The sequence below is a fragment of the Equus asinus genome, chromosome 18 (genome assembly GCF_041296235.1).
Source record: "Equus asinus isolate D_3611 breed Donkey chromosome 18, EquAss-T2T_v2, whole genome shotgun sequence".
Taxonomy (NCBI): domain Eukaryota; kingdom Metazoa; phylum Chordata; class Mammalia; order Perissodactyla; family Equidae; genus Equus; species Equus asinus.
In genome coordinates this window covers 316,173-460,351 of record NC_091807.1, presented here as the reverse complement: position 1 = coordinate 460,351, position 144,179 = coordinate 316,173, and the positions used below count along the sequence as shown (strand labels likewise).

Here is a 144,179-nt window from a genome sequence, read left to right as displayed (position 1 = left end):
ACTGTCCTTGTTTCTGTAACTGGTCATGTAGTCATAGCTGGTATTTATGACTACCTTCTTCAATAATCCTTTCTGTATTCCCTTCACAATTAGCAGGCACCTCAGCAGGTCATGGCTCTTTACCTGGTGGGGCTCCCTAAATCTTCATTCCTGAAAGGCCTGGCTCATCAATAGTTCTGGTTGAATTGGGTTGTAGTTTTCCATTGACTTTAATCACAAATCATGGTAGTACTAAGAGCTACCCTGTGATCTCCTGTATTCCAGACAGACTCTTCCTTTCTGCTAAGAGGAGTAGCAGTCCAGTCTCTTTCTTGACAATAAAGACGAATCATACAGCCAGCACAGTAAATACCTCCTTTGTCTGTTGATTCAAAGGCATGAGAAGTCCAAAGTGACCAGGTGGCAGTTTTAACTTACAGTTCAATGGAAACATTTCTGTGTCTCCCAGTGGAAACTTTCCTCCCTTTGGAACTAAGACTTTGAGATCAGCAGAACATAAGAAATGTGGAAATCTGGACAGGAAGCAAAAATTGTACTGTTGGATCATTAAGGGTAATAATGAGTGGTGCCACTCTCATTTCTACCCTTTAATTTGTGGATTCATGAATACTGACTGTTGATTTAGAGTATGTACAAACTCCTAGAGGACGTTGCCACAACCCTGTGAGGTACTGCCACCTAGCTGTCACTATAACTGGATCTTCAAAAGGCCATTCCACCATTCCCTCAAGCCAGCTGCTTCAGAATGGCTGACTGACAGTAAGACCAGAGAATTCCATGAGCATGGGCCCATACATGTACTCCATTTGCTGTGAAGTGAGTTGCTTGATCAGAATCAATGCCAAGTGGAATACCATGAGAAAGGAAAGGGCATTCTGTGAGTCCACAAACAGTAGTTTTGGCAGAAGCGTTGCATGCAGGGAAGGTAAGTCTGTATCCAGAGTAAGTGTCTGTTCTAGCAAGAACAAGATGCAGACCCTTCCATAATGGAAGTTGTCCAATGTAATCAACCCTCCCCCAGGTAGCTGGCTGATAACTCTAGAGACTGTCACTATATCAGAAACTTAGTGTTGGTCTCTGCTGCTGACAGATTGGATACCCAGCAGGCTGTAGCCAGGATGGCTCTGGTAAGTGGAAGCTGATGTTGCTGAGCCCTTAAGTAACTTCCATTCCCGCCACCATGGCCACCTTGATCATGAGCCCATTGGGCACTGACTGGGGTGGCTAGGGAAAGAGGCTGACTCGTATCTACAGAAAGGGTCATCCTATCCACTTGATTATTAAAATCTTCCTCTTCTGAAGTCACTCTTTAGTGAGCACTCACACAGGACACAAATACCTTCATATCTTTCACCCATTCAGAGAGGCCCATCCACATACCTCTTCCAAAGACCTCTTTGTCAGTAATTTTTCTGTCATGTTCCTTCCAAGTCCTTAACATCTAGCCAAGCCATTGGCCATAGCCCATGATTGGCATGCAATCACACACGGCCATTTTCCTTCCAATAAAAATGAATACCATGCATGCCACAACTACAAGGACCCACAACTAAATATACAGCCTTGTACTGGGGGGGATTTGGGGAGAAAAAGCAGAAAAAAAAAAGAAGATTGGCAACAGTTGTTGGCTCAGGTGCCAATCTTTAAAAAAGAAAATCATAGCAAGACGCATTGCTTGAGGTTCTGCCCACTGGGAGGATTGCCCTTCACCACCAACCTTTAGGGGTGTCCCAGAAAGGGGGTATAGCGCTGCAGCTGTCCAATTCTGCTTGGTTCCTGCCTATTGTGCAAGCCCATCTATAAACAAGGTCCTAATTTTCTCTTCCTCTGTCAGCTGATCATAGAAAACTCGCCATGAGGCCATAAATGCAGGCCAGGAGAGATAAGGCAATGTAGCAGGAGTGGGGACCATGGGCATTTGGGCTCTTCTTCACCGCACTTTCTTGTGCATTCAGAGCCTGCTTGAGCCCAATCCCACACACACTATTTGCATTTGATGATGGGATACTACTGTGCACCCCCAACTTTATGGCTTGGTAGGTCAGACAATATCCAGTTCATGATGGGCATCTCAGATTGCCTGGTAACTTAGTGACCAATGGTTAGTGTTCAGTCTCTACCAAGGCCCAATAGCAAACCAAAAGCTGTTTCTCAAAAGGAGAGTAGTTATCCACAGAAGATGACAGGGTTTTGCTCCAAAATTTGAAGGTTCTGAGCTGTTATTCATCTACAGGGGCCTATGAAAGGCTTCAAACAAAATCCTTCTCCTCCATGGACACTCGAAGCACCATTTAATCTACTGGATCATACAGCCTCAGTGGGAGAGAAGCTAGCACAGCAGGCAGGACCTGTTACAGAGCCTTCTCTTGTCCTGAGCCTCATTCAAAACTAGCAGCTTTTTGGTTACTTGGTAAATGGGCTGGAGTAACACACCCAAGTGAGGAATATGTTGCCTTCAAAATCCAAAGAGGCTCACTACACATTGCATCTCTTTTTTGTCATTGTTTGAGGGGCCAGATGTAACAACGTATTCTTTATCTTAAAATGGATATCTTGACATGCCCCCCACACGATTCAATCCCTGGGAATTTCACTGAGGTAAAAGGCTCTTGAATTTTTATTGGATTTATTTCTCACCCTCTGACATACGAATGTTTTACCAATAAGTCTAGAGTAGTTGTTACTGTTTGCTCAATTGGTTCAATCAGCATAATGTCATCAACGTAATGAACCAGTGTGATACCTTGTGGAAGGGAAAGTCTGTCGAGATTTCTGTGAACTAAATTATGATACAGGGCTAGAGAGTTAGTATGTCCCTAAGGTAGGACAGTGAATGTGTATTGTTGGCTTTGCCAGCTGAAAGAAAACTAGTTTTGTGTTCTTTACTAACAAGAATGGAGAAAAAAATCATTTGCCAGATCAATAGCCACATACCAAGTACCAGGAGGCATGTTAGTTTGCTCAAGCAATGAAACCACATCTGGTACAGCACTGCGACTGGAGTTACCACCTTGTTATGCTTACAAAAATCCACTGTCATTCTCTAAGGTCCCTATGTTTTCTGCACAGGCCAAACAGGCAAGTTGAATGAGAAGGAGGTGGGACCCTCACCCTGCATCTTTTAAGTCCTTCTTGGTGGCACTAATCTCTGCCATCCCTCCAGGAATGAGGTACTGACCTCCACAAGCTCCTACTCTGACTGGTGGACCACAGTGGCATTTTGGGTCTCCTGGAAATAGTATCAGTTCAGAGCCAGTGTCCAGTAACCCTTCAAAAGTTGGCTTATTACCTTTTCTTCAATGCACAGTCACTCTGTTAAAGGCTGTGGATCCTTTGAAGAGGGCTGAGAGAAATGTCAACAGTATAAATTTTTGGCAGTGTAGCTGGGTCCTTACTCAAAGGGACTTGGCCTCCCCTTCATTCACAGGGGTTCTGAGTCTGTGAACTGGCTCAAGTCTGGGAATTGATTGAGGAACCGTAACTCTCTGTTTTGATGATTTAAGTTAGACTTTTATTTACTTGGCCTATAACTCTTCTGCTTATACAAGTAAGAATTTAGTAGACTTCCCAGTTTTTCACATCTAGAAATACCACCATTCAACCAGCCAGTGCCACAATCTTTACAAGACAGACTATTCTGATTATCGATTTGACTCTGCTGTCCATTATGAGAACCACTCCCACCTTGTCTTTGGTGATTGAGTGTTGCCACTTGGTTCCTGCCCTCCCCCCTAGGATCCCACAATCCCCATTGCATTTAGGTTTCCCAATGCAACGGCCTCAGTTCTCACTATAATTCTTGACCTACAGAGAAGAGTGACCACAGAGCTCTTCAAAGACGCTGGATGTCACCTCACAAATTTACCTCTCACAGTTGGGGTGAAAAGTGTGTCCTCTGGACCCTTCCGATGTGGGTGAGCTCCACTCTCTCACACTCTCATCTCCCCAAACCTTTGATCCCATCCTCCATTGTACACCAAGGTAGCTGTGGCATTTCAATTTATTTAACAGAGGGCATCTTTTGATCCACGTTCCAGCCAACCAACAACCAAACTGTTGGAGCACTTTCTAACCCCCTGAGCAGCAAAGTTAAGTCTAGAATCTCTGCTTATTGATATATACCCATAAATTCAGCCTGATCCAACTCTATGTCACTTCTGCCATTATCCAAAACACTGACACCCATCCCCACACACATTCCCTGGATTTCCGCCTGTGTAAGTTGGGAAACCCACGGACTTCTCCCAGAGGGCGGTGCTTCCTCACGGCCATGCCTCGCACCTCGCCTTTCCGGGCCCGCAGAGAGGTGCGTCTAGTTCCGGGTCTAGAAGCGAACAGGGACTGTAGGGGGTGGGCTTAAGGGAAATTATCAGAGTTTTGAAAGACAGCTGCTTCACAGGAGGCCGTTGTACTTTTAGAAACTTTACAGTTTAGAAACTTTCAGGTCTCTTAACTTACGCTGCTTAAACCGGGAATTCAAATCCTCGAGCTCATCTTTTTCTCCGCTTTTTCAGCACAACTAGGAGCAAAGAGCCAATCTCATTATACTTGTTAGTTTGACAAAACTATTCTAAGGTATCAAATACACTGCTACCCAAACAACTGTTTTCCGTGAGTGTCCAGTGAGGAGCACGCAGGGTGACTCGCTGCACACCTTTCTGGCCGCGTCACACCGCGAACTGGCAGGGCTCTCTGTGCGGTCAGGAATAACCGTGCCAGTGCCGTTAGATCTAAGCAGAGTCAAGACTCAACTACAGAAAACCCAGAATCAATTCAGAAAAATCATCCTTTAGATTTGATTCTTTTAGAATCACTCTCAGCGGCAAAGTTAGTCAGGACTTTTCAGAGAAACAGAAGCAATAGGATGTATACATAGATAGATATGTATTTATTTTAAGGAATTGGCTCACATGATTGTGGGGGCTAGCAAGTCCAAAACCGGCAGTGCAGGTCGGCAGGCCAGATAAGATTTGATGTTCCAGTGTTGAATTTGGAGGCAGAATTTCTTTAGCATATCTCAGTCTTTACTCTTAAGGCCTTCAACTGATCGGTTGAGGCCCACCCACATTATGAAGAGTAATATGCTTTCTCAAAGTCCACTGATTTAAACGTTACCCAGATCTAAAATATACCTTCCCAGCAACATGAAGACTGGTGTTTGACCAAACAACTGGGCACCACAGCCTAGCCAAGTTGACACATAAAAATGAACCATCATACTAAACCAATGTCTATTTTTCTCTCTTTTTTTTAATGAACAGAATCTAGATTGTGTTAAGAACAGAAATAAACAATTCTATCTCCCAGCCTCTCTTCTATTTCTGGCCAATGAAATTTCAGCATAAATCTCTGAGTATGGGTTCCAGGAAAACTCTTCAAAAGTGTGAGCCTAAGCTGGTACATAACTTTGTCATTTTCTCTTCCCTTCTTCACGCCAGGAATGCAGAAACCACACGTCGGGGGTGAGAGGGGAAGGAGGAGGCATCTGACAATGTCAAGAATGAGTGCCTCACACACAGCACGGCAGGGCAGAAAAGTAGGAGTTTAGATCCCTAAGGGCTGAACAGAGCCACTGGAGCAGCCCTAGACTGTCAATTTCTGGGCTTCTTCAATGTGAAAAAAATTAAATCTCTATCTGAATAGTCTTTGTAGTAAGGTCTCCTAATGTGTGGCCGACCTATGTTAGGCACTTGACTATCTCGTGTATAAATTTAATAGTTTATTTTTTAATGTTGGTCACATAACTTTTTTTCTTCTCTTTGAAGAAATGCATGATTATGTCATAGTCAGGTTTTTGTTGTATCTAGAAATATATCGTAGCTTAGATGTGGGTGATGTTAATATTCTCAAATAGTTGTTGTGAGGATTAGTTATAACAATGCAAAGTTACTTTTGTAAAAGAAATCTCTTTTAAAAAGTTACTAACAATTTTAAATATCTATAAAGAAAACAGAGATTAATTGATATTTGTTCCATGTCTCCCGCTATATGATTGAACCAGTACTGAAGTTCAGGTGCTCTGATACTCATTAATTTTATAAACACTAGAGTTCTTCGGGATCTTGTGTTACTTGTGTTACTCAGGTAGATGAGAAGATAACTATATCACAAGATCACATGTGCTACGAGAGAGAAACAGAGAGTGACAAACAGATCGAAGAAATTATTAATATAGAATTTGCTCAAACAAAATTTTATTTACTCTCAGGGATAGAAAAGACCCTTTCCCTAAGTTAAAAATTTTCATTAAATAACTGTTTTCAAACGAAGAAGTAAAATAATCTTTGTAACCATAGTTTTTCGGGTTTTGTTTTATCAGAAACAATTTGTCTCATAACTTGGAGTCCAAGTCCAGAGCTAGAACAAGTGCTCTGGGTGGTATTTGCTGCCGAGAGCGTCTGAGAAATCTCACTTTGTGTGAGGTATTAAACTAAGTGTCACAAACAGGTTGGTTCTTAGAATATTAGAAGAATGTGAAATTCTGGAATGTTGGAAGTCATTTCATCCAGCTGCTTCATTCCCTGGGGTTCGAGATCCCACAACATTAGAAGGATGTCTTAGCTTCTGCCTCCCCTGGCTCTTTCCTCATCATGTGCGCGAGACCATGACTCCCATGTAAGCCACTGGCTCTCTTAAACATGAAAATTAGAGTAAAAGGTCACACTTCACATACAGAAGTTATTCTTAAGCAAAAGGAAATAGAAATAATTCCCTGCAAGAAAGCTGAAAAGCCAGAACAAACTTTAGTATCTACGAGTAGGTGCTACTCCATCCAAGTTACGTTAACAACATTGCTCTTTGTAAGTTAAGCAAATGTGCCAAAGGTGGCACAAATCACTCCCCTGGGCTCCAGAGCTGTGAGTCAGGATGGGCCAGGGCATCCAGAGGTCTAAGGAAGAGGGAAGACACAGCAGCTAGAGCGAGAACTTTAAAATAAAGGATTGCATCACATGGCTGCTCAAAAACTTATTATGATGTCTCAGTTTACTCAGGGTAAAAGTAAAATATTTTACAGTCCTAACAGGGTCCCACAAGATTTACTTCCAGCCTCCATCGTCATACTAACATCACTTCTTGCATCAGTTAGTTACTGCTACAAAACAAACCACCTCAAAATGTCTTGAAACAACATTTGAGTAATTCTCATGAACCGACAGGTCAGTTATGTAGTGTCCACTGTCAGTGGGTGAGTTCCCCAGGGCTGGCTGTCTGGTCTAGGATGGCCTCGTGTAGATGCCTCAGCTCCACTCTGTGTGGTCTTTCATCCTCCCCTGGGCTAGCCTGGGCTTCTTGCATGGCAGTGGCAGGGCTCCAAGAGAAAGGAAAAAGGCTTTTGCTATCTCCCTTAAAACAAGTTTGTTGCCCTCCCAAAGCAAATCACATGGCCAAACCCAGTGTCAGTGTTGAGGAGCACTAGCAAAGGGCAGGGACACAGGGAGCCGCAGAATGTTGGGGACAGTAGTGAACTCAATCATTCACACTTTTGTGTGTGAGGGAGATGGGCCCTGAGCTAACATCTGCTGCCAATCTTCCTCTTTTTGCTTAGGGAAGATTATTGCTGAGCTAACATCTGTGCCAATCTTCCTCTCTTTTTATGTAGGATGCCTCCACAATGTGGCTTGATGAGCAGTGCTGGGTCTACGCCTGGGATCCGAATCTGTGAACCTTGGGTCACAGAAGCAGAGCTGACAAACGTAACTGCTATAATATACTTTCTACTACTCTTCCTTTTGCTCACACAGCCCCAATCATACTGACTTCCTGGCTATTCTATGAACACAACAGACTCATTCCTTCATTAGGATCTTAATTAGCTGTTCCTTCTGCTGGAAATCTCTTCACCAGATATTGGATTGGCTAACTCCCTCACTTTTTTCAAGTTTTTGTTCTAACTTCTTGATGAGCCCTTTCTGCCCACCATATTTAATAAGGCAATCCACCAGAATCCCCCTACTCGTTCTATTTTTCTTTTTACCATAACATGTGTAATGTTATACATGTATTACTTTTTGTTTCTTCTATATTATGCTTTTGTTGTTGTTGTTTCTTGTCTCTCTCTTCAGTGAAATATAAGGGATGATCTTTTCCTATTGTGTTTAATAATGTATCCTAAGCCATTAAAAGAATGTCTGGAGCACAGCAGGGATTAATACATACTAGTTAAATGAATTACATCATCAGATTTCTGCTTCTGTAACTTAAATATAAGAAATATGAACTTTGTGTACATCACAAAGTGCATGACACCAGGAAGTAAGTATAGAATACACTATAATAAAATGAATTCCATTCAGAAACTTTGAAATCTCTCAAAATAGGTAGCCTCAGTGCTAGAGCATATCACTGCAGGTGCGAGCCCAGGAGGTGGAAGCCAAAAAAGACCATTTCATCTGACACTTTTATTCTACTAATGGAGAAAAGTAAGCCCAAGGATGTTAACTGCATTGAAAAAGGTTGAAAAATCAGCTAATGGCAAAACTAGGATTAGAACTAAATCTTCTAATTACCAACATTATATTCTTTCTACTTTCTCAAATCTACAAAACAATTGCTCAGAATTTGTAATGTAGAGGATCAGAATTGGCCACCCTAAAATGTGTCTCTTTGGCATGAGGATTATTTTGGGCTGGTTACTTTTAAAAACTGTAGACATGGGAGAAGATCTGAGAAGTAGAAGTTACCCTTTCTAAGATAAATTTACATTGTAAGGGAAATCTCCAAATGTAAATGTGTCTCTCTGTACCAGGAAGAAGGGGGATGACCTTATCTCTAGAAACTCTTATCAATGCAGAAGGCAAGGACTTAAATGTGCATAATAGCCTTACTCTTGTTTACTGTGCTTTTCTGGTAATCTCCCATAACTGACTCCCCCCACCCCCAACATCCTCCTTTGTCTTTAGCTGAAGATGGTATTTAAGGTGAGAGTCTCCACCATTTTGGCGAGTTGCTCAGTTTTCCTGAGTCTCTCCCATGTACACACATTATAAAGCTTTGTTTAATCTTCTCCTGTTGTTCTGTCTTATGTCCATTTAATTCTTAGACCAGCAAGAAGGACCCACAGGGTAGAGGATTCTTCTCCTTCTCTACAGTAACAATAAAATAAAAGTGTGAAAGAAGAGATTTTCAAAGTTATTGAGTACTTAAAAATGTAGGTCTTTGAAAATTAAGCTTCCAGTCTCTAATTTCACCAAATTGAAAGTCGATAGTGTGGTATATTTGCTTCTCAAAAAGAGCACACATGGCTGTGTTTTAGCTTTTCTGGATGTAAAACTGCAATAGAGGAGAGCAATGCCTTACTGAATCTAAATTTACAAACTTATTGAGCAAAATTATTGCCCTCTGCCAGTCCGTGGGAATTTCACTTTCAGAATTGAAATGAGCATAGTAAAAACTGCTACAGAGAAAGGCAAAGATTATATCAACTAATGTTAAGGAAGTAGAAGCTGTCATCATAAGAGAATATCCCTTTAGTCTACTTTGTGATTGAATATTTTCAAGGAAGTCTTTTTTCCTATTTAAAGAACCAAGGAACTAGTTTAGCTAAGAGAAAAAGCATCTAATAATTGTGGTTATGTTTCTACAGACTGAATTTTGCTAGTGGAGTGTAGCTCTCCCACGGAGTTTCATAGAACGAGAATGTGGGTCAGTGTTTTATGTTACTGGCTTTTCCTAACAACAAAGGAACGTGATACTCCCTAGCTGCTGAAACTGAAGACCAGGAAGATAGTAATTTTGCAACAAAGCTTGTAATTTTCTTTCCCAGGCATTTTGCTTTTTTGGCCTTGTGATACTTTCCCCACTTCAGTGGCTAGCTGAGAAATATTGCTGTCTGAAGAAGGCTGAATGAATCTTTCCTGGTGAAAATATTATACATTTATAGCTACTAATGTCCATTTATTTAATTCCCACTTCACTAGTAGTGAATTAGTTATTAGGTTTTCTACACAAATTGGCAACAAAAAGTTCATAAAACTAATCGTGTAAAGGTCAATGTTTACATAGTTTAAAAAAATAGAATCTAGACAGCCAGTTTAATTCTCTGCTTTGTACAAATTAAGAAAACGTTCTTATATTTAGCAACCACTATAAATCTATTCTTCAAAATAAAATTAGAATTTCAGTACCATGTATAAATTGCCTCACATTGAAAGTTAATTACATTATCATTAAGCTGATTTTTTAAAGCTTGAAATATTGTGTTATAGTAAGAAGACGTGAAAAATCTTTCAAACTCTGGTATCAAACTGTTCTCATTTTCAAATAAAATATTGCCTCATGTAATAAATGTAATTTGGTTAACTAACTGAAATAGTAGGATTCTTTACACCCATTATTATATGAACATAAATTCTCTCTTTGGGAGTAAAGAAATAGTTTATGACAATTATTTTCTAAATTTTAAAAACAGCAAAATTTTTTTGCCCAGTACCATGCATTTTTTATTTGAAAAACTCCATTCTAAGAACTTCAAACCTTATTTAATTGCAAATAGTATCCTGAAATACTTTCTCTTAACATATAATTCTCACCTGGTGACAAAAGCAGTTTAATAAAAAAAAAAGGGGGGGGGGGAGGGCTGCCCCGTGGCCGAGTGGTTGAGTTGATGCACTCTGCTGCAGCGGCCCAAGGTTTGCTGGTTCGGATCCTGGGTACGGACATGGCACTGCTCATCAGGCCATGTTGAGGTGGTGTCCCACATGCCACAACTGGAAGTACTCACAACTAAAATATACAATTGTGTACTGGGGGGATTTGGGGAGAAAAATCAGAAAGAAAAAAAATGTAGATTGGCAACTGTTGTTAGCTCAGGTGCCAATCTTTAAAAAAAAGAAAAGAAAAGAAGATTGGGAACAGTTGTTAGCTCAGGTGCCAAACTTTAGGAAAAAATACCCTGAAATTAATAAGTAATTTATTAACTGGAGTTTTTGTTAAGTTGATGACCTTCCTGAAACTACTTTAATTTAAATTATGTCATACGATATAAATAAAAATAGTGTAGCACATAGAAAGGAAGGCAGATGCAATGACCCACCAAATCACCAAAAATCTGAGTGGGATTTTATTCTTCGCCTTATGGCAAGTTTCTACTTGACACCAAGAGTCCAGTGGATAATCAGTCACATTCCAGAAGAGGATAGATGCAAAAAAAGTTGCAGAAGTTGGCAGGGACTTCTCAAGAAAGAAAAATATCTCTAACAAACATCTTTAAATCATGCCTGAATTATGCATATAACGATGCTAGACTTTTGTTGAAACTTTGAAAGCTTGACGCCCCCTCCCAACTATAATTCCTCCTGGAGTCAACAATGAAAAGATCTATGTTTAACATAAAAATCCTTCTAAGTTCACATTATTTAGGTTTCTAAATTAATTTCTTAGTTCTTAAAAAAAGGGGGAAGAGTCCTCTTTTTTCCTTTAATAGAGTAAATTATCCCAAAAAGTAAATAGAGTAATAAAAATATGTCAACATAACCATATGAACTTTCAGTTTGCCTCTAAAATTTAAAAGAAGCTTTAGCAACATGAGAAAATATTGCAAGTTCTATGTGTTTTCAATATCTCCCTATTTCTATGGTCTGGAACTGAAAATGGCCCATTGCAGACTAGAAACATGGAACGTATTTCCATTCCAAAGGGCAGTAACCAGAAATATATCTTTCAAGAATAGAAGTCTACAAACCGGGTCATCTGGTCAACCTTGCCATGGGGCATTTCACACCGAAGGCAATTTATTCTTTAAATTGAATAACAACCTCACAAGAGAAAACACTATAAAAATAGACAATACCCTTGTCCTGTAGGACCTCAGTATTTCTTGCTGCCAAGTAAGAGAAAGGACCCCAAGAGAGAACAGAAACCCATAACTAGAGTGGGAAATGATTTTCAAAGTATGTATTTCTCTACACGTGAGTAGCAAGAAAACAGAGAAAAAGAAAATCAACACAACAAACTGTCTCAATGAAGAACTATCAAACTATACGAGAAGCAATAATCTTCAGGGCATTAAGCTCACCATTTTCATAAGGAAGGGGACATGGGGCTCAGGATCTTTAGAATGATAAAGAGATGAACAAATATTTAAGGATTTCTACTTATTTTTTAATTTTAATTTTTTTCTTAAAAAATAAGTTTTATGACCTACAGCACAGGAAAAACAATCACCAAGTTATAGGTATTTTTCATTTCATTGAGCTTGATGGTACTCTCAATAACGGTAAACTAAGGCTCTATATTTGAAATTAATGATTATAAAATCTCATCTTACAGTATCACTGTTACCTTTAGATAATAATAGCAATAGCTAAAATTTCTTAAATGTTTGCAATGGGCCAGGTGGGTGCTATTCTAAGTACTTCAGTTTTTCAGCTCATGTAAATCCTCATAAAATGTTGTCTTAACTATTTTATAGACAAGACAATAAAGGCACAGAGAATTTAAATGATTTACCTACATAGCTAGTAATATTAGAACCAATATCTGAACCCACTTGGTCTGCGTCCTGGGCCCTCCTACTTAAACACAGTTCACTATGTCTTAGGAAGCGATGAAATGAGAAGAGCATAGATAGTAGCAACAGAAGCCTAAAACAGATTTTTAGAGTCAATTCCATTTTCTTTTGTCATCTTTTATATTATTTTTTCTTCTATTGTATTTTAAGCTCAGAAAACATCTCCACCTTGCAAAGAGTGGACAAATATTAATTTTAATGAAGGCCATAAATGACATTATGAAATAATCCAACATCTTCCTTTGTTCTGATCACTTTCCCTATCCATTCTTTGGCTGTTTAATCTGAGTCTAGAATTGTCCTGAAGGCTACTGTAATTATTGGTCATGGGCCTGGAACCCTAGCTCTTTCTTGCCAGGCTAAGAGCTGTATCCCACTTCCACAATCCCAGTGTCTTTGTGGGGTGCACATCAATTGGTAAGATGTCTTGGAAGTATGAGTCACGTGACTGACTAGATTGCCCATTGTCCTGTCACATCAGCCTAATTGCATGACTTCTCAACATTGAAGTAGGACCCGAAAATTGAACTCTGTACAACACTCTCCCTAGCCTTACCAGATGCCCCATACCTGTGCAAATTTGGAAGATAGGAGCTACTGAGGCCTAGCTTATTGCTCTCTCTTTTTCAACATGTGTTGCTGAGAAATCACATGAGCTAACACAAATTATAAATCATGATAGGATTTCCAGTTCCACACATAAGGAGCTTGGAAACTGCCACGTTGTCCTAACAGTAGTAAAAAGCTAATTGAAAAATCAGCAACTCTTCTCAGATCTGTAGAGAGATAAGAAGACAGAGAACATCACTGACTCCAAGATTAGAGAGACAAACAGCAATAAACAGGGAGTCCTGCCTCGCTGGGGCCATGGAGAAAGCACTGTGGGGAGCAGTTCTGGAGCGGGGCAAAGTCACCTGTAACTGACACAGTGTTGGAGGCTCAGCACGGACAGGTCTGAGAGTTAAAAACTCCAGGCGCACCCAGCCATGGGGGCCCCACACTTTGTGATTCTCACCTCCAGAAGCTCCATCAGGTTCTCAAAGTAAATATCAGAGAAAAATCTCCTTGTGCTTCCAGCAGGGGAAAGGGGAAAACGAACCATTTGAAACGCACTGAAGCGCTATATTTTTCTTGACAAGATCTGCTCTCAGGGGAAACCAGTTAACCAGAGCCTAAGCTGCTAGAGTTTTATCAGAGCCTAACTGACTTGTGGTAAGGAAAATGCCCAAATCCAGCCCTCCTGTCCACTGAGAGGGAGAGAAAAACTTGAGAAACACCCTTGAAGTTCACAGTGCAGAAGCACAGTCTCACTGAAGGTCGCGCTGTATCTTTCCTTCATTTTGTGATACTTTTTTCAAACTTGACAGTACATTTATTACAAAATTACCAAAAACAGAGGAAAAAAGTAACCAAAAAAATCTTATGTGAGAGCGTGGGCATGGGCATGTGTATTGTGTTTGTGTCTCTTTGGTTGGGGATGTTAGAAGTGAGGGAAAAATATTAGAATAAAGCTATTTTGAAGAACATGTATTTAGTCAAGAAGGAAATAAAAAGTTAAACTAAATCTAACACAAGTAGATAAAGCTTCAACCATCTTCACAGGAAATAAATGAATAGTGCTAATAGCTGGATCTAATTTATAAGGCACTAAACGGATATTATAGAAGAAAAGGAGATAATTAATCTTCAGCTAGAACAATGACAGATCAGCTGCAGTATCATCACAGTGCCACATTCCAAGACGCTGGAGGTGCTTTGCCTTCCAATGTATTAATCAAAGACAATCCAGAATTAGGATGTTTAATTATTTGCAAGCATTCTTTGTATTTTTATCTCTGCATGAAGTCACTGATTACTGTATATGAGAAGTTTTCCTTTCCTGTTGTCTACTGAGTTGCAACTGTAATAGCGATATTAATTGTCTCTGAGTATGGAAATGACTTTGATTTCAAAATTGTTTAACAAAGCTACTGTTTTCATGATTATTTGATAAAATAGATATTTGATTTCAAGTGTGTTTAATAAAGCTGTAGTTTTTGGTGGTTCTTTGAGTATTTGGTCCATATTTTTTAAATTTTAGAATTTATAGCAAATAGTTTTATTCTACTTTCAACTGATTCAAATAAAAAAATTACAGTCATAATAGTTAAAGGCAGGGGAAAAAATTGGTTCCGTTTTTGCAAGAGACTATTTCAAACATGTGTAACGTTGGTAATGAGGAAAGTTTTGTGCAATCAATGCCACTTTACAGGCATAAAATGAATGGGAGAGTCACAGCATCAATTCAAGGACATTCTTTACCTTGCAATATTTAACAAGTTTATCTGTAGAAGTTTTATGAATAAACCTCTATCACTATCAAAATGACATCATTGTCAAAATGATATTGGTTGGCCACTTTTCCAACGAATGAGTTTTAAAACAGGGGTGTCATTGTTTTCTGCCCATCTCACACATACACCTTCCCATCCAGTTTTAAAAGACTGTATCCAAAGTCTCCAATATCATCTACTCCTCTCTTTGACATTGACCACATCCCTCATGTATTTCACAAGTATGATCACGTTTGCCTTTTAGCTATCTCTCTAACTCCAATCCTTTCTTATATTTATTTTCGATAGTCAAGAGGATCTTACTATCTGTATATTCATTGTGCCACACTTCTATCTATAAATCGTCAAGGTTTTCTCTTCGCCCTGGAGTTAAAGCCCACCCCTTTTTGGATAGCAGTCATGGCTTGCCATGAGCTGCCCCACTCACTATCTGTTTGTATCTCCTACGTCATTCTCTCATCTATGCTTCAGTTCCGTCAAGCTGCCAAATGTTTCCCGAAGCACTCGGTAGACGTTTGCCGGTGCTCAGACTTCTTTCTTCACAGACTTCCTTTCCTCCTCCCAACTGCGGGGCCCTTGGAAACTCACACTATACCTTCAAGACCTGAGTAAAAGTGTGTGTTCTTCATCCGATTCCTACCAGTCTGCCCAGAGCCAGTCCGTTATCTGAAGAACCAGCATATCTGTGTTCTTAAATATATTTGCATTATACTGACTTTGCATGCCTTCTCTCTAACTTTTGTATGCCCAAAACCAAAAGCAGTGTCTAGCACAATGTAGGTGCTCTGTACATACATGCTGCATTCATTGATGAATTCGACATGATTAGTAGATCTGCATGCCCTGACCACGTGTAAGCTGAGTTGCCAGCGACTCTTCACTTTTGTCCACATGCACCCACCTCCAGGCTCACCATCTTCCCATTCTTCTCCCCATGAAAGACACAATTGCAACCCATATCTTTTTTGAATACAAGTAAATAGAGTAATATTTTGGTAAGAATATAAAAAGAAAAGGTCAGTACTTTTAAGAAGTGGTTGTTAAAAACACAAATTTCCCCAGGAGCCAGCCTGGTGGCACAGTGGTTAAGTTCGAACACTCTGCTTCAGTGGCCTGGGGTTTGCAAGTTCAGATCCTGGGCTCAGACCTAGCACCACTTGTCAAGTCATGCTTTGGCGTCATCCCACATAAAATAGAGGAAGATTGACATAGATGTTAGCTTAGCAACAGACCTCCTCAAGCAAAAAGAGGAAGATTGGCAACAGATGTTAGATGACAGCCAACCTTCCTCACCAAAAAAAAAGAAAAGTTTCCATGAATCTTTAGCATTTCTGCATATCTTGCAAACAAAGGCACTTAAGGCCTTTTGTTCCAAACTACCTTTTCAAGTATGTTTGCATGGAAAACAGCCTTGGAAGATAGTGCTTTCCTTCAAAGAAGAATGCAGGTTTGTTAATTGACCAGTGTAAAAAAGATAATGCCTTCCTCCAGGGCAAAAGTTCATCAAATTTGCTTGCAGCCCATTATAAAAGATTCAGTTTCCCTAAGATCAGAGTTCCTCCGCTGCAACGTGAATCATGCCTGTGGGATTTGGTGCGGTGGGGGACAAGGTGCACCATTGCAATCATGAGGCTTGTGTTTCCTGCTGTGCTGTGAGTAATCAAGCCCTTATTTTCTGACTTGGAGTCTATGTCTATGTCCAGCCTCCAGGCTAACTTATTAGTTTGTGAGTGCTTTCCATCAATAAGGATGACATGCTGACAGAGCCGTGGCTTTCTGAAAGAAAAAGAATAAGGGCCTCATGGGTCTATGTTAAGGATATGAAAAGACTCCTTTGGATTTGGGAAGAATGCTCTTGCTCAAGGTCGCGGGGGAGCAACAAGGAAGGAAGTGTCTCCTACAGTTCTGCCTTTTAATGAATATTTAGAGGCTGAATCACTGACAAGATTAAATCAAGCTGTCTCAATAGTGATGTGCTTCAGGCAGGAGGAGGTAAGGATATTAGCATGACAAGGGGGCAGCAAGCATGGCAACCTTTGTGGAAGGGCAATTTGGCTACAGCTACAGTCAAGGAGTCCCTCGATCTGAAATAGATGGTGTCAAATAATGATGAACTTGCCACCTAATATAGACATTGGGTAGGTGAAAAACAAAGGATTTTTCAGTTGAGCCCTGTGCAGTTCCAGAACCACTTGGATCCAATGGGAAATGTGCCATGCTTACCGGTGTGAAGTCATTCTCTCCTCCATGCACTCCATCCTCTCTCCTCCCTCTACCCTAATCTCAGTGGGTTTATGGAAAATTAGGAATAAGCTGAAGTTTCCCTGTCCTCATGAGGTACTGGAAAGCAAGCATATGCACCTTTACATGTATACTGGGAAATTTCAGAGATAGGAGGGACTCAGATTTTTATGGGTTTTGTTGGATATAGGCACCCAACTCACCATCCCATCCAGTGGTGCAGGTCAAGGAGATGGGCAAATTCAACCATTGCTGTTTGGACAGGATCCACAGTGAGGGGGGATATCTAATGTGACTTTGTAGGTGGATCCTTTGGGGCCAATTCAATGCACTGTTGATGCTTCTACACCTCAGTATACTGTAGGATTGATGTGGATTGCTTGTACTTCGCCATCTTATAAGTGCCAAACAGGCTTCTCACAATCAGGAAAGAATCACGTGTAGAGAAATGTTTGTGGGACAAACTTCCCAGCAAGTTCCTACCAGTAGGCAGGTCAGTAATCAGCATGCATGCCTCCACTTTCTGATGTTCAAAGCTTTCACTATATAAATGATGACCTATTGGTTGGCAAGTCAGAAGCCCAGTCTCAATTACCTTTAAGGGTACTATCACCCTTCTTCAACAGGAGTGGCTAATAAATCCTGAGAAAACAAGTAGGGGCCTGCATGCCAAGTAGTTTCTTGGGACGTCTTAGGTGGACTCATAGTACTCAGTGCCTCCAAAACTCAAAGAAAAACTCTCTCTCTTTGGATCCCCCATGACCAAAAGGGTGGCCCAACATGTTATTGACACTTTAAGCATTGGAGATGGTATTGTCTCACTTGGGTATTCTACCTTATTCTTTTCATCAGCTAATCCACAAGTCAGTCTCCTTTAAGTAGAGCTCAAACCAAGAGGTTGCACTAGAACCTGTCCAGTCAGCTATGGAACACTCTGGACCTTTGCAACTCCGTGACTCTAATGACCCCTTTGAGTTATGAATCTCTGTGAACTGATGATTTTGTGTATTAGAGACTGTGTCAAAGGAAAGCAGCCTCCACCAAGAAGATCTCTTTGTGATTCTCGACTTGTTGCCTCCCTGATACACCTACTGCTACTAGTTCAACAAAAGGTTGACATGAGGGAAGCCATATTGTAGAAAAGAAGCCATATTGTAACTTTGAATGACTTCTGATTTACTAACTCTGACTCACCAGCCCCTTTGAATCTTTGCTTTAATTTGCCTAGATAAGTAAAGGTCTTTCTCTGAGGGAGTTGCCGGCTCTGTAGATTTTATGGCCCCTTCCAGCTGTGATAAGATGATAACTTTATTCTTTTGACTTCTCTAGGAATGTGATGATCCCTGGACAGAGTCTATGCTGATCACCATCATAAATGACAACTGAAAGATCTGGGTATAGGGCTTTCCTCTGGTCTCTGATGCATATCCAGTAAAACAAAAGACTATCAGGAACTGAGACCAGATGTCTGCCCACCCAGAGATCAGATGGAGGCCTGCTGGGATAGTAGCCGCCTCCTCCACCCAGAGACCAGCTCCATATATAACCAGCCTGTAGTCTTTGTTCTGTAAGTTGGTTCTTTCCGACATTAGTTGGCCATCTTCCTTCTTGCTAGCAAGCTGTAATAAAAAACCCTCCGTCTCCTACCACCTTGCTTCTTAATTATTGGCATGTCTGCCGGTGGGCAGATGACCCCTCTTGGACAATAACACTACTAGGTATACTCCTTTAGAAAGCAGCCATCAACTTGCCACTGAGCTCTTGCCAAAACTGAAGGCCTTATGAGTGAATACCCAGGGAGGCCTTATGACTCTCCTGCTTGATATTCCCATTTTGAGGTGGGTCAGCTTGTACTCAATAGCTACAAAGGTGGGAAGAAGCCAACAAGCCTCACCTGTCAAATGGAAATGGCATTCAAAGATGCACTAGGCCTAGCTCTAGTGATATCTTAGCTTTACATGAGAAAGCGGCAGCTCTCCCTCTGGGAGAAACTTTGTCCCCATTATACTTCCTGAAGCTAAGTCACTGGCTCAGAAGGCCCTCAACTGACAGAGATTCCTGTAAAAGCTTGGTCTTGGTTCACTCATGGGTCTGATTCAACTAAGCTAAATCCAATGATGTTCGCTGGGCTGCTAAAGCTATTCAATTTCAGTACCAGCTATACAAAATCCAAATGGAAAAATACCATATGATCTCACTTGTGTGTGGAATCTAAAAAGACAACTGAACTCATGAATACAGAGAACAGATAGGTGGTTGCCAGAGGCAGAGGGAGGGTAGTGGGGAAATGGATGGGTGGTCAAAAGGTAAAAACTTCCAGGTGTAAGATAAATAAGTCCTGGGAACGTAATCTGCAGCATGGTGACTATAGTTAACAACATCATATGTATATTTGAAAATTCCTAAGAGAGTAGATCTTAAAAGTTCTCATCACAAGAAAAAAAATGATGATGGATGCTAATTAAACTTATTGTGGTGATCATTTTGCAATATATACATATCATTACCTTGTACACCTAAAACTAATACAATGTTATATGTCAATTATATCTCCATAAAAACAAAGCAAAAATGGGAATGGTCACACTGCTCAGTAGGCAGAACTCAAGGCCATTCTCATAGCTCTGGCCAATACTCTCCTTGAGAAACCTTGCTATATTTCTATTGACTCTTGAGCTGTTGCCCATGGCCTATTGGATTTGCCCTTTGGAAAACCAGAGAAAGGCAGATTAAAGATACTCCTTTATAAACAATGCAAACAGCAGCACTTTATCAAACTGCCTGGGTCATTCAAATAGATCTCCATGATAAGGGTCCAGTCTCTGACAAGATTGACTGGAATCAGACTGCTGATAAAGATTCACTACCAAGAGTACCACCATCTTTGCCTGCCCATGATTATTCTGGACATGGCAATACATCCACCATCACAGATAGATCAAAGGAAAAGAGTCTGTATTTCTGATGCAAAAGCTACCACTGCATGCCAGATTTGAGTCTCTTACTAACAGCTGACTGTCTTATGATGAGGAAGGTCATATTGTACAGGACATTGCTCCCACCCACTCCTGGCAGATCCACAATATTCTACATTTGACCTCATCTCAGGGATATCAGTGGCACCTCACCACTGTCACATCTTAAGCTTACAAAGTTGCTATTCCAGTACACTCTGGTGACAGCCTTCTTGCCTTTGAAATTAATATGAGTCACTATGATGTTAACTTTTTCCACCAACTGAAAAAGTTAGGAAACGGTCCACAAGAACACTCTTGCTTCTTTCACCAATTACAGGTTCAGCGTCCCCCAAGACTACCCTTATGTTCTGTAAATCACAGGAAAGACACAGAATTCACTGAAAGCTGTTCTACTCACAGTTATGGTTTATTACAGGGAAAGGATACATATTAAAATCAGTGAAGGGAAGAAGTGCACAGGGTAGAGTCCAAGAAAGTTCCAAAATGTAGAGCTTCTGATTGTCCTCTCCCCAACGAATCCTGGTGTAACTTTCCCAGAATTGCTTTATGATAATACTCATGGAATATTATCAACCATGGAAGCTCACCTGAGCCTTAGTGTTCAGAGTCTTTACTGGGGCTTGATTACCTAAACCTGATTGGTCATCCACATGGCTTTCCTCAGTCTGAGGCCCCTCAGGAGATCAACTGAGACAGCATGACCCAAAGTCCCACCCTAAATCACACTGCAGCTCAAAGCCTGCAAATAAACAAAAATATTTTTACCAGGCAGGATATTCTAAGGACTTGGATATTACCTCTCAAGGACCACGGGCTCTCTTTCCAGCCCATCTTCAGAAAATGGTATGCTTTTTATTGCAAAACCATTCAACAATTGATTGACAGCCAAGATATTCAGTAGTCCACATGGATGGACTTTCCACGCTTCCTGACCTTCCCAAACATCTGGTATTACTTATTTTTGAAATTACCTCCTCAAAAACAGCTCAAAACATTTCCTCTCTTTAGCTTTCTCACCCTCTCCTTGTCCACAGTTCAGCAAAGAAGTTTGGTTACTGAATATGGCCATCTCAGAAAGGAATAATCCTCTCTCAGCCACTTCCTGAGTGATGATGATGAGCAAAGTATGCAAGTGGCATACAGATTTATTTTGAAAATGTGAGATTCTATTCTGACCATTCCTGTGCATGATGCTAACTTTTTTCTACTAATGGTAACTCCTCCAGGCATGGTTGTTCCATCTTCTTGACTGCCAAGACAAAATTGGGTCTAGGCAATTCAAACTTAATTCAGGTCCAGCCACCTGGATCTCCTCTTGGCTTGACAGTCTTAGATCATAAGGATAGTGAGCATCTGGTAGTCTGCTGCTTACTGAGTCCTCCTACAGTAACCTACACAGGTCAAAGTGGGTGACATAATAGATACCTGTAAGTCTGTAAGAAATGCCCGTGCCACTCTTGTAAGTGATCTGTTTGGATGAAAGGGCTGGGTGTAAGTAGGGGATGAGTGGAAAAAGATGAAGTTACAGCTACTGAAATAGACACCTTGATTTTGTGGAGATGAAAGGAAAGCAACAAACCTGGTACCTGAGGAAGGAACACCTTAGATACCAGAAAGAAAGTGGAATAGAGGAATATTAGTGATAATTTTCCTTCAGAACCTCCTGTAGAGCCTTCTTCATGAAAGAAAATGCCCAAGTGTGGCTCTTCAAAACTTAACTTCGGTGCCTCAAAGTAGTTGAATCCTAGGTCAGCCATTCATCCCCTTCTAGACAAGTCTGACCATGATTTGATCACTGTTTCTCTTAACTTTCTCAAGATGTCTACCTAAAAGAGCATTGGATGACCCTAATTCCAGAAATGCCTTTAGATGTCTTCTGCTTCGTGATTCCTAGTCATTAAGATGGTCAGAGGAATGCCAACCAGCTGGTAGTGTAGAAAAAGTGGTAGTCCCTGTAAAAATAAGGAATAGACTCAATTATTCAAACTGAACTTGGAACGCTACAGCCAACAATCTACCCAGGTAACTACATTCTAAGCACTCTCAACCTGAGCCCTCTGACTGATATAAGTGCTATTTGAGGGGCATCATTAACTGCAAACAACACGTTCTTTCCAGAGGCACCCTCAGGATTGTATTGTTCATGTGGAAGCCAGGCATTAACATGGCTTCCTCCAAAAAACATAGTGATTTGCACCTTAGCGGGGGTCATAAGAGACCCTCAGTGTTTAAGGAAATACCTCCTCAGCCCTGGAAGTCATTCAGGTCAGTCTGAACTCACTGACCAGAGTTGATATGAATGAGAGAATAGCCTTAGATTTCTTTCTTGCAGGACAAAGTGGAGGCTGGACAATCTCTAATACATCTTTCTGCATCTGGCTTAATTCCTCAAGCCAAACAGAAAGTTCAATACAGAAACTTAAGACAAAACCATCTGGCTTTCTAAGGGACATCTTAACTGTTCACAGAGGCATAACATGGTTGAGGTAAATAGTGCTTGCTAGTCCCATCCTTCTACTTGAAGTCTTGCTGGGAATAGCCTTAATTAAATGCTGCGTGAGACAAACTAAATAGATTTGGTCCTAGTTTCTATCATTAGATTAATTTCTATCATTAATCTTAAATTAATAGGAGTGTTGTACTCTTGGAAATATCTGCCATAGCAAAGCTGACATAGAAACAAGGGGTTCAATTATCTGGAGACAAATCTCCATGGATAATTCACATTTCGGCACATTTTGTGAGCAAGGGCACTAACCACCCCTAACTACATTTTTTTCTGAACTTTTTTCAAGGATGTCTGTATGGCAAATAGCCTTGGCAGATAGAGATATTGTGTCTCCCTCCAAGATAGAGTAAACAAATACTCAAGTATAAGAAAAATAATGGCTCCTACAGGGCAAAGGTTGAATAGGTCTTCTCTGAAGCTCGTTATAAATTATTGGAGTTCCCTAAGCTTGGGGTTCCTCAGCTATGATGCAAACCTACTTACATACACAACATCCCCTTAACCTCTTCTACATCTCCCACCCATGAGATGTGGGGGCAAGAACTGATGCACACATGAAGCTCATGATGCTTGCTGTGCTGGGAATAATAAATCCTTTGTCTCTGACTCAAGAGTCTCGTTTTCTGACAGAAGTCATAAAAGTGTAGCAGGTTAACTCATTAGCTTTCAAGAAGAGTAGCTTCTCTGACACTTTACAATTCTTGATAGTGGCTGGCATTTTCAAAGCAATTTGTTTAGCTAACATTGAGGAGTTGAGGAAATTCAGAATGAGAAAAAAACTGAGTATAATTTCCATAGTTGTTCATTGTTAATTTGTGCACTTTTTTCCCTAATGACAAATTTCCCCTCTCAATTAAGTGGAGACATAAACAAAAACATATTTCTCACTATCTAGCCTCCTACTGAAAAAAAACCACACACATATTCTTTACTTAATTTGCAACTTAATTTAGACAGCCATGCCTTCATTTCATAGGTGCAATTTGAGATATTAATATTTTTCACTCAGAGTATTAAGATATTAAATAATACAGTAACAATTGTTTAGGAAAATACTTTTTAGAAGTTATCATTAAAGTGTCATTAAAGTATCACTACGATTCTTAGTCTATTGTTTTTCCAACTGAGCTGTACATAATATGTCTATAATAAACTATTCATATAATTCCAGAAATACTAGAAAAGGAAATACTGCAAGCAGCATGCAGTCCCTTGACAGTTATATTGAACCTCATGAGTGCATGAGGTTTTTGCATTATGTGCAAATACGTGATCATTTCAATTTCTCCATCTGCGTATAGGCCTGTTTGAGGGTACGAATGTGCCAGTATATAACATGAGTAATTAAAGGCTATGTTTTATCATCCATGAAATTATTTACAAAACTTTTGTAATCTAGATCTTTTCTACAATTGTTGCCAGTTTAAAATGTACTTCATTCTTTCTGGAAGGGATAGCAGGGATATATATTCTGGGACATTTGAGTATAAAGACCCAAAGGGGACAGAGGCCTTGGGAACAGCTGTTTTCTGGGCTTGACTTCTTGTAAATATTAAATCTAATTTTTCCTAATTACAGCCAGCCCATATGGATGTAATACTAGTGGGGGCATCTCAGTTAAAAACATCAATATAGGTAATGTCTTTGGGCTCATTTAAAGTTGACCGTCGGAACAACCAAGGATGCGGGTTCTAACTGCTAGTGTCTACTAATTGGCAAACATTCAAGAAAGATACTGCAGATGGTCACTGTTTTTGTCTCAAATAATTTTATAACTGATTCTTATTGTTACATAATAGAGTCAGAAATATTCCACAAATAATAAAGAATATTTCAGATCATAGAAATAAGCTATCCTTAAATACGTTCTTATTAAAATGTCTTGTGATATTTTAATTAAATGTCAACATTATAAAATTATTTCAAGTCTTATACACTTACTGAATTTATATATACAAAAATGGTAATATTTAAAAATCAAAACTTTTAAGCTTGATATTAGTCATGAATTTCTGAAGGATTATTTTTACATAACGTTATAATTGAGAGTTCTTATTAAATATTGAGTTTTTCAATATAACCCATGAATTTTAAAGTATGAATTATATGTCACCAATTGTTACTGTATATGTTTGCAATAGAATTTGCAGGGTAAAATTCAACTTCACTTGATTAATGGGTATCTGCTTATGAAGTCAATAGTTCAATGGCTCCGTCATTTTTAACCTTGTAATAGGTAGGTCTATTGAGTTGTTGAATTTCCTCTAAGAAAAAAAGAAAAAGCAGATGGCAGGAATGAAGGAAGGAGGAGGGGGAATGAGGGAGGGAAGAGGTAAGAAAGAGAGAGAAAGAGGCAAGGGGGGAGGGAAGGAGGACGGAAGAAAGAAAAGAAGGAAGGAAAGAAGGAAGAGAGAGAGAGAAAGAAAGAAGAAAGAAAGAGGGAGAGTAGGAAGAAAAAAAGGAAGGAAGGAAGAGTGAGAGAAAGCAGAAAGAGAGAAAGTTAGGTTATAGAAATACAAAACACTATAAGCAGTCATCCACCAAATAGAGCGTATTGTTTAATATTTATCCTTTCAGTTCACTAAATGGTAACTAGAATCAGACTGTGAAGATAACCTGCCTTCTATCAGAAAGCAATTTACTTAAGCAGAAATGTTACACTTTAATTACTGAAGTCCACATTTCTGAATGGCATGGATGTTCAGGTGTGTGGACAATAAAGGGAAAAGGATTTCACAAATGAGAACTCGAGGAGGTCTTGAATATGTTCCAAAGAACTATTGTCCATGGAACCCAAGTGTTTGATTCAAATTCCCAGCTAATATTAAACAATAAGTTACAGCACCTATGATTCTGATTTTGACATTCAGACACTCAGGAAAGAATCCTCCCACTCTTTGAAAGAAAACATTTCTTCCTTTCATCTTCTATTTCAGAGGAATTCTGTACCCCTTTCTCAGCTCTTATCATTTCCTGCCCTCGTTAAAGTTACTTACAATATCTCCCCTCTATCTGTACATTCCTCAGGCATCTGATTCGTCTTTCTATCATCATACCGCCTAGAATAGGCCTTGCACAGAAATGTTTGTGAAATGAAGGAATGGAAAAAAGAGTGACTCCTGTATACGTTTGCTCCCTTGCAGGTGGGGCCAGGGCTGCAGATGCTTGGAGCATAGTGCAGAACTTCTTCTTCCCTTAAGTCTGGGTATGAATGTCACGATCAGTTACCACGGTAGACTAGAAGATTCGGGGTACTAGTTAAGAGAATGAGCCCCGAAACCAGACTTACCTGGGTCTGAATCCAGCTTAGCCTATTTTTATCTGTGTGATCTTTTGCAAGTTACTAAAGTTCTCCCTGCCTCAGTATCCTAGAGGCTTGCTGTGAGATTTAAATGAATTACAGAAGGCGCTACAGCATTGCCTGAAACATGAAAAGCGTTGACATGTGTTAGCCGTCATCATCATTATTTTTTTATAATCTCTATACCAAGCACAGACCTACTGTGTATACAAGATATACAAAGTACTTGAGAAGTACCCATAGGCTTTCTGTCTAGTCACAAAATGAGATAAACTTTCCCTAGAATATAAGAAAACCTCAATTTCTTCCCTTCAAATTTTAGCTTTTATTGAAATGTAATTAACAAATAAAATATAAGATCTTTACAGTGCACATCATGGTGATTTGATACACATTGTGATTCTACTCCTCATGAATTTCTATTACACAATACAGTGTTATCAACTCTTATCATGTTTTACATTAGATCCTCATGTGTCCTAATTTCACATGCCCTAAAAGGGCCGATAAAAGAAGAAGCTTTATTTCATTTTTCTCAAGCTAACGTCTTTGCTTAAACTTCCTGAAACTGACCAGATATCAGCTCCAAAATCTCCCTTGACCACCTTTCCTTGCACCATATTCCTTCTCCTTCGACCTGGAGATGACCTAATAATTAATAACCACCATCTCCATTTAATGAGAAAAGTACATTTCTCACAACCCGCTGTAACATATCTCACTCTGTGAAGTCAATCAGAGCTGGTTTCACGTCTGAAAATAGTTTTCATCATTCTTTTCCCAGCATGAAATCAAACATATGCTTTCCTTCCAGAGACAAGCTTGAAAAGACAGTGATGCATTGCATTTGGTTAATTAAATCCTCTTGATAAATACGTCCCTGGCAATGGTAATATGACGGATATTTACACATGGATATTTATCCTTAATCTGGTGTTTTGACTTTAATGGACCATACACAGAAAAAATCAATTGTTTGATGGCCAGGATGGCCATCTTACACCTGGCAACTTGACCAGATCCTCATTCTTGACATGCACTGTCAGAGAAACCAGAAGGAAGCTCGGTCTTGAGGAAGTGAGAGACTGATCTGCGATATATTCAAGAAATAAACAGCTCTACTACATTAATAGAATTCTAATAGACTTCACTCAGGCTTACATGGAACTTATAACGACAGTATATTTAAGAGAAATTAACTCAAGATACGTAAATTGATTGAGTGCTGAACTGTATTGCAGTAATTAGAACTAATTTCCCCCCTGAATCTTACATTGACATTTATACCATTTTAATAGGAATCCATTATGAGTCTCACTTTAGGAGAAGGGAGTCTATTAAGTGGAAGTAATCACATATGCATCCAACAAATGCCAAGTAGAACGAGAAGCAGACTTTAAATGGAAGTTAAAATTCATAAATGTAATGAATGATAATAATACATCATATTTGTATAATTCTTTTTGTTAACAAAGCCCTTTCAAATATCCTGTCTCATGCACTCTTCATAAAACCCTTTGGTAAAGAAAGATATTCATCTGGAGTTTAGGCCTGATATCCTATGGATTTCTACTTCTGTTTGACAATATTATCTTATGAATTTCAATTTTATCAAGACAACATTTAAGAATAAACCATTGGAATTGAATTAGTCATTCAAAAATGTTCTTGTGAAGTCAGTGGAGCTAAAGAACATTACATTTCCTTCTTTCTTATCCTTTTAAAAAACATGACTAATTTGCGTAAGACCGGTGGTCAATTTTCATAGATAAGACCCAAGAAAATGTGCACTACACTATGAAGTTTCAGGGCCGGGGAGGGGAGGCTGGAAAAATAATACAGTGTGTGCTTTTTTTGTTTTCTAATCTTTGTTTGGCTAGCTCAGGCGAAGTGTGATCGGATCATTGGGGACTAAAATTCTCTTTGCTCATTTTCCGAAACCTTGGTCATTTTTCAAACAAAAAATACCATATTTATATTTTAAATACATTTAAATAAAGAAAATAATAAAAAAATAGAAACTTGAATTTAGATATATAGCGTGGCTAAAAAATACAGTTTTAACTAATCAGAAATTTCATTTTCTTGATATAGCATACTTAACTTATCCTTCTATTTAAAACATACTATAGTATTAAAATTGTATCAGTTGTAGAAACAATACTGATTACTTGCATAAAAGGTTGATAGTGATGTATACGAAAATACTTCAAGCTCCTTAAAATAAAGCTAATTCAGTTGTTCCACCTTCATAAAACTGACATTAGGAAATGGAATGTAACTCTCTTTGTATCAGACTTGCTAGTTAAAGGGGAGGAAAAAGGACTGCCATTTATAGAGTTTACTCTGGTGAGGGGCAGACTGGAACTTCCTCCACGACAAAACACCTCCCTTTTCCACTTAAAATGGTAAGGATGGGAAGGGCTAGTGGAGACTGATGTTATCTCAGTAATTAACCTTTCGTTATGAAGAGAAATCCCTGGTTATTCATGATAGGAGTAGAGAGGAAGGATGATATCTAAATTACCCACACATGGAACAACAAGAATTTTTCACTTATCTCCCTGATGGCCCAGGAGAGGAGACTATGGGAACATGGAAGATGGGCGCCAGTTCTCTGGAGGGAAAGAAGAAAGGCCTCATCCACCTGCACTGGGGGAGCCTCAGATGTGACACCGCCGGAAAGAAACTCCCTGTCACAAAGCATGGGCAGTGAATGGTTATTTAAGGAATGTCTGATGTTCAACTTTTAAGTTGTTTCCTTTTAGATTTGTAATTAACCACCATCATTCCTCAATATCTACTTAAAATCTCCTACATAGAAAAAAAAAACTTGTTAGTCGTGCATTGAAGAATGAAGACATGCAGAGTGAAGAGACTGCTCAGTCTAACCAAGCCGAGAGACAAGCAAGAACAGAGTGCAAAGAATGTGAGCACTTTTCTTCTTTTTACGCTAGAAATCCTGGGAATGGACTAGAATTCCCAGAGCTTGCTAGGGTGGAAGTTCAAGTTGTGTTTCCAATGTATTTTAAATGAGAGAGTTGGAAGTTGGAATAGTTTGTTACATATGTGAAGCAACGAACCTCAGTACTTCAGGTTCATTCAAACCGTGACGTTATTTAATAGCTGGTGACACAGGATCTTTCCTATTGCTAGTCTATGCCCTTTATTTGTGTATCCCAGGAAGGGGAGCGGCTATGGTAATAGAAAGGGCGGACAGCGTCTGGTCCATCAGCAGACAGCAACACAGGTTGGCTATCAGCCTCTGTGATGTGGAGATCAGAGATCTTCGTCTTCTTCAATGCTGCATCCACGGTGTTTTGCAAATCTTTGATGAGTGAAAATGTGTACCTCTTTCTGGCTCATTACTTAAAATTTTTCACATGAAAACTCTTGTGTTGGTAGTACCTTAAAGAATGAAAGTATTTACCTTGAGTACATACTCAAAGTTTCAAAATAATAAATCCTGAAAACTTACTCTAAAATGGGGACTCTTTATACTAGATTTTAAGATAGTTTCAATTCTGATAGGTAATTATATAGAAAAGCAATTTTAATTTTTCTTTTAATCACTTGTATCTGTAACTGTAAAGGTTTTTTTCCTATGAATCATTCTCCAGATAACGCCATTTTGAGCATTAACTATATCTTATGAAAGTGGAATTGTTACTGTTTGGAAGTCTTAAGAATAATTTTGATGTAATAGTTATTTCACTGCCAATATAACATCATGCTTCCTATGTACATGCGCGATCATTCTTCGAATGTCACAGAGTTGAACACTTGAGGGAAAGATAAAATTGTTTTTTAAAATCTTAAGCATAAATTTCTTTCCTGCAAATAAGAGTTCCAATATACACATCAACCTGTACAGTGATTGCTACTCACTCATGCCTACTTGCATCTCTACATTCTAAAGAAAATTGCTTTAAGAAAATACATAGTCTCCTGTAGTAGCACAGCTCCTTGCTAATGCTACTTCTTATGTTATGATCTGAAACAAATAAAATCACATGGTTTGTGAGTTTTAGCATGATAGATGATGTGGATTAAGGCTTCCCCAGGCAGAGAAGCCCAAGGTGTCCTGACCTACATGCCGATCTGTATGACCAGATTCATATCTAAGTTATACAACCACACAATAACCAGACCCCATCTGCATGGAAACCATTTAATGAATTTTTATTTCATCTTTTTTTTTTCTAGTAAAAATAAGTCACGTACCTATGTCTTATAAATTTAGCCCTAACCTTCAACACATTGCAGCAGCTCTTCACTGCCCATGGGTCCTGTCCCAATGTTATTCTATACTATTCTCTGAATAAAAGAGCACTACTGCCAGATCTTGAGAGTCCAAGAAATCTTTCTTTCAACTCCTTGACTCACCGAGCCTGTATCAATAGATACCTGTTTTTCTCCTCTAGTCCAACTTTTTAACAAATTTCACTTTTCTAGACACCTTTATTTGATCAAATAGCTACTATTTCATTCTACCCCTTCCAAGACTATTTCTCATGTTATACAGCTACTGTTTCCTCCATTTTCCCTACTTTCACTTCTCTATCTTTTGCCGTTCTGTCTGGGTAACTTTACTTTGACAGCCTAGCATTGACTCTTTATTCAATGTTTCTATAATTAGAATTCCCACCAATTAAAGGATTTAGGGAAAATGGTTGTGGCAGAGGCACAGTTTTTGAATCTCTTCAAATCTCCTTAAAAAAAAAGCAGAACAACTGTGTGAGAAGCTGCTGAGAATGGAATAAATATGGAGTGCAGAGGCAATAGAAAGAAAAAAAGATTGAAACTAATATTGAGGAGGGGAATAAAGCCAGGAAATCTCAGAAAGCAAACCACCATGTTTTCAACACTACAAAAATATTTTTTGAATAAAAAGCAAGAAAGAGAACTCTGTAAAGCTAGAAAAGCTATGCTAAACCTTCTTTTTCTTTGATGGTAAAATTATTGTTTTATTTTTATTACAGAGACTAAAGAAAACACATCTTCATATGAGAAACTGCAACATGGATATAATATATTATTTTTACCAATTGAATACCATAGAAAAGGTGAGCTTCTTCTAATACAGAATAATACAGCATTAATAGGGCCAAGTTAACATGAAGTATGATATGAATCAATGCTTACGGCAGTAGTAACCTTGAACCATGTCATAGCAAAAAATAAAAGAGGGATGGAATCTTGTGTAAGACAATTTGATGTAAACAGAACGATCTTTGAAGTTTAGAAATACTGATCATGAGTAATTAAAAAGACTTCACAAAAATCACTTAGATTTAAAATGTAGATTTAAATTCAGGAAATTTCATTTTTAAATTGTATTCAAGTAAATCAGTAAAGTAAATCTTCCTAAAAGATAAGGAGCACCAATTTTACAAAAAAAAAAAAAAAAACCTGAACAACACAAAAAAGTCATAGTGCATTCTATACAAAGTTATTATAAGAAAAAAGAATAAGAAGCAGAGTAATATTGTAAACTATAAACCAGTAATAACAAATATGAACTTTAATTCACTATTTCAAAAGCACCTAAAAGATATTAAAACAATTATACAAAACATAATCAACATAAATCTGAATTTAAAAACACAGGAAATGAGGTAGAATTTGGAAAGAATTAAAAACAAAACAATCAGAAGAAAAAAAGGCTAAATTAGGAAGCACACAAGAGCAATGATTATAGCAGATAGAGCCTCACTGTAGAAAGAAGATCAAAGGACATGAAGAGATGAGGAGGATTAAGAGAAGGTGATGATTACTAAGATAGATGGGATCCAACACACGGATAATAGGGAATCCTGAAACAGAAAGCAAAGCAATGAGACAGGACAAATACTGAAAACTGGATTCCAAGAAAACCTTCCAGAAACTTAAATAATGAGGTTAGGGGGTAAGGCGCAACATGTAATGGCTGTGCGCTCTGACAGCATAGACAGAGCACAACCATAAAACTTAGGAAAATGTGGAAAATAAAGGCAAAAAGATCTTTAACTGTTGTCAGTTAGTTTATCTGGTAGTTAGCATTATATTGGTATTCTAAGTAAATTGTATGTATGATGCTGGGTAAATTGAGTAATTCAAACTCTATCATCTTCTGACTTAAGATTAATGAGACTGAAAACAGAAAGAAAAAAGAAAAATTTTTTAAAAGGAAAGAAAAGAAAAAAATTATTCACTTTAAGAATATAGGAAACATAGAAACAGATTTCTAAGAAAACTAGTATAAAGTACTCTTTGGAAAGTTTTTGGAGAAGTTTCACTTTCTTTCCTCACCCTGGGCTGACTGTATTTTCTGGAGGACGTGGACTAAAACTGCATCTTATTTAGTCCTCACAACAGTCCAGTAAAATAGCTGTTATTATCTCATTTTACAGGGACAAAAATGCAGCTCCAGGAGGCTGTGTTGTTTACACAAGATCTCCCAGCTAGTGAGCTACGTTTTAAATCCAATTGTTTTGAGTCAAAGTCCAATCTTCATTTTGACACATATGCACATGAACACAAACAAAATATGAGAGGAAAACCAAGACTGCTTTCCCAGTACTGCTAATCATTTTCACAGACTAGTATTTTCTAAATTTGTACTGAGGTGTAAAATACCCGGAAAAAATTTCACATGTCTTAGGTGCGTAGTTCAATGAATTTATGAATTTTTGCATACATATCCATCCATTTACTGATACAATATTGAACATTTTCAGCATCCCAGTAGGCTCCTGCTTCACAGTTCCTACACAGTCAAGATCCTCCTCAAAACTAACCTAACTTCTATCAGAAAAGGTATGTTCTCACTATTCATAAATTTTATACAATTAGGATTATACAGCATGGTCTCTTTTGTGTCTGGTTCATTTTGCTCCACATTGTGTCTCTGAGCTTCATCCATACACTTTGATCTGTGTGACTGTATCCAGGTGAGTGTTCTAGTTTGTTCCTTTCCATTGATATATTCTACTGCAGGAATGTGTCACAATACATTCATCCATTATTCTGTTGATAGAGATTCAAGTTTTTCAGTTTGAAGTTATTATGAATAAAGCTATATGAACATTCTCTTGTATGTATCTTTTTGACCATAAGCACTCACGTTTCTTGGGGATGTTCCCATGTTATAGTATAGAAAGATGCTTAGTTGAGGCTGGTGTCTTTATAATCAAAACAATTCTCTGGTCCAAATCGCCACACCCTCTTAAAGACGTTTGACTTGCTTCCTGTAGGAGGAAAACTTCAGACTCCCTAAAGGCAACTAAGAAAGGCCTTTGCTGCACTTTTTGCTGACAACTTTTCCAGCCTGGTCTACTGCCATTTCTGACATTAAACTCTACTCACCAGAAACGTAGAGCTGCTTTAACTTGCCTATGCTGTGTTACCACACATCTTTGCTAAGGCTGAACCTTCTGCCTAAGGAGTATTTCCCTCCACACTCACTTTGTTACATCCTATTCATCCCTGAAGATGTATTGATGTTGCTGACTATTCCACCAAACTGCAAACTTTCAGAGCATTTTTCTGTTCATGTTCATGTTCCCAATCCCCAGCATCATATCTGAAACATTGTTAAATAAATGAATTTAGGAAACATTCAGAATCAAAGAATTAAAATCAAAGATATCTTGCCTAAAATGACAAGTTTGTTGTCCTGGCTCCCTCCCCCAGTTCCGACTCTTGAAGTGCAATGCATCTCTGAAGATACAATAGAAAATTTAAACAGAGTAAGTCTAAATTTCTTACATCTCTAAGGTTAATATATAGGGCCTAAATTTTCAAAGATTATGGTCACTAATTTTGAACACAAATGTAAAATTTCAAAAAATTACCCTGTACAACAACCCATGATCTTAATTTCAAGACAATGTTCCAAATGAAACATCTACAACAAACAACTTAAGTATTATATTTTTGTAATTTAAGCATTAGGATTTCTATACATACAGAAAACTGATCTGGAACCAGACTGTACATCTGGAAATGTTTTGTAAACTGGATTAGAACCTCATGAGAAATCAAAATGCATTATAGACTTAGTCTAAAATTTTAGCTTAATTATACTTCTCATACCATAAAAGAAGCAATGCTTTAAGATCAGATTGTCATCAAAAGCATATGGTTAACCAACTGTGTGAAGAAATACAAGGGTTCAGAGTGGAACATTAGCAATCTATGTGCAAATGAAAATGTGTGAATCTACACCAAAGGAGACATGTGCTTTAAAGAGTTGCCACTTCTCCTCCTCATCACAGAACCATTTAAGTTTTATGGAGAGGTCCAACTGTGTTTAATTTTGGAGCACAATAGACAAAATCTTTTAATAGCTGAAGAGGATAGCTTTTGATGCATTAAATCTCTCGTACTTTGCATGGCAGTTTTCACTCTGAAGGTCCAAGAGAAAACTTATCTCCCCTTCTTTATATAAGGTTTACGGAAGATGTCTTATCTTTATTGGTTGCAATTCTTGTTGCAAAAAAAAGAAAAGCTTCATGCTTGGCAACATGCTGCACTAACTGGTGTTGGACAAATAATGCCATATGTCTGTCCAAGTGAAGAAGGTGAAAATCTCTGCCATTATTAACTCTGATTAAATTTTTTCCAGGACTCAGATATAGCATTTCTGCTTTTCATCTTGTGTTTGTTTAATATAGTTTCTATAAAGAGTGAAATATTATAAATAAATTCATATAGGTTTTATTTATAGAGTGACTTGAAAAGAAATTTTGTTTCTAGATGTCTAAATGATCATCTTATTGAATTTGGAGAAACACAGAAGGATGGTAAGTCTACTAACAGGTCTTAAAGCTTTACATATTTCTCTAAATGTTTTATTACTTTTTAGTTCTTACTCATTTTAAACACCTCTTCCTCTGTTGATGAAAATAATCCATAACCGATCTGTAAATCAAAATTGGGGTGAGTTTATTATGAGCCAGATCTGAGGACTAGCTTAGCCCAGAGCCTTCCTTCCCCATGGAAGGAAGGACACCGAAGAAGTGGGGTGTACAGAGTGGTTGTATACCCTCAAAGAGCATGTGTCACATATGATTGAAATGTCCCTTTTACAATAAAATTACAAGAGTCTGCTCTGTCAGCATAATGATTGATGGACACAACAGGGAGCAGGTCTTTTGTCTGGAGCTGGGTGGTCACAGGTGAGCACAGCAATCAGTTCCTAGCCTTGGGAGAGATGCTTATCCTTAAGGAAATGGGGGGGAAGTTGCACCTTTATCTTAAGGGCCTTCGTTCTTGTCCTTGGGACACAGCAAATGCTTAAAGCAGATACACAATGCATGTTTAGCAGCACCAAATGGCTTCCTCATATACTCCAATACATCCCATAGCTTGCCATTTTTTTTTGTCACCTCTATGTCTCATTATTAAACTAGTTCACTGGGGAAAATTTTAAAATACAGAAAACTAAAATGAATTGGGAAAAGATCACCTCTAATCCCATCCAGAGATAACTATAGTGAACTGTCTTTTTCTAGGAAGGATGGAAGTTGTCACTAAAAATACTATAAAAATACTTTATATAAAATATAATAATATAAAATATAAAAATATAAAGGTCAACAATTTCTTGAGAATTCTGGATTTTATGAAAAAAACAGGATTGAATTTCTCTCAAGAATATTTGAGCAATTCTTGGGTATCTTTTAGAATAATTGTACTTTAACCAATCGCATCTGGAAACTCTAGGGGTCTGAAGTCTCTGGGATCATATGAGGTATAAAGAATATGGAAATAATTAAACCATGGAAGTGGTAAGGAAAATGACAACAGAATAACTACAGGATAGATAAAGCTTACAAAGATTTTTAAGAAAGAACCAATGAATAAATAAATTTCCTAAACATCACCAACGTCGATCACAACATCTCCCCTTGGGCAAATGCCTTCACTAGAAGAGAACTGGAAGTTGGGTGCATTTCAAACCTTGACCTGAGGTTCTGCACATATTAAGAGACTGTAGGGCAGGTCTTAGGAGGTGGCAGAAGGAGAAAAGGAAAACTTTGCTCCTGCTAACTCCAGTCCTTATTTCCTCCAACCTTATTGTTTCTCTTACCCAGTGTTTGGGGAAGAGAAGGGAAAAAAGAAAAGGGAGGGGAAATGAGAGAGAAGAGGAGGGAAGGAGAAGGGAGGGAGGAGAAGGGAGGACGGAAAAAGGAAGAGGGAAGAGAGGAGGAGAGAAGGGAAAGGGGAAGGGGGAGGGGAGAAGGAGGAAGATGGAAGGGGAGGGGCAAGAGGAGGGGAGGGGAGAGATATGGAGAGAGAGAGAATAAAACGACAGTGGACAGAAAATCTGTCAGAAGGTTCCTCTTGGATTTCTCCTGAAAAACTACAGAAATAACAGGAAAGAAAGTATCAGAGGAACAAACAAAAACAAGCAACACAACAAAAACCTGCAAAAGCACCCACTAAGGAGACTACAGATTGTCCTAAATGGGTCATGTGGTCACTTTCTATTTTGCCCTCTCCTTTCTGCCCTGTTGGCTTGGGAAAATCATCATTTGCCACTTGGCCAGCGAAGCCATATGCTTTTAACAGCCTAGGCCACTGACCTCCACAGAGTAATCTCAGGGGTTGCAAAAGCCCTGTGGGATGAAATGTGGATTCAAACATCCAAGCCCACCTTCTGCCCGCCAGCCTCTGTGCGGTAATGTCTTCCTATCCACAAGATAGAGGATTACAGCTCCGGAGACTGACTTCTCCCTCTCTTTCCAAGAATTTAAAGTGAGTCCCTGACCATCAGTCTCCTCATTTGATGACGCTAAGCAAGAGTGAACAGCAGTGGTTGCACAGTGCCGGAAATTCCCCACCCCGAGCTGCCTCTCTTTTCCATTTCCCAAAATTTACCAGGAGAAACACGAATTAGAGTTTAATCCTCAACGTTTCCAATACATATTACCAGACAGTGTAGCTGATAACCTCACAGGAGGATGTGCTCATAAGAGAGAAGAACAAGTACAACCACTATGAAGGCAAAACAATGACTTGAACATCCATGAATTAAAACTCAACAGAGAAAAAAATAAGGCATAATAAATGTACTTAAATATATGAAGGAAGACGCTAGCAATATAAGTGGGAATTGAAGAACTGATCAAATATTAGGTCTAAGAGCAATAATAGTTGAAAGAAAGGAGAAAACAGAAGGAATGAACAGCACGATGGACACAGTTTGAGAATAAATTACTGAGCAGGAAATTAGATTTTGACAATCTTCCAGAAAGTAGCAAGAGAAACTAAAATGATATAAAATATAAAATTATAGAAATAAGCCTCCTTGAAAACAACCTTGAAGAAAGTATTGAAATAAGAAGATAGAAGTGATGTGAAACTTTTATAAATTCAGCATTATTGAATACCTTGATAACATTTGTAATCTAGAAAGCTAGTACTAAAGAAAAGTAAAAGAGAAAATACATCTGTACCCCGCCAGAAGTAAATTCTAGTATCAGCACTGTGCTGGACGGTCATCCTGGAGGCTAATCAATGAAATCAATACACAGAACTATTTGAACCAAACAAGAAATTGATCCTTTCCCAATATAAAATCAAATTGCAAAATTCAACAATATCTCTTTATACTAATAATAATGATTAGAAAATATAATAAAAATGAGATATTACTTATACACTATACATTTCTAGGAATTATTCTAAAAAATACTCAAGGCTGAGAACATTTTAAAGCTCTAATGTTGGGCCTGGATGAGCTGAATAAATGGAGAGATGTACCATGTCCTTGGAAGAGATAAATTAAAAGTAGAAAGATGTCAAATTTCCCCTCTAAATTCAGGGCAATCCTAATCCAGTAAGAATTTCTGAAAAATTTTAAACAATTACTCTAAATTTATATGGAAAAACAAAGATCCATAAATAGCAAGGTCTGTATAAAAGAAAAGAAAAAGAGGAAATTTGGCATATCACATATTAGTTCATACTATACAGCCTTAGTTAAAAAAATATTGCAGTAGCAGATAAGAGCAGACAATGATCCAATGGAAGAAAACAGAGAGCTCAGACAGACTCATGAATGGAAACATATGATAAAGTTGGCAGCACAACCAATGGGCAAATAGCATGTTGTTTAATAGAGGGAATTGGGGAAAATGACCTTGTATGGAGAAAAATAAAACTAGATCTCTGTCTTCATCCGTTTAGGCTGCTATAGCAGACCAGAGACTGGATGGCTTGTAAACAACAGATTTAGTTCTCATGGTTCTGGAGGCTGGCAGGTCCAAGTTCAAGTGTCTGGTGAGGGCCTGCTTCCTGGTTCATAGATAACTATCTTCTAACTCTGTCCTCATGTGGTGCAAGAGTTCTCTTTTATGAGAGCAATAATCTCATTCACGGCGGCTCCACCCTCATGACCTATCACCTCCCAAATGGCCATCTCCAAATACCATCCTGTTGGAGGTTAGGATTTCATATGAATTTGCGGGGGGGTAGGGCAGAGGAGGACACAAATATTCAGTCGGTAGCAGTCTCCATCCATGCCATATGTAAATGTAGACTCCAAACATATTAAGGACTCAAATATGTAATGTAAAACTAGAGAGTAAGTAATGGGTAACGTGGAGGAATAACTTGGGGACTTCCTGGTGGGAACAACTGCTTAAACATACCCCAAAACCACACACACACAAAGTAGACACAACTTCTCACATTGAACTTGAGGGTTTTCCTCAGGAAAGGTTCTCATAAGTGGAGATCAGAGAAAATTGGAAGACTGAAGTTTTCAATGTCTAAAATCATCAAGGTTCTAATATATAGACTATACTGAGTAAATCTAAAAGGAAAACATATAAATCCCAACTGAAAACTGGGCCAAGTATATGTTTCAGCAATTTACAGAGGAGGCAGTCTAAAAGGCCAGCTAACACATGAGGATACATTTGAACCCCTTAGTAATCAGAAAAATGCACATTAAAACAATGAGGTATTTTATATCCACACCAACAAAAATTAGCAAGCTAGGTAATGCCAAGTGTTGGCAGGCTTGTGGGAATGTGAGAACCCTCAGGAATTAGAGGTAGGAACATGGATTGGCATAGACCTTCAAAGAGCAATGTGGTAATACTTATTTAAATTAAAGATATATAAAACCTATAACCCAGCAACCTGCTCATGTGTATATGTGCTAAAGCTCCTCACAAAGGTCCACGGGATCATGTAGCTTTGAATATGGGACAGGAAGCTGCAGACGGTCTGGGTAACACCACTGAGGAAACGGCAGGTAACCGGGTGACGCACACATAGTGACTATATTACAGTCACAAAGGCATCTTCAAGCACACTTACGAGTGAAAACGGTAAAACATGGGCAAGATCTATTCCAACACCGTTCATATAAATTAAAAATAGATGCATGTGAAATAGCAATGCATATTTTATAAGAATGCAGTAACAGGAAGATTCATATTCCGGTTGTCTTTTGTGGAGGAGGTGAACAATAGGAATAAAGAAAATGCACCGATAAATAAAATAGAAGGACCTTGTTCAGAGCAGCATTGAGCATGTCCCATAAACTGAAGAAGATGGTTAACTTAGCCTCTTGTATAATTAAAAAAAGATAGGAAGAAAAGAAAGGATAGGGCAAAAAAGAGATTAAAAAAATAAGAACACGAAAAGATTCAAACAAAAGGAAATACAGAGTAGGGGTGATGTTCTCTACTTTTTTGTCCTCACAAAGGGGTGCAGCCTTTTGAGAGAGCATGTGTAATGCCACACTTCCCTCTCGCCCCAAACACTGACAACAGGGAGATTGAGACTTGCTTCATTTGACTAAGAATATCCTATGTAGTTAATTTCCTTACAGGAAATTATAAATTATAATAAACACAATGATGATGGTGTATTTTTTCTTTCTTTTTTCAGGGCACAAGCATCATTACATGACTGTAATAGTCAGAATTTTTAAAGGGTTCAAAATGAATAAAATACATGTGCTTGAACTACCCCATCATTCATTCCTTGAACAAACATGCATTGAAGGCCTATTTTATGTATATAATATGTATCTCACAGAAATTTAACAAGAAAACAATGCACAGCAATTCATTAAGATGAACTCTTTCATACTATAAAATGTAGACCATTAATAAAGTAATTTTCAATTCCAAAAAATTACTATTCTGAGTCATTAGGCCATGTGCCTATATAGAATTTACAGAGTTTATATCATAATTATGTCTCAATGCTACATTGTAACCAGACAGAAATCAGCCTTTACAATCTATCTTGTTTCTTTAAATGCACATAATGCATACCAAGAAACTGCAGTGGAGAATTCCATTTGGAAAAGAACCTCCTGACCATCTTTCTGTGCCTGGCATTCTGGTCCTTCTTACTCATCTCCCATAAATCTGGTCTTTGACACCACAGACAAATACAACTTTATTAGCTACAAAACCATTTGGTGGCCTCTAATGGCTTTCTCAAATTGCGCTGGTCTCAGTGCAACAAGTCCTTTCATGTTGATTAAAATATTTGAAGGATACAAACAACAACAACACAGTGACAGGAAATCCAGTCATTCCTTTCATCTTCCCAGTGGGAGCCAGTCAGTGAAACTTGACTTTCTTCAAACAGAACTCCCCTTTCTGTGGTTGAAGAAAGGCTTTGGTGAACACTTATCCTTTGATATGATATGCACTTGACAAAAATCACAGAACAAATCAAGCCACTGCTTTGAAGACAATGCTTATTAGAAACCCGAAGCTCTTAAGTGCACCAGGGCTTAATGCTGTTGCCATGACATGAGGCCAAATGCGTCTGTGGTGTCGTTTAAAGGCAAGTCCAAGTGTGTTGACTTCAGGGCTGCAGCTGCCACCTCATTCCTTCATTTAATTGCAAGCACACCTTGAAGAATTGTTTCGTTTTCAAGTATATTCTGGTATGTCAGTTCTATATTTCTTCCCAGTGAAGCATACATTTTATTATTTAGGAAGAAAAGAATGTGAGAAAATGCTTGTGCTATAGCCTTTGCTCAATGTCCTAGAGCCTCCAGGAACAGGTCAATTTATTTTCCAAGTAGAAACCCAGCTTCTGAAGTGAGAATACTGAGGCACCCAGGGTCGCAGTAGAACCCCAACACGAAGAGCCAGATGTCTGAGATCTTCCAACACTTTCAGGACCCCGCAGGAAACAGATGGCACATTCCAGTTGGGAGAGTTTGAGGGGAGTTTAGTAAAAGCACTTTATAAACCAGGGGAAAGGGGTGGGAAGCGCTGCAGGAATAAGGCAGCACCCAGCCTTTTAAGAGAAGGGGGTTAGCAGCCCTGGGTCTGCAGGGGAGTGAGTGATAACCAAAACCCAGAGACAGAAGGCCACCCTAGCAACCCTACAGGAAGAGAACAAGGGACTCATTCCCCAAGCCCACCTTCCTCCTACTTCTTATCTCCGGCTGTTTTCCCCCACTGTCCTCACCTAACCAGGGGACAGAGGGCTAGGGAGCCAGGTGACATAGTCCCTATAGGTCAGCTTCCCAGGGCCAGAAACAAGCGAACGTGAACCTGTCAGGCACACAGAAGACAGCCTACAAATTTCCGTCACCGCTTCCACCTAATCACCTCTGAAGGTAAATGGCACTTGTTGGGAGTTCCACAAAACATCGCACATCTTCCCTCAGTGTTGATCCCAGGTAAAAGGAAAAATTCTCTCAAATTTTCTGTGAAAAAGCCTTTTGAGTTTTCCAAGAAGGAGATATGGGAGTTAAGTCAAATTTGTAATTAAGTTGAAAAACACATTAGATTCTGTTAGTGACGTATATATGCCCAAAATACACAACTATATTTGTTAAAATAAAATATTTATTTTATTCCCTGAAATAGCACATTGCGATAATAAATAGTTTTAACAAAATGGTTTCCTCTTTGATTCAAGAAGTCATCATTGAAGAGAAAGGGTAGCTAGAAAACATTTTCCCCAGGAGCTCAGCTCCTGTTAATCTCTAGACATTTCTGCTTGGTCTCTCCCGACGCTTCAGGTCCAGCATGTCCAGAAACAAACTTGGGTTTGCTTGTCTCTCTTCCCACCTCAAAACTACTAATTCCCTGAATGATGTAGTGTGTGTGTGTGTGTGTGTGTGTGTGTCACACTGAATTTTTAAAAGATAAATATTCAATGGATATGCTTATTCATTATTGGACAATTATGTTTTTATAACATCTACTTTAAGAGAATAATGAAACTTTGCATGAAAAATATAAATAAGAAGCATAAGTGAGAAGGCACTAACTCCTTTGCTGCCCTAGGTGATCAGGCCTTTACAGGAACAGGCAATGATTTACAAATGCATGCACTCTACTTAGTAAAGTAAATGGAGAATTTGATCCAAGAATCTTTATCAATTAAATTAAAATAACAGTCTGTAAAGGAAATGAATGAATTCATATATTAAGCTGTCAAAATCAGTAAATCTCAGAAATGTAATCTTTAATTAGGAGATAGTAAAATTGGCATGCACAGTCTTCAGTTTACAAGCATAGTAGTGAAAGAGCACAGCCAACAAGTAGGCGTTCCCACCCAGGCTGGGACCAGAGACCTATTGACCACAGGCGGTTCCCAAGAGCATGGGGTATAAATGGAACAAAGTGAGTCATGAGTTAATGACCGGTAAAGTGGGTATAGGTAAGGGGGGGGTCCATGCCAGTGCTGTCCAGTAAAAATAGTGAGCATCATATGTAATTCCAAATTTTCTAGTAGCCACACTTAAAAAGGTAAAAAGAAAGAGGTGAAATTCATTTTAAAATATATTTTATTTAAATCAGTATATCCAAAATATTATCATTTCAACATGTGTCACTAGCCGCCTTTCAAGTGCTCTATAGCCACATATGGTGTGATTATTGCATTAGATAGCAGAGTTCTATACTATTCATTTTACTTGTTAAATGTTAAAATATTTTTATAATAAAAAGTTAAAAGAAAAAAGTTGACAAGCTTGTGCCTATCTCTCTCCATAGCTCAGTTTCCCCATCTATGTGTCGAGGGAGAAGTACTGGTCACTAGATAATTTCTAAGATTCTTTCTAATTCCCTATTTCCTAGTTTCCTTTACTAAAGCACTCTCATTCTGGTTTTCCATAACTCTATAGAAAAATGTAACTTTTCAAAAAGGGAATTCCTTTATGGTCTCAAAGAGATATGGCCTAAAAATTGCCATTCTCTATTTACCTAAGGAATATTTGGAGACAAATGACCATTTATTTATAAAATAACTTTTCTTCTACTCCAGGACAAAATTGTGATATATGAGCTCAGTTTCCATTTACCACTGTTTTGGTAATTCCATTTTTCCTTTCATGTGTAAGATTCACCACTCGACCCTGGTGAGAGGTGAGAGTTGGGAAGAGGCAGATTAAAAACACAGATATAAATCATAATCTATGTTCAATAAGTCATTTTGAAGAAAGAGAAATTAAAATATCTTAGGTATTTTTCCCTCCATTTTTTAAAATTAGTCCAATAACTTTATGGACTTATCTCACTTGTCCATTTGATTTTTTTATATTGTGTTTTATAGGTGTATTTATAAAGCATCAGCCCCACACCATTTGAAATTTTTATTTAAAGTGAAAATTCCTGTAGATAATTGAATGTGTTCATTTGAAAATATCCACCTTTATGACTGACCAAACTGTTTAATTTTGATTTGACTCTTTTGATGGCCTGCAGACCCACTCTGTTCTCTTAGCTCAGTATTTGGGTAAAGCTCACCAACAAGTACACCTCTGCTCTCATTCTGAAGAAAGGCTATAAGTGCATCTTTTATTAATCCCAAATAGGGGGAAGTTACATATTGGACCAATTTTAAGAAATCTTGATATATGAAAAATTCAGGCTTACTAAATATGGTTTACATTTTATATACATAAAGATTATTTGCAGTATTAAAAAGGTTAATTCTCAAACACAATCTCTGCAATTTTTTGAATAGGAAACTTTTTTTAATTATTTTTATTTTTATTTTTTTCGGATGTACCTCATATTTCGAATTCTGTATACATTTCATCATGTTCACCACCCGAACACTAATTATAGTACATCCCCTCACATGTGACCCTAATCACCCCTTTTGCCCTCCCCCCTCCCCCCTTCCCCAATTGTAACCACCAGTCCAATCTCCAATGCTATTTTGGATACACTCACATGACAATTAAATTTTGAAAATCAATTTTCACACAATTATTTAAGGATCCATTTACTACAATAAATTTATTTATATTAGTCTATTTCCAAAAATGAAGAGAGACAGTTAAAACCTATAAAAGTATCTATGCAGTGAAATGGTATACACCTGTTGAGATTTTCTTCTGAATTATCCTGCAACCCCGAGGTAGACATGGGGTTAACCCTGTCCCCTACCAGGCCTCTGAATGTAAAGTAAGATATTTGGACCAGGTGCTTTACTTACCTCTTCCAGACCTTAGTTTGAAAATTGTGGTTGATCTCCTTCTGCAGTTTTTACAACCTGCTTTATAGGTAAGTGAGAGCCAGGATGTACGAGGTGATCCCATAAAATAATAAAATTCATAGCCTGAAATCAGACACACACACACATATTTTCTGTAAGTTCCTTCACTATTACTCCCATGAGAGAAAAATTAATTATGGAGACTTTTTCGGGAAAACAAAAAAATCATTACCAAAACCCAATTGTTTTCTTTACGGTTTTCTTCATTTAATCAGCTTGTCTGGTCTTTGTTACCTGTGAGATTCCAGCCTTCTCATTCTACAATATTCATGAAAATAAAGCTCCATTTCCCTTAATGAGACTAAAAATCTATTGTCATTAACAGGAAAAGAAGTCTTTATGCAGTTATGGGAATAAAGGTCAGTTCTCATTTATGGGAATAAAGGGTTGCTCCCCTGAATTGGCTCTCCTTAAACATAGCTGGAAGGAAAGAAGGTAAGAAAAGAGTGAATAGAATAGGAAGAGAATTATATTATTAACTATACTCTAAGCACACATTTTTACTTACCTCATGATTAAAACATTTAAAGATGAAAATTTAATTTAATTAATTCAACAAGCAACTTTTCCTTCCATCAATGTAGCCTCAAGGGCCTCAATGTCTTGTTACACAAATTCAGCATCTGTGGCTCCCAGGCTGGCAGAAAGTTTTCCTGGAGAATATTTTTTTTTAAATGGAAGCCAAGGGAAAATTGAAAATCCATGATACAACTTGGAGCATATGCTCTCTTTGTAACAATTCAGGTGCCCAAAACCTGGGTCACCTTAGAGCCTCATGTGTCCCAGCAGTTGCCATCTTCAAAGGCAAAAAATGTTCTTTAGATGAAATGCCAACTTTTCTGCAAGAAAGTTGAGAGCCTCTGGCAATATGTAGACTTGTATCATTAGTAATAACCAGTGTCAGGAAAAAATTACTGGATATGTAACTCCAGATGTAGTACCAACAGAGAACATACAGTGGTTCTAGCAAGAATAGGATATAAAATGAGGAGTGACCTTCAAGATCCAATTTTAAGCATGATCTATATGGTCCCAAAACTCACCGTTAGATATATATCTAAAGTACTTCTCAAAATGTTCTCACTACCTCTTTAATAGCTTTTCTTTAATAGTTTTTCCTACTTTCCCCTACATACGTTCTCTTCTTGAGAAATAAATTCTCCTCATTATTGACGAAACATACCTGAGCACCTGAACGTCTCTCCTTGAAGTGTCCTCTGCTCCCCATGCCAGGGAATGAGCATTTCAATCCTTCGAAGCCAAAGGCAAATCCGATTTTCTGAAGCCAATTGCGACAGGTCTAATCTAGCAGAATCACTCACTACCTAAACTAGCATGCTCTCTCCCACTTAGTTGGCACTTAAGTGCTGCCTTTAAAGTTCAATATGTTTTCTATGTTATTTCTAACTTCCACCCACAGCTGCACATCAGCCTTTTAGGGCATCAGCCTCTGCTGAATTCATCCCTGTACTCCCCTCAACACCTGGGACATTGCCTGGTCCCCACTCAGCACTGAATAGAAGTTAAATGGATTTTATAAATGGAGAAAGGGAAGGGATGAGAATTAACACAATTTTCTATTTTGAAATTGTTCGTTGGTGAAAAATACGGAAGTAAAATGTAGATTTCCCTCTCATGAACGTAGCACTCTTTCCAGTAATTAATGCTGTTTTCCAACACCACACAACTCTTAATACACATGGCTCAATTCTAGTCCCCACTTACAAAAGTGAGGCTGTTGATGCTGCTTTGACAGCTGATATCATTCATTTTTTATGTGATGTAAATAAAACCTCTACACTGTTACAGCGGAATGAAGGAGGAGGAATAATTGACATAAAAGAAAATTGTCCCTCTGTAACTATTTCATTATTGCATTAGTATTAGAGGATAATGAGCAGGGAGTGAGGTAGGATAGGTGGCAATAACTAGGCAGAGGTGGAGTCAGTAAGAAATAACAGCAAAATCAAAAGAACAAGAGGAAATAACTGGCATAGCATCCAGTCACTCAACAAACATGTAATAAGGACCTACTACATACCAGCCAATGGGATAAACAATTACAAAATCAAAATCAGACATCTCTCTCAAGGATCTCTAGTAGGAAAGACAAAAAAATAAGTGTGTAAATAATTATAAATGAAATTGATAAATCCTAAGGGAGATCTAAAGAGCTTTGCTTGGGGGTGGGGGTGGGGGTGGAGAACCATGGCTAGACACACAGGCAGCTTGTTCTCACCGTGTTGCCTAATTCAACACAGCACCCAGCTCTCTGTGGGCACTTAATAACTACCAGTTGGCAAATGGATAAATGCCAGTGGTTGGGGGAAGAGATGTGTGTTATCTCCCTGGTAGTCCCGCAAGCTGGTGTGGACGGTGTGGGGCCTCCTTAGCTGCGACAGCTGCACAGTGACTCCCAGTGGGCACATGTTGAACTCCAGCTTCCATCACAGTATAGTGAGTATATAATCTAGTACTGTATGATTGATATATAGACACATAGATGTTATATAATTTAGCATAACAACTAAAGCCATCACTCTTTTAACAAACTTTGGTACTCATTCTGCTTAAAAGTGAAAGTGTTTCTGCAAAGCACAACGACGCAAGCTAAATGAACAATAAGTTCCTTTCCAATTCCAAAAACTGGATTCTACGAAATAAAGCTAATTTTCCAATACAGGCAGTGTGGTGTTAAACTTAACATTAAGCAGAACAGATAGAAAAGATGTTTATTCTGAGAAATAAGCATTGTTGTCTCCAAACTAATGAGAATGCCCTCCTCAGGGAAAGACATGGGAATATTTCCCTGAGTTTTGTCTAAAAATTGGAGGCACATTTCTTTACCAAGAACAATTATTAGCTTGATAGGAGTTCCAAATTGTCCAAATTACTTATAAATTATGTACATTCTCCTCCTTCTTTATGAAGAAAAAGAAGAATGGATCGTGATATTTTTGGCCATCATTCTTGGGTATTTCCATTGATGTTTAACCTTTCTCTACCAATAAAACTAACTATGCCGCAGGTTATTCTGGCATATTAGTATTTTCTGACTTCAATGGAGTTCAAAAAGCACAATCAATGCCTCTGCTTCTGTTGTTGTCAGACATTCTCTTGTTCCTGCATTTAAGTTAGAAGAAAGCTCTGAATCGAGATCAGACAGAAGAGAAACGAAACAGCTAAGGGAAAAGAAGAGCTAAGCTATATATTGAAATCCTTCAGGAAACGCCCTGACAAGAGTGTAGCTAGAAAATTAAAGCTGCAAGAAGCTGTATATCACCATGTAAGTGTCCAAGGAGAGTCTTCTATCCCCAAACGTAAACACTGCAAGAAAGCAAATGATAGCAGTGCCCTAACACTGGGCACCTAGTGATACATATGGATATCTGCTCATGTAGACTGACCCCTGGTGGCATAGACTGATTGCTGCAAGGACACTGGCCTTGGAAGTCTGCTTTAAACAAGGGCGGTTGCTCTGCAGAGGCAGTGGGGGCAGCTCCACAAACGTGCACGTATTAAGGGGGTGTGCGGCATCGTGCCCTCTCTAAAGGCTACATGAACAATCTACAACGTTTATAATGAAGAAGAAAATAATTGAACAAACAGATCTCTCTAGAGTCGAGGGGCTGCCTCTTCTAAATGACTGGATGTATGTAATTCTACATGGCCTCTACTATTGTCACCACGTCTGTGTCTCTGCGACGGAATTTTGAAAGTCTTCATACTAGGTTGCAAATAACTTATAGCAAAGATTGTTTTCAATTTTCCCATTTTCTTTCAGTGAATTTTGACTATAAGCTAGCCTATAATTATGAAACACTCTCTTAAAATAAGTAATTCGTAAGTTTCTAAGTAATATAAAACTAAAGTATACATCATTAGTATAACTAAATAATTAAAATAAAATTGAAAGTGCCAGTTAAAATGGAAAGCAACTTATTTCATATATATATTATTTGCTCCTTTTTATAATGAAACAAAAAGTACATATCAAAGTCAAAATTATGTTTAGGTTTAAGGAAAGGAGAAAAGAATAAGTAAGTAGTTTTACACATATAAAACTAGAAGCAAACACCCTTTTCTCCTCCATCAGTGTCAAACACAGACTAAGATAATTCTTGTTATAATTGAGGAGTTTGGAAGCAGAAGCCACCCACAGGGATCAAGTAGGAGGTCTCATGTGTATTTTCTTTCTTCTAGATGTTCTTTCTTCCACTTTTCTATTGGCACCCCGAGGGAAATTTCAAAAGCTTCTATATAGTAGATATTCTTTTTCTTTTTGCTTCTCAGAGAGAACTATTTCTAATTTTTGCTTTTCTGCTATCCCTGCTAGATAAGTCTACAGGTCACCTGGGAGGAGGGAGAATGGGATCATCACCGAAAGCACGAGTGCCTCAAGACATACTTGTTGTGTGTTCCCACCTTCTTTTAAAACAGGTAACTGATAGCCCATATTAGGATAAGAATATCATTACAGCAAATGACAATACATGGGCCATTTGGGAATTGTCCCACTGTGAGGAACATATATGACAATGCACTGAAGTCCATGTAAACAGAAAAGGAACCATAACTTGTTAACTATATAGTGCACGCCACTGAAAATGAAAACCAAAAGAAATGAAATAACGCATGCAAGCCATTTCTAGAATAGTAGAGTTAACCTGAAATTATTCTGTAAGTTCAGGAATTCTTGAGGTCAGCCCACCAAGAAACTCCTAAATCATGGGGCTTCTTCTAAGCTATTGGTGTCCTGCAGAGTAATATATCTTTGAATTTTTCCTCCTCCTCCACAACCAAAAACACAATAACTAAAGAAAACTAACAAACAAGCAGAAGGAGACAAAGTTTTCCTGAAGAAAATAAGGAATTTAGTCAACAGCAGAGAGACGAAGCCAACAAATGCTCCTTCATGGCAACATGTATCCTAGCTTTCCATTAAAACAACCTGAAACATCTTAGAAACTCAATCTGTAAGGTTTTTAGCAGTTCTGAACCTTTTGCTCCATTTTACTTTTCGAATCTAATTAGAGAACCAATAGTAGTAATTCTAGGTAGAATGATTGAAGTTTGTATCAGATTGAAAAGTGGGGAATTGGTTTCAAATAAATATGTATTTCCAGAAAACAATTTATAATAGACCATAATTTCAAGGTCACTTGTACAAAATTAAAGTTCATCTTTACTTTTTTTCCCTACAATCTGTGCTTTTCTTAAATAATTCGTATTTTCAAAAGCACTTCAAAATCTATCTTGCTAAAATTCCATACATACATTTTCTAAGTTTTCCCAAAGTGTTGTCAGCGACTCCTGCCCAGAACGACAGGCACCACATACAAGGCAGGGACCTCAACCATTGCAGTTTCTTTCTCATATTTGACATTACTCAGTGACAGTCACGTCTGTTTATCAAAGAAGATTTTTCTCATATTTTCTGTTCTTTTCCTCTTAAACCGGTGTCTTGAGAATCTCTGGTCTGGTCCATAGCTCTCAGCACACACGTCCACCAGTAAATCTGTAACTCAGTTGCAAAAACTCTTAAGCTTAAGACAATCAGTCAAAGAAGAGACACACAAAAGCAAACACGAAATTCCCAAATCAGCACAAAAGTAAAACCTTCAGATACAACAAAAAAGTACAGAGCTAAAACGAAGAGGAACCCTTTCTCCACGTGTCCTAATTGCAGGTCCCACCACAAACTTCTTTTTTCTTGTTGTATTTAAATATATATATTCTTCCTTTGTATTAAAGTCATGTCAATAGTCTATCACAGCAAACAGATCCAGATGGAAAAACAGAAAAGTGTTCTCCAGTTTATACTACAGAATAGACAGAAGGGCTCAGGTTTAATATCCACTACTACGTAAATAAGTCTCTTAGGTACCCTTGCATTCTCCAGCTAAAAGTCTTCAACTTTAGCATGTAGAAGACTCAGCCACATTGGGCTGTTGTTTGTAAGAGGTCTTGTCCTTCCTGTCTCCTGCGGTGCTCCATAGAGTGATGAGCAAATGCATTCCTCTTACAGTTAAAGAGTTTGAAATCAAAGCTGTCTACCCAGAGGTAGATAAGGAAAATCTCACTTTATGAAAGCTTTCCAGATGTCTTTACATCCGCTTCTTTCCCTAAGGCAAAGAAGGACCAGTATGGGAAACCCTGATATTTGAAATAATTTCCTTTCTGTCTGGCGGGTTTTCCTGTACACGTCAGGGAGCGTGCGTGATGCTGCTCGTAGCTTTTTTGGCAGACTGACGTTCACGGTCACATGCATACTGGAAGGACTCAAACATTTTGTTACTTCCAAGCTCAGCAACTCCCATCGAATGTAAATTTAGTTGCTTCGACATGGGAAATCATAACAGACAGAGAAATTTCAATTAAACAAACTATGCTCTTTTCCAAACAGACCTAAGGCCAGATCCTTGGAGTCAGTTAAACATAAATGTCATGTCAATCATTCCAAATAGGTTGCTAACACATGCAAAAATCTGAAGTAGTCAACTTTCTTTTTAAACTGAATGACCTGTCTATAAGAGTACGTCATTGTTACTTAAACCCAGTCTCCAAGAATTTCAATGTTTTTTTTTCAATTATTTTATTGAGGTCATATTAGTTTGTAACATTGTGTAATTTCAGGTATATATTATTATATATCAGTTTCTGTATAGACTGCACCATGCTCATGACCAACAGTCTACTTTTTATCCATCATCACACATATTTGCCCCTTTACCGCTTTTGCCTATCCCTCTATTGCCCTCCCCTCTAGTAAGCACTAATCTGTTCTCTTTATCCATGAGTTTATCTTCCACATATGAGTGAGATCATATGGTGTTTGTCTTTCTCTGTCTGGCTTATTTCACTTCACATAATACCCTCAAGGTCGATTCACATTGTTGCGAATGGGACGATTTTGTCTTTTTTTATGGCTAAGTAGTAGTCCATTGTATATATATACACTACATCTTTTTTATCCACTTGTCAGTTGATGGGCACTTGGGTTGCTTCCACCTCTTGGTTATTGTGAATAATGCTGCAGTGAACATAGCAGTGCCTAAATCTCTTTGTATTGTTGATTTCATGTTCTTTGGATAAATACCCAATAATGGAATAGCTGAATCATATGGTAGTTCTATTTTTAATTTTTTGAGAAATCTCCATACTGTTGTCCACAGCGGCTGCACCAGTTTGCATTCCCACTAGCAGTGGATGATGTTCCTTTTCTCCACATCCTCTCCAACATTTGTTATTTTTTGTCTTGGTAATTATAACCATTCTGACAGGTGTAAGGTGATATCTCATTGTATTTTTGATTTGCATTTTCCTAATAATTAGTGATAATGAACACCTTTTCATGTATCTGTTGGCCATCTGTATATCTTTTTTGGAAAAATGTCTGTTCATATGCTCTGCCCATTTTTTGATTGGGTTGTTCATTTTTTATGTTGTTGAGCAGTATGGGTTCTTTATATATTTTGGAGATGAACCCCTTATTGGATATACAATTCGCAAATATCTTTTCATTTTGTTCATGGTTTCCTTTGCTGTGCAGAAGCTTTCTAGTCTGATATAGTCCCATTTGTTTATTTTTTCTTTTGTTTCCCTTGCCTGGGTAGACATGGTATTCAAAAAGATCCTTCTAAGACCGATGTCAGAGTGTACTGCCTATATTTTCTCCTAGGAGTTTTACAGTTTCAGGTCTCACATTTAACTCGTTAATCCATCTTGAGTTTAATTTCTATGTATGGTGTGAGATAATGGTCTACTTTCATTCTTTTGCCTGTAGCTGTCCAGTTTTCCCAACACCATTTTTTGAAGAGACTTTATTTTCTCCATTGCATGTCCTTGACTCCTTTGTTGAAGATTAGCTGTCCATAGATATGTGGCTTTATTTCTGGGCTTTCAATTCTATTCCATTGATCCGTGTGTCTGATTTTTGTGCCAATACCATGCTGTTTTTATCACTATAGCTTTGTAGTATATTTTGAAGTCCAGGGATTATGAGGTGTCCAACTTCGTTCTTTTTTATTAGGATCGCTTCAGCTATTCGGGGTCTTTTTTTGTGCCATATGAATTTTAGGATTCTTTGTTCTATTTCCATGAAGAATGTCATTAGGATTCTGATTGGGATTGCATTGAATCTGTAGATTGCTTTAGGTAACATGGACATTTTAACTATGTTCATTCTTCCAACCTATGAGTAGGGAACATCTTTCCCTTTCTTTATATCCTATTCAATTTGTTTCAATAGTGTCTTATAGTTTTCAATGTACAGGTATTTCACCTCCTTGGTTAAATTTATTCCTAGATATTTTATTCTTTTTGGTGTGATTGTAAATGGGATTGTATTCTTGACTTCTCTTTCTGCTAGTTCATTATTAGAGTACAGAAAGAAATGCAGCCTATTTTTGTAAGTTGATTTTGTACCCTGCAACTTTGCTGTAGTTGTTGATTACTTCCAATAGTTTTCCAATGGATTCTTTAGGGTTTTCTAGGTATAGAATCATGTCATCCACAAACAGCAAGAGTTTCACGTCTTCCTTTCCAATTTGGATACCTTTTATTTCTTGTTCTTGCCTAATTGCTCTGGCCAAAACCTCTGGAACTCTGTTGAAGAGGAGTGGTGGGAGTGGGCACTCTTGTCTTGTTCCTGATCTCAGAGGGATGGCTTCTAGTTTTTTCCCATTGCGTATGGTGTTGGCTGTCGGTCTATCATACATGGTCTTTATTATGTTGAGGTAATTTCCTTCTATCCCCATTTTGCCACAAGTTTTTTTTTTTTTTTTTATCATAAATGGCTGTTGGATCTTGTGAAATGCTTTCCCTGCATCTATTGAGATAATAATGTGGTTTTTATTCCTCATTTTGTTAATGTGGTGTATCACATTGATTGATTTGTGGATGTTGAACCATCCCTGTGTCCCTGGAATAAATCTCACTTGATCATGATGTGTGATCTTTTTAACGTATGATTGTATTCATGTTGCCAATATTTTGTTGAGGATTTTTGCATCTATGTTCATCAGAGATATTGGCCTCTAGCTTTCCATTTTTGTGTTGTTCTTCTCAGGCTTTGGTATCAGTGTGATGTTGGCCTTGTAGAATGTGTTAGGAAGTGTTCTAGCTTCCTCAATTTTTTGGAATAATTTGAGAAGGATAGGTATTAAATCCTCTTTGAATGTTTGGTAGAATTCACCAGGGAAGCCCTCTGGCCCTGGACTTTTATTTTTGAGGACGTTTTTGATTACTGTTTCAATCTCTTTACTTGTGACAGGTCTATCCAGATTATCAATTTCTTCTTGATTCAGTTTTGGGAGATCATAAGAGTGTAAGAATTTACCCATTTCTTCTAGATTGTCCAATTTGTTGACATATAGCTTTTCATAGTATTCTCTTATAATCCTTTATATTTTTGTGGTATCTGTTGTAGTTTCTCCTCTTTCATTTTTAACTTTATTCCTTTGAGCTTTCTCTCTTTTTTTCTTAGTGATTCTGGCTAAAGGTTTGTCAATTTTATTTATCTTCCCAAAGAACCAGCTCTTAGTTTCATTGATCCTTTCTACTGGGGTTTTTTTTTTTTTTCTGCTTTATCTTCCCAAACCCCCAGTACATGGTTGTATATCTTAGTTGCAGGTCCTTCTAGTTGTGGGACTTTCTACTGTTTTTTAGTCTCTATTTCATTTATTTCTGCTCTAATTTGTATTTCCCTTCTTCTGCTTACTTTGGGCTTTGTTTGCTCTTCTTTTTCTAGTTCTGTTAAGATTACTTATTTGAGATTTTTCTTATTTGTTGAGGTGGGCCTGTATTGATATCAATTTCCCTCATAGAACTCCTTTACTGCATCCCATAGGAGTTGGTGTGTTATGTTTGCATTTTCATTTGTCTCCAGGTATTTTTTGATTTCTCCTTTATGTGTTATCTATCCTCTGCCACTCAAGTCATGGGTAAGATGTAGACAGAGTTAATGCTGTATAAATTTGGGCAAAAACATTTCAAAATCAAGTAGCAACCAAGAAGAGAGAGTGAGGCAGGGGTGAGTCCAGTACTACACAACAGAATGAGAAAATGAGTGTGACACACCAAATAGAGAGGAGGAGAGGACTGAGGAGAAGCCAGCACAGGCAGGTGAGTGCAGCAGTTGCTATAAGGTTGGTACAGGTCTCCTTTTCCACTGGCCAGAAGGAAAGTTGTGTTCCAACTGCTCAAGTCAGTTGCTCAGATGACCTCTACTGTACTTTAAGCTTTGGGTCATGAAGACAAGCAATAAATTTAATTCCATCCTTTATTTCCTCCTCATGAATACTCAACGTGATGTTAAACATTTTTAAACCATGGAATAAATCCATGTTTTATTTTCACGTGCAATTCATTTGCAACTCTTGGGGGCAAAAATAATAGTGATGAACACCATTTATCCATTTTAAAGCAAGAAAGGATATTAGAGCTTACTTTTCCCAGTCTTTCCCTTTGTAAAAAGGAAATTGAGACCAAAGGGGTGACATGAATTGCTCCAGATTATACAAAGACTAAAATACAGAACTGGGGCTAGAACTTAGACCTACGCACTCCTGGTTTTATGTTCTTTCTTCTATTTCACATGGGCACTCGTAAACAAAGCTTATATTTTTAGTTCATTATTTCCTGCATTATGATAGCTGCAGAAGCGTTGTCTGTAACCTCCATACAGACTCAGTCTCACTGGTCTGCTGTGCTCTCCCGCACCCTACGTGTCAGTACCCTCCATCCTTCTCCCTGGAGGGCTGGGATCCCCGGGCCCCTCAGACCTCTGGGCCCGCCCTCAGGAGCACTCCCACTGCCCGCTCCTTCCCGCTCTCCCCGTGCTGGTCCTTCCTCTGGTGACTCTAAGGCCCCCAGCGAGACGGGGCGCGTCTACGATGGCTCCTGTCTCGGTCGGGCTTCCTGCCTTGCCCTGGCCTCCCCCAGGGACTGCAGTGCTCGCTGCCTCTGCACACTTGGCTCTTCAACACCATGGAATCCACGCGCTCCATCCCCTCCGCTGCGAGGGACTTCTTGGGTCGTTCTCTATGGGGTTGGCCGTGCAAATACATCTTCCTCCGTGCCATCCTGTTGATGAGACCGTCCGCGTTTCTTACACTGAACCGTTTTACTGTTCCCCAAACCTTCCTTGGGATGATTTTCCTGTTCCTGCGGGCGGACGTTAGGTCCCTGCTGCTCCCGCTCCGCGCTCAGGAGGCCCGTGCCGGCCTCGCTGTCGCCGGCGGCCCCGGGACGGCCACCCCCGGCACGGCCACCCTCCCCACCCCTCCACCCCCACCCCGTCACGGCCACCACCCCCGGCAAGGCCACTCGGCGCGGGCAGCTCGGGCCCTCTGGGTTCCGCTCGCAGCTCCTGCTCCGAGTTAGACTCTGTATCGAGTTTTCTAAAGGGCTGTCACATTGGAATAAGGTCTTAAAAATAACGCCTCCTTTCGTTCTTCAGAGTTTGTATTAAGTGGGAGAGAAACTACGACCCGTGAAAGCACTGCGGATGCGTTTTAACAACAGGGCCCGGCCCGGTTAGCTGCGGACGCGGGCTGCGTTCTAAGCCCCGGCCCTCCCATAGTAACTTCTTTACTGCACAGTAGAAAGCCTGTAGCACCATTCATTTCTGTAACATTGAGGCTGAACCCAATTTTGATAAGCTTGTGACATAATTTCTGTTCCGTTCAACCTGTATTAAAATATTCAAGTAAAATAGAATTTCTAACTCCAACTGTGAGTGTCTGGCCTTGCGCTGTATACTGAACAGAAGATCACATTCAGTCCTTGAGCCTGCCAGGTGCAGTATGTAAAATTTATTTCTCAAGAAAACTTGGAATGAGTGCTCCAACTCAAGGACTCGTGCAGATGTCCCCGATGACAACGCATGTGGGAATCTTTGGAGAAATTAGTTTCCCTAGGGCGCGAGTATTGTTGTCTGAGGCCTGGACATTTACAGTCTGACGTTATGGGAGAAGAGAAGCCCGCGGGTTTTATTTTTCACTACCGTGTAAACACACAGTATGTTTCTAACAACATATTTTGCTTTTACTGATAATGCATTTCGCAAACAAAGCCTTTAAGGATAATAGCTTCTCCAGACTGACAGTAGAAGGCAGGCTGGTGTCTGACTTGAAAGGGGCTGTGATGAAGGGTCAGCGGACACCACCAGTATCTGGTGATTTCTCAGCAGTGCCTTGTGAGACACTTTCAACCTTACAAATACTTATTGAAAGCTTACTTGATAGCAAGCCAAGCCTGATTCTGTGTTATTATCAGTTTCTGTTCATATGCTCCAAGAAACAAATTCCAAAACAGCCCAGCTGTGGAGATGCCTGGTCTAGGTAGGGAGTAACAATCTTGGTAACTAAATCTGAGTTTTCATACCACAACAGGAAAATAAAGGCTCTTCCATTTTTTAAGGGTGCTACACAGCAAATTTGGGTGACTGTCAAAATGCTGGATTATATTATACTAAGTGGAAAAAAAGTAAAAGATTTGATTTTCAATTTTTGGTTTTATATGTTCTTTTGGACATCTGTACCTGATGTATGAAATATGAAATTATCCATGGTGACAGTGCTTGTGAGACAACTGAAGGTTCTCCTCGTAAAGATTTTGCCATATTCTGTTATTAAAACTTGTGCTTCCAGCAAAAACCTTGCTGATCCATTGAAAAGCCTTAAAGACCTAATGAACAAATTCTCTTTTGTGCTTGAGGGTCTTAAAACAAGAATGAGTTTCACAAATGGACAGAGAGTGGACAAGAAGAGAGGAATAAAGGTGAATGCAAGAAAGCCCATTCACCCATCTTACGTCATGTTCCTATAGTAAACAATTCATCGGAACAAGGGCTTGACGGCTGCCACATTTTCATTGCGTGTCAGTTTTTAAGTAGCTGGAGCGCTGGATTAATTAAGAGCCTGCTGCATTGGTAGTTTGGATGTGAGCAAGTTTCTATGTTGAAATAAATTGACTGACCAAAACTTAACTAAGACTCTCTCTGTGTAAGCTACTCTGATAGATACTGTAACTAGATATCCATTTATTGAGGAAAATGTCTTAAAAACAGGAGTTAAACAACTGAACACAGAGTTCAAATTATAAGTTTATCTCTAATTTTTCTTACTAGGCTAAGAAAGAAAGCCCACAAGAAATAAAACTGAACATCAGTTGACTGTAGGTTCCAGAGATGAAGTAACTAGAATACTTTTTTAGTTTTATATTTATTTAAGATATTTCTATATTGTCCAATGGTAAGTCAGTTATTTAACATATGATTTTTTAAAAATAATTGGCATTTTATATAATATAGTCTAAAGTGTTTACAGTGAGAACGACTGTCTCTGAATTATGAGCAGCCTCTGTGTGACAAGTGATCGCCTGGAAAACATGTGAGGGCCAATAAAACTTTTTGTATGATGTTCTAATTTGTCAAAGTGGTGAAGATATTCTGGAATTATGGAAACTGAGAATCCCAAAAGAATCAATAATGTTTTTTCCTTAAATATGGTTTTCTCTAGAAAATTAATTTAACATTAATCCAAGACTTTTGGACGTTCCAAACTTAGGGCAAATAAATATATCGAATATAGAAAAATACAGTCTTTTTTATTGTTTTCAAGAAATTTTCTGGAATTATACTGTCTCACACTGTACTACACTGGACCAAATTAGACTGGGCGGAATTATAATATGGGAAATAGTCATTAAATAAAATCCTAGCCACAAATCAATAAGCCAGATGTGGAATTGTCTTAGTGTGAGCTGTCAGAGAAAAGTAGTTTATCATATATTCAAATCTAAAACTATCTTTTGAGTACTTATCATGTGCAAGGCATTGGTTTATGTTCTGTAGAGTTTCTTAAAATGAAAGAGGAAAGTTCTGACCTTGAGGAGCTTGCAGCTTAATAGAAGCGGTATGCACAGCTGTTAGAAGAACCACGCACTCTGTGACCGAGGCACTAATACCACTCCCACAAGAGGTGGCCCTTCATAGGGTGTGAAGATCTTGAGGTGAATGGGTACAGGAGCTAGGAGAAAATTAGCCTAAATGTGGGGGAAACAGGGCAAAACCTACATCCCCAGAATGGAGCCAGCTTTCAGAGATCAGACATAAATCCACAAAGAACGTGTGGGACGGCACTGCAGGCAGTAGTGAAATGGAAGGGCAGATGCAATGACAGTGTTTACTATGAGCCAGGTCATCCACCAGATCTGTTCAAAGATTACATGGAGAAAAGAAAGAGAACTCATCCAACCCCGGCACCCTTCACAGGAAATAACAGCCACAAAGTAGGCAAGAAGTGGCTGATCATTTGATGGTGTCCATGGTCTTTCTCCCAAAGATCTAATGCCCTGAGGGCGGAGGTGGGAGTGGGGGAAAAAAGGAATCCTACAAAAAGTAGGACGAGGCTCTTCCCACTTGGAAGATCTGAGAGGGCTTCAAGAAGGTGTTGCTTTAACTGAGACTTGATTTAAAGAGTTTCAGACAGGTAATAATTTTGAAAAGAACATGTAACTGTCTATAAAAATCAAGTGTGTAAGAAATATATTCTCAGCACAGAGGGTCAGCCGCTGCACGTCAGTGAAGGGTTGAGGGTGCCACACAGGTGCGTCAGCCGGGTAGCTGATTTACAAACATGGACAGAGGGAAGGACAGAAAAAAATCTCAGGAAATTTAAAGAAAAGAGAACAGTATGAACTTTTTTTTTACAAGAATTCAGATATATATAGAAATCTACAGAGATATGTATATATAGGTGTATGAATATATGCACATGTATTTCCTAGTTCTATTTTCCGAGAGATCCTTGAAGTGATGCTTTCCCAATAGCAATGCACACATTGAGGACCCAGACCCTGGTTTCTGAATACCATCCTCCATTAAGAAGAATCATAGTTTCTTGGGAAAATAGCTGATTCTAGAGCTGGAGTGAGGGAAAAACAAGATGAACCTGGGACGTCTTCTTATGCCAGATAGCAAGAAAGTGCAAAAAGACACAGGAGTGGAGTCAGTTTGAAGAGGCCAAATCTATGACAATTTGCATCAAAATTACTAGAGTTTAGGGTTACTAACCCATTGACTAAAATAGGAATTCCTAAGTCCATATGTAATAAACTAAAAAATAATGAAATAAAAATAAAGTCTATTTAATATAAACAAACAAATAAATGAATGAATAAACAAGAAGGAAAAGCTCTCCCCTTACAGAGGAAGGACAACTAATAAATGAAGACAGAATAATGGAAATAGAAAATCACCCATTTGACAACCATTCTAGACTGGGGGCTGATTCAGGTGCAAGTCATCAAAGGCTGCTAAGGCTGGTTGGACGTTTAATAAGTAACAGGAGAGTAGAGTAATATCAGAATTTCTCCTCACAGAAAACTAATTAATTACAAAGGGGAAAATGGAGACTTTCAAATGGAGAGGCCTGGTAAGCAGCAGCTTGACCAAGTGATCAAAGTGAATGTCACCAGCGGTAGAACGACTTAACATGTGTGCCTCCATTATCATGAACTGAGAAGAGCTAGCATCATTTCTGGGCTATTTCTGCCAAGAATGAATGGCCTGAGTGTGGTTAGGAAAAATCCTCGTTTGGATCCATGTTGAGGACCCTATGATCAAGGTTATTAGCAATAGGGAAACACTGAGGAATGGTTCCAGATGGAACTAAACTGAAGAGACATGATAACTAAATGCAACATATATTTCTAGATCACAAAGGAAAAAGCAACACGGTTGGGGAAATTGGTGGAATTTAAATGGTATCCGTGGACTGGATGGTAGTATTGCATCATCAGTGATTTCCTGATTTGGAGGCGAGTATGGAGGTAGTGCAGAAGACTGTCGTTGCTTTGGAGAGGTGAACCCTGGAATGGTTAGGAGTGGTGGGGCATTGCAAATGCAACTCATTCTCAGGCGGTTGGACAAATGACAATGGGTATATACATACAGCAAGAAAAGCTGATGGAACACATACAGATCTGGGTAAAAGGGAAGAAGGAGTTCTTTTACTGTTCTTACAATTTTCTATAGGTTTGAAATAATTTCAACATAAGGTTTAATAAAGGAATATGACTTTATATTTCTATTACTCAATGTCACTTCTATGTTGAGCTACATTTCACTGAAACACCAGAAAATCAATCACAATGAATTCTCAGTTTCCACTTCTCCAGAGATGTGTCTCAGCTGGTCAGGATGGTGAGAAGGCTGCCATGGTGCCAGGGTTTGGAAGTCCTTAAGTCATCTCACCAGGCTTTTCTGAGCTGAGGAGCCCGTCACCCCACCTGGCTCTCTCTTCTACTTCCATAGTTACTGCCCACTTCACAGGCAATAATAGAAACAGACCTCCGGAAAAAAATCTCAGGCACGGGACAATTCTACATGATCTTGTATGTATAAAAATAAGGAATCTAAACATAACATGAATCCAGAGAACTTCCCAAAATGAACACAGTTAAATTTTTTGTAACGAAGACACAAACACAAGACTTTTCACCTTGCAAACCTGTCTCTCTTCCCCTCTCTTCTGTGTCCTCTATACATGACATTCACTTTAAGGTTAATGAGGTTGGAAAGAAATCATGCAGTGAGCACTTGAGGGGAAAAGCAGGAAGGTTCAGATTAATTCACCATGAAGATCAGCCACATTCCATCCACAGCCTTACCACCTTTTGTTCCTGCATATAGAAAAACAGCTTTAATATATTGGTCACAAGTTAATTGGATTGGCTTAATCCCAGCACAGCACTTCTTCCTTTAAGTAGGTTAAAGTACTTGAAATTTTAAGCCTTTATGAAATAATTTAAATATTTTATTTGTGGAAGTGGCTTCTCTACTGGGTTCAAATAATTACATTTTGCTAGTGAAAAAAGTAAAAAAAATGAATGTGCCTTGAGCTTACTGTTCAGAATTTAACTTCAAAAGCCAAGACCTAAAGTCAAGAAAATATTCCTTATCACTTAGTAATTATTTAAAGAAAAGTTGCAACCAGAGGAGAGAAGTAAGGCTCGGGGCACACGTCGAAGCACGGCTGCAGACCTCCACAGTTGGGCTTCCTGGCCCGGTGACTGTGGGTTGAGTGAATCCTTGAGTCAGCCCCACAGAGTTTTCAATAGGGCATATTGCAGCTGTTTAAGAAATGGCTTCCTTATAACATTGGTAGATTGTGAATAATTAAGATAACATTGTCCCAGGTAATAAACTTGCTCAAAATATGCTCACCTTCTGATTTCCATCATCTCAGTTAGTCTCTGTAAAATAGGCTGGACAGGAAGGTAATATTAATCTAATTTTATAAACAAGAAAACTAAGATTTAGTAAAGTGAAGCACTTTGACTTAGAAACCTAGCAAGTATAAGAAAACTTTCTGACTTGAGAATGGTGCTATTTGCACTGGAAGTTCTAGGTGACTTTTGTTTTCATTGTATTGAACTAACGTTTCACAAAGAGCTTACTATGTGCCAGGTGCTCTAAATTTATTAATTCATGTAGCTCTCATGTCATTTCTGTGAGGGAGATTGCATTTCACATACTGAGGCCCAGAGGGGTTAAACCTTTTCCCACAGCCACTCAGCTTGCTAGTGTCAGAGCTGAGATGTGCACCAAGGAAGGTGAGAGGCTGTGCTCCCAACTACTGCTCTCCATTTTACCCGAAACTCTAATCTGAGATCATGGCTGCCCATGAGGAGTATAGGCCCATTCTTGGAAAAGCGTGGGATCAGTAGACATCGTAGAACAAGCAGAGAGATGTGAAGGGAAAGGAAACTTATATTCATTGAGCACGTTCTTGGGCTGGACATGGGGCTTGACACTGATTCCTCTGACTCATTTAGGACCGAGTCACTCACAGTGTTGTGCTCTATGTCATCATCACAGCCATTCCATAGAATAGGTACCTTCCACCTGACACATGAGGACGCTGAGACACAGAGCTGCTATGCAACTTACCTTGTATCAGAGCCAGGATTAAAAACGAGTTAAATCTGACCTCAGAGTCATAACATTTTTACTCTAGTTCTTCTGCCTAACAATGCGTTTAACTCACTTGAGTAAACATAGCTGCGATAGTGTCTGGGCCACAAATAACTCAAGGACCGCTCTGGCTTTCGCAGCAGAATCTGAGGCAGACCTCCTGGAACTTCATAGGACTTTTATTACCTGGCCTGGCCTGTAGCATTAATGCAGATTTTCACTCAGGGCTTCTTAGTCCTGGTCATTTAAAATTTTTTTCCTTTGCAATGTTATGATTGGTAGATTTCCTCATGTGTCATACACAGATGAACTCACACTTTTTGTTTTTGCCCATGACTTTTTCCCGTGCCCTGGAACTCTGGTGCTGGCAGTAAGTGGAAGCACTTTCATAAAGAAAGGTGTCTGGCACAAGCTGGAATAAATAGGCCTTGCCAGAGTCCTCCCAAACGCTCACTGGTCACAGTCATCTGCGGGGTCTGAGGTCACCTTGTCGGAGAGATTCTGATACAATAGCTGGCACTTCTCACTTGGTGTCTCTCTCCCTACGTAGCCAGATGAACTTGTATTATAGCAATACAATTATGTAGTGTTTATCTTTGATGCTAGAACCTATCACTGACTAGGTCCAAAGAACACACACTGAATGAATGTAAAGTGATCCTGCAAGTGTCAAATTAATATTACAATGACTTCATCCGGCTCTTGATTCTTCTTGCTAAACTAACGCAGATTCTTCTTGTAAAATCTAGATTTATCATCAAGGAACTATGGTACACATGAGAAGTAGGTTTTCAGTTATTGCACAAAGCAATTAAATATCCAAACCTGCAATGAATCAGGCCTATGAGTGATCTTAACCTGTGAAATATTAGTGTTTCCTCATTGCCAGAAGTACAGCGTCTCTACTGGGGGTTCTCCATCTCATTTGTTACATGCAGAATAAAATCTCTTTTGTAGTCTCCACGTATCAAGTGTCAAGGAAGTCATCTCAGACACAGGAGTCATTCAGTTTCCATGGTTTGGGCCGTATTCAGTTGTTCACCCAAACTCTCGACAGAGAAATAAATGCCTGCAGTTAGAGTCCAAGAGGTATCAGCCATCATTAGTGGAGGTGAAACTACATATGCTTAGCAGTGGAGGTGAAAGGAATAGTAAAAGAGAAAATATTTAGTGAGTCTACACTATGATCAAGGCCCTATTTCAGAACCCTCAAAGCACTGCAACTTTAGGGTTCAGAAAACAGAGGCTAAATACCACTGATGTAGTTCGTCCCTTTATTCTATAAACAAAGATCCTCAACCATAATGGAAAAATAATTCTCCAAAGCAGCAAAACTGCTCAGTGGAAGCATTAGCACTAAAAGCCAGGACTCCAGGTCCCTGTTTTTTACCATCTACACCATAATGTTCCAGAGAACGGTTTCTTAGTGTGTTTAGACAATTGAAAGAATTATTGTGAAACTAGATATATCGACTTTCTGTTGCTGAATAACTTTTTAAATTCTGGTGTGTTTCATAAGCCATTGCATTAAACTGATCAGGAGCAAAAGAAATGGCAAAATACAGAAAAATTTACCTCTTCTAGACAGTGCTTCCTAACTGGGGATAGAGTCTTATGTTAAATTGCATGTGGAATTTTATAGTTAAATTTAGAAGAAGAATGAATACAAGTCTTTGCCCATATCTGAAAAGTTTTCTCTTTGGAGTAAAATTTTCTTGTGATCTGTCTCCAACATTTCAGAGAGAGTGCCTTTATTATGTCAAATGTAGCATAACCAGGTTTTCACTAATTAGACCCATTTCAACTTGGTCTTAATTAATGAATAAGAGTTTTCTGCATGAGGAATGGTGATAGGAAGAGACAGTAACCCCTGAAGAAGAAATAACCCAAGCAAAGTACCAAGTTATGGAAGTGGTGGGTTGGAGTGAGGAGGACTCATGGCAGAGTCTTTGAAGGCTCATGCAATGGTCCAAATGAAAGACAATCAGTAGAGAACAGTGACAGCTGGTAAATTAGAGAGATTCAAGAAAATTCTGATCAAATCATCTACATGACAGGGATGAATTGGATGTGGGTAGTGAAGGAAAACAGGGCGTTGTCGAATATGATGTCAAGTTTCTATCATGGAAAGCTGACTGGTGACACTTCAACTGAAATAAAAGAAGACAAGAAGAGAAGCAGATTTGGATATATTTGGGCTGTGATTCTTGAGGGAATCCACATGTGTTTGCCTGGGTGAGCTGAAGATTTAGATTTAACAGTCCTTAGCATATTGATGGTATTGAAAGGCAGACTTCTAAGATGGTCCCCATTGATTCCTACCTGCTGGAATTTATATCTTTGTGCAGTTCCTTCCCCTTGAGAGTGAGATAGACCTAGAGATTTGCTGCTAACCATAAGATACAACCAAGGTGAAAGAATGTCACTTCCATAATTAGCTTGGAAAAATTGCAATTTCCACTTGGCTAGCAGATTTCGTCTGTTACTTGCTTTGATGAAGCAAGCTGTCACGTTGGGAAAGCCCACATGGCACAAACTGAGGACAGCCTCCAGCCAATGGCCAGTGAGGAACTGAGGCCCTCTGCCCAACAACATTTAAGAAACTGAATCCTGCCAGTAACTATGTATATGAGCTTCAAATGGGGTCCCTCCCCAGTCAAGCCTGCAGGTGAGACTCCAACCCTGGCTGACACCTTGAGCACATTATTACACGAGACCATGAAGCAGAGGACCCAGCTCAACTGTGCCCAGATTTCTGACCCATAAAACTGTGAGATAATAAATGTGTACTGTTTTTTTTTTTTTATTTTTTTTAAAGATTTTATTTTTTCCTTTTTCTCCCCAAAGCCCCCCAGTACATAGTTGTATATTCTTCGTTGTGGATCCTTCTAGTTGTGGCATGTGGGACGCTGCCTCAGCGTGGTCTGATGAGCAGTGCCATGTCCGCGCCCAGGTTCGAACCAAAGAAACACTGGGCTGCCTGCAGCGGAGCGCACGAACTTAACCACTCGGCCACGGGGCCAGCCCCTAAATGTGTACTGTTTTAAGCCACTGAGTTCTGGGGTAATTTGTTTCACATAATAGATAAATAATAAAATGGTAGCTAAAATCATGGGAGCAATTGAGATTTAAAAGAAATAAATAAAAAAGTTGTCTCAGAAGAATCTGTGAAGGAAATCAAGGATCTGTTTGGGCTCTTGCAGTCTCATTCGTTACTATTTCTGTGTTCCCAGATTCTCAGCTGTATCTGTCACCAGTCTCTTTGTCAAAATAGAAATCAATCTGGCAAATTTATTGCTAATAAAGTGTTATTTGGTCATAATGTGCTAATTTAGGGGGAGGGGATATTTGTATTTGAAAGAGAAACCAAGGAGAAACTCTCTAATGCTGAGTCTCAGATGCTGACATTTACGGGTAAGAACTTCGCCTGCCCACGTAGTCCCATACGTCACTCCACAAGAGTAACTGCCTGTTATTCCTGACTTTAAATATGTACTTTTGTCTGCCCATGGAAATATTTAAATATAATTTTTGTTTGATTTCAGGTGTAAGATTGTGGCTTAAGATTCTCAGGGGCAAGCAAAGTTTAAATTCATATCAACACAACGTCACGAGTAAAAGACTTGTGTAAAGTATCTTTTACTTTCCAGATCGATGTGGTGGTCAGTGTTGCCGCGGCCCAAGTCTTCATAGTCAGCCCAGGGTAGCATGCTATCCCAAGGCACACTGACGTACATGAACTAGCAGAGCAAATGCTTTTCTTTCTCATAAATTTTATTTGGCTGCCTGAAGTGTTGAATTACAATTCTTGGTTAAAATATCATATAGTATTATTTTTCATATTATACATTTGGGGGCAGACTTTCCTAGAAATTTTTATTTAACTGGAAATAAACCAAAACATATTTCAATACTATTACTTTGTTTATGGGAATATAAGCCCCAGAAAAGGGCCTGAATTGAAAATGTGAATGAAACCGTGGTTTCTGCACTGATGCTGGCCTCTTTAGCAATGACACACACTAAGCAAGCATGGATGCATGGGATACATATTTGATTAACTACAAAATGACTCTGAGTAAAAGGAAAATCCAAATCATCTAAAGGCGTAAAACTTTATGAATTAATAATTTCTCTACCAAGATATTGTTAAGAAATTGCCACATTTCTATAAATAAAAATACAATTTTAGAGTTCAAACTGTTTGGAATAGTTTTAAAAAGCATCATTCAAAATATCCACGACTTTTCTCAGGAGGAGGCTCCGACATTCATGAGCATCGCATCATTCATACCTCTTTGAATACACCTATCAATGAAGCAAAGCCTTAACAGCCTTTCAGAATGACCTCTCCAGCCTTCAGAATCTGGACTGCTAGTCACTGGGCTGCAGCGGTTGATACTCATGGTCTGGGAAGCAATCTAGGTGTGTGTTCTAGAACGCTATCTATATGATTCTGTTCATAGCCACGGCTGAAGGACTGCAGGCTATTAGGATTTTTGAACACAAATCTTTTTACTTCAGTGACTGAGGTGTTGGGACTGGGGAAGCAAACACCACAGCAGGTGTGAGAGGAATGCATGTGTGGAGAGTCAAACACCTTCTCTCTGAGTCAGTCCATGACCCGGATCTTCGCAATAAAGCATGGACCAATCTGTGGGATGACAAAGTGGAGAAATCAAAGATATTATAAGGAAAATATCTTTGGGAAAGCCATTGTCACTCACCCTAATGGAAGGATGTCTTTCTCCTCACCTCAAACCTTTCAAGAGGTGACATATTTCAAGGGGACCACTCTGAGAGTTTTGAAATGTGTTCTCTGGAGTTGAGGACACAGAGAACAGGTGCAAATCACTCCTGAGACAATTAAACAGACAGTGACCTGGGTCTAACTCCAGACAATTTAGGGATGGAGGGAGGGTCTGACACCTACCTTCAAAGAGAATCAGGAGACTGCTGCCATGTGGCCACTGGACTTCTCTCTCAGCAGTGGTCAGGGCAAAAGGGTCAGCCTGGGTTATGTTATCTTATATCCCATAGGGCCCTTCTAGAGGCAAAAAGACCAGCCAAAACAGGCTGGATGTGTCAAGGTGGACGCCAAGGACCTGAGGAAAGAGCCTGAGTCTTCATGAACCCCCGGAAGAGAATGAGTGGTTCATCTGCTGGTGTCAAGAGAACCAAAGGAGGGCACAGTGACCCCCAAAAGTCCATGAAAGGGCACTATGAAGGAAAGAATCCCCTTCTAGACCCAGAGATCATACAGTAAGCTAATGACGGTACAATGTCAAGTCAGAACTCTCCAGATCTCTCATTTCTCCTTCTCTCTCATCCTCCCTTTGAAACTGCAGACTAAGAAACAGCAGCTAACAAATGGAGGGAGCTGACAAGTGATAAGAGCAGGGTGATGCAGTGGTTCAGGCTTGGTGGAGGAGAGGAGGAGAAGCCAGACATGGCTCCTACCCTACTGCAGACTCTCATGTCGGCGGCTCAGCCGGGGATGGAGAAAAGATGTTGACTAAATCAGATTCACAGTTTCTATTATTATAGGGTCAGACATCTTACTGACCAATTTAAGAAAGTATCTGAGATATAAAGTTAATGGAAGTTCTATTATATAAGTATGATAGAAAAGTCATGGTGTCTGCATCTATTTTCATTCTTGAAGGAATATCCTCACTGAACACATTTTGAATGGGTAGTAGAAGACAAAGATAAAATTGCCCCTTAACTTTGTCATAGGACCTGCTTATTTGTTAAGTCACATTTATTAACTTAACAGAGTGATTTAATTGCAGGGAAAAAGAGGACCATGAACTTTCATTTGTGATGTAGATAAGTATTCTCAATGATTTGTAAAAGAATTTGATGTCTGAAGACCATTTATGTAGCATTTTATTTTCTATCCATGAGACAAAACACTTTTCAGTTTGCACTTACAATTTGTACTGATAACCATCACCTATTGTGAACAAATCTCTAGTTGTTGGATAGAATTTATCTGTAGTACTTACCATTACTTATTTAGTGTATATACACTTTCTTGTTCCAAAAAGGATTTTAAGATGACTTTCATGAGACACTTTCATGATAAAATGGTGAAATCAAAATAGAAATATAGATTCAGTCCAGAACAATATAAGGACAATTTTGAAGTGAAAGGAAAGGAAAGCATACATATGTGGAGCCCAGATGCTAAGAGGCAAATGTTACCCTTCACATTCAGCCTCCTGGAGGCCAAGCCCCCAAGAAAAACTCAGTTGAATAATCTTCATTATCAAAGGTGTCACACCATACCCTCATGAACACGAAGTTTGCCTAGGATTACTCTCTAAAAAAAACTCATTAAGTATGGGATATACAGTAAGAGATGCCAAATAGAAGCAAAGATGCCTATAGTCCCTCTATTTACCAAATCTCTGGTATCAAGACTTGCGTTGTACATGCTCTTTGGTTGTAAGAGTGAAAATAAATATTGGAGCATGTATTAGTTTCCAGTGGCTGCTGTAACAAATTACCACAATGTTGGTGACTAAAAACAATAGAAATTTATTCACTCACTAGTCTGGAGGCCAGAAGTCCAAAATGAGTTCCATTGAGCTGAAACCAGGTATTGCCAGCGTCCTGCTCCCTCTGGAGACTTGGGGGGAACCCTCTCCTCGCCTCTTCTGGCTTCTGGTGGCTGCCCATATTCCTTGGCTTGTGACCACATCACTGCCATCCCTGCCTCCATCATCAGAGTGCATCATTGCCCTCTGTCTTTGGAGAGCCTCCCCCAGCCCCCTCTTATAGAAATACATGTGATCACACTAGAGCCCAGCTTGATAGTCTAGTGTGATCTCCCCATCTCAACATCCTTGACTTAATCACATCTACAAAGAACTTTTTTCCCCTCATAAGGTAACATTCCAAGTTCCAGTGGCTACCTTTTGGGGGATCACTTTTTAGCCTACCACAACACATGAACATCATTAGATATATTATTCGACATGAGGAATAAGACTTTTTATTCTCCCATATACTTTAGGCAAGAAACTGGCATTTGAAATTCAGAAATTACTGTGGGTTTCAATAACTTCTTCATTAGTGAAATCAACTCTTACATAATAGCTACAAGGAGGATTTTTAGTTCTCAGTAGTGATAATAGAATAGATTTCAGGAAGCCAAAAGGTGTTGGTGAAATTCTCTGTGTGAATGTGGGACCAGATTATAAAATTCCATTACTCTCAAATTCCTCTACTAAGAGCATTACATAAGGAAATTAAATTTATTGCTCTCCCTTTAGGAAAGTAAAATCTCAAATAGCTCAGTGTGGGACCTTAGCTTACCACAGAGTTTTAATGCTCGACAGGGTCTCAGCCCAGCATCCTCACTTTGTAGATAAGAAAAACGAGGTTCAGTCAAATGACTGTCTCAGGTCCCACAGCTCCCACATGGCAGAACAGGATCAGAATTCATCCTTCCTCACTCCTGGTCCCTGCTCTTCCTTTGAGCTATGCAACTCTCTCTTTTGTTTGGTCATTTACTGAAATGAAAGCTGGTTTTTAATCACTCTCCTGTTCAGGTGTCTTCAATCCTTAGAATTAAAGCACATTAATTAGAATTTAAGTCTTTATTTCTAGATTTAATAACATAAATAATCTTACCGACCCCTCACTAATGAAATTCTGATCCATAAAAGAGGGAATTCAGGAGGCTGGTGCTTAATAGTCAACTGCTATCAGACTAATTCAAAGGAGTTGGTTCAGTTAAAATTTAATATGAAAAAAGAAACAAGACCTGCAGATGTGCTCGGCACAGATAGGCACACCAGGAGCCGGGAGCCGGGAGCAGGGCTGCATCTGTGACAGCTGGAGGAGGCTCCCGCCGCCAAGTAACTTAAAGATACAGAAGTTTTCTCCCTCACACCAAGTAAGCTGTTTTATGGTTTTCTAAAAACTCACTGGTTATATATCTATTTCTTATGAAGAGAGACTTGATACAAGGGCACAATGTCACTCTGATATGCTTTGTAAATCATCCACTTTCAAGTTCAGCAGGCAAGCTTAGTGAGGAGACAGTTGATTGCAACCTAAGCTGCCCCTGTGTCTCTAAGCGATGCCAGGACGCTGTTGGACAAATCCAATTCCAAAAGCCTGAGTGGGTAGGTGATTCTGAAATGATTTCATTCTTGCAGTTGCTCCTCACATAAAATACAGAAGACATTGCAACGTGGTCCAGATTCTTTCTCAGAGTATGATATGTCTTGTTTAGACAATACTCCCTACTATTATTTATTCATACCAGTATAAATTATTCTCTTCAAAGGGACTCAAGTCACATAAACTGCGGCTTCCAGGAACCAAGGCATTCTTTCTTTTGGAGAAAAGTGAATTTCACCTCATTCCTTGAAAATTGAAAAATCAGGTAATAAATAACCCCAGTGTTTGCAATCAATACCTAGTTCAGTAACTCCTTGAGATTGTCGACTCCAGTGTGAGCTGCAGTCTTGGGAGTATTAAGTACTTAACATCTTTTTTTGCTATCAACCCCAAAACCAAGATGAGCTACAGTAGGGAGCTGCCTTTATTATGGTGGTCTGAAGGGGATCTCTGGTTTGTTCTATTTATTTCAAAGCCAAAAGTCAATTCAAGGGTTATGAACGGTGTCAGTTTGACAGCACCAAAGACTGAAATTCTTCATTTCTTCCAAGGCTTAGCAGAGCAATGGCTGCAATTTCTTTTACAGTTTACCCCATGAAGTGCATTAACTCTTACCCGTGTAAGCTGATTCTGAAAATGTGGTATCAGGATCATAATCTATTCTGACAATTCCTTTTCTCCTGATAGCCGTTATAAGTGTGAGGGTAGATGAATTAAAAGAGATTCTTTTTACCTTTTAAGAGATTTCTTTTTCAGTTGGAACTGAATAAAGCCTTATCACCGCATTTATTCAGGTCAGCGCCTGACTGAAGGATAGAGCTGGTTTGGACCTAATCCCAATGATGACTGTCCCACTGACCCAGTCTTGGATAAGGTTCAAATTTATTGACCTGAATTTTGCCAGATTGAAAGAAAGTCTCAGGGAAAGTTAACACTTCTCAGTCTACCTTTCTGCTTTAACAGGAACTTCACCCTGCTCATTGGTTGGCACAATAAGAGTGGTGATAGAGGGGGATGGATATTTCCTTGTTGCTAAGGGACATCTGGGGAACAGGAGAGAAAGCCATGTTCAGCTGGTCATTATCATGTAAGTGATGACTTTTGGTTGCTAATGGACAAGTTGGTATTAAATGAAAACCATTTTCTCTGGCGCAGTTTGTTTTCCCTTCTTCCTTCCCATAAGTAACAAATTAGTTAATTTAGTACACTGAAACATTGTCATTGAAATGACTACAGAAACTTGTAAAAGGATGGACAACGTTATGTTATTATTTATTATGCATTCTTTTCTTCAACTTTTAAAATACGTGTCCTTTTTTTAGTGAGGTCATAATAGTTTATAACATGATGAAATTTCAGTTATACATTATTATTTTTCAGTCACCATATAAATGTGCCCCTTCATCCCTTGTACCCACCCCTCAACCCCCTTCCCCTCTGGTAACCACTAATCTCTTCTCTTTGTCTGTGTGTTAGTTTATCTGCCACATATGAGTGAAATCATACAGTGTTTGTCTTTCTCTATCTGGTTTATTTTGCTTAACATACTACCCTTAAAGTCCATCCATGTTGTTAGAAATGGCACAATTTAGTCTTTTTTATGGCTGAGTAGTATTCCATTGTGTATATATATCACACCTTCTTTATCCATTCATCCGTTGATGGGCACTTGGGTTGCTTCCGCATCTTGGTTGTTGTGAGTAACGCTGCAGTGAACATAGGGGTGCATAAGTCTCTTTGAATTGTTGATTTCAAGTTCTTTGGATAAATACTCAGTAGTAGGATAGCAGGGTCATATGACATTTCTATTTCTAAATTTTTGAGAAGTCTTCATACTGTTTTCCATAGTGGCTGCACCAGTTTGCGTTCCCATCAGCAGTGGATGAGGTTTCCCTTTTCTACGCATCCTCTCCAACATTTGTTAATTTTTGTCATGATGATTATAGCCATTCTAATGGGCATAAGGTGGTATCTTAGTGCAGTTTTGATTTGCATTTCCCTGATGATTAGTGATGTTAAACATTTTGTCATGTGCCTATGGGCCATCTGTATATCTTCTTTGGAAAAAGGTCTGTTCGTGTCCTCCACTCATTTTTTGAGCAAGTTGTTTGTTTGTTTTTTTTGTTGTTCAGTTGTGTGAGTTCTTTATATGTTTTGGAGATTAAGCCCTTGTCAGATATATGATCTGCAAATATTATTCTCTCAGTTGGTAGGTTGTCTTTTCATTTTGTTCCTGGTTTCCTTTGCCTTGCAGAAGCTCCTTAGTCTGATGAAGTCCCACTTGTTTATCTTTTCTTTTGTTTCCCTTGTCTGATTAGGCATGGTATTTGAAAAGATCCTTCTAAGACCAATGTCAAAGAGTGTACTGCTTATATTTTCTTCTAGGAGTTTTATGGCTTCAGGTCTACCATTCAATATTTGATCAATTTTGAGTTAATTTTTCATTATGGTGAAAGATAATAGTCTAATTTCATTCCTTTGCATGTGGCTAATGGCGGCTAATGGTTTTCCCAACACCATTAATTGAAGAGAATTTACTTTCTCCATTGTATGTTCTTAGCTCCTTTGTCGAAGATTAGCTGTGCGTAGATGTGTGGTTTTATTTCTGGGCTTTCAATTCTGTTCCATTGATCTGTGTGTCTGTTTTTATACCAATACCATGCTGTTTTGATTCCTATAGCTTTAAAGTATAGTTAGAAGTCAGCGATTGTGATGCCTCCAGCTCTGTTCTTTTTCTCAGGATTGCTTTGGCTATTTGGGGTCTTTTGTTGCCCCATATGAGTTTTAGGATTCTTTGTTCTACTTCCATGAAGAATGTCATTGGGATTCTGATTGGGATTGCATTGAATCTGTAGATTGCTTTGGGTAGCATGGCCATTTTAAATATGTTTATTCTTCTGATCTACGTGCATGGAATATCTTTCCATTGCTTTATGTCATGATCAATTTCTTTCAATAACGTTGTAGTTTTTATCATATAGATCTTTCACCGCCTTGGATAATTTATTCCTAGATATTTTATTCTTTTTGTTGTGATTGTAAATGGTGTTGCATTCTTGAGTTCTCTTTCTGTTCCTTCATTATTACAGTATAGAAATGCAAGTGATTTTTGTAAGTTGATTTTGTACCCTGCAACTTTGCTGTAGTTTTCGAATTTTTCTATCAGTTTTCCAATGTTTTCTTTAGGGTTTTCTATATATACAATCATGTCACTTGAAAACAGCAAGAGTTTTACTTCTTCACTGCCTATTTGGATTCCTTTTATTTCTTTTACTTGCCTAATTGCTCTGGCCAAAACCTCTAGTACTGTGTTGAATAAGAGTGGTGAGAATGGGCACCTTTGTCTTGTTCCTGTTCTCAGAGGGATGGCTTTCAGTTTTTTGCTGTTGAGTATGATGTTGGCTGTGGGTTTGTCATATATGGCCTTTATCATGTTGAGGTACTTCTATACCCATTTTGTTAAGAGTTTTTATCATAAATGGCTGTTGGATCTTGTGAAATGCTTTCTCTGCATCTATTGAGATGGTCATATAGTTTTATTCCTGGTTTTATTAATGTGGTGTATACATTGATTGACTTGCAGATGTTGAACCATCCTTGCATCCTTGGTATAAGTTCCACTTGATCATGGTGTATAATCTTTTTATTGTATTGCTGTATTCATGTTGCCAATATTTTGTTGAGGATTTTTGCATCTATGTTCATTAGCGATATTGGCCTGTAATTTTCCTTATTTGTGTTGTCCCTGTCTGTCTTTGGTATCAGGATGATGTTGGCCTTGTAGAATGTGTTAGGGAATGTTCCATCCGCCTCAATTTTTTGGAATAGTTTAAGAAGAATAGGTGTTAATCTTTTCTGAATATTTGGTAGAATTCTCCAGAGAAGTAATGTGGTCCTGAACTTTTATTTTTGGGGATGTTTTTGATTACTGTTTCAATATCTTTACTTGTGACTGGTCTGTTCAGATTATTAGTTTCTTTTTGATTCAGCTTTGGGAGGTTGCATGAGTCTAAGAATTTATCCGTTTCTTCTAGGTTGTCTAATTTTTTGGCATATAGTTTTTCATAATGTTCTCTTATAATTCTTTGTATTACTGTGGTATCCATTGTAATTTCTACTCTTTGATTTCTAATTTTATTTATTTGGGCCTTCTCTCTTTTTTTTCTTAGCGAGTCTGGCTAAGGGTTTGTCATTTTGTTTGTTGTCTCAAAGAACCAGCTCTTTGTTTCATTGATCCTTTCTACTGGTTTTCTTGTTCCAATTTCTTTTATTTCTAATCTAATTTTTATTATTTCCCTCCTTCTGCTGACTTTGGGCTTTGTTTGTTATTCTTTCTCTAATTCTGTTACATGTAGTTTAAGATGGTTATTCGAGATTTTTCTTCTTTGTTGAGGTGGACCTGTATTGCTGTGAATTTCCCTCTTAAGACTGCTTTTGCTGCATCCTGTATGACTTGGTATGTTATATTTTCATTTTCATTTCTCTCAAGATATTTTTTGATTTCTCCTTTTACTTCTTCAATGATCCCTTTGTTGTTCAGTAGCATGTTGTTTAGTCTCCACATATTTGTCAGTTTCTCAGCTTTTTTCTTGTAGTTGATTTCTAGTTTCATAGCACTGTGGTCGAAAAGATGCTTGTTATTATTTCAATCTTCTTAAATTTATTGAGGCTTGCCTTGTTTCTCAACTTGTGGTCTTTCCTTGAGAATGCTCTGTGTGCACTTGAGAAGAATGTGTATTCTGTTGTGTTTGGATAGAATGTTCCATATATATCTATTAAGTCCATCTGGTCTAGGTTTTCATTTTAATCCACTATTTTCTTGTTGACTTTCTGTCTGGATGATCTATCCATTGATATAAGTGAGGTGTTAAGTTCCCCTACTATTATTGTGTTGTGGTTAATATCTCCTTTTAGGTTTGTTAGTAGTTGCTTTATGTGCTTTGGTGCTTCTGTGTTGGGTGCATAGATATTTACAAGTGTTATGTCTTCTTGGTGGAGTGTCCCTTGGATCATTATATAGTCCTCCTCTTTGTCTCTCATTACCTGCTTTATGTTGATGTCTGCATTGTCTGATATAACTACAGCAACACCTGCTTTCTTTTGTTTGCCATTAGCTTGGAGTATTGTCTTCTGTCCCTTCACTCTGAGCCTGTGTTTGTTGTTGGAGCTAACATGTGTTTCCTGGAGGCAGCGTATTGTTGAGTCTTGCTTTTTAATCCATCCTGCCACTCTCTGTTAATTGGCGAGTTCAATCCATTTACATTTAGAGTGATTATTGATAAATGAGGGCTTGATGCTGCCATTTTGTCACTCGTTTTCCAGTTTTTCTGCATTTCCATTGTTTCTTGTCCCAAGTATTTTGGACTACCAATTCAGTTTGGTAGTTTTCTTTCACGGTTTTCTTAGTTTTCCCTTTATTTATCATTTATGTGTCTGTTCTGATTACTTGTTTAGTGGTACCATGAGGTTTGTATAAAAAGTCTCATCGATGAGCTAGTCCATTTTCTGATAGTCTCTTATACTCTGAGACTAAGCCCATGCCATCCCTTTTCTCTTCCCCTTCTAATTTATTATTGTCATTACTATTCCATCTTGTGCTGTGAGTTTGTGGTTACAATGACAAGATTATATTTATTTTTGATGTTTCCCTTCCCTTTTTCATTAATGGTATAATTAAGTGTTTGCCAACCTGTTTCAATAGACAGCTGCAATTTTCTGATTTTGTCTATGCATTTATATCCTTCCTAAAGTCTTGTAACTCTTTCTTTTTTATCCCCAGGTATGAGGGCCTTCTTGAGCATTTCTTATGGGGAGGGCATCTTGTGTCAATGAATTCCCTTAGCTTTTGCTTATCTGGAAAGGTTTTTATTTCTCTGTCACGTCTGAAGGATATTTTTCCTGGTTAGAATATTCTTGGCTGGAAGTTTTTCTCTGTCAGAATTTTGAATATATCACTCCACTCTCTCCTAGCCTAGTAGGGTTTCTGCTGAGAAATCCACTGAAAGCCTGATATGGGTTCTTTTGTAAATTATTTTCTTCTGCCTTGCTGCCCTTAGTATTTTTTCTTTGTCATTGACTTTTGCCAGCTTTACTACTATATGCCTCAGAGAAAGTTTTTTTACATTGAGGTAATTAGGAGTCCTGCTAGCTTCTTTCACTTATACTTCCAGCTCCCTCCCTAGGTTTGGGAAGTTCTCACCTATTATTTCTTTGAACAAGCTTTCTGCTCCCTTCTCCTTCTCTTCTCCCCCTGGAATACCTATAATTCTTATGTTGCATTTTCTAATTGAGTCAGATATTTCTTGGAGAATTTCTTCATTTCTTTTTAGTCTTAGCTCTTTCTCCACCTCCATCTGAAGTATTTCTATATTGTTGTCCTCCAGGCTTCTGATTGATTCCTCCATAATTCAGCTCTGCTATTCAGGGACTCCAGATTTCTCTTTATCTCATCACTTGTGTTTTTCATCTTGAACATTTCTGATTGTTTTTTTCTTTATAGTTTCAAGCTCTTTTGTGAAGAATTCCCTCTGTACATTAATTTTGTTCCTGGTTTCATCATACTATCTGTATTTTCTTGTAACTCATTGACTTTTTTTATGGTAGCATTTTGAATTCTCTGCCATTTACATTATGAGGTTCTGTGCTTTCAGGATTGATTTCTGGGTGCTTGTCATTTTTCTTCTTGCCTGGAGTATTAATATATTTCTTCATACTGTTTGATGGCATGGATTTGTTTCTCCACATGGTGTTAGTATCTGGTCACAGCTGCCACCTCCTGCCACTGTGTGGGGTCAAGAGCTGTGTGTTCTGAGTCCACTGTGATTCCTGGCTCACTCACTCACAGCTGCTGCTATTCTATCATATGTGCAGGTACTCCGGCTGACTGGCTGGCCTGGAGTGCTGGGTAGGGGGAGAGGTGCTTTCTTTCACCTGCATGGTCTGGAACCTTTTTTGCTCTGTCCTCACTATCTGCTCTTCTAGTGTGCTGGCTTGATGGAGACACCCCTGCAACAGCTCAGCCACCTCTGTGTGGGGCTTTCCCATGGGCTGTGAGGGAACGTGGAGAGCAAAGGTGTTCCTGCAGAGGGCTGCTGCCCCCTTCTCCTCTCAGTGCCTTGCATGGTCCTGCATCATGGGTCACTGCTGTTGTGGGAGGGAGAGGAGATCTCCTTACCTCCTTCCACTTCCTCCAGGGGGTCCAGCACCTCCACCTTCAGACGTATGGCTATGTATGTCTCTCAGACATCTTTTGTGTTGTGTGAATGTCCTCTGTTGGTATATGAATGTCCTTTTCATTTTATCTTAGAGGAGAGAGTCTAAGAGGAGAGCTCACTCCTCCATTATGCTGATGTCACTCCTATTATGTGTACTTTTTAAAAGAAATTTATTAATAGAGATGGAAATTAAGTCTATATGAATAGTAGTGGGAAATTTTGAAGAACTGTTATAATAAAATTTTGCCAAAGTAATGATGCTAATCAAATTTGTGGAACAACCACAATATAGCAGTTGTTGCTAAAAGTTTTCATAATAATGAAAATATAGCTTGTTTCAAGATGTCTATGATCACCCTAGAAAACCAATAATAATACATTGAAAAAACTAGGGAGCAACATGAAACAAAACTTGAGCATTATCACCAAATATTGTGTTTTCTTATGGAAATTAGTCTCCTTGTAAAGTGAATCATTTTTAATACATAGGTAAGTGTTAAATAATGTGGCTTGGATTCCAAATACTGATGGAATTCAGATAAGGAGAAATTAAATTAAGTATGGCATACTTGAATTGTGAACTAGGATTTGGAAAAAGAAATTTTCTTCAAAAATTAGGGTTGGAGAGGAACGTTTCCAGTGAAAAAAATAAAAATACATCCTATCAAATACAGGGTATGAGCATGGATTATACTGAAACAATCAGGCTTTCTCATTTCTCTAGTGAATGAAACACACTTTGAAGTGGTCTTAATGAATATTGCTTTTCCCTTTATGCAAAACTTTTAAGAAGTGACAAACTGAATTATTGTTAGGATAATTTCAACCCACATCAAAAAAAAATAAAGCAAATCATAGAAAACTAAGCTGGAGGGGGAAAAAAGACAAAACACAATTCCTGCTCTTGAAGGGTTGAATTTTTCAGGCTTGACAGGAGATTTTTTTTTTAATCTCTTTCTTGATTTGAAATGATGAGTGAGAAATTTGCTTGAATTCTTGATACTTATACAGCACTTTACAGTTTACAAGTATGATCACTTACCTCACTTGTTTTACCCGAGACTAAAGAAAGAATGTCTGGTTCAAGTGTGACTACTTTCTAGCTGTATGACTTTGATCTTTCTTTTTTCTACATTTTTTGAAGTTTGGTTTTCTTGTCTGTTATTATGAGAATAATACTACTTATCACATACATTTGTTGTAAATACTTTTAAAACATAGTGCTTGACACAGAGATGGAACTCAAGCATTACTCCTCTATGCATACTAGGCATTGATACCTTTTAAGACATGATAAATCCAGAAAAAGTCAGGTAACTTACCAAAGTCTTCACAGATTGAAGGGACAAACAATGGTAGTCTTCAGATCTACTATCTTTTGATTTTTACGCTGTATCGTATAGCTGTAAATACAGATCATTTCACATATGATCATATTAATAGATGTGAGATTGTCTAGATATATTTTTATTTATATTTAACATAGCCAATATCATATATTAAGTGGTATATGTACCACTGTTATGTTTCCTCAACTGTGTATCTGTGGGGTATATGGCTGTGTGCTAGTGTTATTCAAAATCAGCTTAACTTGGATCACCTTGAAGATGGGGGGAGGGCAATACTTTACATTAAAATGAGCAACCATACATAAACCACATATAATGAGGTAGGGTTGCTATTTTCTGATACAAAACAAAAAATGTGCTTGCAGAAGTTTTTTGAAACCAGTATATCACTCTTTAGTTTATATGATCATATTTTCTGCTGAACTTGATACTTAGGAAGGAAGGTTTGATGAAACATAAAATACCATGTTAAAGGTCACAAAGGCATTTGTGTTCACCAGAAATCTACATTTCCCAGAATATAGGCTAGAGATTGGCATGGTCTCTAATCCTCTCTTCATACTGTAATTTCTACATCTTTTCATATCTACTATTTCCTGTTTCTCCTTCTCTTCTATTTTGAAGGAAGGAGTACTAAGTAGAGAATGGCCAAAGGCAACCTAAAGAAGGAAACAAGCCCAGCACTTCATGATATGTATAGCCATTTCTGTTTTCTAAAGGACATAATTTTACTTAAGGTAAAATTAAAATTCATAGTTATGTATATTAAATGCTCCTATCAGTGACATGTTTGCTGGACTGTAAGCTTTAAACCCAACCTTCTGTACTGCTCTTTGTGATGCTCAGGCTGGAGGTCTGTAAACCCCTCTACTACTTTACCTAGCTGGATCCCTGCTGGGCTTCATCAATAGGGGGTGAGCGAGGGAGACTGGACAGCTAGAGGAAGAAGAAAGACTTGCTGCTTCCTGTCTGCTTCCTGTTCTTGTCCCAGCAGGCTCAGCAACACAGCTTCTTCCTACCGGTGACATTTCTTCAGTAAGCACAGGTAATTCCAATTTTCAGCTTTTCCAGCACTCCCATTGTCTTGCTTTAGATAATTGATTCAGGCATTATTTCTTTTAAAATCATTTCTTTAGTGCCTTGGTTATTATCACAAACAACATTGACAGATTTTTACTTGTTTTTCTTTTTTCTCCAACTTTATCAGAAATCTCAAGAGCAATCATACTATCTCTCATCTCTCTCCAAGGATTCTTGATGGGTTGGGTAATCTCCTTTTGTGATTACTGGAAAGAGAGTATTCAAATAATTAAAATAAAATTTGTCTCAACACTACAAGCCATGGGACCATGAGATCTTATTTCAAACCCTGTTTAAATGTGTCCATATAAAATATTATTGAATGAAGTAATTAATTTAGACTTGCAATTTAAAAAAGTTCTCTTGAGAGCTTCTACGGGGTTAGAAGCCATTTTTTTCATTTGCCTTACAGATGCAGCATAAAATACACCAGAAAGCTAAACCATTATACTTCTCACATCTGTTTTTCCTACTTTACACATCAAAGTCTTCCATTTTTTTCTTTTTCTCTTTTTGCCATTCACTGTGCAATGCTATGAAGAGCCTTGTGAAGCAAAATATTTTCAGTTCACTACCACTTCGTAGGAAATGAATGCCTATGAATACAAGATAATTTTTAAAAACTTTTTAAAGCTTTTATTTTGAAAATTTTTAATCTTCCCCAAAAGTAGAGTAATATAAGAGAAATGTAATAAATTCCCGTATAATCATTGTGATGGTTAATTTTACATGTCAACTTGGCTGGGCCACAGTGCCCATATATTTGACCAACATTATTCTGGCTGTTTGTATGAAGGTCTTTTTGGACGAGATTAGCATTTAAATTGGTGGACTTTGAGTAAAGCAGATTGTCCTTCATTATGTGGATGGGCCTCATCCAATCAGTTGAAGGCCCAAATAGAACAAAAGACTGACCTCCTTTGAGCAGGGGGGAATTCTGCCAGCGGACCTCCTTCAGACTTCAACTGCAACGTTGTCTCTTCCATGGTGTTTGGCCTGCAGACTCTTTCTACAGATTTTGGACTTGCCAGCCTCCATAATCATGTGAGCCAATTCCTCAAGATAATTACATATTTATATATAATTTAAAATAACTATACACACCCACACATCCTATTGGTTCTATTTCTCTAGTGAACCCTGAAAAATACACCCATCATCACCATTAATAGTTGGCAATTGCTATATCTACTTAATCTATTTTGTGTGATAATTTAGAGTAAATACAGACATCATGACATTGCATCCCTAAATAACCCACTACATTGCTATCTGTAATCTCTGAAGGTAATATTTTCCTACATAATAAAATACTATTATCACACTTAAGCTTAATAATTCTTTATATCATTTAATATTCACTCCATCTTGAAATTCTCCCAGTGGTCCAAAACACATCTCGTTCAAACAAGGAGCCAATTAAGAACCAAACATTGTGTTGGGGGTTGATGAGACATAATACTTATCAGTGATGCTGTGTATTTCATATTGCATCACAATAAGATAGCGCATAATGTATGCATGATTATTAATGAAATCCTGGTTAAGGGGATGACAGCCTGATCCTTCCTCTTAAAGTTACATCTTTTTTTCCCTTGTAACAGGCAAATAGTTTTTGTGATGGTATTTTGGCATCCCATGAATATCTGTAGCAATCTTTCATTCAGTGATTTTATCATCCATTAGTGATCCTTTCCTGAATCAAATATTTTGTTAGAGGTTGCAAAAAAGTTAACAGAATATCCAATGATAATTTATTGTAGGATTACAAGATAGCCCCCATTTCCTCCTAATTTGTTCAACTCTGAACACTAGCATTGAATTTTGAGTTGTCATGGCTGCATTCAGTAAAATCAAGTGAAGAATTACTCTGGATGGAAGAAAACCTACTTTAAGATCTGGTTTGTGTAAAATGAGGGGAGTCTGAGAGACTAGTAATAGAAATATTGATTTTGAGAAGTCCCAACACCCATATCATTTTTAAAAAATTACTTATGATACATTATATGAAATTTTCTGATAGAATGATGAACAGATAATGGATAAATTATGCTTGGCTGTGCAAACCAAAGGGCTAATAGCTTGAATTTCTTCCCCAGTTTTATTGAAATATAATTGATAAATAATTGAATTATTTTTACAAGGATCTAATCGAATGACATTCCATGTATGTAACCTGCTAACTTAACACTGTTTTTATCTATTGCCATGTATTTTTGTATGGCTTTGGGAATTCCTAATCTTTTTCTATTTGTTTCTCACATTCCTCTTGAATCAAAAGTTCTAAAACTCTAAGTTTTAGCTCTTTGACGTTAGATTTCCACCTTTTTCCTATCCCTGCATATCTTTTGCATATATAAACTTTCCTTCAACTTTACTAAGTCTGTCACAAAGGAACACCCACTGAGACTGAATGGAAAAGATATTAAACTTAAGGGATATGGTAATTTAGAAATTAACATTGTGATAGAAACAAGAAGATTCTGAGACAATATTGGAAAAAATCCAGTTCTCTCTGTTTTTGGTCTGCTCTAGTAGATTGCAGAGGTTTAATTAAGATCCCAATAGACGTTTGAACTCAGAATACTATTCAAACTCATTGTGAACCCTTTGAGGTTAACTCATTGCTAATATTTTTCCATTTTAGGATAAGATTTCCTACTGACACTAACCAACACAATTTCAATGTGGATAAGTGGAATAGGAAGTTCAAGATCACTGAACTCTTGTAAAATGACTTATTTATTGTTTTTACTTAATTCATCAGACTCACTTTGTGGGTTTTTATTATTACTATTAGATTTTTAAGTTCTATTTTCCAAGTGATGGCCCTAATCTTCCTAGGAAAATCCTGAACAGCAGGGACAGCTGTAAAAAGAATGAGCTCACTAATTAGTTTCATATTGGAAAATAAATAGTGTAACAAGTAACTTATCTTATTGTTTATTTCTTAAGGGATATTGTGGAAAATGTCCACTCATGACTTAATTGCAATAAAATAAATAGGATTCGATTTGTGTGCTTTGGTTGACAAATTTTCTAAGAGTAGAACTGTTCCAAATTAAAATAAGAACTGGTCTTCAGGGGCCAGCCCGGTGGTGCAGCAGTTAAGTTCACACTTTCCACTTCAGCGGCCCAGGGTTCGCCAGTTCGGATCACAGGTGTGGACATGACACTACTTGGCAAGCCATCCAGCAGCAGACCTCCCATATTAAAGTAGAGGAAGATGGGAACAGCTGTTAGCTCAGGGCCGGTCTTCCTCAGCAAAAAGAGGAAGATTGGCAGCAGATGCTAGCTCAGGGCTAATCTTCCTCAAAAAAAAAAAACAAAAAAAAAAGAACCTGTCTTCATAAGCTTGTTTGTTATCTATTTATTTTCATAGTCTGAGAAAAATTCAGTGGTGAATGAATTATTCTCTTATATCCAGGTGGCATGCAACAGTCTGCTCCTTAAAGTACTCCAGCATTTAGTCTGCATGCTATTCTATCACAAGAAGTAGTATATGAAGCAGCATCTACTGAGAAATGACAGGTTTCCATACATTACAAATAAGTATCTCAAACACTAACATTATCAGATTGTTCTGTTTCAATGATGGAGTTTTACTTACTTCACCTATTCTGAAAATAACTTTGCTTTCTATAAATGTAGATATGATTTTTTTTCTTTGTATTTCAATTTTTCCTTTTCTCTTCTTCACCCAAGAATCTACTCACCTGTTATGGACTGAATATTTGTGTCCTCCACAAATTTATATATGGAAACTGTACCCCCAGTATTATGGTTAGGAGGTGGGGCCTTTGGAAAGTAATTAGGATTAGATGAGGTCATAAGGGCAGAGCCCTCATGAATAGGATACATGCACTCACAAGAATCATGAGAGAGCATGCTTTTTTATGCTCTTTGCCATGCGAGGATACAAGAAGACAGCGACCTAGGAGAGCAATGTCAGTGTGGTGGCAGAGTGAGTTGTTCCCTTTGTCCCTCCTTTCTAAGTTACAACCAATTGGGTATCCATTGACCAACATAGGATTCCATGCACAGCACAACAGGATGCATAAGAGATCCAGGTGCCTATATAGCTGAAGGTGGGTAGACGACCCGTGGGAGGCAGTAGAACTAGGGAAGCAGCCCCCACCACTTTCCCCCAGAGCAGTGATCCAGGGCATAGATCCCTACACTGGCCCACAAACCTGCAAGAAAACAGGCACAGCTTTCTCCCTGCCTGTCTTCCAGAAGACTTAGCTTGTTCACCCATGAGCAGTCCTGGTGAGTGTGGAGAAGGCAGGCAAGCTTACTACCTTCCCATCTCCCGGCAGATCTAACATGCATTTCCCAACTCCCTGGCAGTGGCCAGGTCTTTCCAACAGTGGGGATAGTATACAAAACTCTGATTTTCCCAGCTGGAGCAGATCTCTCTGACCTGAGATTTCAAAACACACCAGCTAGCACTAGAGACTAGCAGCTGCACAGCAAGAAACAATGAAAACCTCTCCCTGCTTAGCTCCTGCTCCACCCTGGCTGTGGCAGGTGGAACCACTGACCAGAAGCTTCAGGAACCACAGCAGACCCAGTGAGCAAGGCCCCAGGAGTGGCATTCCTGACACTGGCACCACCAGTAGCAGGAGCTGCATACAATTCCCTAGGTACAGTGCCCCTGGCACTGGCAGTGATACCTGTGAACCCAGCAACCCTGGCATTGGTGCAACCAGCACCCACAGGCAACCCGGGAGTAGCAGCACAGGTGGTGCATGGGGCAGCCACATCTGAGCCCATGGATAGGCAGTGGAGGAACACAAGGCCCAGGCAACCTAGGAAGCAGTAGGAGTGCTTCCAGCCTGGTGATCCCAGTGGTGACACTTGAGTGGTGACACACTAAAGTGAAGTCACTAGCAACCCCAGAAGTAGAAGCAGAACACAGAAAGCACTGATGATATCCTTGGCAGAGGCAGTAGAGGGTGGAAAGGGCAGACTCTCAAATGTAACCAGAAGCAGCTCAGAACCAAAGCAACCAAAGCCTCACCCAAATAAGAAAGGTGTTTACTACCACAAATGTGCCAGCAGAGGATCAATCATCAAACACCATGAATAACTACAGTAACATGGCAGAACAGAAAGGAAATGATAGCTCTCCAGATACCAAACTTGAAGTCACAGAATATTACAATCTGATTGACAGAGAATTCAAAATAGCTATCATAAAGAAACTCAACAAATTACAAGAAAACTCAGAAAGACAGTTTGATGAGCTCAGGAATAAAACTAATGAGCAAAAGGAGTACTTCACCAAAGAGATGGAAACTCTGAAAAGAAAAACAAATTCTGGAAATGAAGAACACAATAAATGAGATTAAAAATAATGTAGAAAGCATTAAAAATAGAACAGACTATATGGAGGAGAGAATTAGTGAGCTTGAGGATAGAAACCTAGAAATGAGACAGATAGAGGAGGAGAGAGAACCAAGATTTTTAAAATTTGAAGAAATTCTTCAAGAAATATCTGACTCAATTAGGAAAAGTAGCATAAAGATTATAGGTATCGCAGAAGGAGGGAAGAGGGAGAAAGGAGCAGAGAGCTAATTCAAAGAAATAATAACTGAGAACTTAAACCTAGGGAAGGAACTAGACATACAGGTACATGAAGCTAATCAAACTCCTCATTACCTCAATGCAAAAAGACCTTCTCCAGGCAAATAACTTTAAAACTGTCAAGTCAATGACAAAGACAAAACATTAAGAGCTGTAAGACAGAAGAAAATAACCTACAAATGAACCCCAATCAGGCTTTCAGTGGATTTCTTACCAGAAAACCTAGAGACTAGGAGAGAGTGGAATGATATATTCAAAATACTGAAAGACAAAAACTATCAGCCAAAAATACCCTATATAGCAAAATTGTCTCCCAGATATGACAGAGAAAACTTTCCCAAACAAAAGCTGAGGGAGTTCATCACCACTAGACACTTTATAGGAACTGTTGAAGGGAGCCCTCCTATCTGAAACTAAAAAGCAAACATTTACAAAACCTTGAGCAAAGAGATAAATAATTAGACAGAAGATTCAGAAAATTGCAGCCCTATATCCAAATAGGTTGGTAAACACCTAATTATAACATAAAAGATAAGGGAAAAGAAAGCATCAAAAATAACTATAACCAATACAATTTTCTCACAACTCACAACACAAAAAAGAAGAATTTGTGACAACAAAAACATAGAAGGGGAAAATGAAAGGGACAGAACCTGAATATGCTAATAAAGATAAGGGCCTATCAGAAAAGAGACTATCTCATCTATGAGATCTTTATACAAACCTCATGGTAACCACAGAACAAAAAAAATCAGAGCAGAGTTGCAAAGCATAAGGAAGAAAGAAATAATAAGAAAGCATAAGGAAGAAAAAAGAGAGAAAAACATCACAGAAAACCACCAACACGAAATGGCAGGCAGAAATACAAGGAAAAAGAAACAATGGAAATATAGAACAACCAGAAAACAAAAGACAAAATGGAAGTATTAAGTCCTCACATATAAATATTCACTCTAAATGAAAATAGATTGAATTCAACAGTCAAAAGAAAATGACTGGCTGGCTGGATTCCAAAACAAGACCAAGAATATGCTGCCTCCAGGAAACACATCTCAGCTCTAAAGACAAACACAGGCTCAGAGTGAAGAGATGGAAGATGATACTCCTAGCAAATGGCAAGCAAAAGAAAGCAGGTGTGACCATACTTATATCAGACAAAACAGACTTCAAGGTAAAAAAAAGACAACTAAAGACAAAGATGAGCATTATATGATGATGAAAGGAACACTCCAACAAGAAGACACAACACATATTAATATGCACCTAACACAGAAGCACCAAAGTATATGAAGCAACTGTTAACAGACCAAAGGGAGAAATTTACAGCAATACAATAGTAGTAGGGGACCTCAACACCCCACTGACATCAAGGGATAAATCATCCAGACAAAAAGTCAACAAAGGAACAGTGGACTTAAATGAAACACAAAACCAGAACATCCCATCCCCAAACAGTAGAATACACATTCTTCTCAAGTACACAGGGAACATTCTCAAAGATAGACCATATGTTGGGAAACAAAGCAAACCTCAATAAATTTAAGGAGATTGTAATCATAGAAAACATCTTTTCCAATCACAATGGTATGAAACTAGAAATAAACTACAAGAAAAAAGCTGAGAAGGTCACAAATATGTGGAGACTAAACACATGTTACTGAACAACCACTGTATCAATGAAAGAATCAAAGGACAAGTCAAAAATTACCTGGAGGCAAACAAAAATGAAAACACAACATACCAACTCTTATGGAATGCAACAAAAGCATTAATAAGAGGGAAGTTTATAGCAATACAGGCCTACTTCAAGAAACAAGAAAAATCTCAAATAAGTAATCTTACACTATACCTAAAAGAACTAGAAAAAGAAGAACAAAGCCCAAAGTCAGTAGAATAAAGGAAATAATAAAAATCAGAGCAGAAATAAATGAAATAGATACTAAAATAACAATAGAAAGGATCAATGAAACTAAGAGCTGGTTCTGGGAGAAAATAAAGAAAATTGACAAACAGCCAGACTCAGTAAGGAAAAAAAGAGAGAAAACTCAAATAAATAAAATCAGAAAGAAAGAGGAGAAATTACAACAGACACCACAGAAATACAAAGAATTTTAAGAGAATACTATGAAAAACTATATGCCAACAAATTGAATAACCTAGAAGAAAGGAATAAATTCTTAGAATCTACAATATCCCAAAACTGAAACAAGAAGAAATAGAGAATCTGAATAGACCAATCACAAGGAAAGAGTTTGAAACAGTAATCAGAAATGTCCCAAAAAAGAAAAGTCCAGGACCAGATGGTTCTCTGGTAAATTCTACCAAACATTCAAAGAAGACAATACCTATTCTTCTCAAACTATTCCAAAACTTTGAAGAGGACAGGATGCTTCCTAACTCATTCTACATGGCCAACATTACCCTGGTACCAAAGCCAGACAAGGACAACACAAAAAAAGAAAATTATAGGCCAATATCACTGATGAACATGGCTGCAAAACTTCTCAACAAAATATTAGAAAATTGAATGTAATGGTATATTTAAAGGATCATACACGATAATCAAGTGGGATTTATTCTAGGGTTGCAGAGATGTTTCAACATCCACAAATCAATCAATGTGATACACCACATTAACAAAATGAAGAATATAGATCACATGATCATCTCAATAGATGTAGAGAAAGCATTTGACGAAATACAGCATCCATTTATTATAAAAACTCTGAATAAAATGGGCATAGAAGGAAAGTACCTCAATGTAATTAAGGCCATATATGACAAACCCACAGATCTCTAAGAACAGGAACAAGACAAGGATGTCAACTTTTGCCACTCTTATTTAACATAGTATTGGAAGTCCTAGCCAGAGAAATTAGGCAAGAAAAAAAAATAAAAGGTGTAAAAATTGTAAAGGAAGTAGTGAAACTGTCACTATTTGCAGATGAAGTGATTCTGTATATAGAAAACACTAAAGATTCCAGCAAAAAACTATTAGAAATAATCAACAAATACAGTAAAGTTGCAGGTACAAAATCAACATACAAAAATCAGTTGCATTTCTGTACAGTAACAACCAACTAGCAGAAAGAGAAATCAAGAATACAATCTCAACAAAAAGAATAAAATATCCAGGAATAAATTTAACCAAGGAGGTGAAAGACCTATACACTGAAAACTATAAGACATTATTGGAAGAAATCGAAGATGACATCAAGAATGGAAAGATATTCCAAGATCATAGATTGGAAGAATAAGCATTGTTAAAATGTCCATGTTACCTAAAGAAATCTACAGATTCAATGCAATCCCAGTCAGAATCCTAATGACATTCTTTATGGAAATAGAACAAAGAATCCTAAGCATTTTCTTCTAAGCTTCTATTATATAAAAGGTTGATGGTTGTAGCTGGAGAGAAAGGATTTGCAAATAGAATTGAAATTATACTGAGTGTCTCTAGTGGGGATTAGAGTATCAGAAAAGGAAGGAAACACGCTGTTTTAAATAACAGGTGGGATTTGTTGACACGCAAACCCATCCTTTCAACATTTGAGGGGAACTACCAAAGACAGATACCCTGAAAATAGAAAAAAACAACTCATTATTAAATAGCACAATATTAAATTGTTTCATGCAATGTTTGTTTATATTTATAAAGTACAACAATTGTATCAGACTGTGTCCCAAAATTGGATTGATCTGCAAATAACTTTGAGTTTGTGCGCACAGACATAAAATGTAGATATAAAGAAGATTCCTCTACTTGATTTATATTTGTTTGTCTGTATTTCTTTACTTCCTCTTCACATTAAAACCGTGAACTTTAAAGTTTCTGTGTTTATAATTTAATTCCATATCTCAGGTATGATTTATTTTCCTTCTCTATTGGGCAAATGGGCTAATGCTCATGGATTCCAGCATTATATATGATTTCATTATCTTTGCTTATTTAGGTATTATTCAATCGTCAACTTTATGGTGACTATAAGACAAGCTCACAAAAAATAGTTTTTCATTTTGATAGCAATAAGTCATTAGGATTAACAAGTTAATGTTTATCAAATTACTCTGAACACTCAAGTGTATGGTTCTGCATTCGTACAAAGGATTATCTGGTAAGCCAAATTAACAGAAGTGAACAGCATGGCAAAACAAGAGTCACCTGCTTTTAGGAATTAAGTAATTATATATAATTAATGGAAAGGAAAAATAATTAGGAATACATAATACAGAATAATAGGTTAACACTTTAAAAATAATTAACTTTCTTAATGACCATTTTCAACAAAATTAATGTAGTTTGCATGAGTAGCTAGTGACAACTAAAATACTAATAGCTCCTCATTACAGCACTGCCAGAGGGGTGGAAAGAATATGGTGAGAACAAACCTTCATGTTTTTCATTAGTATACTCCTTATGGTTCCTTTGCTGAAGAATAATAATTCTCCTTCAGAAAATTTAGCTTTGGTAGAATTTAAGTGATAAAAAAATATATGCATACACTTATATGTATATATAATATAAACACAAATATATATTTATAAATATTGCATTTAAATGCATTATTTTCAGAGAAAGTAATTTTTAAACTATCTCAGCCTCATCTTTGATACTTCCTCTTTCCATTCCCTTATATTCAGGCATCACTAATTTGTATATTTTTTTCCCTTCTAGATCTATTTCAAACTTTCCGTTCCACACCCTCCCATCACTACATGTCTGATCTCCTCTAGGTATCTTGTTTCTTTTTTAACTGCCGCATTTCATCTTAAACATAGTCAACAATCTTTTTCCCCCTAAAATGTGGTTTACAACTAGTTCTTAACCAACTCAAAAAGTGTCAATGGCAGGCTGGCCCCCTGGCCGAGTGGTTAAGTTCGCGTGCTCCACTTCGGCAGCCTGGGGTTTTGCCAGTTCAGATCCCGGTCATGGACATGGCACCACTCATCAGGCCATGCTGGGACGGTGTCCTACATAGCACAACCAGAGGCACTCACAACTAGAATATACAAGTATGTACTGGGGGGCTTTAGGGAGAAGAAGAAAGAAAGAAAAAAAAAGATTGGCAACAGTTGTTAGCTCAAGTGCCAATCTTTAAAAAATAAAAGTGTCAATGGCTCCCCATTGACTACAAGATGAAGCCCCAATATTACATCCTGATATTCAATCTGATCAAATCCAACCCAGCTTCATCTCAAATCTTACTTCACTCTTCTATTCTTGCTTTTTAAATAGTTATTGAATGAATTAATTGGCTTCCCTTATTTTCATAAAGTTAATAATTCAGATATGCAATGGTAAGATGATAACCAAAATTCAAAGTATTCTAAGTTGCCAGCTACTGTAATGATCTACCAAACTAAGCCAAACTTTCTCATCAAGAATGGTATACAGAAAAATAACTAGTTAGCATCAGAATGAACTAAGTCTTCATCAAGGAAACAATAAGATAAACTTTCCTGCTGTGACTAGTATAGTCACTTCTTCTAAGTGCTCTATGATTATTGCCAATGCTTTCTAGGACAGTGAGGATACGCTGTAGGAATTTGTCTTCTTTCTTCATCCTTCATCTTTGGACATTTGCCTCAGGATCTTAGCAGTTCGGTGGCCCTAGGTTTGCCCATCTTAGACTCTTACACTACTGCTCTTGGCAGAACATCTGTTGGGAATCTTTCTAGAACATGACCATTAGCTACACTATAAAGGGAAAAAAGATATGTGAGAGACTAACTCAGCCCACAACAGTGTCTCGAAGGCTATTAGGGGCACCACTGGAGTAAGAAGGAGATCACGTTAAGAGATGGGTCTTCTGAGAATGTGAAGAGGGCACAAAGACAAAACAAATGCAATATCATGTGGTCTCCAGGGAGACCTTAGAGATTATTTAGTCCAAACAACTTATCTTGCAAAGGTGTTTGCAATGTCCAAAGATATGGAGCAATGGGTACAGTATTCTGTAGTGAGTCAGTGAGCAGGATATAATCAGAAAATGGGTGTTCTGACTGCTGTCTTGTCCACAGTTTTTCCACTAACCCAAGGTCTAGATCAGAGGTCTCTAAAGTGGAGTGCAAGCCCCCAGGATGTAAATAAACCAAGCCACTGTACTAAGTGTAGAAAATGTCAGCATTTCTTGAAATAGTTTTCATATTTAAAAGAGAAAAAAGAAATAAGAAATTAAGTTTTAAAGATTTTATTATCCAGATTAACACTAGTCCCCTCAGTAGGGCTATACATATGTCAGATGTTCATGTCACTACAGTATTCAGCTGTCCTAAGGAAAGAGCGGGACATCCACAATTAGGAGACATGGGACAGTAGTTCCTTCAATTATGCATTTGCTTTAAACTTATCGATGTATGTAGTAGTCTACATTTGCACTAGATATTGGGTTTATAGATTACAATGCTCAATTTTAACTAAAAAGTGAACTTACAAATTTTATTTTCCATTTTTGACTAAATTAAACCTACATAAAATGGGCAAATGACTACGATTACACAATTGCCAATCCTAGTATGGGAGCCTCACTGGCCACATTACAAAATAAAATCAATGAAAGTCTAATCAGATCTGACAAGATATCAACAAAAAATATCAAAATTATCAAGAAAATGATTAAAAATGTGAACATATGTTCACTCAACGAATCTCACCCTAAATGTATGTGAGTTGAGATATTGGTTAACAATAACAGTATTTGTATAAATAATAAATAAATGAATGAATAAATAGCAAGTATACCAAGAATATTTGGAGACCACCGCTTCAGTTAAGGAGCTGGATATCAAATAACAATAGATGGGTTCAAAACTGGAGACAACCCAAATGTCCATCCACAGGAGAATGGAAAAACCAATCATGGTATATTGATGGAATGGAGTGCTACTCTGCAATAAAAGAAGGGATTATGAATACCATCAACACATGGATAAATCTCTGAAATACTATGCTGAGAGCAAGAAGCTAGAACAAAAAGAATAAAAGAAGAATCCAACTGATTTCATTTGTCTGAAGTTCAAGTCAACATTCTATGGTGACAGAAATGAAAATAATTGTTGCTAAGGGCTGGAGATGACTGGAAGAGGACTTTCTAGGATGATGAAAATGTCCTATGTCTGGTTTGGGGTGTTGGTTACACAGGTGCATATGTTTATCAAAATTTGTTAAATGGTACATATGAGGTCAGTACATTTCACTATGTATAAAGTTTCCTCAATAAAAAATTCCAAAAACACATTTAAATGAATAACATCAGGTGGAACTTCTTGAACTTTCATCTGAAGCTCCCAAGTTCTAGCTGTTTTTATATGTTACTGTAATTTTCGTTAATATGTTCCACTCTCCTCCTCGCTGGGGTGGACACTTTGGACTTATTTATTCTCGCTTTACTCTACCACACACGGAATACCCATGGTTCCGGCTCAAGGCAGATGTTGTTAAACAAATAAATAAGCGAAAGAAGTACTAATTTCTTCTTTAAAAGTTGTTCAATATCCTTTTAATTAGTGAACAGTTCTCCACAATAACTCCATTAGGAAGCTTCTCATTGCTCCTAGAACAATAGTAAACAGATGTTTGCAAGTCCCCAAAGGCACCTTGGGCTTGAAATCACCAGCTTTTGGGCCTAATTCCAGATGGACTTCTTCCTAAATGTGGAGCCTTAAGTAAATCAGTTAATCTCTCTGGGCCTATTTTCTCATCAACGTAAATGATGATAATAAGACCCAACACAAAAGGTGTTGAGGATTGCAAGTGAAACAGAAAAGCACCAGCACATAATAGGACACATGTAATAAACACGCCATAATGTTAGCTGTATTCCCACATCCTATAAATAAGAGAAGCGCATTTCTCCTGTAGTCATCAAAATAACACAGCCCACTGCTCCTCTCCATCTTTAAACATGCGTAGGTGGTCAGAGAGCGGCAGTGATGAACCTCTTGTCCCGGCCTAAACCACACTTGCTGAGCTACTTCTCCCTAGTCCTCTGTTGTGAATTTGGTGTGACTGGGTATGTGGAAGTATTAAGCTCACACCTTTTGTGGCTTGTGTGTCAAAACCCTCTTTAAACCTGCTAGAAACTTCCCCGCAGAGCACACCAAAACTCAGGATGTGACAACTAAGTCCAACATCTCCTTGTAGAACTCAGTTTTATGAGACTGCTGAATTATCTAAGGATCTTCTCCCCCCCATTTACTGCTTTACTGTCCACCTCACCCAAAAGCGTAGTCAGTTGTTTCCTGCTGCCTGCCTCATAAAATATCCCATTAAAAAAGAAAAAAATTGGTGTGAGGAACATCAGAAGTTTATATTTGTTCTGTTTTCTATGAATATCCTGTTTTGTTTTGTTTTTTAAAGAATAGGCAGTATTTATATTTATAGCAATAAAACTGAACTCTACTTGGGGAATGTTTCTCTAGACTTGCAACCCATAAGCTATCATTTGAAACTCCCAAGTTTCTGACACGTCCTGGTTTCTGTGCCTCAGGCATTTCACAGCTGAGCCTGCAGATCACAGATATACTAGTCTCTGGAATTTTAACTTTTATGAGACAATGCCTCCCAACTCCTTCATATATGCAACACATTCAAATTTAATGTGTGTGATTTCAAGGAAGAAAAGTATGAAATTGGAAACTGGTCTCGATAAGAAAACATTTAGATTTTAGTACTTTAATGTAGAACAATTTTTCATAAATCCTTCCATTCCCACCATATTTTCTAACTAGTTAAAAAAGAAAATAACTAATTTAACTGAGTTAACTAATTTAAATAAGAAAGATGATCTTAACAGAGAATGATATTTTTTACCGGGCATGCTGGAGGGAGCAACGTGACCTCAGAGGGTGTCAAGCCCACAGTATCCTCCTAAGGAAAGCAGCCAGAACTGGTTCTTTCATGTATATGACGTTTTCAAATGTATGTTAAATGAAAGCAACTTTAGTCCTTTGGCCACAACTTATTAAGCAATAATCAGTGAGTTAGTCCAAGACAAGTCAAGCAAGTCAAAAGTGAGGACGACCAGCTCTGAAGGGCTATGGTCTGAAACTCTACCCAATAAAGTTGCCGCATACTGAAAGTTGATAAGTCAAGCCAATCAAATCTTGTTTTTAGAAATATAAATGCTAAATGAAAAGATGTCTCACATTCTTCTTAGATCCTAGATAATACTGAGTTATGGACTCAGTTCTCCTAAAGAAGCAGTACATGCTGGTCTCAGAGGAACTTTCAACCCAATATTTCTACATAAACTTAATAAGCTCCCCTTGCCAAAAGCAATTCCTGTGTGCCTCTTTCCTGCAGTAGTAAAGAATCTCACTAATGTAACAATACCAGTGCTGGGAATAATGTATTTATTTTTGTATGCATAACAGAGTAACACAATAAAATGAACCCTCATCATTGACATCATGAAGCTTATTTCCCAGTTGCAGCTTTCCTTACCACTGGGAACATGTTTAAAGGGAATACAATTTGAAGGAACAAAAGGAATTAATTTAGTAGAGCAGTTGACTGTGAAAATTATATAATTGAGAGAATAATACTAATTACAAATAAATAAATGGCCTAGTTCATTGTACTAAACACATTTTCCTCAGGCGGTGCCTAGGTTAAAAGTAGAGCTTTTGTTTTAAAATAAAAGGTTGGCAAATACCAAATATAAAATCAAAATTCTCCCCAATTCAGACCACAAACTAATTCTACCAATTCTAATCATTATTGACTTTCCAGCAACAAAAGCAAATACCCAAAACTGAGGTAAACACAAATGCTACCCAGCCAACAATAAAGAAATACACCAAATTATAGCCAAACTTTTTAAGTAATCTTTTTGATGGCAGTGTGGACATAGTTTAGATCATATCAAAATCTAAAGTGGGTAGTAATTATATAGACAGGGGATTTTAGTTTAGCATGGCTAATCATTTTTTCTCCCATTATTTTGCTTTCTTGATAAAGTAAGCCCTGATGCAGTTTGCACAAATGCCTTATATTTTCCCATCATATATGCTACCCTATTTACAATGCAAATCAAATTTATATTTAGTCATAAAAAGATTAATGATATTTTGCTACTTATAATTGGTTTTAGCAATGAGTCTGGTTATCACTCAATTTCTGTGAAGGGCATGTGGCTTCACATATTCCAGTTATCAGTGAAACTAAGTATTTTCTTCTGTTTTAGTCTTTGTGATTTTAGCCCTCATTTTCCAGGAATAATTTAAATGGATGGATATGCTTCGCTACTCCATCCATTATATTCCACTTTCTATATACCTGGCCTTGCAATGAGTTTTGCCATCGCTTCCTCCCACCTTTCTTGCATGGTGCCTCCAACTCAGACTTTTTATTTACATTCACCTTCCGCACATTTTTGGCCGACTTCCCTCCCCACCTCCAATCACTGCCCGGCCTTGTTCTCCTCTGTATTTGATGTTATCCTAATCCTAACTCAGAAACTTTGTGTACATGTTTGTTAAGTTTTGGATTGGAGGGGTTGAACTGGTTTTATGGAGATGGTCTATTCAAATAGTGAACTGAACTAACTTGTCATTGGTGGTAGAGAGGAGCCAAATTTATCAGGAGAGCTGGTAGTAGAAGGCAAGGGTCAAAGTCTTGGTTTCTAAAGAGAATATTGTATTTAAATAGCTATTGGTTTTACTTGAGATAAGAATATGAATTAAGCTATTCAAAGGCACAGCCCAGGATTCTGGCCTAGTATTAGATTGCAAATTCAAAAGCAAGTTTATAGAAAAGTTGGCCCACCTCTTCCCCAAATGACAGAACAAATATTGCTTGGCTGGTGAGCATAATTACTCATCTACCCACTGCTTCCTATCAGAGGGCAATTTAATTCAATCAGGCTCATCAAACATTTACTGGTGTTCTGTAAGTGCTGGTCATCCATGATAGATATTGTGAAAGATAGAACAATAATTTCAGTATAAGTGGTGTTCCTGCCTGTACAAAAGGAGACAAAAGAAGGCCTGCAGCTTGACCCTAGATGCTAAGCATTCAAGTAACTTTGCAATTTTAAGTTAAACTATTTGTGAGGGAGCAGATGTTGGATTTTAAATTTAGGTAGTGAAAGTTGCTCTAAATATGCATCCTGATAGCTCCTTGCACTTAGTGGTGAGAGATACAAAGACAAGTCTAACTTCAAAGTATTTAGAGTAAAATGGAGGTGCCTATTAGTCCTTGCTCCCCACACAAATCATTTAAGACAGAGGCTCTCTTTGGAAACTCTAAAGCCATGAAACAAGACTAAGTTAAACTTAAAGAGTTTGTCCCTGAAATTCAGAGTTCAAAATGCCTTGGAATTTCCCTATTCAAATGCAACCTTTCAGTAGCATCAAATGAGATTCTTCTTTGGGCTCAGAAGCTCGGGTTATGGTGATGGAAAATCCAGAAGGTCACTCCTGGGTCAGATAACATGGCCATCTGTGGTTGGATTGGTTGGCTTGTACTCCTGACTTATGAAACAATCTCTAGGTCAATGTTACTAAAATTCGTAGAAACTTAGAGTGAAAAGGCACCACCGAAATCACCTGCAAATGGATGACTTAGTGATGGGAAGCAGAATCCAGGACTAATTAAGGGAGAGAGAGCAATAAAATCAGTTTTTCTGGTTTGGAAGATGGTGGCATAGGAGGGTCCTGAACTCACCTCGTCCCACAGACACAAAACCTACAACTACATGTGAAATAATTTCCTCTGAAAGAGATATGAAAACTGGATGAAAAAAGCACCCACAACAAGAGCCCAGACGAAGAGAGATGGGAAGACAGAGATATATGGCGCCACAGAGGAAAGAACCACACCCCAGCCCTAGCGTGGTGCTTTACAGTCAGAGTGATCTCAGAGCTACAGCCCTTTTGCTGGAGGAGCAAGGGATCCAAGCTCCACATTAAGCACCCCAGCCCTTCTACTCAACACAAGAGAGACAAGACGCCAAAACACCTGGCTTTCTAAACCAGTGGGGAATACACCCAGGAAAACTATAGAACTTCAAGGAAAGAGAAACCTGCTCTTAAAGGGCCCACGCAAAGATTCTGTTAACCTGGACACCAACGCAGAAACACCAGTTAGGAAAGTACACAGTCCACTGGTAAAAGAGACTCACTTACTAAGCTTGGAGCACCTCTCTAAAAGACAGGAGGTGGCTGGGTGCCCCCTCCCCCTTAGGAACTGATACACTAGTTGCAGCCATTTTTGTGACCTAATTCAGCTGCACTAAGGCCGACGCTATCAGATGCATTTTGGAATCCTTCCTCTAGCCTGTTAGCATGGGGTCCTGCCCCACCCAAGGGAATCATGCACAGCTGGGCAGCACAGCCTGTCAGCACCAGGATCTGCCCCACCAAACAGAAAGCCTGTGACAGACTCATGCAGCTGAGCCTCACATCCAGCCACACAGGGGGCCTGCCCCACCTGCCAATATGCCTGAAACAATTGCACATGGCTGTGCAGGAGGCCTGCCCTACCCACCAGTGTACCCAAGGCCATTGCATGTCACCAGGATGTGCAGCCAGCCCATTCTACGGCCTGCCCTGCCCCTCAGCAAGCCAGCAGCAGTTGTGCAACTTTGGGCCTAGCAATCAGCCACACAGGAGCCTTCTCCACACACCAGAGAGCTCACAGCAGTCGTACACCACTGGGCCCTGCAGCCAGGTACACTGGCAGTCTGACCTGCTCACCAGCAGTTGTGCACCACCTCTTGCAGCCGGCCACACTGGAGGGCTGCCATACCCAATACCACATCTATCCACAGCAGCCACACATGTTGGACCTGCCCAACCAGCCTGCTCACAACCAGCCTGCCCAGGACCAGCCCCACCTACCTGCCCACCTGCAGCAATTGCATCCGCAACACAGCAGAAGGGCACAGGCAGCCCATATAGTGGAAAGCCCTGGAGCATTTGGCATGGGTGACTACAGGGAAGCATGCTACTGGGCCCCATAAAACATCTCTTACATAAGGCCACATCTCTAAGATTGAGAGGTGTAGCTGATTTACCTAATACACAGAAATAAGCACAGAGAAGTATGCAAAATGAGGAGACAAAGGAATATATTCCAAATAAGAGAATAGGACAAACCCTTGGTAAAATAATAAACGATACAAGAGATAAACAATCTATCTGATAAAGCGTACAAATTGGTAGTCATAAAACATCTGCTCATTGAACTGGAGAGAAGAATAGATGAACACAGTGAGAACTTCAACAAAGAATTAGAAAATATAAAAAAGAACCAAAAAAAGCTGAAGAGTACAATAATGGAAATGAAAAATTCACTAGAGGGAATCAATAGCAGAGTAGACGACACAGAAAAATAGATCAATGATCTAGATGAAAGAGTAGAGGAAATCACCCAAGCTAAACAAGAAAAGAATACAAAGAATGAGGACAGTCTCAGGGAAGTTCTGGGACATCAAGCATACTAACATTTGCATTATAGGTGTCTCAGAAAAAGAAGAGAGAAGCAAAGGGGCAAAGAAAGTATTTGAAGAAATAATAGCTGAAAGCTTCCCTAATCTGGAGAAGGAAATAGACATCCAGGTACAAGAAGCACAGACAGTCTCAAACAAGATAAACCCAAAGAGGCTCACACCAAGGGACATTATAATTAATATGTCAAAAATTAAAGATAATGAGAGAATCTTAAAAGCTTCAAGAGAAAAGCCACAAGTTACATGAGGCTATCAGCTGACTTTTTAGCAGAAACCTTTCAGACTAGAAGGGAGTAGCATAATATATTGAAAGTGCTGAAAGAAAAAATGTACCATCTGGCAAGGTTATCATTCAGAGTGAAAGAGAGAGATAAAGAGGCTTCCATACAAGTGAAAACCAATGGAGCTCATCACCACTAAACTGGCCTTACGAGAAAGGTTAAAGGGACTTATTTAAGTGGAAAAGAAAAGCCACAAATAAGAATAAGAAAATTATCAAAAAAAAAAAAAAAAAACCACTGGTAAAGGCAAATATATAGTAAAGTTAGTGGACCAACCACTTATAAATCTAGTATGGAGGTCAAAAGACAAAAGTACTACAATCACTTAAATTCACAAGAAAAGATTAAGGGATACAGAAAATCAAAAGAAGTAAAATATGATGTCAAAAACATAAAATATGGGGGGGGAGAGTAAAAATGTAGAGATTTTAGTAGGAGGTCAACCTTAAGAGACCATTAACTTAACATAGATTGCTACTTACATAGGTTATTATATATGAACTGCATGGTAACCACAAACCAAAAACCTATAATAAATACAGAAAAATTAAAGAGAAAGGAATCCAAACATAACACTAAAGAAAGTCATCAAATCACGAGGGAAGACAGCAAAGGAAGAAGAAAGGAAGAGAGACTAACTACAAAAACATCTAGAAAAAAAGTAGCAGAATAACTACAAAAAATCTAGAAAAAAGTAACAAAATGACAATAAGTACATACTTGTCTAATTACTTTAAATGTAAATAGACTAAATGCTCCAATCAAAAGATATAGAGGGGCTGAATGGATAGAAAAAAACAAGACCCATATGGGGCCGGCCCCATGGCCGAATGGTTGAGTTCACGTGCTCTGCTGCAGGTGGTCCAGTGTTTCATTGGTTTGAATCCTGGGCGCGGACATGGCACTGCTCATCAGGCCACACTGAGGCGGCGTCCCACATACCACAACTAGAAAGACCCACAATGAAGAATATACAACTATGTACTGGGGGGCTTTGGGGAGAAAAAGGAAAAAAATAAAATCTTAAAAAAAAAAAACAAGACCCATATATATGCCACATACAAGAGACACATTTCAGATCTAAAGACACTCACAGAATGAAAGTGAAGGATGGAAAAAGATACCCATGCAAATGGCAATGAAAAGAAAGCTGGAGTAACAATACTTAAATCAGAAAAAATAGACTTTCAAACAAAAACTGTAACAAGAGACAAAGAAGGACACTACATAATGATAAAGGGAACAATCCAATAAAGGAATATAACACTTGTAAACATCTAAGCATCCAACTTGAGGGCATCTAAATATGTAAAGTAAATATGAGACAGAAAAGGAGAGCTTGATAATAATACAAAAATAGTAGGGGACTGAAACACTCCACTTACATGAAAGGAAAGATTATCCAGACAGAAGATCAATAAGGAAACATTGGCCTTAAGTGGCACATTAGATCAGATGGACTTCATAGATATATGTAGAACATTCCATCCAAAGACATGGAAAGTTCTCCAGGATAGATCACATGTTACATGATAAAACAAGTCTCAGTGAATTTAAGAAGACTGAAATAATATCAAGAATCTTTTCTGACCACAACAGTATGAAACTAGAAATCAATTAAAAGAAGAAAACTGGAAAAGCCACAAATATGTGGAGACTAAATAACATGCTACTGAACAACTATTGGGTCAATGAAGAAACCAAAGGAGAAATCAAAAAGTACCTGAAGACAAATGAAAATGAAAACACAACATACCAAAATTTATGGGAAGCAGCAAGGACAGAAAAGAAAAGAAAAGAGGGAAGTTTATGGGAGTGCAGGCCTACCTCAAGAAAAAAGAAAAATCTCAAATAATATAACACTACACTTAAAGAGACTAGAAAAAGAAGAACAAATGAAGCCCAAATTCAGTAGAAGGAAGGAAATAATAAAAACCAGAGCTGAAATAAATGAAATAGATACTAAAAAGACAATAGAAAAGATCAATGAAATTAAGTTCTTTGAAAAGCTAAACAAAATTAACAAACCTTTTGCTAGATTCACTAAGAAAAACAGAGAGAAGTCTCAAGTAAAAACAAAAGAGGGGAAAATACAATGGATACCACAGAAATACAAAGGATTAGAGAGCATACTATGAAAAGCTATGTGCCAACAAATTAGATAACCTAGAAAAAATGGATAGATGCTCAGAATAATACAACCTTCCAAAATTGAATCAAAAAGGAATAGAGAATCTGAATAGACCAATCACTAGTAAGGAGATTGAAATGCTAATCAAAAACCTCCCAACCTAAACGAGTTGGTAGCCAAGATACTCTGGACGAGAAACAAATGAAATGCGGGAGAACCAGAAGGTGAACAATAAAAGGGCAGTGTTAAGCTCTCACATATCAATAATCTCTCTAAATGTAAATGGATTGAACTCTCCAATGCAGAAAAAGCACGTGACAAGATTCAACATTCATTTATAATAGAAACTCTGAATAAGATGGGTGTAGGAGGAAAGTACCTCAACATAATAATGACCATATATGACGAATCCACAGATAACATACTCAACAATGAAAAATTGAAAGCTATACTTCTGAGAACAGGAATAAACAAGGATGCCCACTGTTCCTACTTTTATTCAGCATTGTATTGGAAGTTCTAGCCAGAACAATTAGGCAAGAAAAAGAAATAAAAGGGATACAAATTGGAAAGGAAGATGTAAAACTGTCACTATTTGCAGATGATGTGATTTTTATATAAAGAAAACCCTAAAAAATCCACAAAAAACTATTCTAAATAATAAACAAATATTGTAAAGTTGCAAGGTACAAAATCAACATACAAAAGTCAGTTTCTGTACAGTTTCTATACAGTTTCTGTATAGTAACCAAGAAATGACAGAAAGAGAAATTAAGAATATAATCCCATTTATGATCATAACCAAAGAATAAAATACCTACTAATAAATTTAACCAAGGAGGTGGAAAACCTATACACTAAAACTGTAAAACATTATTGGAAGAAATCAAAGAAGACACAAAGAAATGGAAAGATATTCCACGCACATGGAATGGAAGAGTTAACATAGTTAAAATGTCCATACTTCCTAAAGCAATCTACAGATTCAATGTAATCCATATCAAAGTCCCAACAACGTTTTTCACAGAAAGAAAACAAAGAACCCTGAAATTTATATGGAACAACAAATGATCCCAAATGCCTAAGGAATCCTGAGAAAAAAGAACAAAACTGCATCACATTCTCTGACTTCAAAATATACTACCAAGCTATAGTAATCAAAACAGCATGTACTAGTACAAAAACAGACACACAGATCAATGGAACAGAATTGAAAGCCCAGAAATAAATCCACACATCTATGGATAGCTAATTTTTGATAAAGGAACCAAGAACATACAATGGAGTAAAGAAAGGCTATCCAATAAATGGTGTTGAGAAAACTGGATAGCCACATGCAAAAGAATGAAATTAGAGTACTATCTTACACCATACAGAAAAATTAACTGAAAATGGTTAAAAGAATTGAATGTAAGATCAGAAACCACAAAACTCCTAGAAGAAAACATAGTCAGTATGCTTTTTTGACATTAGCCTTAGCAATATTTTTTTGAATATGTCTCCTTAAGCAAAGGAAACAATAGAAAAAATAAACAAGTGGGACTTCATCAGACTAAAGAGCTTCTGCAAGGCAAAGGAAACCATCAACAAAATGAATTCAACCTACCAAATGGGAGAAGATATTTGCAAATTATCTGTCTGAGGTGGTTAGTATACAAAATATGTGCAGACCTCACACAACTCAACAAAAAAATAACCCAATCAAAACATGGGCAGAGGACCTGAAGAGACATTTTTCAAAGAAGGTATAGAGAGGGGGCTGGCCCCATGGCCGAGTGGTTGAGTTCGCGCGCTCCGCTGCAGGCAGCCCAGTGTTTCGTTGGTTCGAATCCTGGGCGCGGACATGGCACTGCTCATCAAACCACGCTGAGGCGGCGTCCCACATACCACAACTAGAGGAACCCACAACGAGAAATATACAACTATGTACTGGGGGGCTTTGGGGAGAAAAAGGAAAAAATAAAATCTTTAAAAAAAAAAAAAAAAAGAAGGTATAGAGCTGCCAGGTAATTTAAAAGGTGTTCAACATCACTAACTATTAGGGAAATGTGAATTAAAACCACAATGAGATATCACCTCATGCCTGTCAGAAAGGCTATTATTAAAAAGACAAGAAATAACAAGTGTTGGAGAGGATGTGGGGAAAAGGGAACCTTCATACACTGCTGGTGGAAATGTAAATTGGTACAGCCACTATAGAGAACAGTGTGGAGATTCCTCAAAAAATTGAGTAGAACTACCATATGATCCAGCTATCCCGCTTCTGGGTATTTATCTGAAAACATGAAGCACTAATTCAAAAAAACGTATGTACCCCTATATATGCAATGAAATACTACTCAGCTACAAAAATGACAAAATCTTGCCATTTGTGACAATGTGGATAGACCTTGAGGGTATTGTGCTAAGTGAAATAAGTTAGACAGGGAAAAACAAATACTGTATGATTTCCCTCATATGTGGGAGATAAAAAACAACAACAAACAGACATAGATACAGAGAATAGATTGGTAGTTATAGAGGGAAAGGGGTGAGGAGGGGGGAAAGGGGTGAAGGGGCAGATGTGTATGGTGATGGATGGAAACTAGACTTTTAGGGGTGAACACAATGTGGTCTATATAGTAGTCAAAATATCCACTTGAAATTTATACAATGTTATAAACCAAGGTTACCTGAAGAAAAAAATGAAAAAACAAAATAAAAGTAAAAAATAAAACCAGTTTTTCTGCCTTTTGAACAGTGTTCTACTCCACTAAAACAAATACAGAGACAAAAACTTCCATTCACTTGATAGTTTCAGTTTCCTCCTATCTCTTCGTTCCCAGACCCTTTTACACACTAAGACTGCTTTTTATAAGACTCTAGACTCCCATATCATGTGACTTTTCAACATTTTCTGTTGTAACTGCTATTTATCTCAGCAGAAGAATAATTTTAATTGACTATTTTTCTTTTCATCTCATCATAAAATGTGAAATTCCAGCCTAAGCTATTCTTTTAAATAACAAATACTTTATTTTTATTTGAACCTAAATTACATTTCTTAAGCATGTTCCAAATTATTGTTCCAAAACACTTCAGAAATTCAAAATGCTATGTGTAGCCAAAAGGAAATACTTTTCTGTTTCCATAGGAACCCTTATATAAAAAGCAGAGGATTCAACTACCAATTCAACACCATTTACACCAACCCTCTTCTAAATAGTCTGAAAATAGCCTCTTACAATTTTAAGTGGAATGCATAACTCTCCCTAATGAATTAATTGATTGTCTTATGTACTGGCAAGAAAACAATGTATGTAAACCAGGACAATATTTCAGTCACCAGGAATAACATTAAAATAGAGCTGAATGAAAAAACAGAGAGCCAGGAGTGACGTCAGCATCATGGCAGAGTGAGGTCTCTCAGAAATCTTCCCCCTCTGATATACAATGAAAAAAGCATCCATAACTCCAACAGAGGACATCCAAAATCAACACAAAAACGTTGGAGAGATCCACACACCCATAAGACAGAGGGTGAAGAGGCTGGAGACCCCTCAGAGGAGCTGGAACCGGGTAAGAGAGATCTTCACTCCCTCCCCTAAAGATTGCCATCTGGGACTTGGGAGGATCCATGAGCCAAGGAGAAGGGGAAGGGACGCTTATTCATGGGAACTTCAAGGACTCCCTAGGGCCTTTGCTGCCTAGAGGGAAGCTCTCTACAAGGGCAAAAGCTTTCTGTGACGGGGGTTGGGGGGTGACTTCATCAAGCCAACACCCCAGGAGAGCAGAGGGAGAGAACACAAAAGCACAGAGGAGGAAATGCCCCTCCCCCCACCCACTCAGCAAGGCTCCAGCCCACGGGATTTCTGCTGAAGGCAGAGGGCTCAGAACACAGGGCTCTTGACCCCCACCCAGGGGTGATAGGTGGGAACTGTGACTTAATAATGCCAGGATGCAAAAAAACAGAGCCTCTAGCAATGTCAAACACTACATTAGATCTCCAGGCCAGAAAGAAAGCGACAAGTGCCCAGAAGTCAGTCCTGAGGATGCAGAAATACGTAATCTTAAATGATAAAGAATTCAAAACAGCTATCATCAAAAAACTCAAGGAAGCAAAAGAGAATGTAGAGAAACAATTCAACGAGTTCAAGAGCTACTTCACAAAAGAGATTGAAACTATAAAGAAGAATCAGGCAGAAATATTAGAGATGAAAGACACAGTGGAAGAAATAAAACAAAATGTGGATTCCCTGAATGCTCGAGAAGATACCATAGAGGAGCATGTCAGCATAATCAAAGATAGACATGTTGAAATGCTCCAGATAGAGGAGAGAGAACTGAGACTGAAAAGAAACAAAGAAAGTCTCCGAGAAATATCCGACTCAATTAGGAAATGCAACATAAGAATTACAGGCATTCCAGGGGCCAACCCAGTGGCACAGCAGCTAAGTGGGCATGTTCTGCTTCAGCAGCCCAGAGTTTGCTGGTTCAGATGCAAGGTGTGGACATGGCACTGCTTGGCAAGCCATGCTGTGGCAGGCATCCCACATACAAAGTAGAGGAAGATGGGCACAGATGTTAGCTCAGGGCCTGTCTTCCTGAGCAAAAAGAGGAGGATTGGTGGCAGATATTACCTCAGTGCTAATCTTCCTCAAAAAAAAAAAAAAAGAATTATAGGTATTCCAGAGGGAGAAGAGAAGGAGAACGGAGTAGAAAGCTTATTCAAAGAAATAACAGCAGAGAACTTCCCAAACCTGGGGAAGGAAATCAACGTGGAAGAGGCTGCCAGATCTCCTAAATATCTCAGTGTAAAAAGACCTACTGCAAGGCATATAGTAGTAAAACTGGCAAAAATGAACGACAAAGAAAGAATGCTAAGGGCAGCAAGGCAGAAGAAAATAACCTACAAAGGAACCTAAATCAGGCTTTCAGCAGATTTCTCTGCATAAACCTTGCAGGCTAGAAGAGGCTGGAATGACATATTCAATCATTGAAGGACAAAAATTTTCAGCCAAGAATACTCTATCCAGCAAAAATATCCTTCAGATTTGATGGAGAAATAAAAACTCTCCCAGACAAACATAAGCTAAGGGAGTTCGTAGCCACAAGAACCCCCCACCCCAAGAAATCTTCAAGAAGGCCCTCATACATGAAAAAAAGGGAGAAAGGGGTTAAAAAGGACAGAGTAAGGAATTAAATAGGTAGAGAGAATCAGAGCAGGATAGAAAATAATCAAGTATAGCATTAAAGACAAAGGGGAGGAAAACACCAAAAACCAAAGATAATCCTGTCTTTTTAACCACAAACTCATAACACAAGATGGAATAAGATGTGAGAAAAACAACTTAGGAGGGGAAGAGGAAAGGGACTGAATTGGTTTAGTCTAAGGAAATTAGAGACCATCAGAAAAGGAACTATCTTATCCATGAGATCTTGAATACAAACTTCAGGGGAACCACTAACCAAAAAAGCAGAACAGAGACACAAATAATAAATAAGAAGAAAACAAAGAAATACAACATAAAAAAATACATAATTCGATTGGTAGACCAAAATACACAGGACGAGAAACACAGGAAATGCAACAGAACTGGAAAACGAATGACAAAATGGCAGCATTAAGCCCTCATGTATTGATAATCACCCTAAACGTAAAAGATTGAATTCTCCAAAAAAAAAAAAAAAAAAGACACACAGTTGCAAGATGGATTAAAGAACAAAACCCAATGATCTGCTGCCTCCAGGAAAAACAGTACCTAGGAATAAATTTAACTAAGGAGGCAAAGGACTTATACAATGAAAACTATAAGACATTATTGAAAGAAATAGTTGATGACATAAAGAGATGGAAAGAGATTCCAAGCACATGGATTGGAAGAATAAACATAGTTAAAGTGTCCATACTACCCAAAGCAATCTAGATTCAATGCAATCCCAATCAGAATCCCAATGACATTCTTCATGGAAATAGAGCAAAGAATCCTAAAATCCTTATGGTGCAACCAAAGACCCTAAATTGCTAAAGCAATCCTGAGAAAAAAGAACAAAGCTGGAGGCATCACAATCCCTGACTTCAAAATGTGCTACAAAGCCATAGTGATCAAAACTTCATGGTACTGGTACAAAAACAGGCACACAGATCAGTGGAACAGAACTGAAAGCCCAGAAATAAAACCACACATCTATGGACAGCTAATCTTCAACAAAGGTTCCAAGAACATACAATGGAGAAAAGACAGTCTCTTCAATAAATAATGGTGGGGAAACTGGACAGCCACATGCAAAAGAGTGAAAGTAGATCATTATCTCAAGCCATACACAAAAATAAACTCAAAATGGATCAAAAACTTGAAGATAAGTCCTGAAACCATAAAACTCCTGGAAGATAATACATGTAGTACACTCTTTGACACCGAACTAAAACGGATCATTTCGAATACCATGTCTTCTCAGACAAGGGAAACAAAATAAAAATAAACAAGTGGGAATTCATCAGACTAAAGAGCTTCTGGAAGGCAAAAGAAGCTAGGATCAAAACCAAAAGACAACCCACCAACTGGGAGAAAATTTTTGCAAATCATATATCTGATAAGGGGTTAATCTCCATAATATATAAGAAACTCACACAACTAAACAACAAAAAAACCAACAGCCCAGTCAAAAAATGTCCAGAGGATATGAACAGACATTTTTCCAAAGAAGATATACAGGTGGCCGATGAACACATGAAAAGATGTTCAACATCACTAATTGTCAGGGAAATGCAAAGCAAAACTACACTATAATACAATCTTATGCCTGTTAAAATGGCTATAATCACTAAAGACTATAAGACTAAAAATAAGAAATGTTGGAGAGGGTGTGGAGAAAAGGGAACCCTCATACACTGCTGGTAGGAATGCAAACTGGTGCAGCCACTATGGAAAACAGTATGGAGATTCCTCAAAAAACTAAAAATAGAACTACCATATGACCCAGCTATCCCACTACTGGGTATCTACCCAAACAACTTGAAATCAACAATCCAAAGTAACATACGCACCCCTATGTTCATTGCTGCACTATTCACAATAGTCAAGACATGGAAACAATCCAAATGCCCATTGACCAATGATAGGATAAAGAAGATGTGGTATATATATACAATGGAATACTACTCAGCCATAAAAAAGACAAATTCATCCCATTTGCAATAACATGGAAGGACCTGGAGGGAATTATGCTAAGCGAAATAAGCCAGACTGAGAAAGACAAACACCAGATGATTTCACTCATATGTGGAATATAAACAAACACACGGACAAAGAAAACAGTTCAGTGGTTACCAGGGCAAGTGGGGCGAGGGGTGGGCACAGGGGGTGAATGGGAGCACCTCTGTGGTGACAGTCAAGAAATAATGTACAACTGAAATTTCACAATGATGTAAACTATTATGAACTCAAATTAAGAAAAACAAAAAAAGACCAGAGAGCCAACACAGAAGAAAAACAAAGGAAATAGGACAATATGAAGTCTAAGATTTGTGTCAGAGTTTAATATCCATATAGAAGAAAAAAAGTGAATACAGGGGCCAAAAATCATCTAAGTAAATTTGACTAAAGCATGAGGACATAAAAGAAACAAGAAAGAGATACCAGACACAAAAATAATTTTTAGTAAGATTTTTATTTTCCCTTTGATACAAACCCTGATTCTCCACTGGATGTCTTTCTAATTTTGTCATTTCCATGTAGGAATAAGAAATCAAATGAGGAGAAAAAAAACAGTGCCCAAAAAAACTTCTCCTTAAGCCAAATTTTAGGGCAGAAATCTAGAGGATCTGGGAATTGAGGGGAGGAATGCATAACTGGAATGATAGCTGGGTTAAAACAGGCCTAGTCAGCCTTTTTGACCATCTCCAGTAATGACTGCTATCCGTCACGCTGGCCCTGTGCAGTCTGCAGCCCTGCTGGGTGGCCATCTGAGTATTGAACTAATGACCCTCCACGATTCTTAAATACTGGAGTAGATCAACTGCATTTTAACACTTGCACAGCTGGTTATTGGGTTAAATGTGGGCTATTCTCCAAGTCCTCATTTGATTTCGGAACGGGTGTGGTCACTTAAAGCCCTGAGATGTGCTGCCGGGAGCATGTGCATGAACCCAGCCTCTGCTCGGCGAAGCGCGCCCACTGGAGCCTGCTGTCTGGGGACACGTGCGGACCCCGCGGGGACCCCGGCCACACTGCCACAGCCCTGCATGGCCTCTCTGATAATGGTTCTTCCTAAACAAGGAAGCTATTAAGATTAGCAAAAGAAATCAAAAGCTAAAAAAAAAATTGGCCAAGTGGCAACCAAATGATTTATGATCCAATACTCTTTGAATGCAGCGTGCATTTTGGTACTGTTAAAACACAGCTCCCTCAAAGAACTGGGTCATGAAATACCAGAAAAATTGCCCAAAGATTCTAAAATAATTTTGTAGCCCGGATTATGAGATTTGTTACTAATAAATGTTTATTTATGGCATTTTAAGATTATCAGAGAGCTTTTAAGTCTTTTCATTTTAAAACTGTACATTCTTTATTCCTATTACATGGGGATTTTTTTTTCTACCATCCCATATTATGAGGAAAACAAAAGCAGTCTGCTCTCTCCCCTCAGAAAGGAAAAGAGGTGACATTACTGAATCCATTTGATCCCAGCCGCCCTTGCTGCCACTCCCACGGGAGGTCTGGGCGCCTGGTCCAGGCCCAGAGTCTGTCCCCTCAAGCAATGGTTACCAGTCTGCGTCCTCACTGAACTGGCTTATGCTATAACAGATTAAACTACTGTCACAAAATATAAAATCCACAATGTGTTATAACTAAATTACAACAATACAGGGAGACTTTTGCAGTTAGGGAAAAGTGGGTATAGTTTTAAGAGTAGTCAGGGAAACTTGAAGGAGAGAAAAGAAGAAAAAGTTATTGGTTTATAATATACATACTCTATTCTCTGGAGTTAAAAAAAAATCATGGGTTGGTTAATAGCGTTCAAGTCAGCAGAACTGGTGACCACGATCAAATGTTTGAAAACATCTCGTGAGTAGACCTGGGTCGGGGAGCTGCCAATGAGGATGGAAGTAAAGAACAATCTGGAAAAACAGCCTGGAAAGCTTTCCCTCCAACAAAAGGAATGGCTAGTGACGACAGAAAAAACGGCACACAACCAAATGGTGGCTTTCCCTTTCCTCCTGTCTGTACATTCACAGATCTCATCACCTCTGCCCCACTTCCAAATGTCTGCTCCATCCAGACCAAGGCTCCAAAGCGGGCTTTCTTTTCTTTAGCTTGGCATTTGCTTCACTGCTCTGTGGCTCCCTTCTGTCTCTGTGGGATGCAACATCTCCCTGTCAAGAGGACAGGTAGGTTGGTCTCCAGGGCACAAGGCCTTCTCCATCTCTGAATTAGCAAGGCTCATTAGCTCTCTCTCCTGACTTCCTTTGTCTTTTTCAATTGTCAACTCTCTAAGCTGACTCTTTCAAATATTGAATCTAGTCAAAATTTTGACTTTAGAACTTAGATAAACTAAAGAATTGACGTAAACTCAGGACCTATGTTCACCATGACTTGGTGTTTTCTGCTTCTGATGGCTATGAAAAACTGGATAAAGTCGCTATGAAATACATTCATTATTGCTATCACTTGGTTAGTTTAATCCTAACAGATACCCTAAAAATGTCTGGCCCCATGGAGTCGAGCTTGAATAGGCAAAAATGGCTGTTGGGTTTGCATCCAAGTTATGGCCTCCATGTACAGCAGCATACTGCATAGTAACGAGGCCCACTCTGGGCAGCATCTCTGTCCCACCGTTTAGCACCTGTCAGGGAACTAGGCAAGGTGCATAATCTCCCCGAGATTCAATTTTATCATCCCAACATGGAGAAAATAGTACTCACCTCATGGTGTTGCTGGAGATCTGGGTTTGTTTTTTTTTTAAAGATTGGCACCTGGGCTAACAACTGCTGCCAATCTTTTTTTTTTTTTTTTCCTGCTTTTATCTCTCCCCCCACCCCCCTTATACAGTTGTATATCTTAGTTGCACGTCATTCTAGTTGTGGGATGTGGGATGCCACCTTAACGTGGCCTGACGAGCAGTGCCATGTCCGCGCCCAGGATCCAAACCCTGGGCCACCACAGCGGAGCGCGCGAGCTTAACCACTCGGCCACTGAGCCGGCCCGGCATCTGGGGTTTTAACGTGTGCAAAGTCCTTAGCACGGTGCCAGGCACAAAGAACCGCTCTTTTCAAATAGGTCAGCTCATATTGTTTTCCCAGGAACTGCTTCTGAACAATTTTATGACTTCCCTCCATTTTAGGCAGACTCATTTGACTTGTACCCAATTGTAAATACTTTGCTGTGAATAGTTCTACCTCTCCTTTGTTGTTATTTCTTGTCAAGTGCATTATGTGCACACAATTTACTCCAAATAAAAGCAGAAACAATTTCTTGGTTTTTGCTTTTCTCTCCTGGGCAGCAATTATAATTTGCTTGGAACATAGTTTATTATAAGTCATCAAATACATTTCCCTATAGTGTCATTGCATACCACCTATCTAAATATTTTTTCTGCTGTTTTATTTGTTTATTCTTCACAGTAAAAATAATGAAAGCCATATGACAAAAAACATAACTTACTTATCAAAGTTCTTATAAAAGGCATGTACATATTTCATACATTGACCTTCTATTTACAATGATGATTTCAAATACCATAGAGGTTTTAAACTAATTATCTGTCTTCCAAGAATCCTTAGTTTGGAGTTATACACAGGAGAGATGTACATTATGCATAGACTACACTTGAAAAAGAAAAGGCTTAGTTATGTGTCCAGACACCATGGAATCACTTTTTTTCAATCATTAAATCAACAAACATGTATAGAACACTTAGATGTGCCAATACTCTGCTAGGCACTGTGGATGTGATAGTGAAAAAAATGCCTTGCCCGCACAGTGCTTAAACTGTAGTGTAGGAGATAGAAAGTAAGCAAATAACTAACAGATATGGCATGTTAGATGGTAATCAGTGCTAAGGAGAAAAAGATAAAGCAGAGAGGGAGCATATGAAGTGTGGAGATGGGAGGCTGAAATTTTAAATGTTGACTAAAGTGGCTCACTATTAAGGTGAATTTTGATGAAAAACCTGAAAGCACAAAGGAGCTAACTCTACAGATATCTGAGGGAACAGCATTTCAGGGGGAGGCGCAGCGGGTGCCGAGGCCCTGAGTCTGGAGTGTGCTCAGCCGTCTGAGGAAGAGCAAGGAGGACACAGCTGGCACGGAGAGAATGAAAGGAAGAAGAGTAGTAAAAATGGCAGAGAAGTAGTGGGAGTATCAGCATGTGGGGTCTTGCCTTTGTATATTCTTTGAATCAGTAATAAATATTGTCTAGAAAATAATTGTGAGTTTTATTATCCTACAAAATATGTACCCCAGATTAAGATACGCTAAATAGAATATTTCAAAGAAGGGAATAGTCTTTTGGCTTGCCATACCAAACTCTTTATTTGCATGTATATTACCTATAATGAGTTTTATATACATGATCCTTGATTTAATCTGACTAAAGAAATATATTAGAGAAAATATAGCCAGTGAATCTTTTTTTCTCACCTTCTAAGATAAATCACAGTTAATCATTCAATAATTTACCTTTAATTTAAAATATGGTCGCATTCAAGAGAACCTATAAAAAAAAAGACTTGCTCCAAACAATGGGTTAGAAGCTCTACCCAGAAAAAAAGTTTGTTCCCCACTGTTAAGGAGTGCAAATCCATAATGCTCAGTGAGGAAAATTCCTTCTGAAACCCCTTGAATTCCCTGTAGGTAAAAATCATTTACAGCAGAGCATTGACAGGTCTACAAAATGAGCTAATTCCCTTATAATTTTAAGACAAAAAATGCTCAAGCTGAGACATGAGAACTTTTAACAAAGAAAAGATTTAAGTACTCAACCTGTGTTAATGAATGGAGCATTAAGAAGGATCAAATTCAGCTGACATCAGTGGGCAAAGTGCAGAGCCTGATGCTGGACACAGAGGGGAGATGATATTGCCATCTAACGGAGAAGACAGACAGTCCTAAAACATCACACGGAATTTTAGAACCGAAATGAAGCCAACGGTTTTCACAAGCATTTTTATAACTTTCAGTATAAATTTTTTGAGACAAAGTAGAAATCTTTAAGGTACATGAAACATGAACAGCTTCTTTACCTAAGCAATATTATATTCATACATTATTTCATACATTGACCTTCTATTTACAATGATGATTTCAAATACCATAGAGGTTTTAAACTAATTATCTGTCTTCCAAGAATCCTTAGTTTGGAGTTATACACAGGAGAGATGTACATTATGCATAGACTACACTTGAAAAAGAAAAGGCTTAGTTATGTGTCCAGACACCATGGAATCACTTTTTTTCAATCATTAAATCAACAAACATGTATAGAACACTTAGATGTGCCAATACTCTGCTAGGCACTGTGGATGTGATAGTGAAAAAAATGCCTTGCCCGCACAGTGCTTAAACTGTAGTGTAGGAGATAGAAAGTAAGCAAATAACTAACAGATATGGCATGTTAGATGGTAATCAGTGCTAAGGAGAAAAAGATAAAGCAGAGAGGGAGCATATGAAGTGTGGAGATGGGAGGCTGAAATTTTAAATGTTGACTAAAGTGGCTCACTATTAAGGTGAATTTTGATGAAAAACCTGAAAGCACAAAGGAGCTAACTCTACAGATATCTGAGGGAACAGCATTTCAGGGGGAGGCGCAGCGGGTGCCGAGGCCCTGAGTCTGGAGTGTGCTCAGCCGTCTGAGGAAGAGCAAGGAGGACACAGCTGGCACGGAGAGAATGAAAGGAAGAAGAGTAGTAAAAATGGCAGAGAAGTAGTGGGAGTATCAGCATGTGGGGTCTTGCCTTTGTATATTCTTTGAATCAGTAATAAATATTGTCTAGAAAATAATTGTGAGTTTTATTATCCTACAAAATATGTACCCCAGATTAAGATACGCTAAATAGAATATTTCAAAGAAGGGAATAGTCTTTTGGCTTGCCATACCAAACTCTTTATTTGCATGTATATTACCTATAATGAGTTTTATATACATGATCCTTGATTTAATCTGACTAAAGAAATATATTAGAGAAAATATAGCCAGTGAATCTTTTTTTCTCACCTTCTAAGATAAATCACAGTTAATCATTCAATAATTTACCTTTAATTTAAAATATGGTCGCATTCAAGAGAACCTATAAAAAAAAAGACTTGCTCCAAACAATGGGTTAGAAGCTCTACCCAGAAAAAAAGTTTGTTCCCCACTGTTAAGGAGTGCAAATCCATAATGCTCAGTGAGGAAAATTCCTTCTGAAACCCCTTGAATTCCCTGTAGGTAAAAATCATTTACAGCAGAGCATTGACAGGTCTACAAAATGAGCTAATTCCCTTATAATTTTAAGACAAAAAATGCTCAAGCTGAGACATGAGAACTTTTAACAAAGAAAAGATTTAAGTACTCAACCTGTGTTAATGAATGGAGCATTAAGAAGGATCAAATTCAGCTGACATCAGTGGGCAAAGTGCAGAGCCTGATGCTGGACACAGAGGGGAGATGATATTGCCATCTAACGGAGAAGACAGACAGTCCTAAAACATCACACGGAATTTTAGAACCGAAATGAAGCCAACGGTTTTCACAAGCATTTTTATAACTTTCAGTATAAATTTTTTGAGACAAAGTAGAAATCTTTAAGGTACATGAAACATGAACAGCTTCTTTACCTAAGCAATATTATATTTATTTACCAGTAAGGAGAAAGCATGTTATCTTTGATTATTTTGAATTGTTTAGCCATTTCTCTATTTTGTAGCCATTATGGAGTTTACTTATAAGGTTCGCATATCTCATTGTTTTGCATCTCAAAAAATTAATGTCTATCGGTAGAAATTATTTTGATTTGTGAATGACAATACTGACCTCTGAAAAAGAACAGTGTATAAGAATAGGTTTGGAATTTTCTTTCTCTGCCTAAGAAGGGAAACTTTTCAAAGGTGGAAGTAGGACACAACTTGGTTTCTATAATTCTAATTCTTCCATTTCATGTGGATAGTAGAACTGATCAAAATACAAAAGATACCTTGACGCCCATCACCTCTAATATTACTTCCTTCTTCCTAGCAGCACCTATCAGGATTAATATCTACCTGAGCTATTGAACCCGAATCAGTTTAAGGGCTCCTGTAGCCAAGCCTAATGGAAGTTGATCAGTCTATTCGAGGGTGGCAAACAGTCTGGAGATAGTCTGGCCCGAACATGCAGCCCCTGCCCTGTGCTTCAAGGTCCAAGAGCCTCCTACTCACCGCCTTTACACAGCAGCTGGCTCACCCATCTCCCAGCACAACCAGCAACATCGGACCGATGTTTTCTCTAGGTCCCAAGGTCCCAGAGTTTCTTACCAGAGTTCAAGAGTGGGTGGGAGGGAGAAAGGAAGATGAACAGAAGGACAGCATCCATAGTCCTGGGCAGAACCCCAGACTGGGGTTTCGCTTTCTGCCAATCTTACCTTCACCTGAGTGGCTAAGCATTCGAATACCTTGAGTGAGACTCTCCTTGAATAGTTACGTGTATCAAAATCAGGTTTAATTTGGGCACATTTCTGTTTGAACGTCACTGTTTATGGCCAGCAATTCCTGTTAGCTGAGGTCCTCTAGGCTTTGTCTGTCCTGCTCATATCTTTCCCATTTGCTCATTTCCTTCCTGCTCTGCCACACACAATACAGAGGAGGTTCCTGATGTATTACATAATTATGCTTCAGACATTGATGGTGGTTATGAAATAATCCTTCCCCCAAAGTCCTAACTTCTCTCAACAGTGAGGATACTAGCATTGCTCACCTACTTAAGTTCTTATCCACTTTGATGAGGCTCTCTGTGTATTCATCCTAAGCAATTTAGAAAAGTGAAAATAAAGTTATATTTCACTTGTACTTGCCTGCAAACTTCTGAAATTAGCATACAATGTCAATCACATGGGCAATCCAGGAGTACAGCTCGATCTATGTACCAGCCTCAAAAAGTAGCCTCAAATTTATGACTTTATTAATTTTTGACAGGTATATAGTCTCACCATGCTTAATATCAAGTTTGATATTTGATACAAATTTGGCATTTGATACAAAGTAAATTATGATTTAATTAGTATGTTGCCCTAGTAAAGCTAGAGAGGAATATTTTTTATAATTTATCAAATTATGCCACACTTATTAGGTATTATAACTCGTTTTCAAGTGTCTTTACTCATCACCGCCACCAACAAAAGCATGACTAGAGGCCACAGGCGCTTTTGCGGAGGCGCATCTGCACCGCGGAGTGTGAGCTTCCCTAGAGTCGCCTCACGCCCAAACTTAATCCGTTTGGGTTTTTTCTCCTCTGACATCTAATGAGTTATCAAAAAGTCACTTCCTAGTAAATTAACCTTAAAGTCTGATAAATATTGTCCTTATCTATCTGTACATGTCTATAGTATATATACATATCTCTATATATAGATAGATAAACACACACACATTGTAGATGTTTTATTGGCAAATTCTGTCATTTTTTACACACACACTCTACCTGGTAACCTCTATGTACAAACTTCCTCTCCCTACCAGTGGCACAGCTAATCCTCTCTTCTTTGCAGCGTGACTCATTTCACACTCTTAAAACGGTTTTCCATAACATTTCTGATTAAAACCAAACCTTTTTTCTCATATCTCATTTGAATTCACACTGACCTCTCTCTAGCTGTCAAAGCCTAACTCTCCTTCTCCGTTCTCTTCTCTGTAAGGGCTCCACAGCAGCCCACAGCATCAGCCTTCCCAGTCTTCCACAGCTGGTAAAACAAAGCCGCACGTTCCTCTCCCGCACTGCAGCATCACGTCCCATGATTCCCCTTCTACCTTTTCCCCAGATTTTGTGCTAACTCTGGCCTTTTGCACACATTATCGATTTCAAGCGCTTCTCTGTTTTTCAATAGCGCTAAGGCTTGCACATTTCATGTGGGTCAACTCATTTACTCTTCACAACCACTCTAGGAGGTAAGTACATGATTAGTCCCATTTTACGGGGAGGAAAACGAAGCACACAGGTTAATTGCCACATGTCTCTTGCACGTGATGAAGCAGAAGAGCTGGGGTCTGAGCAGAGTGTTAGGGCTCCAGAGTTCCTGCTCTCAGCCAGCACACTAATCTGCTCCTTTGTGTTCAGTATTTGTCCCTTTTTTTTTTTTTAAGATTTTATTTTTTCCTTTTGCTCCCCAAAGCCCCCCTGATACATAGTTGTGTAATCTTCATTGTGGGTCTTTCTAGTTGTGGCATGTGGGACGCTGCCTCAGCGTGGTCTGACGAGCAGTGCCATGTCCACGCCCAGGATTCGAACTAACGAAACACTGGGCCGCCTGCAGCGGAGCGCGCGAACTTAACCACTCGGCCACGGGGCCAGCCCCTCAGTATTTGTCCTTTTATTCATGTTTTTAAAGGCTATGCATCTGTGTTATCTGTCCTAGTATACTAGAAACTCTATTCTTATAATGCCAGTTCAACTCAAACTATATTTGAATTTGTTACCTTTTATTAATCATTTGGAGCTGATGCTTTCAGGGACTAACTTGGACAGGGCTGTACAAATGCTAATACCCAAGGAAGAAAGACAAGGAAGAGATGGGAAAAATATGATGAAGCTGTATAAATAATATATTTGCTGAGATTTTTCTTTAAGAAATTCATCATCTCCTTTTAAAGTTGTATACTGCCTCAAACCATTGCTGAGAGGTTATATTAGTATTCTAGTCCCTTCAAATGGATTACTTGCTTTCTCAAAGGTACTTGTGGTTTTTTGGGTTTTTTTGAAACAAAAATCTACTTCAAATTTTTTGTGTTGCTGTTTACAGTGTACTTTTAAGTACACTATTTCATTTAACTATATCAGCAATGACCTCTTCCTCATTCCTGACATGGAGTAAAAGTGACATAAATATGAGAAGTAATTTCTTACAAAAATTTTTATTTTTAGCAAGCAAAAGCAGGTCTTCATGATATCCAGACATCTTCCCTTTCCTAAGAACTAACTATCCATCTTAACCAGTCAGGTTTACGCTACCATTGCAGGAGCATCATTTTTTGTGTCAGATTCTACTAAAGAGCAATTGCAACAGAGAAATGAGACAGGCTGCGAGACGGTTCGTCCCGGCACGGCGGGAGCCCCGGGCAACCCTCTCCAGCACCCTCGAGCTTCACAGGGAAGGCTGCGCAGGGTTCCACTGCCACAGACTCAGAACTCGACTCTCCCTCTCCTCTCACACACACAGAATAATAAACATAAAAGTCAGTTTATTAATGTATTAATGTATAAAGTTCTTTTCTTTGATGACTTTATTTATAGAGTAACTGCTAATAGGAAATAAACAGGTGGTCTCTTAAATGGTATTATTTATTTCTATTTCAGAAAAAATGTGTTAGGTTCAATAGAATGATTGCAACTAAATTAATTACGAGTGAATTTACTTTGTCTATATGGGATCTCCTTGGATTCCTATTATTTGGGGAGAAATTGTATACTTTTTATATTGTTTTTATATTTTATACTTTTAGTGGCAGTCTTCCACTGAGTTTACAACAAAAGCAATAACTTAGATTTTTACTGGTCAGCAAATAACAGTAGATGAAGCTAAGAGCTTGATTAAGGTCACCAGTGCTATTACTTTTTCTACAACCAATAATTTCACAATTAACAGGAAATAGACCAGTTGTTTCTCCAGTATAGACTTTTTCATAGGAATTCTTGTAATGTGATTGCCAAGAATAGATTTCTACATCTGCTTAATGGTCACTGAAGCAATGATACATTTTCAAAATAAACCAATCAATTTCTTTGGAAGCTCTCTTACTTTACATAATAAAACAAAACATATAACCAGGGGTTCTAAAGTGCTTAAAGAATGTTTCAATGTGTAAGTTTTTACACTCATAAATAAGCCCCAAGTACATCTCTAAACTAAGAAAAAGCTATTTTCTCTCTGAGCTTGAGACTAAATCACTGGGTAGGATATATATCAAGCTTCTTGTCTGTGAGTGTTCATTTCACAGGAAGGAAATTACTCAGCATATTTTTACCACCCAGCAACACAGAGAGCCTGCAGTTATGGTTAAGACAAATCCATATTGTGGAATCAAACAATTAAAATTCTCAAGTAACACAAAGATTGCATTAACTCACAAAATCAGTCAGACTGATCTTTGAAGTCACAAAGAAGTCACTATAGCTGTTCTTCAACTATTCCTTTGATTTATTTTTTTGCTTCCTTCCCAAAAATCAGACCCTAATACTGGCAAGTTGAATTAAAAACCCCTCATATAGACATCTGTAAATGATACTGTAACCATTGGCAATGGCCAGACCCCAAATTATGTATAAAATGATAAATATAACATAAAAAGTTCTAAACTTAATTAACACAGTGAACATTAAATAGATTCAATGGATATTACATTTAGAAAGTCCCAACATTTCCCAGGCATTTGATGCAAATGCAACATTTTTCTTTGCATCGCACACACCAGTCATGAATGAGAGCAAGGAACAATTGATTTAAAACCTTCCTGAATCTCTGGGTGTGCTTTTCTCCACGCAAATCTATCATTGATGATACTACACAGCTCATTAATGAAGAGGCAAGGCCAATATCAGGCTGATAACACAAACAGAGAGGGTAGTTCCTTGTTACCAACCAGGACCTGCTCATTTTGAAGCTCTGAGCTTAACACAAAAACTTTGCGTGTCATTCAGATTTTCTTCTAGTTTGAGATATTTTCCAGGAGCCTATTTTCATTCAAATGCCTGAGAAGTAGAGACTTATATTCTGGCCTTTGGGTAGCAATGTCATTAATGCCTGTGTCAATCACTGAGAGCAAATTGGCAGGGATGGCAAACGCCAGCCTTCCTCACGTGGTGAGCCAGTGCAGCGAAAGTAGGGACTCAGCGACAGCAGCTGCTCTTTGCAAGGTGACACTGGTAATAATGAAGAGCAAAAGCTCAGGAGCCAGGGGGCCTGAGGTCAAGTTCCTACTCTGCCACTCCTGTGCCTTTGCCAGGTTACTCAAGCTTTCTGCACTTCAATTGCCTCAATTGCAAAAAGGAGGATAATCATGACATGGTTATGAGGATTACACGAGTTAGTCTATGTAAAACTCTTAAAAGTGTATACTAATTATATTGTCCTATTTCATAATTTACAGTGACTCAGAGGACATTTTGATTGTATGACACTCTAACTTTTTCTCTATTCCCAGTTGAAAACATGGCTTCTTTATCTATGCTATTAGTTTTCAAACTTGGCTGCACACTGGCATCACCTGGGCAATCTTTAGAAATATTCATAATTAGTATAGGCTGTAGCAGAGGCATCAGAATTTTTAAAAGCTTCCTAGGTTATTCTAACGTGCAGCCAAGTTTAAGAACCACTGATCTATGTTCCTTCTTACCTGCATGGGACGACTACCTCTAGAAAATATAGTCAGAGGGAGGTCGGAGGTTGGTGACACCAATTCCCAAAGTTCCCTATGGCCTGTGCCAGCTGTTCTTAATCTTCAGTGTGCATCAGAATTACTGGGAGGACGTGTTAAAACAAAGATTGCTAGCCACGCCACAGGATTTCGGAATCAGTAGGTCTGGGGTAAGGCCGAAGGGTTTGCATCTCTAATGGGTTCCCATGAAAGGCTCATGTTGCTAGTCCCGGCTTGGAGCTGGGCTGGGTGAGTCCACAGTAACCACTCTGCTATCCACATCTTAGGTGTGCCCTCTATGAGAACCAACAGGATGTATGTGTGTCTATATCCATGTCCATATCCATATCCGAATCTATATGTATCTACATCTATGTATAGAGACTGATTTTAAGGAAGTGATTCACATGAGCGTGGAGGCTTGGTCAGGGCAGGCCAGCAGACTGCACACTCAGGGAAGTGTTTCAATTCAAGTCCGTAGGCAGTCTGCCTGCAGGATTCCTTCTTGCTTGGGGGAGGTCAGTCTTTTTTCTACAAGTGCCTTCAAAGGACTGGAGGAGATCCACCTGCTTTACTCAAGTAAGCCAATTTAAATGTTCTCATCCAAAAAACACCTTCACGGAAACATCCAAAAGAATGTTTGACCAAATATCTGGGCACCATAGCCCAGTCGAGTTGACATACAAAATTAACTACACGTATTCTCCTCTGCACACAAGTGCTGAATCCAATATGAAAAAGAAATAACGTTTCTTCTCCAAATCTCTTTATTATTATAAATTACTACTGAAAAAGTTCAGATTAATCAGACGTTGGTAGGAAAAAGAAGAGTTGAATGGTCCAAAGTGACTGAGTTTGGCCATAACCAGTGACAAAGTTCTAAGTGTATTTTGTGACCGAACAGTAATATCTTTCTAAGTAAAATTTTGAGATGCTTATGAAAAGGACATAGGATCCACTCCAGGTACAATTATGAAGCTGACACTTCCCCTTCCAGCAACTTCTCTGCGTGGGTGCCAGGGCTCCGGCACTGTTGTCAGCCCTCTGAGTTGTCCTAGTCTCTCCATCAAGACGTATATGTCCTTGGCCGGCCCGGTGGTGCACTGGTTAAGTTTACAGTCCACTTTGGCGGCCCAGGGTTCACGGGTTCAGAGCCCAGGTGCAGGCCTAGCACTGCTCGTCAAGCCACACTGTGGCAGCATCCCACACAAAACAGAGGAAGACTGCCATAGATGTTAGCTCAGCTACAATCTTCCTCCAACAAAAAGCAAAAGATTCGCAACAGATGTTAGCTCAGGGCCAATCTTCTTCACAAAAAAATATATATGTCTGTCCTGTGTTCGGATCCCAGAAGCTCCTGACCTCTGCTGTAGACATAATAACAAATCAAACTAGAGTGTTGGTATGCCACAAAGCACGGAGATAATCTGCTGACACCGACTGATTTTTATGTGGCTTCATAAACCAAGCTCCTGACAATGTTATTTCTCCAAAGAGCCGCAAACGAACAACAGAACCGAGCACATGAAGGAGCTTACTTTTAACACTAGGGTCTGCTGCAAGCTTAGAATTGGTGGGAAAGCTTTTTCCAAACATAACTGTGTCACTATGTACCGAGGATATATCAATACACCCAGTGATGGGACTGTTCCCAATAATTCAAATCACACTCCGCCTCCTCTCTCAGTGGTTCTGCATCCTAACTGTGTGTTCAGTCACCTTGGAGCCTTTATTATAGACAGATGCCAGGGGTCCTTCCTACTCCAATTAAGAAAGAACATCCAGGATGGTTTAAAAGCTCCGCAGGTGATTCTAAGATGCAGCCAGGGTTGGGAACCACTGCCTTACATTAAGAAGGAACCATAAACCATGAGGTCACTGAATTTGTCAGGAAAAGCAACTACAGTATTGACCATAAAATAAATAAAACCTTACAGTATCAGTTTTACAATGCATAGTTACAAACTTTATACTTGTAGCCAACTGAAGTAGAAACAGCCTAGGATGGGAGGAAGCTTTGGGAAAAACCAAATAGAGCTCTTCAGCACCTTCTAACTTCTCATTCTCTCAGCTTTATAATTTTTATTCATTGAAAAATTCTTACTCATTAAAAAATACCACTATGAAGATACAAATACTAGGTTTTTAGGCATAGCTGTATTTTTTTAAATAAAGTAAAGATTAAAAATAGAGTTCTTTTCTTCTTTAATCGGGTTTTTTGTTTGCTAGTCTGATCTGGACAGACAGAAGCGGCCGCCACCCTGAGGTCCCCTGGTGGAACTTACTGGGGCAGAGGGCGCTGGTGTCCCAGAGAGGGAGGATCTCCATGGCTGCAGCCCGGACAGCAGGCAGCAAAGATTATTTAAGGGCTGATGGCGGATGAATTGTTTTAACCTGTTTAATTTCTAAGGTATTCAAAATGCATATCTTTTAGTACATATATTTAAATAAGATATATATTTAAATACTTTGATTTTTGAAAGGCAGGGTAAATCTTCAGAAAACATTTATACTGCAAAAGTTTTTCTCAAAGAGCTAAATTTGAAAAAGATCAAAGAACTGACATATACAAAGACTAAGAAATACTGAGGAACTGTTATTCTCAAAATACTTCAGATATTAAATTTAAAAAAGTGTTAAGTACCTAGAAAAACATCATAGCTGTTACCAATTCTTATTTAAAGGAGGCAATCAACAAATAAACAGAATCATGAAAGTTCGAAATTGTAAATGAAGTAGGCAGTTATCTCCATGGTGAGGTTCCTAAGGTAACTGCTATAATGCCGTACTTTCCCTCGAAATCCCGTCACTTATGACTGAAGTGCCACCAGCGTTGTGAAATATAGCTGTAAGCACTGGTCCCCAGCAGAGTCCGCCTGTGAGAGCTGGGTCCCGGGGAATTCAAGTCCCGTCAGCAGCTGCGGCCCAAGCGCTCGCGGGCAGAGCCGGCCGGGGCTTCCGGACAGCGTCCGAGTCCGCCTCTGCCGCGTCTCAGAAGCTGAGAGTACGGGACTCCCACCTTCTCAGGATCAGTCTCCATCTGCAAAGATGAAGAGAGCAGTGTAGAGCTCTGGAGAGTTGGAACGACTTACAATCGGACGTATTTGAATATAATTTTTGTAACTGAAAAATTTGAAAATCTAATATATTTTTCACATAACCTTAAAAGTAGAAGTAGAGAATGTTTGACAAAACAGTGTACAGAGTAGAATTTGAGGGGGGACGTTGGGGACGTTCACAGGAAAAAGGAAATTCTCAGAAACTTTACCAGAATGCCAGGGGCTAGTCTACAGTAACTATAAGTATCACATTTAAATTATTTCAACGCATTTTAAGATAACACAGATTATTAGTATACAATTCCAAAGTGGGTAATGCTCGTAATGTATTTAACGGTGCATTGTGTTATATTCATTTTAATTTACTTACCTATTCAGTAATGTTACATTTTGCTTGCAATTGTGCTGTAACTAAAATAATTGCAATCATATTTGCAAATACAAAAAGAATGGATGAGATTGTAAACATAATATTTATAGTAATTAATTTGCATAATATTAACAATTATGCTATTTAATTACTTACATAATTTTATAATTATGTTTATTCAATTTTATAATTACAAATAATAATTACGCTACAATATTAGGGAAATTGTGCATAATTAAAATGCAAATATTAAATATTTAAATTAGTAGAATTAAAGCATTTTACCGTATTTTATGTATGTGTATTTGTACAAATCAATTTTTATATTAATATTCTAATACTACTTTGTCCTAACCTTGCAATAAACATTTTTTGTTTTTATGTTTAAAATGATTAAGAAATGCTACATTCAAACATTTAGTTCACATAGATCTCTTCAGAAATAAAACTAAACTCTCATAGTAAACTTATTTTAATTAGATCTTATATTTTAGAGATATATACTGAAATAATAATTGCATTTGAGCACATAATAGATAAATAAAACATGAATTATTGAGCCAATCAAAATGTTCCAATTTAAAATTTCTACTACTATATTCACAATTTCAGGCAGTGAAAATATCGAAAAACCTCCTTAAGTGAGAATTCCGCACTGTTGTTTAATAGCCATTAATATGCTATTCATTTGCTGCGTAGTGCTGGCCTTGTTATCGACAAGTTTCTAAAATCTCAAACTAAGATATCTTTGAAAGAATGAGCAATGCCATTAATCGGGCAAATCTTCCTGAACCATAAATTTCATTGCAAGATTTGGAAGGCACAGAGTTGGAAGAGAAATTGTTAAATTAGTCTATAATTTAAAACACTGTTTTTATATTAAAACAAATACTGATACCGTGGAGATAAGAATAATTCCCCAGAATTTGGGGGATTAAATAGGAGATGTCAAACATATTTGCCGCAGTTGCTTCGGCCCCTGGGACTCTCACTGCCCTGCTCTGCTCAGGGAGGCCTTCCAAGGGAAGGAGTGAGCAGTGTGGCTCTCGCTCCTTGCTCACGGGACTGGCGGCCACATCTCCTATCCTGGGTAACACAACCAAAACTGTGCTTCTTGGATGAAATGCAAGGGGTCATGAGAACTTACTGTGAACCCAGCACGGTAATATACATTCAAAGGGATATCTAACGATAAGGCAGTCGTCGAGGCAAGGAAGAAAGCATAGTAGTTTTTAGAGCTTACAGATTCAATAAGCATATAGGACAGATGCACATGAAATAATGCACTTTAATAAATACCACAAGTAAGGCAATAATTACTAAGCACATATGGGTAAAAGAGAGAGGCCTGAGCATTAGAGTGAGGAACAAACACTGTTCTAAGACAGGAGATTTACTTGTGCTGTTAAAAGAATTGGACAGAGAGGAAAGAGGCAGCTCCCCATTTGGAGGAACAACTTGAGTGCAATCCCATCACTGGCACCAATCAGGTCCGAGAAGCATTATAAAGGAAGAGATGACAGTCATGAAAGATTAGGCCAGAGTGACGATGAAAATAAAAGATTATGTCTAGGTTTCAAACCTGGGATACCAGGAGAACAATGCTAAGGTAAGTCTGTGGGGAAATTTCAGGAGAGAAAAGCTTGACTTTGGGTTTGAATATGTTGAATTTTCAGTCATTTTGGGGACAACCAGAAAAAAATAAAGAATAGTATTAAAGCTTGACCAACATGAGAGGTGACAACAGGAGAAGGTCGCTGCTACCATTTCTGCTGCTGGGAAAAGCACAAGAACTGGATTTTTAAACTATTTTGACCACAGCCCCTCGTGTTTCAATGTGAAACACAGAACAATGAATACTCTCCCTGAAGATTTCAGTGGCGCCCCCAGGACTCCCCCATTTGCAGCATCTCCAAGGAATGAAGTTCAACTCAGGGACACTGAGTCAAGCCTCTTTTCACATCTTTCTTATAGCCACATTTTCCCACACTCACCAAAAGTTTTTCCAACTCTTCCAAGGGTCTTCTAATTAACTAACTTGAACTTTACTCCAAGGATGTTAGAAAACTATGTGTCTGGTAGAAGGGCCTGGAATGTCAAGGTCAAGAATAAGTACCATGGCTCACGTCCCTCCTTGCACTCACTGGAAAGATGGCCTGGTGCAAACTCCCCACCAGGAGATCCGCAAAATGACCACAAGAGTTTCCGGTGCTTGGCAACCTGATGTGTGCTAGAAATGTAGAGTAAGCCGCAGAACAGCCAGCCCGCGTGATCCAGGCTCAGCTCAGACTTGTGGTCAAAGAAACACAATAGAGTAACCAGAGGGAATTAAAAGACATTCAAATCGTTAAAAGATGTCCTCTTAGAAATGACAACAAGAGACAGACTTTGAAAACCATAAATCATCTTAAATATCCACTCTCCCCATCTTTATAACTCTTAGTATTCCCCACATGGACAGCAGCATCTCCTGAAAACCTTCCTGTCTGATATGCTCAACTCCCCACTGAGCGTTCTCCTCAGCTCACCGCCCTGAGGGGTTTGTCTCCCCTTCCTCTCTCACTTTCTTTTATCACTATTCTTTTTTCACTTCCCAAAGTAAATACTACATCCTCCCTTTTTCAGCGTTTTTGTTTTTTAAATTCATTGACCCAAAGTAGCATCAAAGTTACATAGGAACTGAAAGAATTCTCCTTGGAGGTCAGCGGCAAGGAGAAAAGCAGGTCAAAAGTGAAGAGGATGGCATGCACACGTTAAAAATTTTTGTTACCATCACATGTGAGCACTTATTTCAAAATAATCCACTGTTATGTTTTATCTTGTCCTCAAACTCCAGGCTCTTCAGAAGGCAACTAGAATTCTCAGGAGGTCTCTAGTCATTCTCTTTTAGGACACTTTAGGCTTTTAGAATGAGTGGGAAACCGAATAGAAATCCCCATAGTTATGTCAAACCACAGAGACTCAAGAGGCCTCCAACCTTGGAGAGGCCACATGTCTTCAATGCTTCCCCAGCACCTGACACGAGATGCTGAGACACAGCTCAGGACCAGGGCCTCCAGTCCAGGGCTGCTGCATTGCCACACACCAGAGGGCAAGCATGGAATTCCTGTCTGCTCAACAACTAGTAAGCTGACATTTCCATGTTGCCTCTTTATCTCACAGACTTTATTTTTTTAGCGGAGGCTGGCCCGGTGGTGCAGCAGTTAACTTTGCAGGTTCCACTTCAGGTGGCCTGGGTTTCGCTGGTTCGGATCCCAGGTGCAGACATGGCACCGCTTGTCGAGCCATGCTGTGGTACGCGTCCCACATATAAAGTAGAGGAGGATGGGCACAGATGTTAGCTCAGAGCCAGCCTTCCTCAGCAAAAAGAGGAAGATTGGCAGCAGATGTTAGCTCAGGGCTAATCTTCCTCAAAAAAAAAAACAACTTTGTTTTTGTCCTGTTTTGCTTTTAATGAGTAAGGTGGAGTTTGATTTCATGATTAATCAAATTTTATTTAATTTTTTAAGAGTACTACCAAGATAGGAAAACCCTATAAAGATGTAGAATACACTCCTTTTATTCTAAAATGACCATTTTAGGTTATTGGTAGTAAGCATCTGGCTAACTAGAGATTTTTATATCAATTACTAGTTTCAATTATAAAAAGTGTTATAGTACAAAGATACCAATGTGTTAGACAGAATTCGAAGTATCCTTTCGCACGTAACAGAATCTCGATAAATATTCGTAAATTAATCATTCTCTTTCAAGAGACTAAATTATTAATGGTAGTTGCAGGTAATATCCTCTTTACTAGAAAACTAAAATATTACTTTTTTCTGAAAAACAAAAATTTCTAAGCAAATTTGCTCTTAAGAAGTCCAATCTCAGGTAGTTTATTTGAATCATGTTCTGTGTAGTAACAATTGCACACATTTTAACGATTACTATAGACATGTCAGGGGAAGCTGAACTCGCCATCTGCATTTGCAGAACAGGATCCACAGCACAGGGAGCCCAGAGGACCTGGCCGCAACTTCGATCAAATGCGTCCACTCCACCGCCCCCCCCCCCCCCCCCCCGGCCACCGACCAGGCTGGCGCCGAGTCAGTTACCTGACGTGTGACTGTCCATCCTCCCTGTGCAACTGTTCATTCAGCTGAGTGAGGAGACATCAACCCAAGAAGCACCAAACGGTTTCTGAGTTTACCTAAGTGCTACATGGCTTTAAAAAGACATTATTGAATTATAACTACAGAGTAGATAACAATTACATGAGATAAAATCATCTAGAATGAATGAATTCTTATTTAGAGCATATTAAGCATATTAAGAGAAATGCTGAATATTTTGAGAAGAAGGAAAATATGAAATGAAGTCTTTAATTTTAGGTAGCTATTCTGTGAATGCATATGTTTAATAGCATTATAAAGTGCCATTTCTAAAATGCCATTATATTTGCAGACAGCATATTCTTAGGTCCCAAAGTTATGATTCTTATATATCAAGTCATTTAGCACTGCTGGCAAGTGTTGCCAGCCTGAAATATAAAACAGAGAGAATAATAAAACTTTAACAAGCAGCAATGAAACTAATGAAATATAATCTCAAATATACTACTCTAATTTATCCAGAGAGGAAACACAATCTCCCAATCCTGAGGATAAGGAAATGAAGCTAGCTCCATAAAAACACGTATTCATCATAGCAACATGGACCATTTTAGAATTGGAACTAAAGGAGAATTCAAGCTGTTACAGTAGTGTGATAATCATGGCCAAACAGATGAGGATGACAGGCTGAAGCAACAGTTCACAAGCGCTTATTTTGGCTCCATATTTAAAGCTATGGAAATGAAAATATTGATGTTATTTTTAATAGGGATAATCTTTAATGCTGAGGACAGAGAAATTTGATGATAGTCAGATTGAGCATTATTTAAGAAGCTTGTTATGACTTCCAAGATCAATATATAAGTGTCACAGCTTATTTCATACAGTCTGCGTGTGCCTGTAATAACGATGCAATCCAGTCCGAAATAACTTCAGGTGGATGCTTATTACTGTGTCCCTTGAGGTTGTAATTTGACAATTGTGTGCCCCCCCCTTATTTCTTGTCATTCTCATCTGTTTTTGAGAACCTAGAATTCCAAATTTAAGAATAAGCAAGGAGGGGCCGGCCTGGTGGCACGGAGGTTAAGTGCGCAGGTTCTGCTTCTCAACAGCCCAGGGTTCACCACTTAGGATCCCGGGTACAGGCACGGCACCCATGGCATGCCATGCTGTGGTAGGTGTCCCACGTATAAAATTGAGGAAGATAGGCGTGGATGTTAGCTCAGGGCCAGTCTTCCTCAGCAAAAAGAGGAGGATGGCAGTAGTTAGCTGAGGGCTAATCTTCCTCAAAAAGAAAAGAAAAAAGAAGAAGGGAGGAGACAGAAAGGGAGAGGAAGGGCAGAGTTAGGAGGGATGGTGGTGAGAGGGAGGCGCAGTTCCCTTTGGTGAGAGGAGATTTCTCTGTAGCTTTGATGCTCTGCACACAAAAGCATTTAAGGCAGCAAGCTGAACAACAGAGAATAGAGTTGTCCAAAGATGAAATCAGAATAGACAATATTCCTTTTTCTTTTAACAGACAACCTCTGTGATTGTGCATATAATATAGTCTACACATTCAAATACATCAGTAAAGGGAAACAGGCTGACAGCTGTCCATCCTCAGAATCATCCACAAGACACCAGGAGTTCTGTGCTTAGTTTTTCACTGCCAGAAGATTTAGGAGAAATTTGGAGGAATTCATATCAAAGATTGACTTCTATCATCCAAGGAGGCTGAGGAAAAGTGGGGTCAAACAGCGAATCAGGCAGGATGTGGGACTCTGTTCAGGTTTAAGATAAGTAAAAGTGATGAAGAAGTGCGAGATGGTGTACACAGATTATATGGAAGTTTGGAATTTCTGTTAATCAAAGAGCAACCTAAATTGACTAGTAGGAATATTTTCCGAATAGAATGAACTCAGAAACAGTGAGATTATCTGCTGCAGCCTGAATTGACTAAAGCATTTTGTAAAACTCAAACTAATTAGGTACTTGAAAATGCAACACTAGAAAGAAGTAAGGTATCACATGAAAACTATATGAATAATAAGAATGACTTCTTCTTTTTCTTACCCTACATTTTATGAGTAGAAAATAGAATATGAGGTTAAGATCAACTATAAATAATCAAATTCACCTTACTTTTTCTATTTTCTCATTGATCTTTTTAAAATGTATATACTCCTACCCATTGGTTTTACTCCAGTTTGGTCGATAAGAGTACTAACACTGGCTTCAAAGTTGTCCCCTTCTAACAGATAACTTCCACTATTTCCCACCTGTCCTAAAATTTTAATATCTGGGTAATATATTTCCCAACTCAGAAATGATAATTATTTAGTTTATCACTTACCTCTGAGGGGTGTTCAAAGAATAATACAAGAGAAAAAAACATTTTATAGAAATGAAATAATGAGGTTAACAAGAGTTATAGGTTGATAAAGAGTTAATGCTAATATTTTCCTACTCAATATAAATGTCTGATCATTCTTTCCACTAAAAATAAAATCAAAGCCACAGGGCCTTTTACATCTACCTGTTTTCTAGCAGCATATTTTCAAATACCATGTCTGACTGGGCAAGGGAAACAATAGAAAAAATAAACAAACGGGACTACCTCAAACTAGAAAGCTTCTGTACAGCAAAGGAAACCATCAACAAAACAAAAAGACAACCTAAAAATTGGGAGAAGATATTTCCAAACCATATATCAGATATTTGCAAACCATATATCTGATAAGGGGTTAATATCCAAAATATAAAGAACTCATATATCTCAACAACAAAAAACTAATAACTCAATTTAAAAATGGGCAAAAGATCTGAACAGACATTTCTCCAGAGAAGATACACAGATGGCCAACAGGCACATGAAAAATGTTCAACATCACTAATTATTAGGGAAATGTAAATCAAAATTACAATGAGATATCACCTCACGCCTGTCAGAATGGCTGTAACTAACAAGACAGGAAACAAGTGTTGGAGAGGACATGGAGAGAAGGGAACCCTTGTACACTGCTGGTGGGAGTGCAAACTGGTGCAGTCACTATGGAAAACAGTATGGAGTATCCTCAGAAAATTAAGGATAGATCGACCATGTGATTCAGCTATTCCACTGCTGGGTATTTATCCAAAGAACATGAAATAAATAATTCTAAAAGATACTTGTACCCCTATGTTCGTCGCAGCATTATTCACAATAGCCAAGACTTGGAAGGAACCTAGGTGCCCATCGAGGGACAAATGGGTAAAGAAGATGTGGTATATATAAACAATGGAACACTTCTCAGCCATGAGAAATGATGAAAGCCGGCCATTTGTGACGACATGGATGGACCTTGAGGGTATTATGTTGAGTGAAATAAGTCAGAGGGAGAAAGTCAAATACCATATGATCTCATTCATAAGTAGAAGATAAAAACAACAACAAACACATACATAGAGACAGAGATTGGACTGGTGGTTACCAGAGGGGAAGGGGGGAGGGAGGACGGAGAAAGAGTTTATTAAGCACATGTGTGTGGTGATGGTTGGTAATTAGTCTTTGGTTGATGGACATGGTGTAATCTACACAGAAATCCAAATATAATGATGTACACCCAAAATTTATATAATGTTATAAACTAATGCTACCACAATTAAAACAAACATGCAAACAAAATCTACGTGCTTTCACTGATGACTAATAATTCTATCCATCTATGATGGAGGAGGGGGAGCCTCAATATAAAGAGCACAAAGTGACAATGTTTTTAATATAAAGAATGTTCTGTGGCATAGGAGAGCTGAATTAGGTCACGCTCATTTTTTTTAAAGCAATATGGAGTTTGTGGGGGTTTTTTTGAGGAAGATTGCCCTGAGCTAACATCTGTTGCCAATCTTCCTCTTTGTTTTTTTCTCCCCAAAGCCCCAGTACATCGTTGTATAACCTAGATATAGATCCTTCTAGTTCTTCTATGTGGGACACTGCTTTGGCATGGCCTGATGAGCACTGCTAGGTCTGCACCCAGGATCCAAACCAGCAAAACCCTGGGCCGCCAAAGTGGAGCGCGCGAACTTAACTGCTCGGCCCTGGGCCATATGCTAGTGTTTTAAGCGGATAATTTGGCTTGTTAAATTACACAGTTTGAAAAGGAGTCTTTTTAGAGCTTGCTTTCATTATAAGGCATTCGTGTAGCGCCATCGTGTGGTAAACTAGGCACATATCAGCTTATTTGAAAAAGTGTGGGAAGTCCCAAAAGAGAAGGAACGCGCTGTTTGTTTTGGTTCATGCTGATAAACTTCATCTTATCAAAAAAAGCCTAGAAAGAGTTAGCTGTACTCCCTCACACCATAAATCTAAGCCCAGCCGCTCACTGACTAGCGGGCTCGGTCAGTGTGTGTGTGAAGTCAGAACCCGGTCAACACAGCTGAGAAGACCACAGGGAGCAAATGGCATTTCCCATTTCAGAACCGCTTAATATCCTGGGTGTCTCATATAAAAGGTCTATCCACTGCTCGAAGTTGTGTTCTTTATATAATTATTTCCAAAGTCACAAGTTACAGTTAAAATGATCTTCTGTAACCATAGTCCCTTTTTTATCTAACTAAAAGATTTGGGTACATGAATGGATAAGTTTAAATGGGACTTTGTGGCAAATCAGAGCAATGTAAATGGGAAATATTAAACTCACAGCATGACATCATACTTTTCTCACTTAGATCATTTGTATCTATTCGCAAAAGTACAAAATCAAACTTTAGTTCCAACTCTCTCCACTTAATTTTCAATATCATCTTTAATACTGAGGGATGGGTATAATCGTTCAAATCATGATCATAATAGTAGTATTTTAATGAATTTATATTTTACAAGTTGATTTTTTCTTCCAAGGTCAGAAAATGGTAATCAAAAACACAAGTTGATAAGGGAGTGATTCTGGGTTTCAACACAGAGGCTCTTCTCACAAAACATTTAAAAATATTTTTCAGAAATTAAACATTTTGAAAATTCAAATATAGCAAAAACTACAGAGAAGTGCAATTCTGTTAATGACTTCTCTCACTTTAGAAAGTATTAAACGAGCTGATGAAATTTTTTTGCCTTTGATAGTGGAAATGGAGAGGAAAATAGTCATTTAAATTCTATTGTCTTTATACACTGTTTTAAGAAATGCAAAGTGCTTCTAAACATATTATCCCAGATTATAAAGTTTGAATACACCAATCATCTTTGTGGGACAAAAATCCCAATTTACTTTCCTCTTTTCCCTTCTCTTTTAACACCAACCACAAACTGCTTATTAGATTTAAAATATATAAAATTATCAACAGATATAAAAATCAGAAAGAACATAACTATAAATCTAAATTTTTGGTCTTAAGCTGTCACTAATTCTGTAACTTCCTTCCACTTAATATAGTGACTTTCTACAAAATGTTTGTGAGTTTATAATAGTTTTTTTTTTCTGCTTTATTTTCCAACCCCCCCCCCCCACCCCAGTACATAGTTTTATATCCTAGTTGCAGGTCCTTCTAGTTGTGGCATGTGGGATGCCACCTCAATGTGGTCTGATGAGCAATGCCATGTCCGCGCCCAGGATCTGAACCCTGGGCCGCCACAGCGGAGCACACGAACTTAACCACTTGGCCACGGAGCTGGCCCCTATAATAGTTTTATATGAAACAAGTTTGTTCTGATGATCTTTAGTAGAAAAGAAGGATATCTGTGTATGAGAGAGAAGAAAAAAATAAAACAGCATGACCTAGTAAGTCAATATCCTAATGAAGAAAGAAAGAAATGTATTGAGTAGAGATGGAGATTATCTGAACCAAAGATTAGATGAGAACTATTATTTTGGTTATGAGAGACTCTATTATGGAAAACAAAACAAACCCAATAAATAGACACAATAAAACAATTTGAACGCCTAATATAATCTTGACAGTGTTAAAGGGCTTAATTAGGCGAGGTAGGACCACAATTAAAACCAATCCATAAGTTATTTAATTTCCTGCCAATTCCAGAAAACATTAATTCAGTCTCTATGGGTTTGGTACAGTAGGAGTGTGGGGGCAGCTGCCAACAGTCGGGCTACAGGTTGAAAGTCTCCTGAATCTTCAGCCCTCATGAAGGAGCTGAAGGGCATCCAGAAGGTCTGGCTATGGGGCAGCATCAAAGAAGGAACATTGGTCAGCTTCATAGATGCGTGTGTGTTGTCTTAAGGAGAAGGAAGAATGGAGGCCATCTTAGTCGATGTTCTTTTGACTGCAAGTTACAGAAACTCACTTGAGATTGTTAAAGCAAAGAAGAGGCACTTGTTATATGAACATAAGGGTATAGTACTACTCAAAGACCAATCCAAAGACCATGATGGAATTTGCGAAGAAATTGAGATTCAGCATTTAGAATGTTATGTAGCATTTGATAGAGTAAATTTTTGTCTGCCAATTCTGTAATAAAATGAGTTTCTTATGGTCAAATTTGTGTAAGAAATTACCACAAACTTAGTAGCTTAAAACAATAGAGATTTACTCTCTCATAGTTCTGGAGGACACTCCAGCCATCCCTTTTAAAGGAGGGCCTTGAGCTAGAGACGTCTCTCTGCCAGCATCAGCAGAGAGCAGGGAGAGCTCGAGTGTTCACAGCCATCACTGCCCCCTGAAATGGCCACTAGCCAATGACTGACTGGTAAGGGAGTGTGAAAACCCGGTCACGTGGCCTTCAGTCAGTGCATTGTAACCTATATTGGCTGTCATGACTCTTGCTTGAAAGAGCACCCTTGCTTCTTACTTTCCCTCTCTGGCTTCCCTCACTCCCTTACCTGTTTATCTGGGAGCACTTCCTTAATAAATTACTTGCCTATGAATCTCTTGCTTAATGTCTGCTTATTTTGAAGAAACTGACCTAACACAAAGAGTTTCATAGGTACCTTGCTTAATGTCCCCTTAGACTTAGGCAGGAAACCCCACCTAAGACAAAACCTATCTCATACAAACAAAGGGCAACCTGAGCATCTTCATCAATGAGGGCTGAACACCAGAGCGAGATAGTCCAGCTGTTTCCATGGGGCTCTGGAGCCTCATGAACTATTCCGCCTGCTTCTCTCTGCATATCTATTTTATTTTTGTCTCTGCACACATCTATCTCTGCTTCACTGTACGTGATCATAACTTTCAATCTAACTTTTTGGTCTCAATTTATAATTTCCCTCCACTTAATATAGTAACTTCCCACAATCTGTTCATGAATTTTACAATAGCTTTATATAATAGAAATTTTTTTCAGTGAACTTTAATAGAAAAGAAGGATCAATCCACAGCTCTAAAGATTATAAAACTCTTAATAGTGATAAACCAGATTAATTACTTCTTAATCCATTCAAGTGTGGAATAAAAGTGGATCTGATTGACCCAGATTATGTAGAGAGAAAATGGTACTGATACTGAGTAGGATCAGTAGAGCTACACAGTATACAAATGACTGCCCAGTCCCACTCTTTCAAGAAAGTTCTTCTCTTTTAAGATGCGACGCAACTTCAGGTTACAGAGAATGTCTGGAGGAAGACATGGGAGCCTTATTCTTCAACCTTGAGAAACAAACAAGGAAATCCTGACTGACAGGGAGGCATATCCTGAACCAACAGTGTATTTAGCTTTTTCTGCACTCTAAGACTAAACTGAATGTGACGTGGGAAACATTATTAATAATTAAGTCATTTACCAAAGAGTGAAAACTTGACTTGATCATTGGGAGTTTAATTGGCTAAAATAAGAAAATTTTTTAGTAAATATGATTAAAACAATATTATTGGGGCTGGCCCCGTGGCCAAGTGGTTAAGTTCATGCACTCTGCTTCGGTGGCCCAGGGCTTCTCTGGTTCAGATCCTGGGCGTCGACATGGCATGACTCATCAGGCCACGTTGAGGTGGCGTCCGCATGCCAAAGCTAGAAGGACACACAACTAAAAATATTTATATATATATATATATATATATATATATATATATATATATATATATATATATATACAGCTGTGTACTGGGGGACTTTGGGGAGAAAAAGGAAAAATAAAATCTTTAAAAAAACCAGAAAAACAAAAAAAAATTATCATCATTATTAAAAAGGTAGCTATCATTTACTGAATACCTATTACATACCAGGCATTGTATTTAAATCTCTACGTATAATAGATCATTTACTTTTCACTGTGATACTTCAATACCTGTATTATTCCCATTTTAAAGATTCCAAAGTGAAACTCAGAAAGTAGTAATTCACTCACAAACAGCTAGTAACCCAGAAGGGGAATCTAGATCTTTATTACCAAAGACCAAGTCATTTCCACCCTACCATACCATCTTCACCTGCATCGACGACTCTTTCACCTAGTGTGTCACCCGACAATCCTGTGTCTAAGTCAGTGCTTGTTGGACTACCTCACTGTCTCAGCTTCACGTCCTTCTCTCTCTGACACCCCTCAAGGTGTTGTGATGTTGATGGAAGAGACTGATGATGAGTGAAAGGTGTATCGCGTAAGCACATGCTCCACTTCACACCTTGTCCAGTTTCTCACAATGGGCACGCATGTCCTCTGTGGGGGCTATGGACCGTCATCTGGTTCCATGGGAGGACTTTCAAACAAGCTCAAGTGTTGCCGTCTCCAGCATGAGTTAAATGCAATTAGACAACACAGCAGAATATACCAAATGACCTCTCACCCCATCATGGTTATTTAATTTAAAAAAATTAACTGGTTATAACTTAAGTCACTGAATAATATTAAAAAAGAGGAATAGTTCTTGATTGTCTTTGGTGAAAATGGGAAATTAAATATGACTTTGTCCCGCTGAAGCTTTATATCAGAGATTGATGCTTAAGGATAGACAACACAATGGAAATATTACCACCTCATGGAAAGTCAGAAAAATAGCAATATACATTTTAAAATATTAAGATGAATTAAGATATATAAATTAATGAAAAATAATACAAAACTTGATTATAATCTGCGTCATAGTTATTGATTTATTTATTTTTTTAAAGATTGGCACCTGAGCTAACAACTATTGCCAATCTTCCTTTTTTTTCTGCTTTTACTCCCCAAATCCCCCCAGCACATAGTTGTACATTTTAGTTGGGGGTCCTTCTAGTTGTGGCATGTGGGACGCCACCTCAGCGTGGCCTGACGAGTGGTGCCATGGCCGCGCCCGGGATCCAAACCGGTGAAACCCTGGGCTGCCAAAGTGGAGCGCGTGAGCCTAACCACTCGGCAACCGGGCTGGCCCCGTAGTGATTTTATTATTTGTACTTCAGTTGGTTAATCTGAACCACATTTACAGATCCCTAAACACCATGCATCTGTCGTTGACTACATGTTCATGATTCTGTTAAATAATTAAAATCTAAATCAGGGCAGTTGCCTGAACTCAGTGTTCGCTATGACTCAGGCCCTGTGTTTGAATCTGAGGAAACCAACACGAGGACTCCATTGGTCTTACTCTCAAAGAGAGAGCTTACAATCTTGCTATAACAATATATTAAGTTCTTATTCATTCAGTATATATTTATATATATTTTTGTATATTTATACATATTGAATGCATTCTTCCAGGAACTGGCAATCAAAGGTGAGACAAAAAAAAGGTACCATTTCTGATTTAATGGTGTACACTATTTAGTAGGGCAGATGGATATTAATAAGTGTATAATCATTACGAATAGATAAGGCTATGAAGGAAAGTGACATAGTGCAATGTGAGTATGTAATAGGGGGAACTGATCTATCAAGGAGGGCAGGAAGGGCCTCCCTGAGCAAATGACAATTAAGCTGAGATTTGACGGCAGATTCAGGGTGAGCTAAATGAAATGAAACGTGCGGGGGTCCAGCCCCAGCATAGTGCAGGGTCTCCCGAAGGGATGGACGGAGTCGGTGAGAGAGAGACACAGTGAGACAAGGAGTGAGGTTTCCAAGTCTGATTTATTCAAAGCATTCAAGCACTTATATAGGGTCCAGGTCACGCGCTTACGATTTCATGGAATTGTCTCAGTACATAATTTTGGCAAACAAAATGGGTACATAAGCATATCTTGTTATAATATTAGCACAGTATGTCTGTGAGAAGTAAGCAACCTTTATTAAATATAGATATTGACCTTTTTTATATGTCTATTAAGCGTCTAGATGTTTAATACTTATTGTAAAACGGGGTGTAACGTCTAGATTTAGTTCCTCATGGGTCGAATGGCCCTAAGCCTCTATCTTTATTCCTGTAATAATGAAAGCAGAAGTTTTGCAAAGTGTAAGGGGACCGAAAGCCACACAGGCACAGTGCTTGGGGTTTTTCTTTTACCATTAACTATTTCATAGGGTTCCCAATCCTCATCATAATCCCAGTTCCCCTGTGTCAATATATTATGATATTTCTTTGCAACTTTATCAGGATTGTGAGTTGCCTTAGGAAGGGGTAGTTTTTGCATGCCTCTGTTCCTGGGTGGGTGCCATCATTTATCTCCTGTCCTAACAGGCCTAGGATAATATCTACCTCCTAGAAGGCCCTGAGGAGGGAATGTTCTCCTTAGAGGCTGATTATTAGAAGGCTTCCTCCTTGAGGGCTGTCCAAATTCCCTTACCGCCTTTCCAGGAGGGGGTCAGAACGTTTTTTCCCTTCAGGCTGTTGCTCCCCTGAACCTTCCCTAGAAGGCCAGGTTACACCAGCTTCTTTCCCCTGCTTGGAGAGATTTTCCCCAAGATATCCCCATGTACAGGAAAAGAACAGCAAGAGCAATATTGCTAAGATTAGTAGCATGAGTAGGATCAGGAGCGGCCGACCGCCATCTTCTGAGGGTCCGCCGTGCGTTCCCTCATCTCTCTCCCAGACCGTTGCCCTTGGGTAGAGGCTTAGCTGACTGGTGGGTGGCTCTTGGCAGAAAGGAGGGTGCTCGTGGATTTCTTGAGTGAAGGAATGACATGTGCTAAGTCCTGCGAACAGCTATTTGGGAAAGTGAGTAAGGACTAGAGTGACTTGAGAGCAAAGAGTAGGAGGTGGGAAGCATGCGATTAGGCTGGTAATGTAGGCCAGGCCATGTAGAGGAGGATGCTATTTGAGGAGTGTTGATCTTCATTGAAGAACCATGGAAGCCACTGAAGAGATTTCAACCAGAGAGTGGTGGCTAGATCGCTGCAGCTGCCGTGAGGATAATGGACGGCAAGGAGCAACCGTGGATTAAAAACCACCAGCTAGAAATGATTGGGGCCACTTGAGTGGAAGAGGGTGGGATAGGAGCAGTGGTAGGGAAGATGGGCAGAAATAGATACTTTCTAGAAATATTTGGGAGCTAATATCAACAAGACAAATAAAGAGAATGAAAATATTCAGCCAGAATACAGACAGAATGATTCACTCTTTCTAGAGTAAAACAGAAATTCTTCACAGAAATAGCATTAAATGTAGACAGAACAATAAATAAAAGCTTGCCAGGGGCAAGAGAGGGAATATTTTATGCATAGAAGACAGCATGGCTAAACCAGTAGAAGCTTAAAATGAAGCTTCTGGAGAACAGAAATTCTTTCGAGTGCATTTTTTTTTCTGTCCTTAGCACTTATCACAATGCTTATCATGCAGTAGCTATTCAGTAAATGAATGTGTTTGGAAAATAAATGCATCCAGAGTAGCTGAACTGTGAATGCACAGAAGAAATTCAATATGGAGACCGACAACGGGAACACAAGCAAGATGAGTTTGAAGCCCCTCCTGCAGGCAGTGGACAGCCACAAACAGTTTCAAGGCGTAAAAATAACTTGATAGATCTTTCAAAATAAAAACAACAAGAAAAGAGGATGAATACAAGATCAGAAAGTTGAGGCAGAAAGATATTTAAGAAGCAAATGCAATAACCCACGTGAGAGAGAATGCGAGCCTGGGGCAGGAGTGCTGCAGAGGGAAGTGAGAAGAGGCAAGGAATCCCAAAAATAGCTTCCTGGTAGAATGTGCAAGACTTCCTAACCAAGAGAGTACATATGAAAGGAGCAAGGAGAGAGAGAAGCGTGAGGTCACAGACGAATAAGGCTTTTAGAGAAAGTACCTAAGTGGGTGATGATACTTTTATCTAAGATAACACAACAGGAAATACAAACTTGCAGGAATTAACAAAAAATGCAATTTCTGGCTCTGTTAAGTTTGAAATGCCAAGAATGTGTTGAGGATACTCTAGAGATACAGAACAAAAGCGCAGCAGCAGTCAGGCCCAGAGAGAGATATTTGGAAGCCATCTCCAAGGAGTCTGAACTCTGGAAATGGAATATGCGCAAAATAGGCCCACTGACCAGTACAGCAAGCTTCCGCTGAGTCACAGGGGAGCAAAGGCTGTTCTCTTGGAGTGTCCATTTTACTCTAGGGCAAGTAATTTCGAGCTTTTGCAATGAAAAAAATTAAAAACTAGATTCACAGTAGGTGCTTACTGAAAGAATTCAGATTCCGGGAGAAGGAGAGGGGCTGGTGCTCAGAATGTGCGGATGTAGAGAACCTGGGGGCCGGCCAGGTTCGCAGTGGTAAGTGCGCACGTTCTGCTTCCGCAGCCGGTGGTTCGCTGATTCGGATCCGGGTGCGGACGTGGCACCGCGTGGCACACCGTGTGGCAGGCGTCCTACATATAAAGTAGAGGAAGATGGACACGGATGATGTTAGCTCAGGGCCAGTCTTCCTCAAAAAAAAAAAAAAAGAAAGAAAGAAAGAAAACCTTTAGAGAGAGGAGACTGAGGCAAATGGAAAAGTATCACATGATGAGTTAACTGGAAATTTTATGAACAAAAAGGGCTAATACCAATTTGTGGTTACTTTTTCATGGTACACTTAATTGCCCTCTAATACATGAAACGTTTAATAAGTCTACTACACCTACAAATTCATTGTGTCAGCTATGTTTGGAAAAATTCGGAGAAAGAAATTCATCTATATCCGGCGTGATATGTCCAGACAGAGATGGATGGTACTAGAAGGACGGTGAAGGAGTGTATGAAATTGATTACACCTGGAGCAGCAGGCACTCAAAGTGAGAGGTGACTAGGGAGAGCTTAAATGCCCCTCCCTGCCACCCAGAAATTCCAGGTCTCAGAGAGATGCAGAGGGACCGGGGAGGAGATTTAAGCAAACCAAGAATTCCCAAGAGCGGACTACCTCATCTGACATCTCAGCTACACCTGCTATAACTGTAACAGTGGGAGACATAATGTTGATCAGAACATGAAATCTACCTGAATCAAGATAAAACTCAGAGATTCAAAGTGGTTTTGTGCTTACGGTGAGGAACTTCAGGTCATGTTTCCAAACGCCCAAATACACAGGGTGCTCCCTGGTGCTGTCTGAGCTGCTTCTCTGGTTTGCATAGCAACTAAAATAGAAGACAGGAGATTCAATGAGAGACTATGAAGTCAACCAGGGAAGTGCATAAAGTAAATAGAAAACCAAAGATGAAGTTTGGAAAAATTCACATTTAAAGGATGTCTTTCCCAGAGTTGCCAAAAAAAGTATATTTTTTCAGGAAAGCTGCAAAACAATCCTGAGAGACATAGCTCAGAAACCAAAGACTGAGAGCGTTTCAGATCAGACAGGAGGCCCTGGCCAACAGGTCGAATCTGGTTAAAAGATCATTGAGAATACAGCTAAGACTTCCAGTACGGCAAATGGTGACCATTACAAGAGCTGTCTCAGCGGAACAGCTGAGGTGGGTGGTAGGATAAGTGGTAAATAGGCTTTTTTAAAAAATGAGCAAGAGAATATGGATTAGTCTCTTGAGAAGTTAGCAGTGATGAAGAGGAGAAAAACAGGTAGCAGCAGAGAGAGAAAAATGGAGTAAGGGCCTTTTTCAGATTGGAGACATAGTGGATACGTTTGTAGACCAACAAAACCAGGCAGAAGAAAGGACTGATTAAGAATGCATGGAGTGCGGTGTAAATACACCGTGGCGTAAATGCATAGTGGCACAGGGCACCATCAAAGTGCAGGAAATGGGACAGGAGCACCTCGGACCAGAGAAACATGGCTTCCCCTCTGCACTGGAGAAGAGGAGAAGGCGGGTTGCACAGCCGGGGAGGCTGAGAGAGACTGGGGGCTTTCTCTTCTCCGGGAACTGAGACATTGGCTATCTAGGGAGGGCTGAAGGCAGATAGTCAAGCTTAGGCATGAGGAGATAATGAAAGTTTGTCACATTTGTGGAAAAAAGGGTCAACTAGAGAGAAATAAAAGAGTTAATGAGTACATTGTGAATACACTAAATGCCGCTGAATGATTTTAAAATACATTATGTAAATTTTTCTGACAAAAAATGTAGTGAGTAAAATTGAGAGCCTGAAAAGCACTCAATCAAGGTTAATATGAGAAAGAAGAAGGCCGAACAGAGATGCTCAAAGACCAGGATCAGTTTTGCCAAATGTGTTACAGTTCTATTTGGATTTACTGACCTGAAACAAAATGGACTGAAATATAAATTTATCTTCAAAGTCAGACAGAGACAAAAAGCAGTCCTGCAGGCACAAATATAAAATGTACAAAAGGAAAAATATGTAGTTGGCTATTGGGCTTTCAATTCAGGAAGGGAAAAAACAAGTCTGTTAAATGTAAATAATTGGAGATTTTTTCTTTGTGACTAAAATTCATTTGAGTTATTGCAAGGATGTCAAAGTAGTGATGACACACTCCTTTTATAAGAGTATTTGAAAAATAATGACGTGTCCAGGTTGATATAAAAGTTGAGGGTTTCCTTTGGGACGGTTCTGGCAAGATTGTAGATGTGGGCTGTTCTACAGTACTATGAGTCATCTATTTGCCTGGGACATGAAATTCCAAGAATGAGGAAAACAGGATGCATCTTTGCAGGTCAGTAACTTTCTTACATGGTAATATCTTTTTGGAGTACAGTGCCTTGTACCCTAAATCACTATGTTGTGGACTTGAGTAGGAATGGCTCATTCTTGCTTCTCTACAGATAAAACACAAATACAGAAGCCTTCAATGTTTCCTTTTAATCTTCTGCAAATGTCCTGCTAAAAACAGTCAGCTCCAGAAAACTTCATTGTCAAGATATTCTCTCCTCTGCCAAGATATTCCACCATCATCTTGAGAAGCATAATGCTATAGCTCATCCCAACATGTTAAAAAAGTGCTTATTAAAACTCACATTCCTCATTCTTTTTTACCCAATTCCTTGGTCTTCTTTTGACCTTCACTGGCATCATGATGTTAATGAGTCTACATTTTTCAAGTATCCATTCATTCATTGGTGTGTTAGGAGGCAGGGAGGTTGTCCAGAAGCAGCTGTGAGTTCAAAAAGAGTAATAGGTCTTTTCTCTGTACATAAATATTTGCGACCTTGTTGGAAGGGAGGTAAAGCAGGTACACTTACACAGTGGAATTTATTTATTTATTCAACAGATATGGAGAACTTACCAAATGCCAGGCACTGGCGTAGAGATAATGCCTCTCCTTTCATAAAAATACAATCTATGGAAGCACATATTGTAAATAAACAAGTATACATGAAAATGTATACAAATGTAAC

The 144,179-nt window shown here is 38.5% G+C and overlaps 1 long non-coding RNA gene across 1 annotated transcript; it reads right to left on the bottom strand.

Annotated features, from left to right (window-relative positions):
- Positions 1 to 66,109: 66,109 nt before the first annotated feature.
- On the bottom strand, positions 66,110 to 116,289 carry LOC139040967 (uncharacterized). Its single transcript, XR_011495327.1, has 5 exons — positions 116,160 to 116,289; positions 81,043 to 81,183; positions 79,927 to 80,333; positions 79,021 to 79,101; positions 66,110 to 66,999 (listed from the first exon to the last, which is right to left on the bottom strand). It is a non-coding gene; the product is annotated as an uncharacterized lncRNA (long non-coding RNA).
- Between the last annotated feature and the right edge of the window lie 27,890 nt (positions 116,290 to 144,179).